This window comes from Rhipicephalus microplus, chromosome 3, assembly GCF_043290135.1.
Source record: "Rhipicephalus microplus isolate Deutch F79 chromosome 3, USDA_Rmic, whole genome shotgun sequence".
Taxonomy (NCBI): Eukaryota; Metazoa; Arthropoda; class Arachnida; order Ixodida; family Ixodidae; genus Rhipicephalus; species Rhipicephalus microplus.
In genome coordinates this window covers 203999885-204144063 of record NC_134702.1, presented here as the reverse complement: position 1 = coordinate 204144063, position 144179 = coordinate 203999885, and the positions used below count along the sequence as shown (strand labels likewise).

The 144179-nt window shown below is 45.0% G+C and overlaps 2 protein-coding genes across 2 annotated transcripts; one reads left to right on the top strand and one right to left on the bottom strand.

Moving 5' to 3' along the window:
• The first annotated feature begins 6200 nt into the window (after nucleotides 1-6200).
• On the top strand, nucleotides 6201-13304 carry LOC142803482 (uncharacterized). The gene is made up of 5 exons (XM_075888595.1): nucleotides 6201-6696; nucleotides 6761-6851; nucleotides 7373-7492; nucleotides 8214-8395; nucleotides 13175-13304. Exons 1-4 carry the CDS (start codon nucleotides 6331-6333, stop codon nucleotides 8354-8356), a joined length of 720 nt encoding a protein of 239 aa, XP_075744710.1. The 5' UTR covers nucleotides 6201-6330; the 3' UTR covers nucleotides 8357-8395; nucleotides 13175-13304.
• A 24932-nt stretch (nucleotides 13305-38236) lies between these two features.
• Nucleotides 38237-133484, bottom strand: LOC142803104 (N-alpha-acetyltransferase 25, NatB auxiliary subunit-like). The gene is made up of 28 exons (XM_075888209.1): nucleotides 133401-133484; nucleotides 132945-133030; nucleotides 129210-129348; nucleotides 125487-125786; nucleotides 121325-121405; nucleotides 116032-116143; nucleotides 105326-105415; nucleotides 105036-105205; nucleotides 104682-104791; nucleotides 104135-104200; nucleotides 99989-100124; nucleotides 97731-97820; nucleotides 81033-81143; nucleotides 76475-76544; nucleotides 73298-73397; nucleotides 72484-72531; nucleotides 70876-70979; nucleotides 69094-69146; nucleotides 68793-68865; nucleotides 67534-67576; nucleotides 65083-65536; nucleotides 63343-63395; nucleotides 61165-61369; nucleotides 54848-54916; nucleotides 52791-52876; nucleotides 43418-43534; nucleotides 41221-41367; nucleotides 38237-39622 (listed from the first exon to the last, which is right to left on the bottom strand). Exons 1-28 carry the CDS (start codon nucleotides 133471-133473, stop codon nucleotides 39500-39502), a joined length of 3309 nt encoding a protein of 1102 aa, XP_075744324.1. The 5' UTR covers nucleotides 133474-133484; the 3' UTR covers nucleotides 38237-39499.
• Nucleotides 133485-144179: the final 10695 nt, after the last annotated feature.

Genomic DNA, 144179 nt, shown 5'->3' with positions numbered 1-144179 from the left:
GCGGTGCGCCTGTGTCGTACCCGCTGCCTCTTTTTTTGTCCGCTGCTACGACGCCTTTGAACCATGTGCACGTTACCCACGTCGTTCTCGCCGTTTACATCTTTCATGGACCGGACGTTACGGGCAGCTGTTTCTGACGACATGGCGAATTCCTCAGCTTCCCGCACAGTCAGCTTCCTTTGGGTCAGCAGAAACCGCCTGGCCTCATCATCCCGTATGCCGCACACTATCCTGTCACGCTTTGAGGAGTCCGTGATATCATTGCCTTTAAAGTAGGCCTCGAGACGCACCCGGTAGGCATCCCAGCTGTACGCTGCCTCGTCAAACTCCGGCGGCCTCAATCCCATCCTCGTCGCCACTGAAGTGACGCAACGTAGTGGCAACACGAACTGAACCATTTATTCCTTGATACATGGTCTTTTTATAGTCTGAAACCACGTGAGACACGAGTGACAGCCGAGTACATCGGGGCTGGCGTGCTAGCTAGTGATAAGGGGATGGGCGCGTGTTAGTGGTTTATTGCCAACGCTGCACCTAATATTTCTCCGAGACTCCATCGAATCACACGTCTGCAACTGTTATTCAGTCTGAAACGAACTATGGAAACTGCTTTCCGCACCGGACGGTTACCTGCTATGACACAGCTTCTCGATTGCACCTATCGTGATCGCTAGCATCTGTTGAAAATTAATGCGGAAAACATAAGTGAATGTACAAATACATCGAAGCGACATTGGCGATGGTCACCAAATGGAGGTTCTTTTTTCATGGAGGGGGCGGGCATTCACTTGCAAAATAATCACGCAAGTGCGATCTGGTGCTACAAAAAAAAAAAACAGGCAGTGCCGGACAAAAATTGTCGAGAAAAAACATAAGCTTCCTGATAGAGAAAATTAGCCGTTATGTCACGTCGCGTAAGTTACGTTACGTGACGGCACCGTGACGTCATTATGAAACCACAAATGTTGTGGCATGTAATGAATTTCCGTCATGTCGTGACGTCATCTCGTGATGATGATTTTTCGCATTATACCTGTTCACGACGACGCGAGATGCCGACAGTGATAGTTCGCGTTTGGTGAGGGATCTAAGGTTTTTGTCTAAACGATAAGTACGCCCGTGGTATTGCTGATGAGCAGTGTCAGTAGGCAAAAATTGCGTTTTTTTTTGCAGTTCATTAACTCACTTTGGATGTCAGCACGCGCGTGACTGGGTGCTGGTTATTATTGCGTTTTCCCGCGCACGTGGGCGACGTGCGAGGAGTGTGAACGGGGTCGTACTCGCTTGCTAGTGATATCAACTTCGAGGCAGAGGCCTTAAATCCTAGCTAGCTCAGTGAGTGTTTTAAAGTCACCTTTCGGCGGTTTATGGTGGCCTTTTTCAATTGATGTAACACGAGCCCAAATTATAACATCGGTGAGTTTGGCCACGACGATTCAGCAGTCAGTTACGATTATGATTTATCACGTAGTAATTTTACAGAAGTTCTGTAACAATAATGCTGATCACTCCAGCGTGTAAGTCATTTCTCATTTTGTAAAGAAAAAATGCACCGTGTCTGAGTGATCAACTTATGTCTATACATTGTTGCCATATTTCATTGAATACCAATCTGAGCCACATATTTTGCAACAATTTGGGGGAAAAACTGAAACACGGTGCAGTTCGAACATTATGTTTCCATCACATATACAATGAAGCACAGGAAGCCCCCTCGACAGAGCCATGAGAATAACCTCGAGCTGATAGTGAGTGGTTGCTGCCACCTGCTCCTTTTCACGCCTATAGCAGTTGCCAAAAGTAAAGCACTATATAATGCGAACGCAAAGTTTGTTATCATCTAAAAAAAACACATGTAATATAGAACCCTCCATGAAGTTGATTTTGAAGTTGCACGCCACATTTACACGGCTTTCGGCAGAAACTAATCTTCTAATAAACATTAATTGCAGTGTTCTCTATCTTATGATCACAATTTTTTTTCGAATTCGCTACACTACCGCGGTGCGCAGGGGGCACGAAATCACGCGCCTTCGTTCAATTCGGCGGCGCGCCCGTGTGAGCCCAGGCGAAAAATGGCGCCAGGTGCAGCGCACGCCGAAGGTGGGAGAAGATAATAGAGGAAGAAACGTGCGTGTGGAGGAGAGTATCGTTACCTACAGACGCGTAAAGCCCCTTGACCTTGGATAACCTTGGGGTTTTACAGAAGCGTAGAGTTACTGTATATGCTATACAGTAACTCTACAGAAGCACTTCCATAAGCGCCATCTGTCGGATCAAGCGGAAACAGCCCAGGTGCACGGAGAACATGAACTGGACGCGGCGGCGGGTGCAGTGTCATCACTGATTAGTCACTTAAATTATTTTTGCACCATGGCCCTGTCAACTGATCACGATGGCAGCAAAGATTACTCTTTCAGGAAAATTCCGCGTTGCACCCGCAATTTCGGCAGTGGATTGCCAAGTGCGTCGAGCAAACGTTACCTATACATTCAGGAAAGTGTGATGCTTTCTCGATCGCGAGTTCGTACATTGCCTCATCTGGCCAGTGTAAACACTTCCAAACGTGAAGGGTCTGCTGTATACAACGCAAATAGCGCATGGTACAAAAGCCGTGCTTGATGGAACACCAACCTCAACAATGGGCCTTTTCCCGCTCGTTTTGCCACCGCTGCACAGACATTGCTAACTTTCTTCTTGGCTGCGAGAACAACATTCACGCCATGGCGCGCGATCCCACATTCTTTAACTATGCGATAGTTGGTGAGCGTATGGTAACACGACATTCTTTTTTATAGCGAAGCATCTCTTAGCGAACTTCGGCGACTTTGAGCGTATCTATCTATCTATCTATCTATCTATCTATCTATCTATCTATCTATCTATCTATCTATCTATCTATCTATCTATCTATCTATCTATCTATCTATCTATCTATCTATCTATCTATCTATCTATCTATCTGTCTGTCTGTCTGTCTGTCTGTCTGTCTGTCTGTCTGTCTGTCTGTCTGTCTGTCTGTCTTATTTGGGTGCACGTTAAAGAACCCCAGGTGGTTTACATTTCCGGAGCCCTCCACTACGGCGTCTCTCATAATCATATAGTGGTTTTGGGACGTTAAACCCCACATATCAATCAATCAATCAATCAATCAATCAATCAATCAATCAATCAATCAATCTATCTATCTATCTATCTATCTATCTACCCACGACTTTTAGCTCTCCTGGCCGTTTTAGTATTGTCATCGATACCTAAATTGGTATCGAATATCATGACGGTATTACGAGTATAATTGACTAGTCATAACATAAAAATCATTTCAAAATTACGTTTCATGGTCTTCCAGCTCTTGCGGTGGTTTTGTTCACATGACATATAGCAAAACTGGTATGGTATGACATGACTGCATGTCCTGCATGAGTGACAGACCCTAACATTAAATTCATGACATGCATGTCATGTAAGTCCTGACTAAACGCCATACACTCATGGGGCACTCGTTCTCGTTTCGCTAACTTCACATATACCAAATTTCGTGTTTCGTACGAGAGGCGAATGTACGAAGAAGGTAATTAAGTGACACATCCAAACATGGTAACCATGACATGCGTGTCATGTAACATGACTACATGCCACGCTCATGATGCGCTCGCGGCCGTTTCGCTAGCTTCTCATATACCAAATTGGATATTACGAGACGCGAACGGATGATGAAAGTAAATACCACGTCTGAACATGATAATCTTGACATGCGTGTCATGTAAGAACATGACTGCAGGCCACATGATGCGCTCGCGGCCATTTCGCTAGCTTCTCCTATACCAGAGAGAGAGAATAAAATGAGGGAAAAGCCGGGAGGTTAACCAGGAAATGGACTCACATACCAAATTAGGTATTACGTTACGGGGATGGATGACGAAAGTAAATAGCACATCCAAACATGATAATGATGACATGCGTGTCATGTAAAACATGACTACATGCCACGCTCATGATGCGCTCACGGCCGTTTTTTTATACCACATTTAGTATTACGTACGTGACGCGAACGGGCGACGGAGGAAATGACACGTCCTAACATGGTAATCATGACATGCGTGTCATGTAAAAACATGACTACATGCTAAGCTCATAGTGCTCTCGCGGCCCTTTCGCTAGCTTCACATTTACAAAATATGGTGTTACTTGACGTGAATAGATGACGAGGGTATATGGCTGCTGCTAACATGATAATCATGACGTGGAAGTCGTGTACAGCATAATTTAAATGTCTACCACTGCTGGGGTTGGTATTGCAAACGTTAGTGGTGCTGCCTATGCCACTATAAACAACATACTTGCATCTTACCAGGTGCCTGAGTGCGCATGTTTCCACATGTACTTACTGTGTGCTACATCCATGCGCCTCGTAACGTTGTGGTGATTTTAAAGTGACATATTAACCTTCCTCATTCGTTCTTCGCATGTCATAGATTCGCATTATACGTGGTATCTGCATTTTTTCTTTTCATTTTCTTTCGCTGGTGCTCCGTCTTACCTTCCTATAGATTTCAAGCTTTCGTCTCGTACGCCAGGAAAACGAAGCTGAAACAACGAATCTAGACAGATTCCTTCTTTTAGCCTCAATATCTGCAACCGGACACCATGTGGCATCTTATGGTCACAGAAAATAGCGCATAGTTTAGTGTGGTAAAGCAGATACTGCGACAGATCTTTAGAAACTTTCGCAAATATTGCTTGCTTATCTACACATTTTCATTGCAATAAACATGTTGTCTACGTTGCCCATTCGTACGGGGTTGTGCTCCCGGTCAAACTAGCCCATTAGAGGCTTTGGACCCCAGTCATTGGCAACGTTTACAGAACGTTTATAGAACAGGTTCTATAAACGTTGATAATTGGTACAGCCAAGGTGTGGCACTATGAGCCCGTGCCTCCCCCCACCCCCTCTATTATTTTTCGATGCCTCACATAGCCCGTACTTGACCACACCTGTCTGTGCTACTCCGAAACAAAATGGTGCTCCGGCCCCTTCACACAGCAAAAAATTTCTGCCCACGCCTCTGACCCCAGTCAGCATCGCAAATGTTGGAAATAAAGTTTCAATGTCAACTGTATTGCGATGAAACTACAAACGCATTAATTAACGGACAAGCTGTCTTTATTAGAATTGTCATATAGTTTATTAGAACGATGAGAGTGCAACATCTTGTAAACAACTTAAGTTCTTTACGAAGGCAATGATCAGTGACGCTTTAGAATGGGAATGTCGCAAATGCGAATGGAAAGGGGTGGAGGCAAACATTTTTTTTGTTCCAAAAAGGAGGCGGGTATGACTACCCGTTACGTGTGATTGTATGTGCACACGCATATACATACATGTGCCAACACAAAGGTAAGAATGCCGGGGAGGAAGCCGATTACTTGAATACGACCCCACCCTCCTTACTAAGACAAATCCACTTACGTCGGATGCGATATGTTTCACTTACAACACAAATATATTTTTGTAGCTTCGAGGGAAGTTCAGAGAAAGACATTTTAATGCAAAAAGAAAGATGTGTTAAATCTAGTTTGTACGAGTCGATAATTTCGTTCATTAGGTAAAGTTTTGCTCCTCCTTGACGTTATTTTATCGCAGGAAACATTTTACTGGCGTACGAAGGTTTCCATATTCGTATTTGTTTTGCATGGCTGTGGCAAATTACAACCGTAAATATTATACTACGAGTACACTCAAATTATACTACGTGGCTTATATGCACACATGCCTACGGTGTTTAACTAAATCCGATAAGATTAAGCCAACGGTATTTCAGCGTACGCCAAAAGACAATAAGCACGAGTGCCAGTGCTTAAGTCCCGTCTCCTCTGATCCGATCTTGGCTGGGACTGAAACCATACGCTGAAAATTTTCCTTAAAGGGGTACTGACAGAAAATTTTGGGGCCGAGGTAGCCTGCGGGGTCGATTCTCGAGAACATTAGTGTATCATCTGCAAGATATTAACAGCCAATATAGCTTGCAAGGTATTTTAAATCAATTATGAAATTTGCGTGAGCGATAGACATCTTCGAAGATGACCCCGAGGTGACCCTCTACTTCCGTGCCACGTGACCACGCCGCAACAAGTTATGGTGTCGTCATAGCCGCCATTTTTTTTTTTTTTCGCCATGTGCGCTACAGCAGATTGTTCGGCGGCTGCTCGCTAGTCCGTTGCATCAGCGCACACATTGAAAGTTTTGGGTTTGGTTAGACTGTGTTCCGGTTCGCTGTTCGTAAGGACTTCTTTATTTCGTTATGCTGTCGGGGCTGCAGTCGCACGCCAATGCCGAAAGCCTTCTGCGCTGTTTTTACCTGTCCGTCGAAGAGCGGATCAGGCGTATCGCTACATGCCTTTCCCCGCGAAGGGCCACGGCGGCAGAAGTGGATCGAGTTCGTGCGCGCGTGTGGACGTGCGAACTGGGATCCCGTGCAGAACAGTCGTATTTGTGGGCTACATTTCAAGGCCCAATGTTTCATGCCAACGACACTGGACTTGGCGGACATGGGTCGCCCGAAAAAACCTATTGCAATCCTCAAGTCTGATGCTGTACCGGACATTCGTCACGTTCACAGAAAAAAGGTCGTAATCCACAGGTTCCCCGCTCCTGGGCAGAGTGATACGAGACTGCCTAAGCGACCGCGACCCGAGGTTCGTACGCACAGCTTACATGCAATCCGAGAGTGCAGCGAATGATGTGTCTTTTTCCACGCAGACGTGCTCGGACAGAGGGCACGAGCCTGACATCTCAGTACAACTGTCGACTGACCATTGCGCAGTCAGCGACAATGTCATTACCATTTCAGGTGTGCTTTATATTCCACTCGTCTGAAAGTAGCCTTAGCTACCACTTCTGTGCTTCTTGGCAAGGGATAGCCAGCTATCTAGTTCTGAAGGCAAATAATCGCGTCTATTTTATGACGATGGGGTACGTTTCTTGGGTTTATTCCCTTTTTGTGAATTCTGCGGTGCGCCTGAGCATGCGGAACTGAGTGATTTTTTTGGCATAGCAAGTACGGTGTATAAATGGGCATAAATGTAACTTTTGTTCTCTTGTGCAGTTGATATCAGCTGGAAACATTGTTCACCAAGTATTCCCTATGGAATGCTCACTACCATGCACGAAACATTATTGAACTGATTTGTTTCCAGATTGAAATTCTAACGGGGCCAGCGAGAACACTAGGCAATATATAAAAAATCGTCATTTCATATAAGAAATTTGATTGTATCTTTGTTTTTAGTAATAATTGAGAGCTATCACTGCTGAGTAAATTATTCAATCAAAGCTGCTGTGAAATATCAACATTTCACCTATTTTGTACAGGCTGTCACATTGCAAATGTCCACACACAATGCAATGTTGAAGAGAAGAATACACAAGTGTCTCACAAACACGCATCAAGTTCAACAGGCGTTCAGACAAGGCCAACAATTAGCAATGTAGGTGAGTAATCACGGTGTTCCAGCCATGGAAAAGGCCAGTATTTCTGAAATTTCAGTGATTATACATTCCCTGGAAATGTTTGTAGCTTTGAGCAGTACCTGTGTGTGTATTGACTGCTTATCATGAAGAAATGAAAAGAACACGGCAAGAGTAGCTGTCCTATGCATTCTCTACAACGCATCAGATCTCGTGTTTTGCATTCTGCCCATCTGTTTCTTCATTTCTTGTGCTTAAAAGCATGAACTTTTCATCTGGCTTCTTGTAACTATAACTTTCCTGCAACTGTTGGGCTGAGCTCTTGTAACACTATAACTTCGCACAATTTGTTTGTCTTGCTACCTTTTTATTTCTTTTGCTGTCACATACGTGTAAACAGGAATGTTCGCTTGGTCTCGTTACTGGCTGTATTAACTGAATGAACAGTTTTTACAGCATCATCATTGCAGCTCTGAAGGTAAAATGCTAGAGGCCCATTTCTTCAGAATTAAGTGCAGGGTAATTCATCATCAGGGATTTGTGGATTCTGAAGCTTATCCTCCCTCCCCATAATCATATTGTTGTTTCGGCTAAGAAAACCCGGCGTGTTATTATCACGGTACTTCTGTGTCGGTATGTATATCATAGTCCACTATTTTCATTGCACCTTTTGCTTCATACAAGCACTATGGGCCTTTATATAGTATATTCAAGCTTAGTGCCAGTATTTTTGTTGTGCTTCCAGGATGTCAGACAGACCTGGAGCTTCCAGAAATTTTATTGTCGGAAGAAATCCGTCAGAGGACCTCCTGGCCACGCCCAGAGCCACTGCTTGTGTGTTCGGAGCCATGTTCAGAGCCATCTCTAACGTACAAGGATGATTCCTAGGACGAGACCTATGAGCCTGAGTCAGAACAGCTCTGAAGTGTAAGTGATGCTACAATCGCTTTGTCCATGTGGCTGTGAAGCAAAGTTTCAGCAAGTTTCACAGTCCTGTGGGAAATGCATGTAATTTAATTATGCTGCAACTGCCAGCATGAAAGACTGAATTTGGAATTGCCCGAGGTGTACAGGTGATTGTTGACCTCTTCGCAACTGTGCAAGCTACTCTACGTTTTAATACATATACTAAGAGACCAGTTGATTAGCTTAACACAAACCAACGCTTCAAGATCATCTTTCTGGGTGCTACTTGTTGCTTGTGATGCCTACATTGAAAACTAACTCCATTTCATGAATGTGTAGTACAACATTAATACAGACAATGAAAAGAATAGAAAAGGACAATTGGGCATACTCCCAAATAAAGTTGTTTAAAAAAACCGCACGTAAGTAGAAAAATACCGAGCTTACGGTGCATCACCAGAATGGATAAGAGGTGATCTAACTGTAAAAGAGTGGACTGTTGAACGAGTTGGTGTTTTCACATAAATACCACATCATCGTGAGTAGCACAACTAAACAGGACACACATGAAGGAACAGGTGTGTACACACCAACTGATTTTATTGAAGGCAAATCCACTCCATCATACATCAACAAGATGCACAGGCTTGCCATCACAACAACCAATACCACCACAACAGCCAAGAAAACCAATGGCATGTTCAACCTACTAGCCACTCTTTTCAGGCTATATGTGACCTTGTGCATGTAGAGAACCACTACGATACCTCTCTTTATGGTCTATGAATGAGCTGATATAGCATTTTAGAATGAGCCGAAATCCTAGGTAGAAGTAGACAGACAACTGCTTGCGAAACATTAAAGCATTTTTTATTAGGAAACTTGGTAAGAAGTGCAAACGCGGCACTTCTATTGCACTGCATAGTGCTAAAAGTTTATTTTTTTCATGCCTTGCTTCATTTTTTATGTATATTGGTTGTTGTGGTGGTGCGCATGTGCAGCTTGTTGATGTATAAATGTGTGGATTTGCCTTCGATAAAATCAGTTGTTAGTGTGTGCCTGTGCTCACCTGATACTTGCTGTGTGTTCTGTTTAGTTGCGCTACTCACAATAGTTTCTATGATATAACTGACCATGACGACACCCACCATAAACATTGCCCAACCAAAAAAAAAATATGGAACCACAAGTACCAGGGGCAGAATACCATGTACAGAACTGTTAGAAAATTTACAACAGTAAAAAGGATATGTCATTGCATGAGAAACTGACAGATCTGTCACTGATGCACATATCACCAGTTTTTTTATTGTGAATCTCTTTCATGATGTTACATGCCTGCCTTTTCTGATGCTGAAAAAATGGTGTTGCTGTCACAAAACAAAGGTATAGATTTGTACGAGCTCCAGTGTATGGCTGAATGGGAATTTTCACTAGTACTTAGTGTTCTGCTCTTGCACGCGCATTTTCACACAATGACCAGTTGGACCATCCTGCAACATGCAGGAATGTTTGTGAAAAGGGCCTCACACACTGTTGTGCCACGAATTCATTCAATCAAACGATACCTTCTGGCCTAAATGTTTATGCTGCTTCAAAGCTAGCTGTATTTAACTACTGACCTAGAGTAGCTCTGTTGAAGCCGTAGAAAAGTTGGAACGTGATTTTTAATGCTTATGCATCACGGAGAAGAAATGTCGTACCTTGCATATTCTTCATGAAAGGCTGCAACCATTCAAACTCTATATGGAATTGGGGTAATTTTTTGGATTTAAATAACAGTGGCCACTGGTGGTGTTCAGCACAAGTGTTTTTTTAAAGACAGGTGAATAATAATAATGTGAATGGTCGTGTATTTAGTATGAAAACTCTTCAATTACAGGTTATTACGTGAGGCTTGTGCGAACAGGAAGTTTATTATTTATGAGGAGTGCCTACTAGAGCCCTGCCAATTATGCCAGACTTGTGGTCTTCCTGCAGAAGCCACAGTGAAGGTGTGCATGTTTTGTTTTTCTCTCACAGAAAATGGTAAATAAATTATTATGTAAAAGCACTGACAATCAGCGAGCAGTGTAAGATTCATAACAATAACTAACGATGAAGAAAAAATAAAGCCAGAAAATGGAGGCATTGAGTCAACAAGTGTGATTTGTATTCGTGGCAAGTTCGGGCTATAGGTGACCGCTCTGTCCCAGTGCAAGTGTGGATAAGCGGTCGGCAATGCGTTTAAAAGTACACGCATCGGCGCTCCGTTGCGTGCGGTCAGAGCCGATTGTCGGGGGATAAAATGTGTTGACTACTACTTACTGTTAATATCTACGATCTTCTCTACAGAATAGGTGTATGACGCCTATGCAACGTTAACGCTTGATTGATTTGTGGCGTTTAACGTCCCAAAACCACCATATGCAATGTTAACGCTACCTGCTAGTAAAGCGCATACTGTCTTTCATAGGGATATGCTCGCCCTGGGTGACTCTCTTCATGCTTTTACACTAAATAACACCTTTGCTGTATCGATCGAGCAATGCTTGTAAGCTATGCGCACGCATGCACCACTGTCAACGAAACTAATCTTAGATAATGACCACACGTGGTTATCATGCTGCATACTATATATATACGTTCTTTGTTTGAATATAATGACCACACGTGGTTATCATGCTGCATACTATATATATACGTTCTTTGTTTGAATAAACGGTCTTTTGTTACTGGCTTCCACTCGTTACAGATCTGACACAGTTTGCAATAAGTTAGCTCGTGTTCCGCCTGCTACGCACTGCTTTAGAGTGACTCAACTTACATCTTTGCCATCTGCATACTACAAAAAAAAAAGAGAGAAAGAAAGATAGTAGAAATCGCACATATCTGGGCGATTACTTAGTACCACCGTTTGCACCTCATACGCATATGATTTTTTTTTTCTCTCATTCTGTTCACCATAAAATGTGGGACAGTCGACAAGTCTTGTCAAGAAAGGTTAGTGGCTGACGACGCTTTGCTCTACAGTGTGTTTACACGTGGACGCACATGTTTTTGCACCAGTAAAAATATACAAATTTTATTTAGGAGCTCAGAAGAAAGCTTTCATCGATAAATTACGTGCATTACAGTGCTACAAGAAGAAAGGCCTGCTTAAGGGGACAAGCATGTTTTTTTTTTCTTTTTTTCCCGAAAAATGACTGCTGGCTTCCATCGGTCAGTAACGGTAAGTAACAAAACCAGATTTTACGAGGTTACCAATCTAGCAAAGAAATGGCAATTCTCTGGCAGGTACCCGTAGGGCTCAATGTTGTCATCAATCCAAATTAACAAAACTAGCTAAGTAGCGATTTCGTCTTAAAAAAAACATTTTTTTTTTTTGAGTACGCTTGTGCATCAAAGTATCTCGCCACCTTAGTTGCGACCCTGACTTCATTTGACAAAACTGCTTGCTGCGCTTGTGCTCTAAAGAACGGACACAGCACTCACCATCACTGTTTTGGTACCAGATTGGGCTGGGAGGGTGGGGGTGGCAAAGGTTTGTTATTTCTGCAAATGCTGTCCCAGCAACGTTTCAATGGTTGGTTTTACTGTTCCATGATTTATGCAACAGATTGCTATCATCCACTTGCAACTTTCTTGCTTGTTCTGCTTGCATAACTGCTACCTTTGTTCTACCTGTCTTTGCACATTGACAGTCAGCCATAGCTTCGTGTGACCGTCTACTTAGCCTGCATTGCCAACACAGGGCCTCCCATGCCAGGGTGACGTGGAAGGCTATGTTCAGGCCGCCCTCACATCGTTTTCACACACACAGTGGAAGTTAGTGGCAAATACAATGCCATGATAGTTTTAGGGTGCTGCTTTGTGGAAAATATCAGTTTAGGAAATTCATTTTCAGGTATAGTAATAATAATAATGTTCATTTTCTATCAGTACAAAATATAATGATATAGGGGGTGGGAAAAGGCAACATTTTTAACTTCTTGGTGTAATAACGGAAAGAAAGGTAAATGTAACGGCTCATTGTCAAACGGCTCATTGTCTGTGTTAGACACAACATTCTTGAGATTTAATAAAGTAACTTGAGAATACTCACCACTTCACTGAGTTTCAATTGTGTTATATGACTACAGTATCAAAAGCTGTCCACGCTCGTTATTCATTTTGTTGCCTACGTGCGCCACCTTGCTGCAGCGCATGTTCTCTTAGGCACACACAGACCGCACGTGCGCCTGCATGCCTTGTGAGAGTAGAAGGGGGAGGGGGAGTGATTTTTTAGGAAAAGATGGAAAGATAAAAAATGGAGTGTAGAATGCACAAGAACTGTCTGTCCCATGAAAACACCTTAAACAATACATTCGCCAAGGAATGGGGACTGAGAGGACAGTGAAAATGAAGAATAGTAAGATAAATGAAGAGGTATACAAGAGTATAAAAATATGAAGTAATAAAAAGTGTGTGTGGGGGGAGTGGGGAGGTTTAAGTGAAGGAGGCATAAAAAAAAAGAAAAACTCGCATGACGGACGGAAATACAACCGTAGAGGCGCTCGACAAAAGAGCAAAGCGACTTTGAGAGGATACCAGTAGAGGGTAGCGAAGGAAAGAGTTAAAGCAAGAATTGCCACGTTTTGGTAATCAAACCCGTATTACTCTAAAGGGCCCTTTAAAGCTATAATAAAGTAGGCATCAATTTTCAGGCTGTCATCAAAAGGAGAATCCGAGTCTGCTTTCTGTTGTTTCTGATAATAAAGAGGTGCAACCACCCTTTCTCCTTGCTTCTTTTATGATCAAGTGAACCACTTGTTTGCGCAGGCTCTGTGGGCAGACTCCTTTTTGCTGTTCAAGAGTTACTGAATGGAAGCACTCCCGACAGCCTTTCAGTGGAACCCCCTTATGTGTCAAGTTCACTGAGGGCTGTCGACAAGACTGCGCTTGTGCAGTCCCACATGTCAAGATTTGCAACGCGTCAGTGACCAAAGAACTATTTCAACTGTACAAAGTTTGAAGTAACTTTTCTTGCTGTATTTTTGGTGACAAATGTACAGTACTCACAGATTGAAACAGTACAATTCACAGTTAATTAATGTTGACTCGAGCACTTAGATCAGAAATACATTTAGACAGCCAATTTCAGCACACTAAGATTGCGCCTTTCATAAAGATATGTCCACCTATTGAAACAACGGCCAGCCTGTCTGAGGCACTTTCACTGTTCACCCTGATCATCACACCAGATTTGTTGTGACATAAGATGGTTATCTAAAGCAATTGCATTAACCAGTAATTATACTAAAAATATTGATGTTGCGTTTCAATTCGTGAGTATTGTACATTGAATTCAGCCATCCATAAGACGGGCGAAACACTGATGACGTGAACTCTAAGCTGTAACTTCTACTGTTTGCAGCAAGATTGTCTTATTATATTGAACAGGCATGTTTTAACTTCATGCAGTCATAGATTTTCCTGTACCTCTGTCGGAAAAAGGCATGCGGAGTGTGCTTAGTTCAGACAATTCATGAAAGATTTTGCCGCAATCACTCAACCACTCACTGAGCTTGTGAAACGAAATGTGCGTTTTTCATTGGGTTCCATTCAAGCTCATACTTTTCATCACCTCAGTGCTATTTTGATGATATCCACTTTTGCAGGCCCACTGTGAGTCATCTACTTGTACACAGGTTTGAACTCATGCTAATGTCCACGGATCAGAGCTGTTTTAGCCAAATTCCAACGAGGACACAAACACATTATCACCTACGCTAGCAGCCTTCTTAAACTAAGTGTGCAACTACTCAATTTCTGACTGTAAATGCCCTGCTGTATTCTTTGCAGTCTCCAAGTTGAGCCCATATTTATATGGCATGATTATATCTGCATTTACGGGGCATCTTTCACTTTGTTTGCTTTTGTTACTAAATGATCCTATGGGCTCGCTAGGCTCTACAACTTCAATGATATAGCCATACAGTGTCATACAAATTGAAACACCCTCATCAGGACGCAGACTGTCCATCTTTTAACACAAAAGTGTTTTATGCCCGGTTCCACCAAGACTAGAATGATGCATTTCTATCGCAGTGTGTCAGGAAAAAAGTTGACATGATCACATGGCAAAAAAAAAAAAAGTTCCATCAGCGAGAATCGAACCCAGGACGCCTAGTTCCCCAACAAGAGATGCTGGGCGCGCTATTAATTGCACCGCAGTTGCACTCTGCAGGCTTTGTAAATGAGCCTTTGTATGTACGACTTTCCTCTCACAGTTGCACTTGTTTAGTGGGAAGTTGTCAGCGTGTGGGAGTGGTCAAGTGAAGTAAACGCACCCGTTCAGTGCGTTTTCACTAGGTAACTTGAATTTTGGCAACACCATAACACACCACGTGGTGGCAACCTTAGCCCAATTGTTGTAAAGTGTTGACCTCGTTCATCACAATCATTCATATCCAAAGATCTCTGCGACGCATTGTAAAAGCATTCCCCACACGAAGAAAATTGCGGCCAGGCTACAGGAAAGACATGATGTACATTCAGTTTCCCTCTAGTTCCGCTGTGACATTCAATGACTCTCTAACATGTTGTGAGTAGGTGACTTTAGCTGAAGTTTCTCATTGAATGAGTGACGCTCCTCTTGATGCCGCATCACATTCTATGATGACACTCACCTTTAGCTATTACATCTATCACTCTGCTTTGTTTAATCATTGATCATGGATGTAAGTCGCTAAGATGGTGTTGTACCACCAAATGTCAATGTTGGTGCATCTGTGCTGAACGGCGCTATAGAGAAACAAACAGACACAGAACTTTATTGAGGTCCTGAGGAACACTACCTCAAGAAGGTAGAGCAGCGGGCCTCTCCCACGTCGAAACGGGTAGGCCGAGTTTCATCGCTGCGTCGTGGGCCCTCTGGACAGCCCGGGGTTGATGTGCAAGTTTTGAGCACAGAGCTTCATTCCCCTTAAGTCATGTGCTGAGAATTGTGTAATAAGGGGCACTGCCAGAGCATGTGGCTATAGCTGCCAAACAAAAACACACATTCCACAAACTATGTTTAATGTACAGCAAACGCTCAAGTACTTTTTTAGCGACAGTTCTTACTTTCGTGTTATACCAGTTCCAACGACAGAGGGACAAAAAATGTTTTTCATCCACTTGATGAATCTAGCACTATCCATGACGCTGACACAGACGCTTGTGTCGCAGTTTCTCCAAGTTATCCACATCGCCAATGTGTCCATGTGTGTGATAATCTTAGCAGTGACAGAGATTGGACACCTGTCTCAACCATTGGTGTTTATTGGAACAAAAATTCCACCCCATCTTCCCACTGGGGGAACTCAAATAATTGTGTCGCAGTGTGGTGGGGATATCGCTTGAAAGTTGCGTAATTGGATATGGTTGGGAAATGCTTAATTGTTATTTTCTCTTATTCTTATTTATAGAATGAAGGAAAAGCGTTGCCCTCAATGAGTGGTGGGACGCTGATGTGCGATCCAGTGCCCTACATATTTGGGGTGGCCAGTGAAAGGCTGTGCAGCTCGAGCAGTCGGTTTTACTAGCAGACGCTGCCTGCGTCACTCTTGCGAGGCGAGAAGGGGGGGGGGGAAGCAAACAGTTCACACGATATGCAAGCATGCGGCACGATACGCGAGGCGCTAGCATGCGCAGTAAGAGTGTGTACATCGCCGCTGACTCAAGACATCGTGCAAATAAAAAACGCTCCATATTTAAAACATCAAAAGAAGAAAATGCATTGGCAAAACATCTTTTCGTTAATTTGTATCGATTTTGAACAGATGTGGTTCATGTGTTTACAATAACCACACTTCACCTGGTCTCCTGTGTCCTCTGTAAAATGATACAGACTTACACATAATCTACTAAACACAATGATATTGCTATCTGCGAGCCTGTAAAGACCACAGGTACAAGCCAAAGTACTGTCACATGCATAATGAAAGACTGCAAGACTACTTGAGACATTTTCAGAGCTTTGATTCCCTGGTGAAGGGAGTTTGCATAACTCTGCTTAGTCTGTTAGCAAATGTTTGCTTTTGTAAGGTTAAATCGAGTTTATTCTGCTATTCCTGTGACTTCATGTTTTCGTGCAAGGCAACATTTGCAGAGTGCATCTGATTAGGTGCCTGGAGTTGCATTGCATTATGTCCAAACAATGCTATTCAGCTCATGTTTCTTGTCATGATGGTGGCTTTGGTTATGTCTCTTTTTATTGCCCTTGCAGAAACGTATCATCCAAGTGCTCGCAGATTTTATGTGATGTTTGACAGAAGTCGAGATCCTGTCTGTTTCTATGTTCTATTGTCAGCTCTGCATGATGCTTGCAAATTGCTGTGTGTGACAACGTATTTGCAAGTTCGTGTTTACAAATAAAGAGATGTCAAGGACTGTTAAAAGAGAATACAAGTCCAGCACATACTCTTTCACCTGAGCCGATTGCTGACACGTGCATACAGAAGTTCACGTTGAGTACACTGTTATACTGGTTGCAAGTAATTTTCGAGATACAGTTAACACATATGCCCTTCATATTTAAAAGTGTTTATTAGATTCCATATTCAGCAAGAGAGATTGGTTGTAATTCTTGTACCCAACGAGCCAATTTCAGCACACTTTAATATTCGGGGTACCTAAATCCTGTGTACTCCTCAGAAGGGAAGGAGTCTCTTATTGTGGAAACAACACAGTTTGGCAGCACCTTTCTGTTTTGTTTGCCCAGGCGATGCCATACCATGCACACAAACTGGCGGTACGCTGTGTACCTGTAGCTCCTGAAAGAAAAAAAATAATAAAGAAAATATAGACTGTAGCCAGTATAAGCGCCAAAAGGACTTTTTTTTGGGAGGGGGGGCATTGGTGCTTACAATACTTTATTACTATAGACTGTGGTGCAAAATGCAGTTTACAAAAAAAAATGGGGAGGGTTGGGGGAGGAGGTACTCCCATTTTTTTTTCACGAAATGTATTTTGCACAACAGCGTAGTGTGCCTAAGCATTTTATGCGCGTTTTCGTGGGTGGTAAATCTTTGCAGGCAATCTATGGGCATATAAATTTCGACACGGTACGCGTTAAGGCGCCGCGAGTAATGCAACAGTACTGCTGATGCGAGTACGCATGCGCTTTAGAGCAGTAAAAAAATAATGGAGAAGAAAATTAAATAGAAAATGAATGAAGAATGAAAAGAAGAATGAATGCAGTAATGTGAGCTGCGTAATCACGTGTGAATTTCGGGCGCTCCAACCAGTGCTGGCCGATCTTCCATTAAAGCGTAATAGGCCATCGTCAGGACGTTTATATTGAGGCATACATCGGAAAATGCCTCATGGTCGATGATGTGTACACTTTCTCCTTGTAGGCTGTCAATTTTCTGCACCTTGTGACAGCACATAGAGTTACTCTACATGCTACCTTTAGGTAGCATCTAAAGGTAGCATAACATCATCATCATCAGCCTGACTACGTCCACTGCAGGACGACAAAGGCCTCTCCCATGTTCCGCCAGTTAACCCGGTCCTGTGCTTGCTGCTGCCAATTTATACCCGCAAACTCCTTAATCTCATCTGCCCACCTAACCTTCTGTCTCCCCCTATCCCACTTTCCTTCTCTGGGAATCCAGTTAGTTACCCTTAATGACCAGCGGTTATCCTGTCTACACGCTACATGCCTGGCCCACGTCCATTTCTTCTTCTTTATTTCAGCTATGATATCATTAACCCCCGTTTGTTCCCTAATCCACTCTGCTCTCTTCTTGTCTCTTAAGGTTACACCTACCATTTTTCTTTCCATTGCTCGCTGCATCATCCTCAATTTAAGCTTAACCCTCTTTGAAAGTCTCCAGGTTTCTGCTCAGTAGCTAAGTACCGGCAAGATACAGCTGTTATATACCTTCCTCTTGAGGGATAGTGGCAATCTACCTGTCATAATTTGAGAGTGCTTGCCAAATGTGCTCCACCCCATTCTTATTCTTCTAGTTACTTCAATCTTGTGGTTCGGCTCCGCGGTTATTACCTGCCCTAAGTAGACATAGTAGACATAGTCTTCTACAACTTGAAGTGCACTATTACCTATCTTGAAGCGCTGCTCTTTTCCGAGGTTGTTGTACATTACTTTTGTTTTCTGCAGATTAATTTTAAGACCCATATTTCTGCTCTCCTAGTCTAACTCCGTAATCATGAGTTGCAATTCGTCCCCTGAGTTACTCAGCAAAGCAATGTCATCGGCAAAGCGCAGGTTACTAAGGTACTCTTCATTAACTCTTATCCCTACTTGTTCCCATTCTAGTCTTCTGAAAACCTCCTGGAAGCACGCGGTAAATAGCATTGGGGAGATTGTGTACCCCTGCCTTACACCCTTTTTGATTGGCATTCTGTTGCTTTCTTTATGAAGCACTATGATAGCACGACGATAGTTATAGCGCGAGAACAAAACGAAGACACAGCGACAAAAAGGACATGAAAGACACGAGCGCTGTCTCTAAGTCGTCGTTTTGTTCTCGCGCTATAACTATCATCATGCCATACCAACTAGCCCAAGCTGCCACACTACTATGGTAGCAGTTGATCCCCTGTAGATTTCTTCCACGATGTTTATATATACTTCATCGACGCACTGATTCCGCTGTATCTGCATGACGGCTGACATTTCTACTGAATCAAACGCTTTCTCGTAATCTATGAAGGCTATGTATAGTGGTTGGTTATATTTTGAGCATTTCTCTATTACCTGATTGATAGTATGAATGTGGACGATTATCGAGTAGCCTGTTCGAAATCCTGCTTGTTCCTTTGGTTGATTGAATTTTAATGTTTTCTTTACCCTGTTAGCAATTACCTTTGTAAATAGTTTATATACTACAGAGAGCAAGCTGATCGGCCTGTAGTTCTTCAAATTCTTGTCATCTCCTTTCTTATGTATTAAGATGATGTTAGCGTTCTTCCAAAACTCTGGTACTCTTCCCGTCAGGAGACACCTCGTAAACAGGGTGGCTAGTTTTTCTAATACAATCTATCCTCCATCTTTCAGCAGATCTGATGTTACCTGATCCTCACCAGCAGCTTTGCCTCTTTGCATGCTCTCCAAAGCTTTTCTGACTTCTATCATTACTGGTGGGGTGTCATCTGGGTTATTGCTAGTTCTTATAGTAGTAAGGTCGTGGTTGTCCCGGCTACTGTACAGATCTCTGTAAAACTCCTCCGCTATTTTAACTATCCTATCCATATCGGTAGTTATTTTGCCTTCTTTGTCCCTTAGTGCATACCTCCGATTTTTGCCTATCCCAAGTTTTCTCTTCACTGCTTCGACGCTTCCTCCGTTTTTCAGAGCGTGTTCAATTCTTTTCATGTTATACCTTCTTACATCGCATACCTTACGCCTATTAATCAGCTTTGAAAGCTCTGCCAGTTCTATTTTTTCTATTGTACTTGAGACTTTCATAATTTGATGCTTCTTAATAAGATTCTTCGTTTTCTGAGAAAGCTTGCCTGTGTCCTGTCTAACTACCCAGCCTCCAACTTCCACTGCACACTCCATGATGATACTCGTCAGATTATCATTCGTTGTATCTACGCTAAGGTTGGTTTCCTCACTAAGAGCCGAGTACCTGTTCTGAAGCGAGACTCTGAATTCCTGTACTTTCCCTCTCAGTGCTAGCTCATTGATTGACTTCTTGCGTAACAGTTTCTGTCGTTCCTTCTTCAAGTCTAAGCGAGTTTCTAGGTAGCATATAGAGTAACTCTGACAGCACACAGATTCGAGCGCCGTTGCCGTAAGGCGGCAGTGTCCACAGTTGCAGCTGCGATAGCAGCAGGACTGCATGATCATTTGCGCCATACACCATCACGTGAAAATGGCCTGCAGTGCTAGGTAGTCGTGTGAAAAAACAAACAAACAATTTAGTCATTTTTTTTTTCACGTTTGCCGTCTGTGTCAAAATAAACGTGCAGTGACTGCAACCCCTAGCTTCCGCTCATTTTAATAATATTCTAAAGCGTACGTCGCAGGAAAAAAATGCCGGCCGTAGCAGGTGCCTTTCCTTGGCGCCGACGATTGTTATAGCGTGAAAAGAGAATGACAACAAAGAGACAAGAAGGGCACGAGCGCCAACTTCCAACTGTGTCCTTCTTGTCTATTTGTCGTCGTTCTGTTCTCGCGCTATAACTATCGTTATGTCATACCAACTAGCCCCAACTGCCACACTTCTTGGTGGCGAAGTGAGAAATGACCACGTGCCTGCCTTGTACAGCCCGTTGTAAAAACTCCAGAACTCTTGAATACGGCATGCCTCGATTAGAACTGGCTTTTGCTCGTAAGTCACGAGAACGTAAGTTATTCAATGTAATGTCGGGGCTGTGGCATGGCCTAGCATTATTTTCTTTCTTCTGTACCAAGAAATTCAAGGGCTCCTAGGTGGCAACTGATAAATAACGCGGATAGTAAATGTGCAAAAGACAAACATACTTAGGTTAAATGAATTCTACTGTAGAGCGTTTGCCCATGAATGTGTCGTGTCTTACCATTCAACATTGCCGACGCGAGGTTCCTCGTGGTGGTCATTGTCGCTGGCATCGCTGCTGCTGCTTTTCGACGAGTCACTCATTGACAGTGGGTCAAAGTGGAAGTGGTTGGCCACGTCAAATATGCCTTGTACGCCAGCCTCAATGGAATTGTCGTCCACAGACAACGATGATACGGACGACGACAACGAAGAAGATGACGGTGACGACATCGCGCCGATCGCGCAGCACGTGCGGCAAGAATGAAAATGCGAGCAGACGACGCAATTTACCCAGAAGTGCGTCACAGTTCTGTGTGCTGACGTAAACGATTGTTGCATTCGCTAGGTGGTAATAGTTGCACCCGGAGAGTAGAGTTACTGTACATGCTACCTAAAGGTAGCATATACGGTAACTCTACCGGAGAGGTGTCGTTTTTTGGAACCGAAACTGAAACTGGTCAATGATGAGGAGCCTGTAATTAAATATCTGCCACATGTTGCAGCAAACGATGTGCTGCGTTATGACTAACAAGCCCACAGCCACACATTGTAGCAAAAAAAAAAAAAAACGCGAGGCCAAACAAACCAATAAATTAACCACCACGACGACAGTTAAGACGGAGCACTACGAAAATGAGCTGCACACAACGGCAAAAGCGCTTGGCCTCTCTTTCCCGACGTGGGAGCAGATAGCATCAGTCTTGGACTGATTCTCAGGACCTTAATAAAGCTCTTCATACCATACCATACAACGACGCGGCTCGCGAAGCCATGGACGAAAGAAAAACTGAGGAGAGGCCCTATTGTATCCCAATGCATTGCGAGAAATGTGGCGGAAGTGATGTCAAATTTATGGGGCAAACAAAACAGCAGACGCTCCGCGGCGTGCTGTTAGCGCTGGTTCGCTTCTGCGCGTACTTCCTCGCGTAAACTTCGTGCGTGTTGTATGGTTTGCATGCAGTAAAATGTTGCGAGCACACCTTTCCCTCGGTGTTCAGGCGTGGCAGGCCCGAGCGCGGTGTGCTGAAATACTTCCTGGAGTGTTTTCGTGCAACAATTAACACAGAAACCACCGGTACGTGCCGCAGTCAAAATCATTCAGCTCTGCATTATCGTATTTGAACTCACCCGGCAGTGACTTACGCGTTCTGCTCGCCATAAAACCTTTTTTTTTCTTAGCGAGATTTCCCAATCTACAGGCCGATTAGCAGTTCTGCTTCCTAGCTATTCCGTGCAACGCCAGCCTAGTACTTGACGTACTTCACGTTGATGAGAAGACATATCACTGTATTGTATACGCGATCGTGCACTTAAAGTGTGTAATTCCAGTGCGCACACAACTAACACGCAGCGAGCGCACACCGTACAATACATGCACACCTAGCCCGATAACAAGAAAAGTCTATTGTCCTTCCGTATGAACGACACAACTTCTAAAAATGCAACACGATGCATACAGCACTAAACACAAAAGTTCGCGTGTGTTCTCAGTTGACACAATGAGTAAGAACTGACGGAGCGTACAGTTAAGAGCTCCGCATGCAAGTACCACGCATTATTGATCAACATGCGTGAAGCGAACATACGTGAAAAGTGCCACTAGGTACATCCGGCAGTGCATGCGATTCGCAACGAGTATACACTACAGCTAGACATCGCACAGCGTTCCTAAAAAAACACGCAGAAGAAGCAGCACTCTTGAATTGGCGGAGTGGTAGGTGTTCTCGCCGCCGGCAGAGAACACCTGCCACTCCGCCGGCCCCGCTTCTAAGGCCGCTGCGGCGGCTCCTCGCCGGAAATCGCGAAGTGTTTGTCTGCTTCTCCGCTAGGAAGCAGTGCGGGTATTTGCAAAGTGGGGTACTTAACTTTGTGGCTAGGTAGCGTGAGCCAACGCCCGATCTAAAGGGCACAGCCGGATACATCCATCCATTCATCCATGCGGCGGCTTCACGCATACGACGTCATGGCCTCTCCTTTGTTTTTTCTTCCTCCATGCGTGAAGCAGTCGGAGACCTCCTGTGACTGGCAGCGCCAACTAGGGACACCAAGAGCGACCACCGCAGAGAACACCCTCTTTCCTCTATCAATCTACAGACCGAATTTTTACCACCGCAAGGCACACTTTCCGAATTCTAGAATTTTTAGCCCACACACAGCCAGCCAGGTATACTTTCTCTTGAATTGATTTGGCTGAAAACGATTATCTTACCCAGTGCGCAGTTTTGTTTTTGCGCGTGCCGGGACTCGGGAGTACGCACGTCGCCTTGCGGAGCACAAGAGGCACCTGACTAATTGTCGTTTATCCCCGCATCTCATGTGGCGTGCCCACGCTCTCAGGAAAGTGCTCAGTGCACACCATAACAAGGCTAGCAATGGTGAAAAGTGATTTGAAGTGAACGAAAAAAGGTCTAAAACATCGATAGAGACTACTCGGAAACCTGTGGCCGACTCTGGTGACCTAGTGACGAGCTACTGGGTTTGCGGGTGGATCACCTTCAGACCCTGGGCTAATCGTAGCGAAGATTACAAAGGCAACAAAGAAACATCTTTTCCAGCGCACTGCTCAGATCACAGTCGCATCTCTCAAGTCGTAGTGGTCCGCACTTACGCTAGGGTCAAATAAAGGCACATAAAAATTAACCATTCAAACAATAACATAATGAGGAATGTAGGCTTGGTTAATCTGTGGATACACAGAATAAAATATTCAACTGGTAGATTACCTTACAATCAATATATCGCCATGTGATGAAATTTTCCAGGTTTAAGCGTGATAGGAATCACGATAGAGGCTAAGTTTTCCTGACCCACGAGCTCAATCACAGAGCTCCGCGAGTGCGCCCGCGCTCAATGGCTCCCAAGAGCGGGCAATTGATGACTAGTGTTGAGGATGTGAATGTTCTCGTCTCGTGGGACGCACTGTAAGCGACCCGGCCTGCCAATTCAAGGGGAGAGACTCGGCGTAGGGAAGAACAATCACCTTACCTTTTTTCCGCAAACAGTGACCTCCAGATACGGGGATAGACCTGATTCAGCCGCAGAATCGGTGCACAGTGTATGTCACCCACCAGACAATGCAACAGCACTCATGCTGTCGGTGCTGATGGCTGTCATTAAGCTATGCACTGCGGCTCACTGAAGGGTGATGCCTCACATCAGAAATGTTCTCAGGTTCTTGTATCGAAATACAGGGCCCTCCAGACGACGCCTGACTCAGATCCTCTTGCAGAGACAGGCGTTTGTGCAGTTTTATTGTCACTTTCATTTATGAACTTTACTGAACTCAGCAGCGACGCGAATACGCTACCTCCCAGTCGTAGCGGATACGCTTATTACGCCGTCACGCTTGTAGTGCTGAGAATGGAGTACAACGCCAATATGAACTTGACGCGCGTACGAGTCGGCTCTTCGCTTGTTGTCAAGCAATGCGTTCGTTCTATTTGGCTCTTTTAGCTACTGCGGTTTCCTTCGTGAAGCACCAAATGTAAGTTTTTTTCGGCAGTTGTGTAATATTTAATCTGTCTCTAGTTGGCTTAGGTATGCTTTCTGTCGGTATGAAACACTTTGTGAGCTGGAGCTCCAGGCGCTCGATAATTTTCCTTCCGATTTTACCTCTCAAAAGCCTTTGATGCCGTGACACCATGGCGGCTAGCTCAACCAAAGTATTAGACACGCCTATAGTTTCACAGTAGAGGAGTGCATAGCAATACATAGGGCACTTTTTATGCCTATTCTGATAATGGCTAACTTTATATTTCTCTGTTCTACCCCGTTTAAGAGGCAACGTATAGTGCACGGCTTATGACGAAGATTGAACCGAGTTCAAAAGACTGGCTTCCTTCATCCCCGCATTCTAAGCAAGAGCTGTAGCCCTGCAGGCCAGATTTGAAGGTCAATTTGACGTCACACGGGCGCTGCCAAATACGAAAGAAGGGCAGCATACGCAGCGGTAGTGGTCGGTGAGAGTGGGAACCTGGTTTCCCATTGCACCTTAAGAGACACGATTGGAATTGAGGCAGAATCTGCGATTTATCTGGAAATATAACTCAAGACATGTCCGTTCTTCAGCACTGTGTAAGGCTCACGTCTCGTCCTAACTTTGCTGAGGCCTATTATATCTCATTGGCCACCCTCTAATTTCTCAAATGGGACAGCTAGACTAGCCTCTCTAGATAGCTTTCTAGCGTTGAAGGTAGCCAAGTTCAGGTTCCAATGGCGACCTGTCAGGACCCAGAGATTCTTAGCACCCTCTGCTGCGACGCAGGTCTGACCATCGCTATAGTGTCCGCCACCTTCGACAGTAGTTTCGCAGCCGCCGATGACTGAGAGCCAAAGGTTAATTGCTGTAGTCATGGAATTATAGGGCCAAGTGCTGCACCAGGGTGGCCAATCCTGCTCTGGTGAAGAAGTGCATTACTGGCAGGAGGTCGCCAGTGAGGCCGCACCCCAGAACTCTTCTTTGTTCTTTAAACGATTTTTTATTGCGCATTTTAATTGAATGTACCATTGGGAATCGGGAGAGGCGCGGCGATGGCGTAGTGGTTAGAGCATCCGCCTTGCATGCAAAAGGTCCGTGGCTCAAATCCCCGTGCCGCACAATTCCCAACTGGATAAAAAAAAAATTCGCGTGGTGATGGAACTGCGTTAAGAGGCCTGGGGTGCGGCCTCACCGGTAACCACCGCCGGGAACCCACTCCCTCACCAGAGAAGGATTGGCCACCCTGGTGCAGTATCTGGCCACTACCTCCCACATGCATACGTCAAATAACTCTCGGCCCTCAGTCCCCAGCAGCTGCGAAGCAACTGACCACGGCGGCGGTCAGATCTGCAACACAGCAGAGGGTGCTAAAAATCTCTGGATCCGGACAGGCCGCCATTGGAACCTGAACTCGGCAACGTTTAACGCTAGAACCTTATCTAGTGAGGGAAGTCTAGCTGTACTATTCGAGGAGCTAGAGGGTGTTAAATGGGATATAATAGGGCTCAGTGAGGTTAGGAGGGCAGATGAGGCCTATATGGTGCTACAAAATGGGCACCAGACAGAAGAGAACTGGGAATGGGGTACCTAATTCACAGAAACATAGCTGGTAACATAGAGGAATACTATAGCATTAATGAAAGGGTGGTAGGTATCGTAATTGAACTGAATAAAAGATACAAGATGAAGGTGGTACAGGCTTGGGCGCCTACATCCAGCCATGATGACGCTTCAGTTGAAAGCTTCTACGAAGACGTAGAATCGGCAATGAGTAAGGTAAAAACACAGTATACTATAGTGATGGGCGACTTTAATGCAAAGGTAGGGAAGAATCAGGCTGGAGACCAGGCAGTAGGAGATTATGGCATCGGTACTAGAAACGCCAGAGGAGAATTGCTAGTAGAATTCGCAGAATGCAATAATTTACGAATTTCGAATACCTTCTACCGAAAACGAAGAAACCGCAAGTGGACATGGAGGAGTCCTAATGGCGAAAATAGGAACGAAATAGACTTTATAATGAGTGCACACCCAGGAATCGTGCAGGATGTGGAAGTGGTTGGCAAGGTATGCTGCAATTTGCCTAGACTTGAAGAAGGAACGACAGAAACTGACACGCAAGAAGCCAATCAATGAGCTAGCACTGAGAGGGAAAGTACAGGAATCAGAGTGTCGCTTCAGAATAGGTACTTGGCTCTTAGTGAGGAAACCAACCTTAGCGTAGATACAACAAATGATAATCTGACGAGTATCATTACGGAGTGTGCAGTGGAAGTTGGAGGCAGGGTAGCTAGACAGGACACTGGCAAGCTTTCCCAGGAAACGAAGAATCTAATTAAGAAGCGTCAAATCATAAAATTCTCATGTACAACAGGCAACATAGAACTGGCAGAACTTTCGAAGTTGATTAATAGGCGTAAGGTATGCGATGTAAGAAGGTATAACATGGAGAGAATGGAACACGCTCTGAAAAACGGAGGAAGTGTCAAAGCAGTGAAGAGGAAACTTGGGATAGGCAAAAATCGGATGTATGCACTAAGGGACAAACAAGGCAAAATAACTACCAATATGGATAGGATAGTTAAAATAGCGGAGGAGTTTTACAGAGATCTGTACAGTAGCCGGGACAACCACGACCATAATACTATAAGAACTAGCAGTAACCCAGATTACACCCCACAAGTAATGATAGAAGAAGTCAGAAAAGCTTTGGAGAGCATGCAAAGGGGCAAAGCTCCTGGTGAGGATCAGGTAACATCAGATCTGCTGAAAGATGGAGGACAGATTGTGTTAGAAAAACTAGCCACCCTGTTTACGAGGTGTCTCCTGACGGGAAGAGTACCAGAGTCTTGAAAGAACGCTAACATTATCTTAATACATAAGAAAGGAGATGACAAGGACTTGAAGAATTACAGGCCAATCAGCTTGCTCTCTGTAGTATACAAGCTATTTACAAAGGTAATTGCTAACAGAGTAAAGAAAACATTAAAATTCAATCAACCAAAGGAACAAGGAGGATTTTGAACAGGCTACTCAACAATTACCACATTCATACTATCGATCAGGTAATAGAGAAATGCTCAGAATATAACCAACCACTATACATAGCCTTCATAGATTGCGAGAAGGCGTTTGATTCAGTATAAATATCAGCCGTCATGCAGACACTGCGAAATTAGGGCGTAGATGAAGTATATATAAACATTCTGGAAGAAATCTACAGGGGATCAACTGCTACCCTTGTGCTTCATAAAGAAAGAAACAGAATACCAATCAAGAAGGGTGTAAGGCAGGGGGACACAATCTCCCCAATGCTATTTACCACGTGCTTACAGGAGCTTTTCAGAAGCCTAGAACGGGAACAGTTAGGAATAAGAATTAATGGAGAGTACCTTAGTAGCCTGCGCTTCGCCGATGACATTGCATTGCTGAGTAACTCAGGGGACGAATTGCAACTCATGATTACGGAGTTAGACAAGGAGAGCAGAAAGGTGGGTCTTAAAATTAATCAGCAGAAAACGAAAGTAATGTACAACAACCTCAGAAAAGAGCAGCGGTTCGAGATAGATAATAGTGCACTTCAAGTTGTAAAAGACTATGTCTACTTAGGGCAGGTAATAACGGCAGAGCTGAACCACGAGATTGAAATAACTAGAAGAATAAGAATGGGGTGGAATAGATTCGGTAAGCACTCTCAAATATGACAGGTAGATTGCCGCTATCCCTCAAGAGGAAGGTATATAACAGCTGTATCTTGCCGGTACTTAGCTACGGAGCAGAAACCTGAAGACTTACAAAGAGGGTTCAGCTTAAATTGAGAACGATGCAGTGAGCAATGGAAAGAAAAATGGTAGGTGTAACCTTAAGAGACAAGAAGAGAGCAGAGTGGACTAGGGGACAAACGGGGGTTTAGGGTATCATAGTTGAAATAAAGAAGAGGAAATGGACATGGGCCGGGCTTATAGCGCGTAGACAGGATAACCGCTGGTCATTAAGGGTAACAAACTGGATTCCCAGAGAAGGGAAGCAGGTTAGGGGGAGACGGAAGGTTAGGTGGGCAGATAAGATTAAGAAGTTTGCAGGTATAAGCAGCAAGCACAGGACCGGGTTAACTGGTGGAACATGGGAGAGGCCTTTGTCCTGCAATGGACGTAGTCAGGCTGCTGATGATGATGATGATGACCATTGGGAATAGTCTGGCATTAGCATTCGTACTGAATTTTGTCATTCCGGACACGTCCTATGCTGCCGTGGATAAATTGACAGAAAAAAAAAAAAACTACGGGTGGAGTTTCCTATACACAAGAATATTGCTGGCAACATAGAGGAATACAAAAGCATCAGTAAGAGGGTGGCAAGTATTATATTTAGGCAATTTATCATTGATTGATATGTGGGGTTTAACGTCCCAAGACCACCATATGATTATGAGAGAAGCCGTAGTGGAGGGCTCCGGAAATTTCGACGACCTGGGGTTCTTTCACGTGCACTCAAATCTGAGCACAAGGGCCTACAACATTTCCGCCTCTATCGGAAATGCAGCTGCCGCAACCGGGATTTGATCCCGCGGCCTGCGGGTCAGCAGACGAGTACCTTAGCCACAAGACCACCACGGCAGGGCCCATATGTAGGCAAACAAAAGGGATAAGATGAATGTGGCACAGGGCTACGCTCCTACATCGAGGCATGATGATCATTTGGTTGAACACTTCTATGAAGACGTAGAGTCCGTCATTAATAAAGTAAAGTCATAGTTCCTCTTCTCATGGGCGACTTTAATGCCAAAGTAGCCAACAAACAGGCTGGAGACCATGCGATGGGGAAACATGTCATCGGCTCTAGAAGTTCCAGGAGGAGTTATTAGTAGAGTTCACAGGACGTAATAATTGAGAGATTTTGAATATGTTCTTCCGAAAGCGGGATAACCGCGTATGTGAACGTGGCAAAGTCCTAATGGCAAAACTAAATATGAATTAGACCTCATTCTATGTCATCATCATCATCAGCCTGACTACGTCCACTGCAGGACAAAGGCCTCTCCCATGTTCCGCCAGTTAACCCGGTCCTGTGCTTGCTGCTGCCAATTTATACCCGCAAACTTCTTAATCTCATCTGCCCACCTAACCTTCTGTCTCCCCCAACCCGCTTCCCTTCTACGGGAATCCAGTCAGTTACCCTTAATGACCAGCGGTTATCCTGTCTACGCGCTACATGCCCTGCCCATGTCCATTTCTTCTTCTTGATTTCAGCTATGATATCCTTAACCCCCGTTTGTTCCCTAATCCACTCTGCTCTCTTCTTGTCTCTTAAGGTTACACCTACCATTTTTCTTTCCATTGCTCGCTGCGTCGTCCTCAATTTAAGCTGAACCCTCTTTGTAAGTCTCCAGGTTTCTGCTCCGTAGCTAAGTACCGGCAAGATACAGCTGTTATATACCTTCCTCTTGAGGGATAGTGGCAGTCTACCTGTCATAATTTGAGAGTGCTTGCCGAATGTGCTCCACCCCATTCTTATTCTTCTAGTTACTTCAATCTCGTGGTTCGGCTCTGCGGTTATTACCTGCCCTAAGTAGACATAGTCTTTTACAACTTCAAGTGCACTATTACCTATCTCGAAGCGCTGCTCCTTGCCGAGGTTGTTGTACATTACTTTCGTTTTCTGCAGATTAATTTTAAGACCCACCTTTCTGCTCTCCTTGTCTAACTCCGTAATCATTAGTTGCAATTCGTTCCCCGAGTTACTCAGCAATGCAATGTCATCGGCGAAGCGCAGGTTACTAAGGTATTCTCCATTGACTCTTATCCCTAACTGTTCCCATTCTAGGCTTCTGAAAACCTCCTGTAAGCACGCGGTAAATAGCATTGGGGAAATTGTGTCCCCCTGCCTTACACCCTTCTTGATTGGTATTCTGTTGCCTTCTTTATGAAGCACTATGGTAGCAGTTGATCCCCTGTAGATTTCTTCCAGAATGTTTATATATACTTCATCTACGCCCTGATTCCGCAGTGTTTGCATGACGGCTGATATTTCTACTGAATCAAACGCCTTCTCGTAATCTATGAAGGCTATGTATAGTGGTTGGTTATACTCTGAGCATTTCTCTATTACCTGATTGATAGTATGAATGTGGTCGATTGTTGAGTAGCCTGTTCGAAATCCTGCTTGTTCCTTTGGTTGATTGAATTCTAATGTTTTCTTTACTCTGTTAGCAATTACCTTTGTAAATAGCTTGTATACTACAGAGAGCAAGCTGATCGGCCTGTAATTCTTCAAGTCCTTGTCATCTCCATTCTTATGTATTAAGATGATGTTAGCGTTCTTCCAAGACTCTGGTACTCTTCCCGTCAGGAGACACCTCGTAAACAGGGTGGCTAGTTTTTCTAACACAATCTGTCCTCCATCTTTCAGCAGATCTGATGTTACCTGATCCTCACCAGGAGCTTTGCCCCTTTGCATGCTCTCCAAAGCTTTTCTGACTTCTTCTATCATTACTTGTGGGGTGTAATCTGGGTTACTGCTAGTTCTTATAGTATTAAGGTCGTGGTTGTCTCGGCTACTGTACAGATCTCTGTAAAACTCCTCCGCTATTTTAACTATCCTATCCATATTGGTAGTTATTTTGCCTTCTTTGTCCCTTAGTGCATACATCCGACTTTTGCCTATCCCAAGTTTCCTCTTCAATGCTTTGACACTTCCTCCGTTTTTCAGAGCGTGTTCAATTCTCTCCATGTTATACCTTCTTACATCGCATACCTTACGTCTATTAATCAACTTCGAAAGCTCTGCCAGTTCTATTTTGTCTGTTGTACTTGACACTTTCATGATTTGACGCTTCTTAATTAGGTTCTTCGTTTCCTGGGAAAGCTTGCCAGTGTCCTGTCTAACTACCCTGCCTCCAACTTCCACTGCACACTCCGTAATGATACTCGTCAGATTATGATTCATTGTATCTACGCTAAGGTTGGTTTCCTCACTAAGAGCCGAGTACCTGTTCTGCAGCGACACTCTGAATTCCTGTACTTTCCCTCTCAGTGCTAGCTGATTGATTGGCTTCATTCTATGTGCACACCCTTAAATATTGTACAAGATGTAGAAGTAGTTCGCAAGATCCGATGCAGTGATCATATAATGGTAAGAACTAGCTCGTATTCACCTAGATTAAAAAAATAAATAAAATACGAAAACTCATGCGCAAGACGCCAATTAATGAACTAGCGGTGAGAGCAAAACTACTGAATTTGGGAGTTTCGCTTCAAAATGGGTTCTAGGCACTTAACGAGGTAATCAACCTTAGCGTTGGCAAAATAAACGATAACCTTACTAGTGTCACCAAAGAGTGCGCAATGGAAGTTGGAGTTACTGTCAATAGACAAACACTGGCAAACTATTTCAGAAGACAGAAAATCTTATTAAGAGACGACAAACGTTGAAAGCCTCAAATGCAACCGACAAAATAGAGCTAGTGGAGCCGACGTCAGAAGGTGTAACATGGAGAGAATTGAGCAGGCTGTAAAATGTCGAGGTGTCGGAGGAGTTCTATAGAGATCTCTGCAGAATTCAGAACAATAGTCCAGAATTCTATATCCTACAAGTAACGAGAGGGGAAGTAAGAAAAGCCCTAGAAGGAATGCAAAGAGGCAAAGCCGCTGGTGAGGATAAGGTAACAACGGAGATCCTGAAAGATATGCGGTGTCTCTTGAGGGGAAGGGTGCTGGAATCTTGGAAAAACCAACATAATCTTACTCTTTAAGAAAGGAGATGTCAAGGATTTCAAAAATTACAGGCCGATTAGCTTACTGTCCACTTTCTACAAACAGTTTAAAAGTAAAAACTAATAGAATTGGGGCGACATTTGGGTTCAATCAATCAAAAGACCAAGCAAGATTTCGTACAGGCTACTCCACAATACACCATATTCATACAATGAATCATGTCATGAAGAAATGCGCGGAATACAACCAAGCCCTACACATACCCTTCATAGATTAAAAGTAGGCGTTTGACTCAGTCGAGACATTAGCAGTGATACAGGTACCACGAAATCAGGGCATCGAAGAACCCTTCGTAAACATACTGGAAGAAATCTACAGTGGATCCACAGCCACCATAGTTCTTCATAAAGAAAGCGACAGAATCCCTATAAAGAAGGGTGTAAGGCATAGGAGACATGACCTCTCCAATGCTATTCACGGCATGTTTACAGGTGGTTTTCAGGACCATAGATTGGGAAGAGTTAGGCATAAAAGTTAATGGAGAGTATCTTAGTAACCTGCCATTCGCTGATGACATTGCCTTAATAAGTAACTCAGGGGACGAATTACAGCTAATAATTACAGAACTGGACACGGAAAGCAGGAAAGTACGCAGGACTGATAATCAATACGCACAAAACTAAAGTAATGTGCACCAGGCTCGAAAGAAAACAGCACTTTGTGATATAAATGGAGAGACGCTGGAAGTTGTAAAGGAATATGTATACTTAGGACAGGTAGTAACTACGGAGCTGAACCATGAGAGAAGAATAAGGATGAGGTGGATCACAATCGGCAAACATTCTCAAATCATGAAAGGTAATCTGCCACTATCCCTCTAGAGAAACGTATATAACAGCTGTATCTTGCCTGTACTTAGCTACGGAGCAGAAACCTGGAGGCTTACAAAGAGGGTTCAGCTTGAATTGAGGATGACGCAGCGAGCTATGGAAAGGAAAATGATAGTTGTAAGAGACAAGAACGCAGCGTGAGTCAGGAAACAAACCGGGGTTAATGATATCATAGTTGTAGTAAAGAAGAACAAATAGACATGGGCCAGGCACGTAGCATGTAGGCAGGATAACCGCTGGTCATTAAGGGTAACTGACTGGATTCTCAGAGAAGGCAAGCGCACAAAGGAGAGTTAGAAAGGTGGGTGGGCCGAAGAGATTTCAAAAGTTTGCGGGCATAACGTGGCAACAGACAGCACAAAATCGGGTTGATTGGCGGGTCATGGGAGAGGTCTTTGCCCTGCAGTGGGTGTAGTCAGGCTGATGATGATAACTTGAGAGCGTACAAGATTGATTGTGATCGAGAAAGACTAAATCACTAATTAAGAACTGTGATAAGGCTAGGATATCTGCTGCAGCCGGCAAATTTCTCAGACAAAGATCTCACTGATATGGTTCCCAGCTAGAGTGTATTACAACTGTTGAATGACGTGAATGCACCTCGCCGCCCGATGCCTTCCGCGTTGACCATAGCGACGGCGCTGCAGTCGATTAGTACTGAAGCACATCTAACTTCAGTTAAAGCCGCGCGCAATAACTGCTATGAGCTTCGGCTCCCCCAGCGCGCTTTTTTGATGCAGCTTTTTTTGTGCTTGCCCATCAATCACGTCTAGCCATCCTGTCATAACTTTTGAGGGGTGACACTGAATTTCTGCTACATAAAAGCCTTTGTAAGAGATCAAAAATTATTTTCTTGGGGTGAAGGAAAACTAATAATTATACTTAATCGACACAGTGAAGCTTTGTAATCTCGGCATTATTACCCTATTTGATTGAAGTTTGATGTGCTTCAAGGTAATTTGTACTGTGAACATCAACATTTGCACGTATTCTAAAATAGCTGCTCGCGCGTAAATTAATACTTTGGCGTAGATTTAAGAATTATAATTATTGCGAGTAAAAATACGCTGTAAAAAGCACACAGAACCAGAATGCTGTAATTAGAGGCGGGAGAAAGAGGAAATCCGAACCCCCGTACACCTAGATATTTTTCATGCTTTTCAGGGACCCTTCGGCAAACAACCCCCCCCCCCCCCCACACCCCACCCCCAAAAAAATCTTGTGTAACCCTGCGCCAAGTGTTTACCAATGGCAAAGCTGAGCTTAGTGCATCTCTTTACAAATGTGCAATGTAGATTTGACTTTTTCGACAGCATGATGTCTCAAAAATATTTCAAGTCGGACTTAGTCGGACAAGAGATGCACCGTGTATGCAAATAGCGGGCCGTTCTAAGGGGCATGCACGGATATTGATAATGAAGCGGTAGACGTAGATGTCATTTATTTGCGTGTGCTATCTATATACACACACACACACACACACACACACACACACACACACACACACACACACACACACACACACACACACACACACACATATATATCAGGGAATGGAGTGTTCATTTTTCCGCATTTCGACACATTATTAATGAGATCTAACGGACAATAATGCCAAGAAAACTATAGGGGAAGTTATTAGACCGAATCGTATTGTAAATGTGAAGAAAGAAAAGTGGGTGAAAAGATAACCTGCCATGGGCAGGAACCGAACCTGCGACCTTCAAATAACAAGTTCGATGCTCTAGCACTGATCTACCACGGCGGCTATCCTCCCAGCCACTTTATTGGATATATATGTGAATTTAAACGTGGGAGTGTCAGTCAGCGCCATCAGTAGCCATGGCGGCGAGTGTGACACACTCTTTAAGAGCCTGTGTGACGTCACGTAGCACGTGAACTTATTCCGAGCTGGCAGCTGACCAATAGTCCCTCGTATACAATCTAAGGCACCAAGTCTGTCAGTAAGAGACCCTCCTTAATGAATAAGGGAAAGAAGTGTATAATTAAGGGCACGTTTTCCGTCTTTTGACACATTACTACAAGGAAAGTATAGGAGAAGTTGTAATTGTATTGTAAATGTGAAGGAGGAAAAACCGGTGAAAAGATAATGTGCCGTGGGGGGAACCATTAGTGCTATATATATATATATATATATATATATATATATATATATATATATATATATATATATATATATATATATATATATATATATATATATATATATATATAGTCCAGTAGATCCTCCGTGAGCGGTCACAACGTGGTTTATTTCGACGTCTCGGCCTAGAGTCTGGCCTTCATCAGGATTGTACTGATCAGGATCTACTGGACTATATGCAACGCTACGGCCACTCAACCACCATGCCTCTCTCTCTCTCTCTCTCTCTCTCTCTCTATATATATATATATATATATATATATATATATGAGATTTAACAGACACTAATGCCAAGGAATGTATAGGAGAAGTTATCAGAACCAATGTGATGTAAATAAGAAGAAAGAAATGTGGGTGAAAAAATAACTTGCCGTGAGCAGAAATTGAACCTACAACATTCGAAGAACACGTTCGAGCATCGAACGCGTTTGTCGAGATTAGTGACACTAATCTCGAAATACTCGTAAGTCTTATCGAAGGGAAACAAGTACGGAGTGGGAGGCGGCCTTAGAGGAAGAAAAAAACTTTTTCCTTCCTCTATAAAGGCGGCCTATGTGAACTCGCGGCTCACGAGCTCCATTATTACGGTGACGTCACCTCCCCACGTCTCTCTCCCCCATGTCCGCCCCTGCGCGCTGGAGGTGAGGGGAGGGCGATCTTTCAAAGTTTGCTCGCTTGTGGCGCCGTTAATGTGATAACATTGAAGAGTGCATTTTGCAGAGATTCCGGCGTCGGTGTCGTTGATTGTGAGCAAAAAATCATCCTATGCGCGACCGAATAATCGAGAACGAAAAAAAAAAAAAAGACCACGTACCTGCATGTTACACTGCATATGTCGTCGAAAGACGATAGTCTTGCATCTGGAGAGAGTGAATAAAACGTTTATTCGATGTTCTGCGCAAGAAAATCGGTGAATGGTATTCTGGAAGCGCTGCGTTCGAGTGCCTCGAGCGTGTAACGGAGGCGAACGAGCGCATCAAGTCACGTCACACGTGAGACATGAGCGCTGTTTGGCAGTTATTTTGGAAAACGAAGCGCATGGCGTGCGCACCCATCTCGGAGGATAAGGTGTAAGAACCCAAGGCGACGGGTAGGTGCTACCACCGGGCGTCTTAGCAAAGCGTTGGGAACACTTTAAAAGACACACATGCAGAATATTGACAAGTTGTTACGGTGCCTTAATATGCGCAATTGCATTTTAATTGACAATCGCACAAGTATGAACGCTGAATCTTGAGCAATATTGGTGGGCGCTACGGATGGGGTTGGCCATTTGAGGTATTGTTTGGTGCCGTATAGAGTATTGTTAAAAACGGACAGACAGACAAATGTACAGACAGACAAACCAAAATTTTCGCTTCGAAGGTCCCCAAGAAAGACTATCGTCTTTGATAAATAAAAGAATCCTGCATTCAGAGGGTGAATCGAACCAAGGTTTTTTTGGGTCCGAATGGGGATCGAACAAAGGTCGTTTGCGTGGCAAGCGGATGTTCTACCACACGGCCACGCGTCTGCTTGTGAATACAGTAAAAAGAACTCCCTCTGCTTGGAAATGCAGTGAAGGTAACTGTGCACATGCTCCACAATGCAACTTGAAATATTACAGTAACAATGCATAGTACAAGCACGCACTGCCAGCGGACGTTAGAACATTTGATTATCATTACAGCTTCGTGGTTTAAAGCCAGTCACTCCCAACAAGAGGCACGCATGGTACTGCACCATAGTGGGTGCGTAGTTCGAAAAAGTTTCATGGATTAATCCATGCGACCTTTGTGCGTTCGAAGTACGCACAAAGGTCCCCTAATGTTTAAATTAGAAATCGTGAAAAAGAAACATCGTAGCCACGTTGTAAACGGTTGCAGATACCGAATTCGTAATAACTTCGCTAATGCAAAAGTGCTTCAGTGTCCCTTTAACATAGTACAACTATATACTGAACAAATGCATAGAAGTGGCTCAGACTTTATTTCCCCCGATTCTGAGCAATGGCTTGGCTAATAAATGTTTAGGAAGTGAAGCAGGAGGGAGTGCTTGCATTCAGTTTCTAACGAATTGCAGCATAAACTTGATTTATATTACCTGGGGTGTTGCATGACAAAACTTATCTGACATAATTGTGAGGCAAGGTGTAGCGGAGAGCTCATAAATGTTAACCAAATGAGCTTTTTCACTGCCCAGTTCAACTTAAATATTATTTAAACTGTTCAGAAGCATCTGCTTGTGTCCCGTGACAAGTTTTCCACTAGATCTGTTCACTGCCTCACTATGTAAATACTTCAGGAGCACCGATGAAAGAAGCGATGATTTGTTTTGAAAGAACAGCACATGTCCTTGTTTTTGACGTCTTTTGGTTCTGAAAGTGTGGCATAACTGCAAGTTTAGCTGATGGCAACTACGACTAAACGTTTATAAGCATTGCCACTGTAAGCGCAAACACACTTATCATGAAATGCTTTCTCAGCTTTGCTTATTTCTAGCAGCAAGGGTTCAGTGTTATCTCTAAAACTCAAAATACAGTTAGAATTGTAGCGGTACCACTTGGACAATAAAGAAAGAATGCTGAATACAAGTGCACCTTTTCAATGATGGACCCAAAATTGGTGGTGGCAAAGAGGTGTACGAAATTTTCTCCTGGTATTAAAAGTTTGTCACGACTGTTTCTAATAATGGCCACAAGAGACTTTATAAAAGCTTTGTGAATGGGCACAAGAAACTTCAGTCAAATAAATCAATTTACCCCCAAGAGAAAGCTGGTAAAAGATGCACATGATAATTATATGTGGGATTTAACGTCCCAAAACCATCATATGATTATGAGAGACGCCGCAGGGGAGAACTCTGGAAATTTCGACCACCTGGGGTTCCTTAATGTGCACACAAATCTGAGCACACGGGCCTACAGCAGTTTCGCCTCAATAATAAATGCAGCCGCCACAGATTCGATCCTGCAACCAGCGGGTCAACAGAAAAATACCCTAGCCATGACGGGGCAAGAGATGCAGAGAATATTAGAGCACTGGCAAACAGTGGTGCACCCATCTGCAACTGGCACTTTTTTTGAGCACATCTTGCCAACAGAGCAGCAACACATGACACTCACGCATCAACCAGAGAATCAAAATATAAAACCTTTACTCGCAATCTTCATTCTAGAAGGCACACACGGGCGAGAGTCAATAGTTGCCAGGCTGAGTCTCGCGCTGCTGCTTTGCGCAACGCGACAAGCACAGCCTGGGACTGATGGAGCTAATGGTTGTGTCCACAATGTTCCAAGGGGAAGAAAAAAGAAAAAGTTTGTGTGGCAAGCTTCAGCAGCACAGGCTCGCATACTACGCACACACTCACACACACACACACACACTTGCACGCGCTAGAAGGGGAAAAAAGAGCAAGGGGGGTGCTGCAGACAGGCTGCCACCCCCATCATTGCGGTTACCCTGGTCTGGAGTCGGGATCGTTGTCCTTGGTAAATTAGAACAGTACTTGACCCGGAAGTGCACAATCTGGCACAATCTGGCACACTGCATAGTGGGGCTTCCATCCAAACATTTGTTCTTACTCCATGACAGTTCATCGATGGGTCCACCAGACAAGCAACAGCCTTTTTGTTTTTTCTCAGCACTACTCACTTTTTTCTGATGAAGGCAGCAGCACAGTGTGGCCACCTCAAAGCGCTATTGCAACCAGGTGCATGCAGCCCCTGCCCTTGCCCAGAGTGGAGTTAAATGTTCAGTTCGTGCATTCTTGCAGCCAGTGGGATTCGGTGCGACATTCAATCTTCAGAAAGACGATGTAGCCCGCGCTGCAAATGATCCGTCACTGTAACCGTGCCTAGACTTTCGCCTCCTCAGTGGTTATTTCAAGTATTCAGTAGGATGTGAAGCAAATCACACAGTTGAGCACCACTCACATTCCATCTGTCGAAAAGCAACAACGCGACCCGAAGCTGCATAGCCGACTTGGCGATACCTGTCATCAATGCGCTGCGGGGCGTCGGCGATGAAGATTGTTCGGTTCTCCATTGAAAGGGTTGCACAGCAAGAGCTACATGCGACAAGTCACTCAAAAAGCACTATTGCCAGTAAAAAAAAAAGAAAAGGCTGGACTTTCGAGTTCAAGCACTCAGGAACATGCTCGGGCAATAGCGGTGCGGAGTACTCGCCTCGAACTCCTTTTTTTTTTTTTGCCCGCTACTTCTCACACAACTGAAACACCTCACGCTTGAAGTCTGGAAACTGTTCCAGAGCACAAAAGTAAATGAATGATTAAAAAAAAAAAAAGAACTTGGTTCTCCAGTGAAACAAGGCCCATGTTTAGCCAAGTGTGAAGACGATAGCTGCTGCACGAGAATCGCCGATGATGATGTAGCTGGCACGGCTCAGGCTCGTAATGATTGCAGCAACTTGAGCTTAGAGTCCAGCATGGTCCCTAGCTCCTTGAGCGAGTCTGCGTAGCTCTGTTCGATCCTCTGCCGCACCAGTTTGCTCAATTCCTCGCTTCCCTGCAGTTGGATGGGGGACAGTTGGTGTAAGCTCTATGCAACGACGCCACTTTAGTCTCAAAACCTTCCTCAAGAAGACGTTTATACTTCTGGCAGTACACACGCAGTGAGAGGTTCTCACTTGGGGTGTGTATGATTTGACCGTTTTGAAATATCAAACCGAACAGGCGCTACTCGTAGGTGCAAACAAATACTTTTCCAATTAGCCCAAATATACTTCAGCATAGCAACCACACTAAAGTACACTAAATGGGTACAAGTGAGTAATAAATTTGATCCGGACAAGCATTTGTAGCCTTGGTATAAAGCGTCGAAACCTGAATAGTCATGGGGTCGACCTTGGCCGCCTATACAATGATTGACCACAATCTCTCTAAAGCCTTGTGCAAGCGAAGAATCCGAGCACTTAATTTCAGATGGTGTACTCTAATTGCAATTTCACTGCCAAAATTATCCATACTAGGATGCAAAAATTCCTTAATATGAAATGAAAAATGATTGTTCTTTATTCGATACAAATAGCTGCAGGCATTCTTCAATCCATATTTAAGTCATTCACGAAAAGCAATGTGCCCACACTGATATTTGAAACTTAAAACATTAAGAGAAAGAGCACTACAGTGAAACACCCAAAAACAAATTTTTTGGGACCATCAACATACTCAATCATCCAAGCTGTTTCATGATAAAGATTGCACACCATATTTATGATGCGGACTATGGAATAATACACCAGGAGCAAACACTGTTCTTAAAAGTAGCTCTTGTTTTATTGGCACTATGTCCACTAATGGAGGCAATTAACTACACTCAACAAAGCAACACAATGAACCTGGACATAGACAAGTTTCAGGAGAACGCTGGAAAAGTGAACAGGTTCATAATTTGCAATAATATTGATCTGAAGTTAAAGCACATCTTGGGCAGTCTTGAGCTTAGGAAAAGTCCGAATAAACTGATCAAGTCCTCTAAAGGCTCACTAAAAATGTAGAAGTTTACACATCGGCTTTTGACCCATGCTTCCTCGTCTAATGTGAACATTAGATTGGGAGGCCTTTTGCATGCTTCATTCAAGGCCCTCTTTCCCACAAACAACCGCTGCAGACAGTGTGCTTCACTTCATGACAATTACTTCTCTCCTCTATCAGTAAACAGAGTGAGTATAGCCGACACAAAACCCTGGCACATGCTACAAAATAGTGTGTCTTAATTGTGCAAGAGCAAGACATTATCAGGAGTTTCGAAGGTTGTATACATATGCCAACTATCTGCGCCGTAATTGGGCTTATGCCTATATCCAAATGCTTCAAACATTTGAACTCACTTCGAATCAAAATTTGGACCTACTCACTGTTACGTCACTGCCAATGTACAGACAGCTTTGAAACTAAGTGCAATGTGAAGCTCTACGCTTGTAAAAGATCACACTGTTGGATGAGCTGGTTATTCTTGACAGAGAAAATCAGTCCGAAGGAACTTAAAGCAACACATAGGTGTCAGACGACACTAATCTTATCTTTTCCAAGCCCACGCAACAGAGCGATGCCCAAGCACACAAACAACTACTGTTGCATCTGACCGTGAAAAGGGAAACCAACCTGAAGGAATGGCTCCTCCTGGTCAAGGTTCAGGGAAGCCATGAGGTTTGCTAGCATGTCTGCGGGTGCCTGCAACACCACAGCCTGGAGGTCTGTGGCTGCCGACTCCAGCTCACCCACCAGCGAGACGAAGCACTTTGCGGATGCCTGAAAAGCATGCCGGTTATACAGCACAATTTTGTAATGGTGTCGACCGACAACAAGCAACCACCATATGCCATCCAGAACACAATCGAGACATCTTTACAACGCAATGCCCTACTACTGATGGAATGTATTAGGATACTGCAACAATGTTTACACTCAAACCTAATCATAACAAGGTTGCATATTACATGAAAATCAGTTTGTTATATCAGAAAATTCGTTATAAAGGTATATTCCTAACACTATCTACTGCAAGACTAGTCTTCCTTTGCTTCATTAAAATTGATTTTTTCATCATATTCAGGTTCGTTAAATCGAGGTTTGAGTGTATAGCATAGAATTCAATTGTACAGTTTCCAAGATAAGAAAAAAAAAAGGGGGGGGTTCGGTTAGATCCATACCAAACTTCACTTAGTAAAATTTATTTTAAATGAAGCAGTGAAGCCTAATGTGAACTATCGGCACTCTTTTGCAAGACTATTCTAAAACTTTCATCTAGGTCAACTTCATTATAAATCTGACCCCTCCAAGAAGTTTATGCAAGGAAACGATGCAGTGACAGTCTGAACGTAATGCTGTTCCTGTGTTAAAGAAAGGCAAACCCTTCAGCGTTCAACCTAAAAGCTTCCAAGTTTATATATATATATATACACACACACACACACACACACACACACACACACACACACACACACACACACACACACACATATATACAGCGAAATCTCGGTAAAACAAACCCCCCATTAACGAACTTTTCAGAATAATGAACTTTTCCCGTGCCGACAGCTAATAGTTTCAATGTAAAATTATTTCGCTAATACGTACTTCAGAATATCGAGCTTTTCAAGATAACGAGCGTTAATTTAGTTCCGTATTATCTTAACAACGCCTCAATGCTATGAACTCACGTTCTGAAATTCATCGCGACCACCGGAGCGGTACGCAAGCAGACGACAAAGCGAACGGACGCCTTGCTTTTCAGAAAACGCGTGACACTGCGGAGGGAAAAAAAAAAAATGAAAGGGGAACTTTTTCTTTTTTTTTTTATTGAAGCACCGACGCTGCAGGTTTACAAGCGCAGAAGCGAAGGCAGATTGGGAGTTGCAAAGCAGGAAGCATGGGCGCGGAAAACCTGACTGTGATAGCGAGGGAGCAGAAAACGAAATGCGATGAATTTTCTTTTTTAGCACTTTCTTTTCTTCGGAAGAGGCAATGACAGCCGAAATGCTTCGGGCTTTTCTTTTTTTGTCACTTCCACATGCGCTCTAGGACAAAGCATTTGTGTCCTACTTGTCTCTTTGTCGTCATTCTGTTTTCGCGCTATAACAATCGTCGTGCTCTAGGACTAGGAGGCCTTGTTTGTCAATTGTTTTCATCTTTTTCCGGTGATTACTTATCGCGTCCGCAAAGCAAGTCGGCGTTCGTGCTGTGGTGCTACTACGAATGAGTTTGTCTCTGCTTGCGAAAGAAGCGGAATCAGTTTTCGTGAAGCGAAAAAGTGGATATTCTTCGGCAACTGGACGGCAAATAGCAGGCTGTTGTTACCAAAGAACCTAATCGCACCACAGGAATGTGGATGAACTGGGGTCCTTCGCGCTACAAAGCTTGTGCTGCATGCGTAAAAAAAAAAGAAACAAAAAAATCAGATTACTTTAATGCAAACGTGCATTTTTTGGTGTTCACTTGTGCATTAGTTTTTTTTTTTTCTGGTGAATAACGAGTTCAAGGACCCACCGTTGTAAAGGTAAGTCATTTTGGCCAGTGGAAAATAAATATTTATGGTTAAGTTTTGGGCTTTACTATAACAACCTTTCAATACAACAAACGAATTGCCGCGGCCCCATGAAGTTCGTTACACCAAGATTTCGCTCTGTGTGTGTGTGTGTGTGTGTATATGTATGTATATATATATATATATATATATATATAAAGCAACTGATGCACAAATCCACCCTTTTATGCTATGTTAATTTTTCCTCCTTAGTGCTTATTGGCACTCCTCTTTGTAAATCGTAGCCTTCTAGGGTATTGTGATGATGCTGCTTACCTCCTCTATTGAGCTCGTCTCTTTAGTCTTCTTTTTGCCCTTCTTGGCAACTGCCTGACGTGAAGGCCTCGCTAACGAGCTGCCCAACGCTGCCACTAGGCTGCACCATCCAATCACCTGTGGCCAGGAACGACAACTGCTCATCACCCGCTCACATACAACACATGCACACACCTTTAAATAGACTGTCTACTGCTCAGAAAAATTGATCCAATTGTGGCACAAATGAGAAGATCGTTCATCCTATCGGCTGCAACGAGTATGCTTTCGTCCCATAAAAAATTTAATTACAATTTTAACTTGATGCTAGCATCATTCAACAGCAATGCGGTCAATCTACTGGTAGGACAAGAAACCTTCGCAAGTACACTCATTTTGCTTCAAAACAAATATGAATAATTTGAAGTGGTAATAGACGGTTATAGTTTAGTGCTAGCATGATAGTGTAAGTTAAGGGAATGGCGTTACCGTGCAGCAAGCGCTCGTTGTGGGCAGCATCTTATAGTTTAGCGAAATAGTGCTTACGTGGTTTACGTGCCCCAAATGGGTTGGTGGCACCACCTATTAGATGGTTAATAAGCTAAGCAGTGAAAATGAAAAGAAAACGAGAATGTTTGCTTATGCCACCGCGCGAAGCATTGTTAGAAGTTTATTTTTGTGATAATAAAAGTAAATAAATATAAACCACGCACCAAACGCGAAAACATCTACGTTGCCGATTTGTTTACATTGATCTTGTAGTTAGGCCTAGGCGCATTCGAAATGAGAAGCTATCTCAAAAACTACGCCAACTTATCCGTAATACTCGGTCATCGAAGCTAACTGAAGGCAAGCGAAGCCACTTTGAACAGTCGTTCGCGGCGGACAAGGTGAATCTTTCAACAACTACGCCAAAATCACTTTGAAGCGGGCGTCCGGGAGCGCCGCCATGTTTACGTACACTACGTACACTTACGCTACCACGGTAACCTTATATCTGAAAAATACCGCGCGTACGGGAAGCAGTACGGGTGGCGTGCGTATCTGCCCATGCGCACTTCGATTCCAGTATCACGGTACACTCGGTAACCCGGTAAACCCGGTATACTATAACTCTCTATTTTATGCACTTCAGGCAGCTTTAAAATGTATAATTTGAAATTGTATTTTACGCACTTGAGGCAGCTTTAGATTGTGGCAGAGACTAAGTTTCGCTTTTTCTTTTTTTTTTCGCATTTGCTCAAATAGGCGCTCGGTGGCGCTGCCGGCAGTGTATTCATTTGGCTGCACACCTGCCTGCAAATGGTGGAGATATGCGAGCCCGGCATTCGCTTCCGCTCATAAGAACAACAAAAAAGTTATGGACCACCTCCTTGTAGGGAGCCATGATGGAATTCAAAGCAGCAGCGGTGCACACACCGATGACCCGGCTGAAACGGGCGACGACACGGGTGCTGGAAGAATGCTTTGCAGCGGTACTCAGTGTAGCCTTTACTTGAGCAAACTTTTTTTTTTTGAAATGTAGCGACATCGAAGGCGGGTCGGGTTTCGTGTTAGTTTCATTGCAAATAGACGTGTTAGTTTCATTGCAGAGTGTCTCCGCTAGACGTGCGGTCGAGCGTTGCGAGTGGTGGAGAGGGTGAAGTGAGAGAGAAGTGTGTTGCGAGCGGACGGAGGAGCAACATCATTTAGGTGTGTTGGGAGGAGCCAGCAGCTGCTACTGGTGAGGGTGAGAGTGACAACGCACAGCTGCGACTTGACCTACTTGGCATCATTCCAACAACTGCAGCGGGGGGAACGCGGAGCGGCACGTTGGAACAGAGATACGGACGGACAGCGTTACACAGGCTAGTCAAAGAGCTGCTTCTCATCTGAAGGTGCGTGTGTGTACCTTAAATGGTACTATAGTACTAAGGTACCATTTGTTTTGTTAATAAACAAAGCTTGAGGAAGCTTGCGAAAAGCACACGCGGTTTCAGTTAGCAACTTTCACCGACAGTACAATTGTCATCACCTCCACCAAACAGTGTTGCAGGCATTCATCTCAATGATGGAAGGAGACGAAACACTGATATAAAAATTCTGTTTTAAATATTTCTACGCACTTTGCAGAGAAACCACTCAAGGTAAGGCACTTACCTTGCAGCGCTTTTTATTGCGACACAAAACACAAAATAAAAGACACAAAATAAAAGAAGTGAACGGCGATAGACAATCCCTTTGAGACATACACACAGGCAGTCAGCATCCCAAAAAACACATTAGACCTCAGCCATCCATCCAAACGATCCCCTTCGCTACTCAATTGCATAAAACAAACTGCCATCGAATCGTTAGTGTAGCTTTTGCACAAGAATCCCAAGAATGATCACAAAAATGAACACCAGAGGCGATTCCATTTGTCTGCGATTTGCAACTAACGCTCAAATATCCAAGAAAAACTACACAAGTAGCACTTTTGCTAAGGTAGGGATCGTAAGTACAATCTCTATGCTTAGCACCAAAATGCTGCAAGAGCTCTTACAGCACACTGCTGCGTCAACCTAACAACGAGCCTTGTGGCATTTGTTGCAAAATAATAACGGAGCAACTTGGAGCGTGCTGCACTCTATGGAAGACGAGGAGGCAGAGGGCGAATCGGGGCACGCGCAGACGGTCGGGGCATTTCGCCGCTAGAATTGGCAATAAACGAACATCTCACTTTCACGTCTGGGCAACGAGTCATTTCGCTACACTGTTGGTGCCGAAACCTGGGACTGCTCCTCGAAAGACTTTTTTTTCACAGAACGGCCATGGCGAACTCTGACCACCTTCGGAAGAAGCGCAGCTCAATCAGATCTGGTGTCACCCGAGCCCTGGCACTTCAAACGGGCCTCCAGCAACCGGATCCTGACGCCTCTCAGATTAACGCCCACATGGATTACCTCAAAGACGAGGCAGTACTGTCGAAGCTCGATGACACCATCCTTGTGACCACAGATGAAGAAATCCTCAAACACGAAGTAGGAACGGTGCAAGAATACGAGAAAATTCGCTACGCGGTGTCGCGCGCCAAGTTCTGGCTTCAAGAACGTGAGAAGACGGCCAGAACGCAGGCTCAAGCAACTGAGCCTGGGCCTAGCTACTTCGCATCTCCGAACTCCGCCGACGCAGCAGCCCAGGAGAGAGAGCACCGTCAGCGTTCAATTCAACTACCAAAGCTACAGATACCGACTTTCGATGGTAGTCTCCTATATGGCAGTCTTTTTGGGACCATTTCGACGTTACCATCTACAAGAATACCGAGCTGCCACGCATCGAAAAATTTAAGTACCTCCTCACCTACTTGACCGGGAGCGCGAAGCGAGCTGAGGAAGGCATTCGTTAAGCGGAACAAAATTACGACCTTGCAATCAAGAGCCTCTTGGATTGTTTTGGACGCCAGGATCTGATTGTGAACGAGGATGTTGATCATATTCTTGCGCTAATATCCGTGAAAAGCTCGTCAGAGGTTTCAAAGCTTCGTCTGTTGCACGATAGTATGAAGTTACACGTGCATTGGAAGGTCTCGGAGTTGCGCCCGACCAGAACGCCGCGGTTTTAAACCGTGTACTGATGCGATGTCTGCCAGAAGATCTTGCCATTATGTACAGGCAGAAATCCAAGGAATCGAACTGTGCCTCCAGCATCACCAAAACCCCTGAAGACCAAACCCGGCTAGCCAAGTTTCTCCGCATTCAAGTAGAAATCCGGAAGGAGGGCAGATTACAATCTCGTCGTGTGTCGCAAGACGACGCCAAAATCCAGATATTCGAACAAACTTATGGCACAGAAATTATACCGTCAGCTTCCGCCCTAACGGGGTCTACCTTGCCTGTTAGACTGGCGGGCCCACTCTGCCACAGGGAGGATCACACGATTGCTGCTTGCAATGCCAACCTATCGGCTGAAGGGAAGCAGGCAACGCTACAGTACACCAATTGTTGCTTTTGCAGTGTAACACGAAACCACATCGCTAGAATGTGCAGGAAGTCATTCAAACCTTAAGTGTGGTACCTGCCAGCGACACCACCTAACTATCCTTTGCGAGTTATCACGCCCAGTCAAAGATCCGCACTCCAACGCAGGATCCCCAGCCTTTTCTCAATTAGCCCCTTTAACCACGCAAACTGTCACTACCGCCCAAAGTCACGTTGAGTCCAAACACGTATTGTTACAGACAGGTCGAATTTGGGCAGAGTCTGGAGACCACCGTCTCCTCATGTGGGTATTGCTGGACAGCGGCAGTCAGCACACCTACATTCGTGCAGACCTGGCAAGGATGCTTCAGTGCTCCATCAGGGGAAAAGAAGAGCTCTCCCTTGTCACTTTTGGAGGATCCAAGTCATGAAGGTGACTCTGCACCCAGCGTGTCAACCTGCGGCTTCGAAGCCAGTTAGACGATTAAGCGATTACCTTAGAAGCGTTAAAAATTTCTGAAATTTTCTCTGTCACAAGCCCACTGCTCGACCCCAACATTTTGCACTGGCTCGACGAACGGGGGTATAATGGAGCTGACAGCCGTCAACCAAATGCATGGCAACCCGAAGAGATACAGTCGACTCCCGATAATTCTAAGTCGCTTAATTGGAATTATCAGTTAATTGGAAATGGAGTGGGGGTTCCGTCAGTTTTGCATGCAGTTCAACAGGAAGAAATTCTCGGTAATTGGAAGGTAGAGGTCTGAAATTTCGGTTAATTCGAATTTATTTTGAATCGAATTCCCGGAGAATATCGTAATGTTTGTTAAATTTCCTATTTTCGAAGCGCTAAACAACAATGCGTGTCCGACCGGCACCCAAGGGCATCGCAGTTGACCACAGCGCTGCAGCTCAAAACGTCAGCTGATGGCATCACAGTTGCATGCAGCGCCCCAGATCACGAAGCGGCTGCTCCGGCGGTTCCGGGCCTCATTGTTGTCTCGTTACGGTCGTGTGCGGACTCAGCGTTTCCACGTGCGACGAAGCTCCACGTGCATTTACTATGGCAACTCGCGGGCCTTATCAGACGCTTGACTTGGCGACGAAAGTCAAAATTTTGAAAGAAGTTGAACAAGGAGGCACCGCCAAGCAAAATATTGCGCAGAAATACGGCATCAGGCCTAATATTCTGTCTAACATCCTGAAGAACAAGCGCTAGGCACTGGACGCATTCGAAAATGACCAGTTCAAGATGTCTCGCAAGAGAATGCGCACCGGCGCCCACCCAGAGTTAGAGCAAGCGCTGCTCATCTGGATTCGGGAGGCTCGAAGCAACAGACTTCCTCTAAGCGGCGATATCGTTGCAGCGAAAGCGTCATCGCTTGCGATTATGCTACGCATCGAGAACTTTGCTTCTTCCGATGGGTGGCTCACACGGTTCAAGCAGCGCCACGATATGGTGTTTAAAAGCGTTAACGGGGAAAAGGCTGCCGTCAACGCTGAAACATGTGATATGTGGAGGGAAAATCAGCTTCGCAAATACTTGGGAGTATATCGGCCGGAAGATATCTTCGATGCCGACGAGACAGCACTTTTTTACAGAATGTTGCCCGAGAAGACACTGACCTTTAAGGACGATGACTGTGCTGGAGGGAAGCGTAGCAAAGAAAGAGTGTCGGTGCTGATAGCGGCAACATGACAAGCACTGAGCGATGTCGCCTGCTTGTGATAGACAAAGCTGCTAAGCCTAGATGTTTCAAGGGCATGAAAACGCTGCCTGTCGACTTCGCGTCTAACAGGAAAGCGTGAATGACCGCAGACCTATTCAAGGAATGGCTGACAAAATTGGAGCGCAAGTTCGCGTTATCAAAATGCAATGTATTGCTCCTTGTGGACCAATTCAGTGCACACATGAATGTGCCGCCCTTGAGTGAAATACATGTAGCCTACCTGCCAGCGAACACTACATCGGTGTTACAACCACTGGACCAGGGGATCATCAAAAACGTGAAAGTACTGTACAGGAATCATCTTCTTGAGCGGATGCTATTGTGTATGGACAATGCAAGTCAGTATGAGGTGAGCCTTCTCAGTGCTATCCATATGCTGGCGCGAACGTGGGGTCACGTAAAGGATGAAACCATTGCGAACTGCTTTAGGGCGTGCGGCTTCATTCCAAGTGGTGCAGATGATGACGCGTCCTGTACAGTGGGGGAAGAAGACACAAGTGAGCTTGACGTTGATGGTCTCCTGCTAGCTCTCGGCGACGTCCCTTTTGAGGAGTACATTGCCACTGACAGTTCGGTAGAAACGTGCGGTGTACTGCCGGACGCTGAGATCGTGGAGATGGTTCCGCACAGCGAGCCTAGTCACGAAACTGAGGTTGACGCCGCCGCCACCGCAAGTAAGCCACTACCGCGGGCTGCTGATGTAGACGCAGGCCTTGCACTCGCGCAGAGACTTTTCACTGCTGAGAGCAACGCCGAGGAAGCACTCGGGCACATATACAGCCTGCAGGACTTGCTTTCTGCTGCAAGATTCAGCAAACAGAAGCAAACAGCAATCACAGATTTCTTCTCATAAACTGCTTTGAAATAAATGTATTTTTCGTTCAATGTGGTTAATTGAAATTCTGCTTAATTTGAAGTTTTTCACGGTCCCCGTGAACTTCGTATTAACGAGAGTCGACTGTAAGTGTCCTCATTGGATCCGACGCTTATTGGCAACTTGCCACCGGGAAAAGCCATTAGCCTGACAAGAAGTGGCAGCGATCTGCCTTGACGACCACGCTATGGAGACGGAGACGAACATTTGTTGCAACTACACTTCAACTGTTGGTGCTTTTAAAATACAGTATCTGTTACCGAGGTCTCAGAGGCTATGGCAGTAAACCAGTAGGCAGTTTCCCCCCCAATTTTTCAGTGAGCGACCCAAACTGCCTGGGTGATACTGCGACTATGCCAATCCACCCCCAAACAGCAGCTGCTGAGGTGGGACAGGTTACCTGAAGCATGTACATAGTTTTTTCTTTTGTTGCTTATTCAAAAGCCAGGATCATAACATGGGTGTGGGCAAATTATGCGAGTGTGCTGACCACACCAGTGTACACAGTCCCCATTGGTATTAACAAGAGCCACCAGCAACACAAATGTGCTTCTTAACAGCCACAAAGACGACCAAGAAACTAGCTCAAACTTTCCTGCGACAGCAAGAGAGACGAGCGCTTGTCCCATTTCTCTTTCCACATCATCACATTTACTGCACATCCCTACAACAAAAGGGGCAAGCTCTTCTGACTGGCCCGATTCGCCATCCCCTGGATCCTGTGTTGGCCACTAACAACACTGTATTATCAGTGTTGTTAGTGGCCTGCGAACTCCACCAGCCTGCGAACTCGCAGTGTGGCGCAAGACAGAAGCGCGTGATCAGTCGATTTCCGAGGTACCGTCGTCACCGTGGTCTCTCAGAGTTTACATCAACGCCTATTCTGACATCTCCTCAGTGACGACGACACGGTTGTCCGAAATTAAGAAAAGTCACGGTGTCGTCACAAGGGCGAATCAAACAATGACTGCAATAGCAACAACTTTGAATGTAACGTTAAGAACGGCAAGCAGATTGAAACGTGCAACGCGCTGCTCACGCACAAATGACGCACAGAAACAATTCACATGACGAGAGCAAACTAACAACGTTTACCAATAGACACTTAATTAACGTGCTGTTTAAAAAAAAACGAGGCACAAAACGTAATCACAGGTAGAGGTATGAGTGCCCCAGCTGTTACTTCGCTATGTTTTAAAAGTGCACTCTTTTCGCAAACGGCGCCTGTCCAGCGAGCAAAAGAATCTTTGTGCGCCCGGCAACTAAACGCAATCGTTCCAGTCAAAGTCGAAGGCGCTATTTTCCGCGCCGAAGGATAAGCCCGCGCGCACAGGCATTTAACCTCCCCCCCCCCCCCGCCCCTCCCCTCTATCACAGGGCAAAGTACACGTGGGAGATCACATCGTGTTGAACTGGGTGCCGAGCGCGGGCAGCTTTTTTTTTCTTTTTGAGTTTTAATTTGGATACGTACATATACGGTGAATGATGGCTGCCGTGGTGATGGCAATAAACCAGCCGGGACTCTCTGCATAGATGCTATGGTAATAAAAAAAAAAAAAAGCAAACTTGCACGTTGTCAGGGGCCACACCAAGCATGCGCAGTGAAACTACGCACGCGCGCAAGGCGTCGGAAACCAAGAGCGAACGACACGGACACTGGCACGGATATTGCGGAAAACTATTCGGTAAAGCGCTCTCCATATGCAGCGTTTCCCACATATGTGACGCAAACTAAAGCGTGGCACTGCCAATGCGCAAAAGTAGTTTTCTTTCTTTCTTTTTTTTAAATTTTTGTTTGGAGTGGGTGGGGGGGCACACTCCCGCATGCACCTGCGGCGGTGAGAACGGCAGCAGCGCCAGCTCGTAGGGTGCAAGTCTGCCTCGCGCTCACCCGCGTGCAAAAATGAGCGCTTGCTCTCGCCTGGTGCACCGTACGCTCCGCGCTGCTTCGCGCTTTGTCAGCGGCGGGGCAGCCGCGAAAGATGCATGCTAGTAACAAAATGCGGAGCAAAATTCCCAGATTGTCTGTGGGGGAAATTCATTATATCAAGGTTGTCTCCCGCTGTTACTTTGTTACACAGAGGTCGCAAATACATGTGTTTCTATGAAGCAATGGCGGGGAATAGAAAAACTTTGTTATATCGAGGAATTCGTTACATGGAGGTTCGTTACAAGCAGGTTTAACAGTATAGTAATTGTACTGAGCATTCTTTGGGAACATTGTATCATTTAGATAAAGAACTTCAGTGTTCAAGGTGGTGCTTTTAAATTATTGTGAGACCAAAGAAATAAACTATGTTTCATGAATCAACATTATCACGAATCTCATGATATGATAGTCGGTTGAAGACACTTTTGTTTTGGTAACACCAGAGATTTAAAGCAAGAACGCCTTCATCAGGGGGTCAATACACTGTCGACAGTTTCTTTATAGAATATTGGTAATTCGATAACTAAAACAAGAAAAATGGTCTGTTGCTGTTTTAAGACCTTATCGATTAGGGGTTTACCGGTTAGTGCTGATTACCCAAAAGAAAGTAAAAAGATGTCGTTTTTCAAATATGCAATATTTGACTGAAGTTACAAATTGAACAGAACCCACACAATTCATTATTTGAGATTTTCAAACTTTCACCCTCCCTTCTTTTGGTACCACTCTCTCAAGTCCCTGCGTTGGCAGCTAAAATTTGAGGCTAAAAAGTGAGATTCAGTGCAGCAGGGCCGTAAAAATGCACACAACTCACAGACATGCAAATGCAGTTTTGGAACTTTTCGTCGCACTACCTCTGCCACAACTATGCTATCACAACTATTGGGGAATGCGACTGCGCAACGACACCCCGCTGAATTACCTCCGTCGCATTGGTGACTGCTTCGAGGAAGACACTTGTGGACTGCAAGCTGTCAACCTTGAGATCCTTGACCTTGGAAACCATAGCTGGGCAGAAGTAAAGAATAAGTTAATCAAACAGTGGCTCCATGCATTTTTTTTGAAATGTTAATGTAACTTGTAACTTGCCACATATTTTTGGAGCCGCTACTACTTACTGTCCTGCAATGCCAAATCAAAGAAGTGCATGCTTTTTCGTGGCCTTAAAGGGCCACTCACCAGGTTTGACAATTTTGAGCTGACAAGCACAATGCGTAGATGAGGCGTTCATGATCACGTCTGCCAAAATTTCCAACGCTACGTGCCGCGAAAATTGGTCAAATTTCAAGATGAACGCTGCTCCCCCTTCCCTCTGCCCGCGCACGCCTAGAGAATAAGGGCATGACGTGGGCGTATGAATGGCCCTACGTACACGGCAATGCAGTGACGTTGGTCCTCTACGTAGACGACTCTGCTCTGACGTTGTCAACACATGACATGGCAAAAATTATTTAACACTTCATGCGTAGTTTATGTACTTGTTGCTTTAAGACATTAATAACACTTGATATAAATAATGAGACGCAATAAAAAATTGTGCGTGTTCTTTCATTTTTTTCCCGTGAAATGCTACGAGAGCGGGGCTAATGTGCCAGCATTTCGCATGCGTTCGTGTCCCTACGGTCAGCGCATTGAGCAGACAACCGCCGTGGAATGCTCCTACGCGTTTGCGCACTCATTGTGCTCATCTACTCTACCGCGTCTAAGCAAGCGTTTCCAAACCATCCCGCAGAAACAGGAAGAAGACCACAAAATAACGCTGGTCAACAAAGCAACGCTGCTTGCGTGCTCCGGGGTTGGACTTGTTTGGGCACGTCATGCGCACGTCACCTTATGGTCGGATGCTGGAGAGGGTGGGGAAGAGATTTGGCTTGCGAAGCCTACGCAAAGGAGCGGCAAGGGTTTTGAGCTCGCCTCCTCTCATTTTCGTTTCGTGCCGCTTCAAAAAACCTGTTTTCTCCGCTCGTGATGAACCAATCCGAAACATTTTTGCGGCAAAATGTTCCTCCTAGGACACCCAACAACTTCCACTGTCTAACTAAAATTCGGTATGGGGCCTGGTGGGTGCACTTTAAGTAATGTCTTATGTGGATGGCAATGGCTTGGCAGTTCAGTAAAACGCAGTGAATATTCTGTGGTCCAGACCACAGGACAAAGTCCAACTTAATTCTGTGTACCACGCAATATACTTGGGCACTCTGGGCAGTGAAGAATGCGTAGTAGCCCAAGCAGACCTCCTCTCTTGATGACAGTTTTGTGCACTAGACCACAGAATATAGCCCCAACCTGTTCTGAGGACCAGATTACCGCATAAAGCCCATCTTTATTTCCTGGACCGTGCTCTGTAGCTGAAACAGCCTACCTCTCTTGATGACAGATTCATAAGTGACATGGTTGCGGTGGTTTATTCTATAGCTAGAGTATCACTATGATATCTACTCTGTGCCTTCCTGCCTTACTTGTCGACGGCTGCTCTTGCGAATCGCAAGATTCGCTCATTGTTCTGAGTGCGGACGAAGGAGGTTATGTCCACGGACATAAAGTGTCAGTGTACAGTTCGTGATGCGACACTGAAGATGTGTATGCGAGAAAGACTTGAAATGTGAAGCCTGATTGATTGATATGTGAGGTTTGACGTCTCAAAACTAAAGAGAAATTTCGTACAGCTGGCAGCCTTTGGGCACACAGTCAAAGGTCTAGTTACCAATTAATCGCAAGCTGCATTAGCAAGCAGTTTGCAAAAACGCATTTAACACAATGTAAAAAAAAATGGAAGCCTACATGAAAACACGAGAGAGTTAGAAGGTATGTAGCTTATCTGGAAATCTTTTGATGAATTAAATAATACGGCTCAAAAGCTCAGTAGCCCTACACACTATGAAACATCAGACATGCTTGCAGCTTCCTGCAAAGACTTCCTAGGCAATATAACACCACAGAAACAATTCAAAGGAGCTTGGTACCAAAAGCGGAACTCACTTTTGACTAGAAGGACCAGGCTGTCCCCGACTTTGATTTCGGCACTGGTTGGGGCCTCCACACTCAGCTCTGCGAGAGAAAAGCATACAAGGAACACTCGACACAATACTAGGATACTTGCGAAGGTGGCAGCACAATTTCATGGTCTATAGCAGCTTCTGCATTGAAATAATTAAATGCCTCTCAATGGCTCCTAGGGCCCTAAGAAAACACTACATGACTATGAAATCATGATACTCAAGAGCATGAAAAAAAAAGAAAGGTAGTACAGTCGAGCCCACATGTAACGGCCCCACTTAAAACGAACTTTAGCTTAAAACGAACAATATCCGCGTGACCGTAAAAATATACATAGGTTATATGGCACGAAATCACACTTACAACGAACGTGTCCGAGCGCCGCTGATCAGTTACAACAAACGGAGCCAGCGGTCTGCCAACTTCCCGGGAAACCAATTTCGACTACCGATCAGGCATCGGCGAGGTGCCCATACGTTCTTATTGTTAAACGCCAATTCTGCCTTCGCACCTCTCTAGTTGCTGCTCTCCCCGACCGCTTTTTGTTACGCACCCCTCCATCCTTTGTCCCCCTGCTACTCTGAGCACCCCGCATCGCCAGACGAGGCCCGTGTTTTCGCACTGCCACCAATCTTTCGAAGACCGGTCGGCCACCTAGCCTGTTTTTGATCGCTGGTACTGCCGTTGGCGTTGTTGGCCTGGAGTGACCAGACCATTTGCTAACATCGTCCGCCACCGACTGTATCCGATAGTCTGCGTCTAGTGCCTGCGGGAACGCTACCCCACTGACTCTGATAATTCGCGATTTGTTTCGTGTTTAGGACTTGTTCTCGCTCACTTCGCACTCAACTCAGCATGACTTCCGCGCATGTGCGGAAGCACGAAAACGGCTGTTAATGAACGAATCACAAAACATTGAAGTTTGTGAGGCCACGCAAACCCACAGCCGCCGATTTTTGACCACAGCCGCCGATTCTTCGAACACCGCCGCACGCACCGAACCAGGCGGCCATGCTTTGACTTCCGTGCGCGCTGGCACTAATTCCAAGTTTTCTACGTGCGAGTTTAGCGGACCTTTCAAGCAAGCTACCCAACCTGCCTCCTTCTCGTGTGCTTTGGTTTTCAAGGTCGCCCTCCCGCCACATTCTCTCCTCTCTTTATCGCAGCTCCTTGCCCTTCTCTCGCAAGTCTGCTCACCTCTCTTGATCACAACCCCTTCGCTCGTCCACACCGCTCCGCGACGCCCGCCACGCTTGCTCGAATTAGTTTCGTTTTCTGACGGGAAACGGGCCCAGAGCTGTTCCATGCGCTCTGGCATGTGGGTCGCGTGTGCGCGTCTTGCTCGCTATTGGTGTGCGTGTGTGGTCATAATTGCCGAAGGGAGGACTAGCACGCTTTTTCATGCCGCTCAACAGAACGTCGAAAGTGTAACAGCTTGGCTTGAGCGCAATTCGCGTGTTAGGTGACCTTGCTCATAGCTGTTGACCACCTGGCAGCCAAATTGCCGCTTTGGGCGTCCCGGTATTCAGCCGTGGAGATGGTGAATATTTCGTGGGTGGCGGTGACCGCTACATGTGCGCGAAACTATTTTCGCGAGGCCGACTTCGTCGATCGTCGGGCCCGATGCCGAGCCTGAAGCTTCCGAACAGGACCACTGCAGTGGCGATTTGTGGCAGCGCGTCGTCGACTCTGACCTGGGATAGCGGGTGGGACATCTGTTGCGATGATTTAATTACGGTCGATGATAATGCCGACACTGTGGAACCGTGCACGGATTGAAGCATTGTGAATGAAGTACGTGGCGAGAGTGATTTGGAGGAATCGGATTGCGAGAACGACAAAGCTTTGCAGCCAGTGCTTCATGCAGCTTATGCCACGGGCCTCAGCGAATGAGCAGCCTGCCGTTTTAAATGCACTCGAGGCCACCCTTATCGTTTCTGCTCTTCGAAACACGTGCATTACGGGCTTTTTGGGGCAAAAAAAGTTTGTTTTCACTTGCAACTTTTTTTAAAAGCTGTGTTTCATTTACTACGAACTTCGGGATACAGCGAACAAATGCCGCGTCACGCTCAGGTTCCTTATAAGCGGGCTCGACTGTAGTTAGTTTGTAGAATGAGCAACTATTCTGGGTTGAACATGAAGTGCAGAAGTGCCTGCTTAGCCTTTGTCACATACATAGAGCACAGTTTGCTCCCAACATGATAAGTAATAGCGTAGAAAAAAATGTAGACATGAGTCAATAGGAAAACATGTGCAAGAGGCGAGCCTTAGCACGTGCACCCAATACACTGTCTCCGAGCAGCGAACATCAGATTTTTCGAACCAGCTTGGCATCGCGAAATCATATGAAAAATTGCACAGTCCACAAATAACACCTAAGTTTATACTTTTTGAGTCACCCAAGAGGTCCAATCATCAAAGCCCCACCCGAACAGCTCTGAAGCTACTTGTCAGGCATTGCACCTCCCTGAAACACCGGTCAACTACATGACAACTGCCAATTGCAAATCTGAATTCGTAATGAGCAATGCTGACACGAGCAAAGTGCAGAAGAAGGTACAGCTCTATCGCACGACTGTTCTATGGCAAAAACTTGTGATATCAATGAGCAATTCGAAACACTTCACAATAAACACAAAGGCTGTGGCAAGAGAGCGTATGACCTGACCAGCTTTCCTGGATGCAAGTGTGGCCCAGACAAAATGTCTGCCTTGATACGCAGCCCATGACACGCAGCCTTTGTTGTCGTGCAAAGCTGATCGTTCTTGGTTGTGTGCGGCACGTAGCCTACTAAGCTCACACTACCGTATATACTCGTGTAAGGGCCGCACTTTTTTTTCGAAAATTTTGCTAGGTGCGGCCCTTACACGAATCAGGCCGATTTAGTACAGGCAGTACAGGCCAAAGGTCTGTACTGTTTATGCAACAGTAGCAGAGTGCAAGAGTCACAAATGACATGCCAGAAATGTTTTTATTCGGATTCCATTTCGCTGTCCTCGTTCTCGGAGGAGCTCGCCTCGGCGTCCGCGTCTTCCCAGAGACGGTCATCTTCGGTGCCGTTCATGGAGTTCGAAATTCCCGTTACCTTGAAGCTTTTAGCAACTACTTCTACTGACATGGCACGCCACGCATTCAAAATCCATTCACACACCTGTTGGAGCGACGCCCGCTTCAGCCGTCCTGTAGGGGTCTTCTCGTGGACGCCTCCAGCCATCCATTCAGAGTAACATCGGCGAAATTCCACTTTGAATGGTCTGTTGACGCATACGTCGAGCGGCTGCAGCACACTCGTCAGGCCACCGGGAATGACGGCCAAGTCCGTACGAGTTGCGGCAACTCGGTTCTTGACGCGGTCGGTCAAGTGGCCCCTAAAGCTGTCCAAAACAAGGAGGGCTTTCCGTTGTAACAGCCCTCCAGGTCTGTTTGCCCAGACGGTCTTAATCCAGTCAACGACCAGTTCCTCGGACATCCAGCCCTTCTCTTGCGCACGTACGACGATTCCCTGAGGGAACTTCTCTTTTGGGAGAGTCTTCCTTTTAAATACGACGTACGGCGGAAGCCTCCTGCCGTCTGCCGTGATGCACAACATCACAGTGCACCTTTGGCGTTCTGCACCAGTCGTGCGCACAGACACACTTTTCGCACCTTTTAAATCCACTGTGGTGCTTTCCGGTGCATCGAACCACACAGGTGTCTGGTCCGCATTCCCAATTTGGGACAGGTCGTATTCATGCTCCCTCCTGAGAGCATTCACGAAGCGATGAAACTTAATGACGTGGTCTTCGTACTCGCGCGGCAGTTTTTGGCAAATCGTCGTTCGGCGCCGAATAGAAAGCTGGTTACGGTTCATAAACCGCGTAGCCCAGCCCCGACTTGCCTTGAATTGTGCCGGGGGTATTTCCATGTGGCGAGCGATGCTGAGGGCTTTGACGCGTATCATGTCAGTCGATACGGCGTAGCCGTCCCTTCGTGTGTCGACGACGTAGTTGACGAGCTCGCTTTCGAGTTGCGGGTACTTGCACTTTTTCCCGCGAAACGCCTTTCGGCTCCTGTTAGTAGCGGCGAGGGCATCTTTCTGATTCATCCAGTAACGCACGCGCTTCTCATCGACGTCGTACTTTCGTCCAGCTTCCCGCTTCCCGTGCTCCTCGGCATAGTCAATCACTTGCAGCTTAAATGCTGCAGTGAATGATCTCAGATGCCGGCCCATCGTCCGTCACGTGCGCTGGCTTCTGCAGGGTTCACTACAACCAACAAAGTGACACCGACGACACCGATCTGAAGTCGCGCTGCCAACGTATCGACACGATGCTAGGAACGATGCCAACAAAGAGGCCGCACAAGGCAAATATGGCGGCGCGCTGTCAACAGCGTGGTCGGCGCGTCGGCGGAAGTAGAATACATGACCTACTACACTCCTGACCTGCCCAGAGAGCACCTCTTCCAGCGCCCACGTTCTAGTTCATACCTTCTGCCGCTAGGGCCGTAACCTACGAGCGGCGTGGCGCTAGGCAGCACCTGCTCGCTGACGTCATCTTCACTCTTTGTGGTCAAATTTTGACCAACAAAGCACTCGTAGTGCGTATTTATGATCCAAAATTTAGAATTATTCAGAAATAATAATACTAAAAGACATTCAGAATTTTTTTGCAATAAAATGCACGCGACCACGCATAGGCTGCCCTACATCGTGTAAATCTACGGGTTCCCACGTTTGTCAACCAGTGTGCTATAAATACTCAAGCGCTCTGAACACCTTGCTTAACCAGCAATGTATGGGAAGAAATAGTCACATATATGCCGCCAGTTCACTGCAGAATGCAGGCATTCTTATACCAGCGCCTACAAAACAACCGTAAAGAAACAGACGAACAGGTTATAGGTAGCGCCACCTACGGCGAGCGATTGAACGAGAGCGGGGACACGCGCTCCCATAGGAACCCCGCTATCTGAACAGGTCAGGAGTGTAGTAGGTCATGGTAGAATAAAAGCGGAAAAGCGTGCAGCGCCATCTGGCTGTAAATGAACTAACTACACTTTTCTGGCGGGACATTTTGAACTTTTGTTTTTTTTTTTTTTCGAAATATCCGCTTTCAAAGTTGGGGTGCGGCCCTTACACGAGGGCGGCCCTTACACGAGTATATACGGTATAACTGCTGGAGTGTTTACTGCCCCATGATTATGCATTTGCCGTGAGAACATTCGTCATGCCCACTGCGTTATTAATTGCACACATGCACAGTGATAGTGGGTTGCTCCGAATTCCTCAAATGATGCCATACAAAGAACTAACAATGAATAAAAACTGCACCCATAAGTGCGCTAGGCCACATGCATTCCTGAGCAGTTGGGTTGGTAGATGCTTATCATACTGGCATGTTTTCTGTCTGTGACCACCAAGAATTAGTGCACTTGCAGTGATAATTCGTAAAGGCATTGACCAAATTCGTGTAATACTAGTAGCCACTATGGATTCTCGGTTTGCTTTACCGCATAACAGCATTGCATTGCTGAAAAGCTGTTTTTTCAAGATTCGTTATGGACACAAGTGGATTAACATACAAAGGCACTGGATCGATTCAGCGAAGTATTTAACACGGCTGTGATGATGGCATCACTTAATGCCATTTAGGACTTAAAATTTGCGAGAAGTGTCCAAAAAGTTGGACTTTAAAGAAGTTTAGCATTCATAATTTCAGATACATCGACTCTACAGAGTTTCTGGTGGTGCCACGGAAGTCTTACAAGCATGCTCGAAAAATCAGCAGTTGGCCGTATGACCAATGCTACCATTATTCGAACACGTGTAGCTGGCATAAGCAAGCAGGCACAAATTATTATAAAAGTTGTTTGCCCCCAATGGACACAAAAGTAAGAAAAAAAATTGGTCACATATTTGCGCGCCTCAATGTAAATGTCGTCGAAAAGCGATAGTTTTCAGCCGGCCTTCTTTTGTGCATGGAGTCGCATTTTTAGCACAGCCTCAGAAACACTAGGGTCTTTGAAATTGTGTATCCACGCATCTTCTACTAAAGGAACACACCATCTGATACTTACATATTGATGTTGTACCTCAGATATGGGTAATACAGCTTTTTGATTGACAATGTTCACAAGTATGAACGCAGCCACCAGTTCAAGATGGCTGGGGTTCAGCAAATGTCAAGTCTATCATCTTCAAAACACCAGCTAGCCACTTTGCTCAAACATTTTTGAAGTGATCCGAGGTACCCCTGTCTTTGCTTACAATCCCAGCAATGAGTAGAGTGCAGGATTGCAACCATCTAGGCCCTTCATACCTTCGAAGCCTTTGCATAGATCCACAATCCACTTGAAGGCAGCAAGCAGCACCTGCAAGCAGCCACCCGACAGAAAGGCACCCAAGCGGCCAGGCTGAGGACACAGCACCGGGTAGGGCTGCACAGTCCACACAAGATGGGGCTTAGTGAATCTGCTTGAATGAATCTGTTGAATGTGCTGAAGCTTGTCTATTAAAGGGGGAGGCTACCATCGGATACCAACTTTTTTGTTTATTGAGATATCTTAATGAAAATTTCAGGATAGACTTATAGCAAAAGCATTAGAAGAACTACAAAATTTCATCAAGTTATGTTCACTGGTTTTCAAGTTACAGCAGAATATCAGGGTAGTGCACATGGTTCTCTTATTCCAGGCCTGGAGAACATTCAAAAGGTTCTGGAACTGTGAAATTAACTATGATGATTCCCAGATTGATACTCCAGGGGGTAACAGAGCCCTTTTTTCGAATTTCCTTGCTGAAAAGTTTTAGCAGACCACCAAACTTTGTGTTCGTGATTAGGATATTATCAATCAAATTTTGATTAAATATAATAAATAACACACACAATATATTGAGAAAATGGGCTTGTCACCCCCTCAGAAATTTATTCATGTACATAATAAAAAAAGACTTATGGAAATCCAATGAGTGGTTCCAGAGATATGGCTGGAATAAGCAGCCTCACTAGCCAAAAAAGTCATTTTGAGAAAACGACGTTTGAAAGTTTTGAGCACATAGGCAGTTCTAAAATGAACCTGCAGCGTAACTGGAGGTGTCCTTTGGCACTCTCTTTCTTTGCCGCCTTTCCATCTTCTCTAGGGATCGCTTCTTAGCCTTTTTCAAGCGCAGAGAATCTTTCTCGGCTGCCCGTTGAATGGCCAGGTGGCCAGGTGTTAGCCCCATTGATGAAGCTAGCTCTTGGGTGGCCCTGTAGCAGCCAGCATTGTATCTTAGCACTGCATCATGCAGTGCTGTCTCCACAGCAATCAGTGACGCATGCTGCTCTTTGGGCATGAGGGACCACAGCACAGAGTGAAAGGACTCTGATGCATTCTGAGTCTTTGCTCCCAGGCAGCGTTGCAGAAGAGAAGCCTGTGAGAGCCTCTCATAAATGGGTAGAAGTGCATCTGCAACATAGCGTGGCAGCTTGTACGAATGCTTCGGAGGTGGAACACCGGTAATCTTGCTGGCATAGTGACGACACAGGAGACTGCACCCTCTGGGTGCGGCTCCTCATCCGTCGACGTCACATGGTGGTACGATGCCATCACTGCCCGCCGCATTGCAGCCACATCATCGGAATCGTTCCGTAGGGCCCAGCCATAATAATCTGTCAACTTGTCTATGAGGGCCTTTGTCAGCCTGCCCTTCCCTCCCAAAGCCTTGTCACTTTTCTGCACAAGGTTGCGAAGTGCAGTCCCCATCCTCTTCTGAACGTGATTCAGGCATTCCTCTTTTGAAATGGGGACCAGTCCATAAACATTTTCTTGTACAAGGGCAGAGAAGGTGGTACTATCTCCATCAGACACATGAGTGTTGTGTAACGGAGGTTGTGCTTCGACAGTGAGCGTGAAAAGAGGATGATAGCTGCCTCAACCTCCATTCTCCCCGATTTAGAGTCGGTGTTTTTCTGGCACACATGATTCTCCAGCCAGCATGCATAGTCAGCGTCTCCAGGCTTTGGCCCTACTTGGCAACCAAGGCACTGATTAGACAGAACAACGGCGTCCAAGATAAGGCCCGCATGGTATTCGATAATTGCCCCGACACCAATATGGGATGTGTGCCCACGCTTGTGCCATGTTCCATCATAACAAACTGTTATATCCCTGGTGAAATAATGATCCATTTCTTTGTAAGTGGCTTTTACAGCAGAAGCAGATTCTGCACAGAAATTTTCTATGCATTGTGTCTGCGGTTCCCTGAATTTCTTCAGGTGCTTCTGAAAGGTCTTGTGATGGAGGCCACGATGGGACACGTTCATCGCTGCCCAAAAGTCGTTGAGAGCTGTTTGTCCCTTGCCTATTTGTTTTGTTGCCATAATGGCTCTTACATTCACATCAAAGGCCTTTGTGTCATCCTGACGAGATGAACTCCATGAGCTTGAAACTACTCCACAATGCAAGCATACTAGCTCAAGCTTTGCAGCAAGTCCAAGTTGGGTGCCTCCTCATACCTTCATCCCAATCGCGGTGCACCGGTGGCACGGGGTCCAAGATTGCAGGTCGTCTAGGGCATCCATTTGCACAAGGAAAAATTTTTCGCCTTCACTTGTAGTGGTGGCAGCTTCATGATCGCGCTCCATTGCCTGAAATTTCCGCTCCGTCGCTGGCATAGCGCCAAGTTCTCTTTGCACAGCAGCGCGTTGTTGATCCGCCGCCTCTTTCTCCTCGCACGTCAGCAAACTTGTTCGCAAATGCACAGTTGACGATGCGATCGCACTCGAGGCCGATGAAAGAGAAGATGCGGAAGCCACTGTCGATGAGCACGAGACACCAGGCGCACTTGTAACGACAAATTCTTGAACCGGCGGAGCAGGAGTCCCGTTGCTAAGCGCGTCGATGCGACCACTCTCTTGCGTAGATGAAGCAGAAGCTGCCCCACAGGTACCGTCGGCGCACGTGCGAGCGGAGAGCCTCGCCGCGCGGACAAGCTTCATAGCTCGCTTCCTTGCACCGAACGATTGTAGCGTCTTCTTTTTCGTTGGGCGCATCGTGAGCGAACACAACAACGGTCTCGTATAGACGTTTGAAAATCGTTTCGTAAAGACGGTTGAAAATCGTTTCGAAGACAGTTGAAACGTGGAGAGTATGTGAACGGCTGCAACGATACACGGAAGCGAGCGGAACACAAAGACGCCGGACGGAGGAGCAGCAGACGAGCGGCCGCATCGGCCGCATTATGCGCAAGAGCGCTACGTCATCGCGCGCAGCAGCCAATGGCAGTCGCGGGCTCCCCCGCGTCCTTGGGGAGTGCGCGCTTCGCCCAATCCCAGCTGCGCGCCTCAGCCGCGGGAAACTTGAAAGCTCTCGCGAGCCCTCCAATCATGAGCGGCTTGCTCCTCTCCTGCGCTGCCGCCAGCGACGCAGGTGGCGGGGAAAGAAAGAGCAAGAATTCACAAACAAAACAACACGAAAATGGCGGCGCTCCGTTGAGCGGTCGAGAAACTGCGATCACGCCAAGTTGGGGTATTTTGAGCGCTCGCGCCCCGCTCGAGGGCCGCCGCGGCATGTTCTAAACTTTATTTCAAATGGTTTCGCGACGAATTAGACGATATTTACAGAAAAGGTAGTTTACCACACATACTGCCCGAATATGTGGTTTGCCAAAAATCGACTTTTTCGCGATTTTTCGGTTTTCAAAGGCCGCGTCCCCCCTTAAGAGTGTTTATATCAAGAGAGATGACTCAACGTTTTCCAGGCCACTGCATAAGCGAACCGCGCCTAAACAGGCTATTTGCACTAAATGACAAGCCACCATAGTTGTTCAAACTGCATAGCACAAAAGCTAACTTTACAATTTTGAAAATGGTCTATTGAATAAGAACCGCAATCTTCAGTGATAACTATTAATACCGGCCCACTGTAATGACTGACAGCAATACACATTTTGCACAGATTATATAGAATGAATCAGGCATAAAATGACGTAAGATAATGGAAATACTTGATGCACCGATTTCGTAAAACTGAAGCAAGCATTGTTCAGTACAATGTGTTTGTCAGGGACAGCAGAGTGGAGGAATTTTTGCATTTTTTAAAATGAGTCCACGATGCCAGGGATTCGATTCCGTGACCTTCAGGTCAGGATTTGGGTACCATATCTAATAGACCACCAGGGTTGTTTTTTGCCAGAACTGGGCCAAGCTGCCGTAAAACAGAGGCTCATAACTGGGATCTCACTCAATATTGCTGACATGTTGAGTCCAGGCATACAGACACAAAAAAAAAAGTGATGGAGCAAGAGACGCCTGAACACTTGGTAACCTCGTATCTGAATGGGCATGGGTCCAGTTGCCCGTATGCTACCCCAGCTAACCTACCTACGTGCAGAATTTCAGCGCGTTGCACAGTGATGAAGAGACTAAGGAAACCAGCCTGTGGGTGCGGCGGTAGGGCATCTGCTTTGAGCGCCGCCTCGTGCAACGAATCCAGGAGAGAGGTGGCCACGGCCAGCGGGCCACCCATTCCACCAGCACCAGGTGCCCGTTCTCCATTGGCCAAAGGCCGCTCATGGTCGTTGCCCACACAGTCGCCGCTTGCCGGTGACAACGGTGTCTGCTGCGGCTGCGAGAATGGCTGCTGGGAGCTCAGCTGGTGGGATGCGGCCAGCAGACGAAGCAGCAGGTTCCGCACACGCAGCCACACCACCTGCCACACCGAATGTTCAAGTAGATTTAATAACAAATGACTGAGCTAGGATAATCAACGTATACTTCAGAGCAGCATCTTTTGCCAGTCAGCACACATAACACAGTCGAAACTCACAATAATGAAATCGAGCAACTCTGATACATTTTCTTGTCCCTGGCGAACACCCATAAGATTCAATGCATTTCTCATCTCTCCACAACAAAATGTTGGTGCACTGGAATCCTGAAACAACAAATACTGAGCTAACATTTGTTCACACCACACAGGCTGGCACATAATCAGCACACTTAAAATGCACTCAAATGCATTCGCTTCGCACCACTGCATTACCACCTGACATGGGTCAACAGGACCAGATAATTAAATTTTTGCATAAAATTTTAGTTTTGCTGAGGGTTCCCCGGTTAGTACTGTGTTACAGTAGAATCTCGATGATACGAATTGGAAGAGGGCAAGCAAAATATTTGTACCATCTTGAATTTGTATGGACCAAGAACAAGTTAAAGCTGATCATGAAGGTGAACAAGATTGGGGTCAAAAACTTCCTGCTGAAAGAAAGTCCATGATGTTCTTTGGAACTTTCCTGCTTTTATTGCCTTTTGATAAAGTGCGGCAGTTCCCTCACTGATGCTGCTGGTGCTTAAAGCACATTCACATTTGACATCAAAGGGAGGGAAAGCAGCAAAACTTATTGGAAATGCACTCGCTTTAAGTGGCCGAGAAAACACGCCACGATGTCGACACGGAAAAAAATGGGTTCTGAAGAATTCACACGACAGATTTCAAGTGATAACACCAGAGTGGCCACATAACTGCATCCGTGGCCATCGAAAATGTTCACACTTGTTCTGCCCCTCCTATACACGCCTACACCTTTGCCGCTTGAGAATTTATTCCACACGACCCATTTCTTGAGCATTAAAATTCGTTTCGAGTTCTAGATATGCATGCAAGTTTACACCCGTACAAATGTTGTTTCGAGAAATACGCCAGCAGAAACTACACGAGCGGACGCATCGGCAGTGGCGACAGCGAATTCAGCCGGCAGTGCAAAAGTGAGGCCCGTTAGGGCATGCAGTCTTGCAGCTGCTGCACTTTCTACTTTTGGTATCCGCAGCAATCGTAATCCAAACCAGGCTCTCGATGAACGCATCCTTGTCAAGGCCGTGAGCTTTGTCGTGCTGGACGGTAGTTCGTGATTACGCTGACACCAGCCACCGCAGGCTCTTTTGCCACCATGTTGAATTTGCGGCTCCTTGTTTACATCATGCGGTTTGAGAGCTAGTGCAGCCCGTGTAGTGTTCTGTGATGTAGCAAAAGCCAGAACCTTTACTGCCGGATGTTGCGAATTCGCGACATAGAGAAAAAACTTCGAGTAACTGAGTCACGAAATGCGTGCCATCTTTAATGCCAGCTGTCAAGTACTCATGGGGCATGTAGCTTTCATAAAAAATCTAGTGCTGTCTCGTCTAAAACATTAAAAGCTAAAACCAATTGTTCCGGAGCTGATTGCGGAAAGAGTGAAGCACGTCCAACAGCTCTGGCTTCTTTGTTTTTTCTCACCTTAGAGACACAAGTTCTATATTCAATAATTTTGTTTACTTGTTCTGTACGCACTCGGGAGGTGGCACACAACATTTTACATAGTTCTGAAGTACGTTTTTTGTTGCAAGGTCTTTGCTTCTGTGGCATTTGGAGACCTCGCGACATACGCAAAAGTATGCATTAAAGTTGCATTTTAAATAATTTACTGCGGAATCTTTGAAAAGTTGGTAATTAAAGCTGGCAAATGAAAACAATATTTATTTTGCTCTGCTGTTTAATTATTATTTCAAGCATTAAAGAGGTAATAGCCACAGGAATAGTAGCAGTGACAACTCGTGTTCTTTTTTTAACTAAACAGCAAGAGAAATGGTCTGCATGAAGACAAATTATGAAGGCTTTTAACCTTTTTCCTGAGTTCTTATAAAAAAAAAACAGAAAAGCACACTTGCCTCTTCCTGTCGCGTCCGCTCCAGGTATTCGTCCAGCAGTTTTCTAAGGAAAAAAAAAAAGTGGTGGATGTGAGAGAGTGCTACAATAACAAGACATAAAATGCCAAAAAGTGAAATGATTACCGTGCAGTGGAATCTCATAGAGACAGAACTTGAAGGGACTGGGAAATATGCTTCGTTCGACAGGAGTTTAATTTTTTTTGAAATACATAGATGGGTGCAGCACCAAAATAAAAAACCAACCAAACTCAAAGAATGTACTTCTGTAATTCCTGTTTACCAAGATTCCAATGTATTATCAAACCAAGGTTGCTGGCTGAACACAGGGAGATTTACTGGAACAATCCTTTTGTAAGTGCATTTATAACAACAATAGTTAAAAGAATAATATATGGGGTTTTATGTCTCTAAACAGTATAATTGTGAGAAATTCCACAGTGTAGAACTTTGGAAATTTTGACCAACTGGTATCCCTTAAGTGCTCCGACATAGCACAGCACTCAAGCCTCCACCATTTTGCATTCATTAATAAGCGACCACTGCAACTAGGATCGAACCAGCAAAGTTCTGGTCAGCAGACGAGCATCGTAGCCACTAATTCACTGTAGCAGACTTCCTTACAACAACAGTTAACTTTAATAGCTGAAATGACAAAACACCATATGCAGCAAGAAAGAAAACAGCAACTGGTGTCAAAGGAATGGAGGTAATACTAACTTAATAGTACATTAAAACTTTGCAACCCTCAAAAGGATTGTGAAATAAAAAGAGAATAATAATAACCGGTGAACTTAAACTTGAACACGTTTCAAGAAAGTTCTCGCAATGCGCCCTACTAATTTTTCAAATATGAAAAAGCGTGTCTGGTCAGATATTGCATGGGTTCACAAAAAATCAGTGAATGGTAGGAAAACTAACTAGATGTAAAACATCCAGTACTCACAGGTGCACGACTATGGCTATGCCATTATTGTTTGCACAGATGATACAGAAACAAAAGAGATCAAAACAATAACAAAAAATAACAAAAAAGATAATGATGAGACAAACAGGCTGTCATTTGTAGTTTATGGCTGGTACAAAAATAGTTCAAATCTATATTATGGCTAAAATCCATGGAGACCACTTTTGTCAGCAGTCAGAAGTAAAATTTAGATTTGCCTTTTATAAAGTGGAATATTTCATTTGAGCTTGAATCAGCTCATAAGAGAAGTCTAAATCTGCACAACTGAATAACACAAGACTTCAGAGAGACTGACCTTCGAGTGGCGCCCCATTCTCGGAAAATCCTAACGTCCCGGTTGTCGGTCAGCGCGCTCCACTCTGTCTTATCTGCAGCAGAGATTGCAGAAGTGTAGTTAGCTTGCACAGGTTTCATGTAGTGCACAACAAAACAATGAAGTGATGGCATATGCAGACAGTAGCTATACGAGTAAAATTTTTTTTTTGCCTGTCTGGACAAGGAGTTAAAATGGGCTTCGCATGCAGCAACAACACCGTACAAGGCAATGGACTGACAGCAACACGAGACAACCCATGCAAGCGTGCAAAAAAACATACCATTTACTGGATCAATTTCCATGCCCGCGAGCGTCTGCTTCAGGGTTTCTTGGCTGCATGGTATGACAAATAAAGATGGGGGAAAAAAAACAATGTTACCAAAGACAGCAGTGTGAATGTTTGCTAGCAGGCCCTGGACGGGCATTGCAGGAACGAAAAACTCCTCTGGGTCATGGATATCGATTAACTCCCTTAGCCTATGTTCTTATCAATTTGCAGTAGTGCAACAGACGAAATAAAATTTGGAGCAATTTTCGGAGCAGCAAGGTGTTACTTTTGAAGCACTGAAATCCGAATATAGAGCAGTATGAAAAAAAAAAGGCTACATTAAAAAAAAGTGCAAACCATTCAGCCTCTCCTAAATTGTGGCGAGTGAATATGAACACTGCTCTTTCAATTAAAGTAATAATTTGAGCCGCCCCATTCAGCAAACAATGAAAAGTCCACATTAATATTCGCTACACCTGTCGATTCTTTTGACGGGCTCTGAAGAAACGGATGTGGATCTGTCAAGCTGGCGACCTTGAGATTCGGGAGATTTCTAAAACTGAGGAGTAGAGGTGGTGAAAAATGCAAAACAAACTGGTGTACATTCTTGTTTCATTTTTTGGGGGCTGCAAAAATATCATACACTGCTCTAAATGATATCCAGTAACAGTTTTGAATGGCAGCAATCATATTAGTACTTCCAATTACGTGGTGCACACACATGTTGACCAAACTGTGCTATGTTCCGTCTAATGCTAAAAGTCCTTTTCGAATCTTGAAACGCATTTCTACGGGACCCCAGTGTGCTGCAGCGAAAGTGGCTTATGCGACCTTTTGCACAGGTTGGAACAAGGCCAAAAAAATTTTTGAACCCCTACAACCCTGCCAATCCCCCTACCCCCCCCTTGCCCCTCTTTTTTTACATGACAAGGTTAGGTTTCAGGGCACAACTCTGCTCGCTCTTAAGGTGCATTTGACTAGGTAAAGTAACGGCACGCACCCGTTGGCCTGGCGATGGCACCGGATATTTATCGTATGTGCCGTTACCATGGCAACCAACGTGGTTGCTGGCAACTGCGGCATTTGCAGCCCATAAAGTTTGTAAGCGTACAGTGAAACCCAACATCTGCTTCCCGCAATAGTTCCTGACATGCCATAGATGCAATTGCCAACTAGGGACTCTGGTACAGCAACGCATTTTTGTCTTGAAATTATGTCGTCCTACTCATAGAGCATCCGCTATGGTCAGCCGACCGATGGGTACACGACGTTGTTACTTTATCAGGTTGATCACGTTTCACAATCTTATACCGTGGGTTAGGGTCTGCGTGCTTGGATCTCTAGACTGATTGATGACACAAGCTACATTTCTTGCTGAAATCAACCCAACTGAGAAAATGTTTAAGCTGGTCAGGCATTTTGGCACAGCGTGGTTCAATTTCAGCAAATTTTATGGTTTTGGCTCAGCTCGGCACAAAAATGGGGAATCGTATCAAATTGGCACAGGTGTGGCACTCTTGTCTTTAATTCTGCAGAGTTTGTAGGACAACGCCAATTGCCTAATCAGAGCACAGATCAGAAAGTTTCCCACCATAAGTGTGCCAGGAAAAAATTCTAGACGTCATGCCTAACTTATAAAACAGCAGAGCAAGCTCTAATAAGTAAGCTTCACTAAAGATTCAGGGGGCTCGGCACCTATGCTTGTTTGTCCAGACACTAAGGTTTCTCTTCGAGCAATGTGACATTCAGCTGCCACTAATGAGAGGAATAACATGCACTACCGTGCACTCTCACCTCTTAGCCTCAAGCAGCAGCTCCAAGATCATCTTTTCGGCAGTCAGCAGAGCGAAGTGGAGAGAGTTGTTCAGCCGCTCACGAAACCTCATCATCTCCTGAATCTGAAAGGCAATGCCCACATTCCATATTCAAATCTTCGTGCTCAGAGCTTTGAGGTGTTGCACCTGTAAGAGCCAACTCTTATAGAGCAAGGCACAGTGATAGAGTTTGGGCATTAGAAATGTGCCGAGCTGTGCCACCTCGTTTTTCCTGCACCAACCCTTATACGACGATCTAGTGGCAAACAGCGCTGTGCTGCTGCCAATGTGCGCAGTTCATTGTGCTAACATAATGTGGGGGGTGTCCGTACAGACCAATCAGCTTGAATGTTCACTTCATGAAAATAAAATGTTATCAGGGAAAAAAAGTGTGCCAATGCCATTGATTTCCGCAGGCAGTGGCCAGAAATGGTGCCTCCTGATTGGTTGGGGCAGGTTGCTGCGCGCTCAACGCTTCTTACAGCAGGTTAAAATATACTAAACTAGTGGATCGGTAGTGTGAATCTGAAGTTTGTACTCCAGCGGCCATACGAACTTTGCCACTCAGATGCCAGAAATTCATTCCTTGAGGTTGGTCCTTCATTAAATTAAAGCAACAAAGTCCCGGGATTATGCTGATTTTCAATTTTTAATGAATTTGTAATAGGAATGCCTTTATTACATACATTATGACCAGCATGCAACACATTATCCAGTTTAAGGATCATTTATAAAAAGAGAATAATTTGTTTGCTATCAACAACTATTAACTTCCTGATGACAGTAATGTAATGATTGCTGAAGTTTAGTGAACACCAAAAGTTGAAAGCTTGGTTAATTTTCTATTACAAGACTGTTTCTTTAACCCGTTTCACAGAAATTTTGGTGTCGATGTTGGCATTGTTGGTTACGAGCGAAAAATCATCTTATGAGTGACCGAAAAATCGAGAACGATGCAAATAAAATAAATAAATGATAAAAATACTGGAGCAGAGTGTAGACCGAACCGGGGTTGTTTGGGTCTGAATGGGGATTGAACCCAGGTCGTTTGCTTAGCAAGCGGATGTTCTACCACACGGCCACGCCTCTGCTTGTGAAAACAGTGAAAAAACTTCCTCTGCTTAGAAATGCAGTGGAAGTAGCTTTTATGCTTCACAAACACATGCATCTTGTATACATTCTTCACAATGCAACATGAAATATTGCAGTAATAATGCGTGGCACAAGCGTCCATTGCCAACAGATGTCAGAACATGTGATTATCATAATGGCTACGTGGTTGAAAGCCGGTACCCCACTACAAAAGGCACACACACTACTTCCCATATTCCCTTGAGACCACGTATAGCCAGTGCATAGCAAATTCGAAAAGGTTTCATGCACTAAGTGTTCCAAATACGCACTAGGAACAGGATGTTGCTATCGCGTTCAACTCCTAAAGGCAAAGGTTTAGGGTCCTACAATTTTTTTTAATGAATTCTCTCCAACACTGCATTCAAGAGGGTGCAATGCATGCAATGAACAAGTTTCAAGTCGCAACACATGTGTAAACACATTAGCAAGAGGCCAGATGTCCAACTCTACTCACTTTTGCGAAGGAGCCATACTTGTAGCAGGCAATGAGGTAGTCTGTAGTCTGCAATAACATTAGTAATAATAGGAATCTTCAACACGTCTTATTAATTTGTCCTCCTTTGCTGCCCAAGACAGACTGAGAAACTAATCTACCTATATACAAAGCACAATTTGATAATTTAAATCTCAGAAAATTTGCAACACTACCATCTCCATTTTTCAATCCCAGAATCACTAAAACAATGTACATACACTCAAACCTCAATATAACGAAAAATCGGTTACAACAAAGTAAATGAAAAAAAGTCTTGCAACAGGTACAATGTTAGGAATATACCTTTACAAAAGAATTTTTGGATATAACAAACTTACTTCAACCTTGTTATAGTGAGGTTTGAGTGGACTTGCTTTTGTGACTTAGCAAAGTTTGTTCTGCAGTTTCCAAGTTAACGAAATCCATCAAGTAACACACTACTTTCATTCCCCAATCTTAGCACCATTTGACAGCCACGAATTTCTATTCTTGATATAGTGAAGCAATTTAGTACTACAGTACAATTTAACGAAATCTTTGTGCACAGCATACACAAAACTGGTTGCTCTGATGCACAAATGAAAGGTTGGCAAACATTGGAGGAGATGCATTTATTCCTTCGCAGGCAAAATTTCGTGTAGAAGAAAACTTGCTGAAGAGACAGCGGCAGACTACTTGATCGATTAACGTTGTAGTAAAGGCAGGAACGATTTGCTGACAAACAGGAGGACTTGCATACGTTTGTCACAAAGCTTGGGTGAGAAAGCAATGATTAGAAGGTGCTGCCACTTACGTCCTTGAAGTTACCAGTGAAGAGCTTCAGTGAAGTGTGCATGTTAGTATTGGCTGTCTGGAAAAGGCCTGCCTTCAGGTACACTGGCGTGACCAGGTAGCTTGCAATAATAAAAAAAAAGTCATTCATTTTAAATTGCTTCGATTAAGGTGCTTCACCTGAAGGGTTCTAGTATTCTATTGAAGTTTACATGAACAACCTCTCATTGCTTATATTTTTGTCTCGACAAACCGAAAGAGACTAAGAGAAATTTAAACATTTAGTAATATGAGCTTACCATGAATTAAATTGGTTTGGCTACTGGTCAGCAGTCACCTTAAAATGCCACCCCCAAAGTGAAAAAACTCATAGTCAATTACAGTAATGCAAATTTCGATGCCATTAATGACGACCTGTCAAACTCTTCGTTGCTTCCTTTTTTTGTCCAGTTCACTGATCGCTCTGTACAATCGAACTGAGATACTTTTGCTGCAAAAGTAGACGAACTTACTAAGAAATACATTCCTAACCGAACCATCATTTCTAATCACCAGGCACTATGGTATAACACCTACATCGAACGCCTATCTAACCGTAAAAAACGACTTTACAGATCAGCAAAACTAGCACCTTCTGAAGACCGTTGGGCGATTTACAAAGCAGCGCACAACGCTTACCTTACCGCCTTAAAATCCTTTAAATTACATTCGCTTTCTCGAACTCTCCCAGATATGCTTGCAAATGTACGTAAATTTTGGCACTTAATTAATCCTTTACGAGATAACAGCATAGTTCTAGTAGATAATTTTGACAATCCAGTTCCTACTGACATGTGCGCCGATCTTCTTAATGACACTTTTAAAAAACTTTTCACGAGTTGATAACGTCATCCAACCCCATGAGCAAAACTTCAATTATATTGCCATGCCACCAATTTACATTGATAATTCCGGTATCGCTAAACTCATAGGTAACTTGCCCATTCACTCATCCCCTGGCCATGACAATATTGGTACCAAATTTCTGAAAAGCACCGTACCGTTACTTACAGCTCAGTGATACTAACAAGAATCTTACAACAGTACTTAGATACATCAACCATTCCTACACAACGGAAAATAGGGAGGGTGGTCCCAATCTTTAAGTCTGGTAATAAACACTCTCCGAAAAATTATTGCCCTATTTCGTTAACAAGCACTTCCTGTAAATTATTAGAACATGTCATTTTCACCAACCTTATTAACTTCCTTGAATAGAATTCTTTTTTTACACCAGCACAACATGGTTTTAGCAAACATTTTTCATGCGATACACAGATCATATATTTCACTCACAAACTGCATCAGATTTAAGACCGTTCATCATGTGCTGATTGCATTTTTTTAGACTTCAGTAAGGCTTTTGATAAAGTCTGTCACCAACTACTACTCTTCAAACTGAGCCTACTAAATATTGACAATAGTTTACTTAAGTGGATTGAGTGTTTCTTGCTTAACCGTGTTCAATACGATACTGCTAACATTCACAGTTCGTCACCTGCTGCGGTCCACTCAAATGTACCGCAAGGGTCAGTTCTTGGTCCACTTTTGTTTCTAATTTATATTAATGACCTCACGTCTTCACTTTCTTCTAACATTCATCTTTTTGCAGATGACTGCGCCATTTTTCGTGAAATAACCAGTAATAATGGCAGTCTAAGCCTCCAATCTGACCTTAACACAGTAGCAGCTTGGTGCAGCACATGGCGAATGGACTTAAACATCGCTAAATGTAAGGTAGTGTGCGTAACTAGATCTGCTAACACCCCACCAAAATACTACTTAAGCAACGTACCGCTTGATCCAGTCTCCTCGTATAAATACCTGGGCGTTCTTATCACATCTAACTTATCTTGGGCACCCCACATCGCATACATTACTAATAATGCTAATCGCATGTTAGGCTACATACGTCGTAACTTTTCAAAAGCACCTTCTGCACTAAAACTTCTGTTGTACAAAACATTAATACGTTCCAAACTTGAATATGCATCATCAGTGTGGGATCCTTACCATAATAACCTGGTTACTTCATTTGAGCGCGTACAGAATAACTCCGCCCGTTTCATACTTTCTAACTACAATTCCATTGCCAGTATCAGTTCAATGAAATTTAGCCTAGGCCTTCCTTCCCTTGCATCCCATCAGAAAATATCTAGCTTGAGTACATTTCACAAATTATTCCATCATTCCACCCTACATAACCAATTAATCCTCAATCCTCAGTACATATCCGATCGCATCGACCATCGTCATAAGGTTGGAATCGCATCCTGCAACTCCCAGTGTTTTTATCGATCATTTATACATCGTACATCAGTACATTGGAACCACCTTCCCGAAGACATCGTCACTATTACTAATAACAATATTTTCCGTCCAACATTACTCAGTATTGTATGAGCTAAACGTTATTTAAAATTGTATTATGTTCACCGTTGTTGCACAGCTACTTTTGTATAATCAGGAGTTTTTCTTTACTTTTTTATTTTTATGTTTGTTGCATTGTTTATTCTCATGCTGTATTTTCTCTGCTGTACATTCTGCTGTATAATATGTATTTTCTATGCTGTATATTCTCATGCTGTATTTTCCTTTTCCTTGTAAACTTTATTTCCACTCCCCTCTATAATGCTATATGGCCCTGAGTGTAAATAAAATGAAAAATGAATGAAAAAAATTTATCCTCCCTTATTAACACTTATCAGCCCTATATTTCATACAGTGCTAATGATTCTTCACTCAACTGAGGAATATCACCCTCGCACGTGAGGATGCATTTCATGAAAATTGTGCTGACAACAAGATTTCTGCTAAATACAAAACTTTACTCAATTTCTAAAATGTAGATGCATGCTTTAAGGCGATTCTGAACAAAAAGGGAATAGCAAGTTTCCATTCTGATTCATGAGGTAGTGCCACTCTCCTTACAGTTGGTGAACTCCACATTGAGCGACAGAATTTCTACACAGCAAATAATTCTACAGAGACACAAATGTAAATATAGGGCATCAAAAAAAAAAAGAATAGATAATGTAAGTGCAATTTACGCTACATTCTCCCATAAACTACCAGTACTAGTTTCAATTGCAAGTATACTGTTGCAATGAAGCTGGACCATGTTTCATGTGGGGTCAAAATGAGGTGGACGTACACTCACCCCAATGTGTCGTGCTGAATGTGCTTGATGTCGAGTAGTTCGGCGAAGTGCTGGCACGCGGCTGCAGAACCTGCAGCAACAGATGCAGCAGTGCATGCACTCAGAGTGGCAGATTGATACTATTAATATCTGGGGTTTAACGTGCCGAAACCACGAGAGCTTTGGAAAATTCAGCAACCTGGGGTTCTTCAACGTGTTGCACAAGGCAAAAGCCAAAGGCAAATCTATAAAGGGACCTTGCAACTGGCTCTTTATCACTATGGTGGATAAAGGTGTTGGCAAGCAGTTTATTATAATCCACTTAAACTGGCACAAGTGAAACCTGCCCTGCCTTATCTCCCAGCCCTCATTCAAATCTATCACGCATGTTAAAATTCCTTTCGTTATAATTAGACCCTAAATTCTTTATCATTAGTATGCTCCACCATGCAGCAACAGTCAGAATGCTGCCGCTATGCGAGGCAAAGAAGGAGAGTATCTCTAGTGACAGCAGCTGTCATTCATTTCGAGTGATGTTATGACAACAGGACGGTTTTAATCTTTTTAACCCCTTTAAACAGACCAGCCCTTGAGGTAGGTGAAAAAAAAAAAACAACGTATGGAAATAAAAAGACGACACTGCTGTGAACAGCTCAGCCAAATCTTGCAGCTACCGTATTTACATGACTGTAAGTAAACTCGAATGTAGGTCAACACTCCTATAATCGCAAGACAGAAAAAAGAAAGGGGTGGGGAAATTGGAGCATACTTCATAAAAAAAAAAAAGTTCTTTTTCCATGAACCCTTCGGTGTGCCAAAGTGGTTTTATGGCAGTGCTTGAAAGCTGCGCGGAAAAGCTAGCTCTGCAAAAATGGGCCAAAATGCATACAAAATGATGTGCAATAGTTCCAATGCAGCAAGTATATGTACATTTAAAAAAGTTACAGCTTTGCTGAAAAGGCAAAGCAATGAACGCAATAGCAACAAATTGGAAGGCCACAAAAAGAATGGTAAGCAGATCGAAATGTGCCCCACGTTTCTCACACATAACTGATGCACAAAACATACTCACAGGTACAGATGAACGCGAATAAGTGTCACAACTGCTACTTCGCTGTCTGAAAAGCGTGCCCTTTTTGCAAACGGAGACTGTGCAGAGAGTGAAGTGAATAAGTGTCACAACTGCTACTTCGCTGTCTGAAAAGCGTGCCCTTTTTGCAAACGGAGACTGTGCAGAGAGTGAAGTGAATAAGTGTCACAACTGCTACTTCGCTGTCTGAAAAGCGTGCCCTTTTTGCAAACGGAGACTGTGCAGAGAGTGAAGTGACCTTTGAGCACCTGGTAACTACAACAGAATTGTTAGGTGAAAGCCCAAGGCGTACAATCCTCCGCACCGCAAGATAAGCGCGCACACGCGTGAGCGTCCAGCCCTCCTCTCCACGAGGCAAATTACATATAGAAAATGAGAAAGTGCACCGCCGCATTGTCACGATCTGGCGACAAGCGCTTATTGTGCCATCTCGCTGGTAGTGCTGAAAACATGATAGTTCCCTGAGATGGCCATCGCAGTGATGGAAGTGACATTTTGATTTTTGGAGCAGATTATGGAGCAGAAAAAATGGTGTTTTGAACCAGCCTTTATTGTTTTTGGAGCAGAAAAAATACTAGCCTAAAGCAGCTATTGGTGTTTTTGAAGCTTAAAGCAAAATATTCCGAACGACTCCTGGAGTTCCCATATACATATCCTAATATATACTATCAAACATATTGCACATACAATACTCACTTCAAATTGCAAGAATCATAAGAAATGAATGGTCTTTGAACACCAAGTAAGTGTTTTTATATTTTGCAAAAGTAGTCAGCATTGAAATTTTCAAACATCAAATAAGCTAAATGAACTACCATTTCAAATTTTTGTTCTTGTGACATAAACGAGGTCAAAGTTGATAAAAATCCTAAACGTAACCAGTCGCATATCAAAGTTCTCACAGGAGCGGCTACCAGTATGAATAAGAAGTCTCGCATGCATTTCACCAAAATAGTCTGTTAATAAAGTACAAATGCACAACCATATCAAATATATATGAAAATGTGAGTAGTCTAGCATTCTCAATATTCTAGTATACAGCTACTATACAAGCTGTATAATATATGACAGTATACAGCTTCTTTTTGTTTTCATTTAGGCTTGCTGGATGGTCACATGGTTTAACTTCATTGTTTTAGTTTCCCCCATGCCATTTTGGAGCAGGTTGGGAGCAGTTACTCACACATTGCACTTTAGAGCAGCACGAAGCAGCATTTCTCTTTTGGAGCAGTTCGGAGCAACTGGAGCAGCACGTCCATCATTGCCATCGGCAGCGGTAAGTGGTAGATATTAATAGCTTGCTGTTCTAATGTTGAATGAGGAGCTCCTTTGTGGCTCAGTGGCTAACGCCTCACACTCGCAAGCAAGAGATCGGGCGCTCGATCCCTCGCGTTGGGAGCCATTTTCTGGATTATTCTTCTTTCTTGTGTTTCATATATATAGGTATGTATGCATATACGGTGAATGACGGCAAAATCGGCAGCACAATCTAGTAGAGAGTGTCCCTATAATTGCTATCGCAATAAAAAGAAAATAAATTGCAGCACAAACGATGTGCACTTGTTAAATCATCAGAATTAGCACTCACTGTAACCAGTCAGATCCGGTCACGATCGCTGATCGAAAGGTTCGATTGAGAATCATTGTGGCGGCGATTGTCACCTGCCTACTAAAACGCATCGTCCTCGGTTCCGCTGAGCGCATTCGAATGCCCATTTTCTAGTTCTTGAAACTCTTCTTGACAACGCTGGGAAAAACTAGGTTCCATGACATGACAATACTGCAGAGCCTAAGCGTTCGCACATAATTGAAAAGGCCTTTTTTAATGGCAGAAAACTTCCATTAGCAAGGGCACACTCTTCTTTCTCCCGTACAGATCTTGTTGATCGTTGCACGCTGAAGAACTTCACACTGAAGCGCTTGGCAGCAACATGGTTTTCATTTTCTTCCAGAAACTTGAGAACAGTGAGCTTCACTTTTGCCATATATAAAACTATTGTAGCCCATCGCAAGGGAACAGTGAAACCATGACAGACGGATGGCGAAAATTAAGCTTCAGAAATCAACTAAGCATGTGTTCGAGTACGGATGCACAGAACAAGAAAAACAGCTAACCCGGACGTGGGCGTGGCAGGCCCTTGCACACCTCCAATGCAGAAAGTTGTCTGTGCTATGACGCGAGTGTACGTTCTCACGGTGGCAGAGATGTGAAGACAAAGGGAGGCAAACACTCAAGCACGACTGTGACCCGCCAACAAGTTTGAGTGTTCGGGTACGATACTCTAGGGACCCTAGCTCAGGGGAAGTCCATGGAAGAAGAGACTTCGCACTCACAGACCATTTGAATGTGCTGGCCTGCTCGGCTAATGCACGTTCCCGGCCCGTCGATCCAAAGCACAGAAAAATCCAGTATTCTCGTGCGCATGCTGGCGAACTGGCTCGGGCGGATCGGAGAGCGCAAAATATGCAAGTAAATATTTTTTTAGTAAAGCTGGCAAAATATTATGGGTGCACAAATTATGCGAGTAAATATGATAGTGTTTGATTCTAGGCCAGCTCCTCTACTTTGGATTTCAAATTAAGACCAAATGTGTCAACCTATGGTTATGTAAATACACTGGCATAGCAAAAAGTGTTCGTAAGCAAAGCGTGAAATCCCCACTTTCTCAAGTGCCTCCTCAACGTACAAAGACCCATATTCACGCTTCTGGAGGGCTGTCATAAGAGTGGATATTTCTTCGCGCAACAGATTGCTGCTATAGGTAAATAGCTGGCATAAGCCAAGAGCGACGTTTCAATCAGATGCCCTTCTTTCTGTGAGGTGCTGCCATGCACTGCTTGCCACACTACAGAGTCCGCTGAAATTACGCAGCTATAGCACTAGCGCTCTCCAGAATCCCAGCTGGAAGAGTGATCATATTTCATGAAGCATGCGTGATGTAGCTTTTTGTCTCCCCGTGCCATCGCTCCCTGTGCACTTGCTAGGGTGAGAGAAAAGTGCAGAAAGCATGCAACAAAACTGTGCAACTTTACTCTTGCTCTCAAAAATGTCTTGCGGTGATCCATTCGTGAGACAATTCAATTCAATGTTGAGATCAATCCACAATTTCTTGGAAACGTGGTTGTGAACCCCTTTACTAATGAAGACAACTGAATGAATTTTTTCCCAAAAGAACGCTTTGCAGTCGCATTTTGTGCTGCCGAAATTTACAAAAGAGCCTCACAAGAGCTGTATCTGAGTGTTTCCCCTTGACCTGAAAAAACGCTATTGCGCCATCTAGTGAATGAACACGCTCGTTTTCCCCGACCTTCGTGGTGAGCTTTTTGGTTCTACACCGTCACCATGTCCCCCAATCTTTTTTTTTTATGAATTATGCAAGGTTCACCACTGGCATACACGCGTAGCATTACTGAAATGGATCGATAAATCTTTCCGCAGACTATTGCACACACATCATCCACGTTTCGAGGCAGCTTTTGCTTTCATACCGATGCGGCCGTAGATCTTGAGCAAGAGTAGCTTGATCTGAAAGCAGGAGGGACTGTAAACCAGGGCCTTCTCCAGGGCCACCACGAGACGCAGCAGCAGGCGACAATCACCTGCATCAGGCCATACATAACCGTGTAACCAACAATGTCGCACCACTTTGCAAAAGCAGAATGTTACAAAGAGAGATTTGGTATGAATGCAGACACTAAGGAAAGAAGTAAGATAAAATTACTAGCCTTGTTCACATACTCGAATGCTTCGAGTGTTTGAACCAATATTACTGTACTCAAATTCGCTTGAAATCAAGTATAAACTGTTGAAACTTTTCAAGTATGCAGAAGGAACGAATGAATGTACACTCAAACCTCGTTATAACGAAGGTGAAGGGGAGCCACAATTATTTTGATATACCGTATTTACTCGCATAATCGGCGCACTCGCATAATAGGCGCACCCCTAGTTTGGTCGCGGAAAATTCGATTTTTTTTTTAATTCCGCGCATAATAGGCGCACCCCGAACTTGGCCGTGATCAGAAACGATTTTACCCCCCAGCGGTACAGTTGGAACGCGGTCCCCGTACCCTGAAGAAAAAAAGAAGGCAAATTGACGAGCAAATAAAAAAAATTCGAAGTGCAACGACCTAACCAACGTGTTTGTCGAAATAAAACTTGAAAAAAAAAAAGCGTCCATGAGCGAAAAAAAAAAAAAAGGCTGTTCCATCAATTACTGATACCCCCCAAATCGCCGCGCTTTTTGGAGGTCACGTGTACAACGCCGGGGGCTCGATCGCCATCACCACCATCGGAGAAAAAGAAACGCCATTTTGCAAGCGGTGTGCGTATGTTGTGGTCGTGTATTGAACTTTGGTTCCACCATGGGGAAGTACGCGAGCTACACAGCTGGGTTTAAACTGAAGGCAGTGCAGTACGCGCTGGAGCACGGCAACCGGGCTGCAAGCAGGCATTTCGGCGTTGGAGAAACCAGTGTTCGGTACTGGAGGGACCAAGAAGAAAAACTTAAGGCGACGAAGAAGACACGACGGGCTTTCCGCGGTGCCAAGACCGGCAGGTATCCGAACGTCGAAGAGCAACTGGTCCGGCATATACGAGAGCTACGACAAGACGGCTGTGCTGTGTCGTTGGATATTGTGCAGACTGAGGCGCGCAGAATAGCCCGAGCGCAGGGCATCGAAGCAAGAGAGTTCAAAGCCAGCTCCAGATGGACAACTCGTTTTATGCGGCGCCATGGCCTCGCACTGCGAAGGCGGACCACCTTGTGCCAGCGCTTGCCCGCAGCATATGAGGACAAAGTGGTGGACTTCCACAGTTTTGTTATAAAGCTCCGACAGCAGAGACTTCATTTTGTCCCAGATCGGCAACGCTGATCAGACCCCCCTTTGCTTTGATATGCCGTGGAACACGACAGTGGAGGAGAAAGGTGCACGGAGCGTCATCGTCAGAACGTCTGGCGCTGATAAACAACGATGCACCGTAATCCTGGCGGTGACAGCGGATGGGCGTAAGCTACCGCCTTACGTTATTTTTAAACGTAAGACGCTCCCAAAGGCAAAATTCCCTCAAGGCATCTACGTCAGAGTCCAGGAAGAAGGCTGGATGAGCGCGGAACTCATGGTGGATTGGGTGAAAACAGTCTGGGGTCGGCGGCTGGGTGGTCTGTTGTTGCCGTTCATGCTTGTCCTGGACAGTTTTCGTGGGCACCTAGTAGACCGCGTACGAGATGAGCTAAAGGAGCTGCGCACAGATCTGGCAGCGATTCCGGGCGGCCTCCCATCGATACTGCAGCCTTTGGACGTGTCCTTGAATAAACCTTTCAAGGAAAATGTTCGAAGGCTGTACACCACCTGGATGGCTGGAGGACAACATCAGCTGACTCCAGGTGGTAAGATTAAGAGGCCGCCTGTGGAAATGCTGTGCGCTTGGATCGTGAAAGCGTGGCAGGCGATCTCCGACGAAGTCGTCAGGAAAAGCTTCAAGAAGACGGGTATCTCGAACGCACTGGATGCGAGTGAGGATGACATGTTGTGGGGTGCGGATGATTCGGACACCGAAAACGAATCCCCGCTCGGCGAGGATGAATGTGTGATCTCCGACTCGGACTCCGAATAGGGAAAAGGAGCAACAGCTACGACTTTTGTGTAAATAAATTTTACGTGTGTGTGTGCAGTTGACGGCTCTCGCTTGTTCATTAAAATGTACGTAGGTATGTTTGTTTTATGCTGAATTAATTGGTAAACGATAAAGTCGCCTTTTACTTGACAAGTGTGCAGATTTAAAGCGCAAGAACCGAGTTGAAAAAATTTTCGAAAATTTTGCCCCGCGTAATTGGCGCACCCCTAACTTCGAGCCGGATTTTCTGGAAAAAAAGTGCGCCTATTATGCGAGTAAATACGGTATCCATTTCATTATATAGATTATAACAGTTTGTGGCAATGTATGCTCAGATGGGCGCACACCTATAAGCATGCAAAGAAGGAAACTGCCTCGTGGCCTGATGTACCGCGACCCTACCACGCGCGCCATAAAAAATCAACACAGTCGATTCTCATTAATTCGAACTTTCGGGTAATTCGAACTCACGCTGAGGTCCTGTCAAAGCTATGTATATTCCAATGAGCGAAAACGCCCTGTAATTCGAACGCGCTAGCACTTGCGACGGTTAATTCGAACATACCGCGCTCCGGAAATTCTCTCAGCACCATGCCCAATCCCGCAGCGGCACTTCTCAATGCTGGGCGCGAAGAAGGAAAAGAAAAGGAAAGAAAAAACTGTGGCGGATTGTTTGCTCTCTCTCAAATGCCGATCTGCGACGCGTCTGTGCCACGCTTCTCCCTTTTCCGTCTCTGCCCGTAGAGACCCTTCTCCTTTCAAGGCCGCGCGTGGAGAGAGAGAGAGAGAGAGAAAAAAAAAGAAAGCTGTCCCATTATAGCAACAACTTAATGAACTACCTTGAATCAATTAACTTCTTTTATGCGCACCAGCATGGTTTCAGAAAACCATTATCGTGCGAAACACAGCTCTCAGAATTCACCTATGATATCTTGCAACACATGGACGATCATCTATAAATTGACGCCATCTTCCTCGACTTCTTGAAGGCCTTGAACCGTGTCCCACACAATCACCTGCTTGCAAAATTATCTGCTCTTGGAATCCCCCCGAAACTGATTACTTGGACAGAACATTTCTTAAAAGGACGATCCCTGGGGGACAGGGATAAGCCTGTTTATTTAAAAGGATTATTTTTTATCTTTGTCAATGACCTGCCATCTAACACAAAAACCAGACTTCGACTTTTCACCGATGACTGCATCATCTACAATGCCATTCACAAGCTTAGCGACTCCACTGATCTTCAGGAAGACATTGACACTATCGCTGCATGGTGTGGAAAATAGCTCATGCCTTTTAACCTTAATAAGTGCCAATCCATGTCCTTTTCCCGTAAACGCAGCACCGCTATTCACGCATATCATGTCAATTCGAATGAAATAACTCAACAGACTGCTATAAGTAGCTAGGCGTTCACTTGACATCGTCATTATCATGGGTCGCTCACATTGAAATAATATGCGCACATGCTTCGCGCGCACTTAGATTTTTGCGCCGAAATCTCAGATCTGCATCACCCGCTATTAAAAAACTTGCATATCAGACATACGTTCGGCCTAAATGGGAATACGCTTCATCTATCTGGCACCCCTCACAAGCATATCTCACCTACGAATTAGAATCCATCCAGAATCACGCTGCTCGCTTCATATCGTCAAACTACTCGCGTAAATTTAGCATCACCGAACTCAAATGCACACTTGACCTGCCATGTCTCCAATTACGTCGAATCATCTCGCGTCTCTGTTTGCTTCACTCTTTCTATTATCACCCACTTGCCAGGCACCCTCGACTTCAACCACCGCCCTGAATCTCGCCGCGCCTCAGCCACAGCAAACCAATCGCACACATTCAGTGTCGCACATCATCAATGAAAGACTCTTTTTCCCCCATGCAATAACCCTGTGGAATACCCTCCCTGACAAAATTGTCTCGTCCACCGACCGCACGACTTTTCGCGAAAAAATAACAATGAATCTGACCTAAATTGAAATGAATTCCTAGTTAAACCATGTTAGTAACTTACTTTTAGTGACTCATGCATTATGATGCTGATTACTTACGTATATTGCTGTTTTATTTCCAGTCTACGGTAGTTGTTCTTTTTTTTCTGCCTGCTTGTTTCCTTTCTTAGAGATCTTTTTTCTCCCTTTCTTCGTCTTTTCTTCCTTTTTCGGCGTTTGTGTGATTAAGAGTCCCTCATATATTGTTTGCCCCTGCCTTATGTAATGCCTCCGGGCCCTTAAGGCTTCAATAAATGAAATAAATGAAATGAACTAGTAGCAGCAGAGACGCAGTCGTTGCCGTCGTGAGAGAAAATTGCTTTGCACCGCAGCGCCACTTCTCGGTCATGTGACCCGCTGAGCGCTTCCTCATTCCTCTTCGCTGGTTGTGTAAGGAGGACGGCTCTCTCGGTCGCATGGGGCGTGGCTGTAAGGTCAGCGCGGGAGGTTTGAAAAAGCCGCGCCAAACGAGCGTCAAACTCCGCAGAAAACAATATACTTAACACACTATGGTCAGGTTTTTTTTGATAGACTAAAATAGACTAATTTAGTTCATTATATCCATTTACCGGTCCATTTTACTTCATTACAACGAGGTTTAAAATGCATGATTCTCAATGAAGCTTTCAAGGAGAATTTCATTTACTTCATTATATCCATTATTTCGTTACATTCTATTACATTATAATGAGGTGTGAGTGTATATCAAACCACATGTGACAAAATTTGTCAAAGGTGTTCTGTGCAGCAGGAGAGTGCTACGTCGTGAAAACAACTCTTGTATATTAGTTCACAAGTATTCCTCTGTAAAGGTGGTTTCACTGCAGTAAAGGAATGCTAAACTGCGTAAACATCCATCCAGGAAAATTCCGCACTGCCACGAAGCCCCATTTCAAGTTTAAATGAACATATTACATTCACACCTATTCACCATTATTTAAGCTTAACAGCTTGCTATACTGGCTTATATGCACTAGGTATAGCAAATTTTAGAACATCACATATTTTACAGGTTATCACTAGCACTCTACTGAAAGTCACATCTTCCTACTATTCAAAGTTGTTAGCGCTTTCTTTGAACCAAAACGAATAGCATTTGCACAGGCCTTGTTTAAATTTTAAAAATATTGTGCAGGCTAGTTGTCATAAAAATATGCTTATCTTCCTTTACTATTCGTATTCAATTCAAAATTATTCAACCAAAATCACTATTCACTTCGACCCTAAAATTCACTATTCTCACAAGCCTAAAATGACCTTTCGAGGGCTTGGTTGGTGCATTAAAAAAAAACCCAAGCCTAAGAAAATTCACCACATTAAAGAAGGTTGCACATCGGAGGAGCACAAGGAAGCAAGGCAAGCTGAACTGCGGGATATAAATTATAATGACTTTTTCCCAACCTCAACTTTTTATTGCCAATTCAAATAGCAGCTTGGAACACTCATTCAAGTAGAGGAATGTGCACGCATAGCTTTAAAAACATTTTTTTTTACTTACGCTGCTCTGTTCATATTTAAATATGGTAGCAAGATTGTATTTTGTGGTTATGATCACTTGATGTAATTTTGGATTATTAATTAGCTAGCCTTTTAAGCAAGGTAGAAAAAATTTAAGGACCCTTAAGCTTAGCCTTAAGGGTTGAACGTGATAGCGATATGCTGTCTCTAGTGCTTGCTTAAACCACTTAGTGCATACTTAGGATGTTACCCGAGAACTGTGAATTGTGCATTACTACAATGTAATGATTAAAGATCAAACTGGCTTGTGTCAGTGAAGCTTTCACATATGGCTGCATTTTGTGTAATGGGTAACACGCCTTAAAACCCAAGCGACACGCTTTAAACCACAAGTAATTACGTGCTTGAAATTGTTTCGAACTTGCAATGCACCCACTACATGGTCTGAAGAGAATACTCGCAGTAACATCTATGCCTTTTGTAATGGGTAGTAGACTTTAAACCACAAAGTCATTATGATAATGACGTGTTCTGACGCCCGATGGCAATGTTTACTGGTACCATGCAATATTACTGAGATTTTATTTATTTATTTGTCATACTGTTAACCCTAACTTGAGGGTCGTTACAGGGAGGGTGAAGAATCGAGTTGCACAAAATTAAATATTCGAAAAATCGTAAAATGAGCTCTGTAACATATAGCATAAATATATGAGAAACACAGTTACATACTTTTTCACTCAATATATTTACAACATGATCTCTATGACCAATGAAACATTTCTAAGGAAACACATACATGAACACTGATAACTATACATTCTCAACGAAATGCCTATCAAGAGCAACCTCAAAATCACTCAAAGTTCTTTTCTGCACTATATCGTTCGGTAATTCATTCCGCATATAGCATCGGGAAAGAAGGAAAATCGGAAAATATCTGTTCGAGCATGTATTGATTGTATGAATGTAGTGCATAATGTTCTTGGAAACCTTTTGTAAGAATGCTTCAAATAATCATCCCTGTTTATTTTCACCCCGGCATGCAAGATCTGAAAAAGAAGTTTCAGCCTCTGTTTCCGCCTTCTTAATTCCAGCGATTCTAATTTACATACTTTTAACATTTCAGTAACAGAATCCCTTCTTCGATATTTGGAGCAGATAAAGCGAGCTGACATTCTCTGAATGCATTCTAATTTATTTTTTAAGACCTTTTGGTGTGGGCTCCACACAGCGCTAGCGTATTCTAATCTTGGACGGACATACGTTTTGTAGGCAAGCAGCTTGACATCTTTTGTGGCTCGGCGTAACTTCCTTCGTAGGAAGCACAATTTTTGACATGCTGATTGACAGATGTTATCGACATGAGGATGCCAGCTCAACTTATCTGTTATAGTTACACCCAAGTATTTAAAATTACAGACATTCACCAGCATATTATCACCAATGTTATATGCAAACGAAAGCACTTCCTTCTTTTTTGTAATGTGTGTGTAAGTAGATTTTTTAATGTTAATTTTCATATCCCATTTAGAACACCATAAGTTTAGGGTTTGTAAGCACTGATTGATATTCACTTGATCTTCTCTGCATGATACCGGACAATAGATTAGGCAGTCATCTGCAAATAGCTCAATTTTTACTGGTGGTTGGACAACTGATGAAATATCATCTATGTATAAAAGGAAGAGTAGGGGCCCCAATACAGATCCTTGAGATACTCCCGAATACACCTCCCGATTTCCCGACATAGCATCTCCCACTTTAGCTGCTTGTTGTCGATTGCTTAGATAAGCTCTGATCCAACTGAGAACATTCTCACTAACACCGACATTGCGAAGCTTGAATAGCAGCTTACGGTGTGAAACTCTGTCGAACGCCTTTGAAAAATCGATACTTATAACATCGATTTGCATACAGGCATCTACAGCTATACACAAGTCATGTATAGTTTCAACCAGTTGTGTGACTGTTGAAAGGCCACCGTGAAATCCATGCTGAAAGGGGCATAATAATTCATTTTGTTCTAAAAATTGCCGAATATTTTTTGCCACTATATGTTCAAATATTTTACTACATACCGACGTGAGTGAGACAGGCCTGTAATTGTTCAATGTTGTTCTATCACCACCTTTAAAAATTGGGACAATTGCCCTACGCCAATCTTGAGGTAACGAGTGGCATTTCAAAGATTTCTCGAAAATAATCACTCGGTAGTACGACAGCCACTCCACAAATCGTCGCAAAAATTGATTCGATATACCGTCAGGTCCACATGACGTTTTGGTATTTAAAAGAAGTAGCTGATTGAATATACCTTCTCGGTTACCGTAATTACTCGAATCTAAGGCGCACCTTTTTTCCGGTTAAGCGAGTCCATAAATCCCATGCAAGTTAAAATCGAGTGCGAAAAAAAAAATGAATACGGTCATTCCATTGCCATTGGCATTTCCAAAATGGCCGCCCCCTACGTGCTTCGGCATGGCGCGTCGGCCATTTCTGCCTATGTGTTTCCCATGTACGGCACTTCGTAAGTGTGCTGAGGAGTTCGTCATCTTGTAGTTCATTAGCGTCGACGGCATGGAAGGGCTGACTCCAGAAACTCGACGAGTGCACCACGATGCCGCTCTTAAAAGAAAAGTCATCGCATGTGCCGAAACAGACGGAAATCGGGCCGCATCGCGGTCATTCGGATTTCCCAAAGCAAATGGGCATGCACCAAAACTTGCCGGAGGAGTACGAAGAAAAGCTTCACAGTTTTCAGAGGTTCGTCCTAAACTTGCAGCACAACGGCTACCTGGTTGGGCAAATCGGGAATGCCGATCAGACGCCTCTTTACTTCGACATGCCTGGCACCACAACCGTTGAGAAGAAGAGGGCGAAGCAAGTTCGCATGCTGACACCGGGCTACGATAAAACAAGATTGACGGCAATGCTCCGTTGCATGTCAGATAGGCACAAGCTTCCCCCATACCTCATATTTAAATGGAAGACGCTCCCGAAAGGAGTCCTTTTCCCGAGTAGTGTGATCGTGCGGGCCAACGAGAAAAATGGGTGCGCGTTGCAATCGATGTCTTAATTTTTTTTTTCGCCGTGAAAACCGAGTGCGCGTTACAATCGAGGGCGCGGTAGAATCGAGTAAATACGGTAATATTTATATCATCTTCCTTAAGTGTCACTGTAGCACCCGATTCAATTTCCTCGTTGTCACCCCGATCCTTACAGAAAACCGATTAAGATAAAACAGTTGTACAGTATAACCTCGTTACAACAGACCTTCACAGTGAAGAGGATTTTGGTCTGTTGCAAAAGGAGTATGTAAATCCAAGTACTTGTACAATAGACTTTTACATAAACACTGAATGGGTCTGCTATAACCAGAGAGAACTGAAAGTCATAAGCGGGTTTTTTGCTCAACAGGGGAAAAAATTGATATTTTTTAAATATCACACTCAGTTTCTGTGCCCCATCCTTTTTTTTGAATTTGATTCCAAAATATCTTTACTAAAAACTGGGCAGAAGTGTTGTGAAAAATTTTTGTGCCTGCCGAGACTACAAAATTTATTGAGGAAGTCACAAAAAAAAAAACTGTTTTTAAAACATTATAGCACCTAAACAGCACAACCGTCGAAAATCTCACCACTTAGTGACGTTTTTGCACTCGCTCCGTGTTCACAGATCGCTATGTAGTTAAGGCAGCTGCAAGCGGAAGTTCAGTTATCGGACTAAGATAGCGCGCCAAACTCGTCACAAACATCGCAGAAGCGCGTTTCGGACCCACAGTATATTAGAATCTCGTTCGACACATCGCTTATCAACAGTCGAAACTTGGAACAAAGATCACCGTTGGAAAACTCATTATGCTCACAATCGAGCATGATGTACTTTGAAACACTGAGCATCACAGCTGCACATAGACACTGAGATCTCTGCTCAAAGTTAGGGCTAGGCCTAACTTCACTTCGAACTTTGCGGGCAAGACCATCATGATAACGGACAAGCGAAAGCGAAAAAGCTGCAGTGCGTTTCATTGAAAACTACAAATTGCATCGTCCACTGGCTCTTCAGAACCGCTGATGGCCACTTTGCTCGTTGGCGATGGACCTCTCAGCAAAGCTCGGTACGGAGTGACTGCTCATAGCAGCCCCAGAACGCAGGATCAAGCACGCTGCGCGTCAATTTTTCCGTCGCCTTCTTTAGGCATAACAAGCCGTTAACAAACCACAGATCGGTAGCCTTCATTTTTAAATCGGTATGTTGATATCTGCAGCGCGCCGTTCTCGTCCCGAAAATGTATTGATATTTGAGTCGGAAGTTAGTGAATTTGGGATATCTGTGGTAGAAAAGTTCACTGTACAAGAGTCCTGACCACCTTGCTGGCTCTAAATTTTAGTCAATTATACCAGAGTTTTCGTTGTACCAGAATCCGTAGTAATCAAAGCTCCATCAATGGAACAAATGGGGGGGTCTGCATAACCATGCCAATTGGTATGTAGTAGCCAATTGTCTGTTGTAAGCAGATTCGTTGTAACGAGGTTATACTGCGTTGTGAAGCCTGTGCTCGGGATGAGTGTGTTTGTAAGGCATGAATGTGATTTTGACAGCGTTTCCAAGCAGAGGAAGTTATTTTAACTGCATTTCCAAGCAAACGCGTAGCTGTGCGGTAGAACACCTTCTTGCCACGCAAACAGCATGGGCTCGATCCTCACTTAAACCCAGAAATCTTTATTATTTCATTTGCATTTTTCTGGATTTTCTGTCGTAGACAAGATCATTTTTCACTTGCAACCAATGAAGCCGACTCCGTGTCCATGCCAGAATTTTCGCGGCACAAGCTCTGTATTGTTATAGCATTAAAGCTTTGTTTAGTTTATAGGGCAGGCTCACTGATATTAAGATGCCATCAGCTACTTCAGGATGGTGTTTTTCTCTAAAACCATTCGCGGGTGGAACAAATTGCCCCATCACATTGCCGTTGTTATCTTCCCTCAATTATTTGCTTCTCTTTTTACAAAGCTTGTATTGTAAGCAGTCCTCGTGGTCTCCTGTGAGATATTTGCTTGAGTGTTTTCTGTACTAAATACTGTAAAAACCAGAATATAGGTCGGACTAGGGTATAGATCGACCCACTTGACTGAATCTCTGAAAAACATTTTTAAAAATCACAAAGTATCGCGGCGCAGCTTTGCATTGACAAATCCACGGCACAACTAGCTGCACTGTGGTGACCTTTCTTCTTATTTTGACACTAATCTTATGTAGTTAAACATTGGAAGGCCACAAAGTGCTGTCACTCAGACTTGTCCGAACTTGAATCTGACGTCTGTTTCTCATTAGTTAAGACTCAGAGTGCATCGTCCTCCATTCCATCCAATGCGTTGTTGATGCAGCATTTGCGTAAAGACTTGCTCACCACCTCTTCCGGAAGAGATTTCTATGCTAATGACACCCAGCCACAAATGGTCTTGAGTGGTGGATGTCGTAGGCAGCCAGCGGGGGTCTTGATATTGTCGCCCAGCATACACTCATTGTAGAGCTCGCGCACGGTACCTTTGAAGGGTTTATTGAGAACTACATCCAGTGGCTGAAGGATTCATGTTAGTCCTCCAGGGATTACGACAAGGTTCGTATTGACATCGAACAGAGCTCCCTTTACATTGGCCATGCGATGGACTCGAAATGACTCGAGCATAAACATCTTCGGCCGCTGAAAAAGCACACCGGGTCGCCGATTCTACACTCATGAGAGACTCATTCATGAATCCTATTTCTTTTGCTCTCACGATAACATCCCAGGGAAAGCCTTCTTTTAGTATCCCTTTCCCCTAGAATATGGTATAGTGGTATATGCACAGAGTTCCCATTGTGCCAGCAGGTTGCCGAGCGCTTCGGCATACACAATAGCTTTTTTCTTAAAACCAATAGTAAACTGCCATCAACTATCACTCATTTCTGAAAAAAATAGAAAAAGGAAAACAGCAAACTGACAAAGATAACTGAAGCAAAATGGTGTTACTAGTACACTGTAGGCTTTGCCTAGACCTGCCTAACTGCGCCGCTGCTGATGCTCACGATGGCAATGGAGGCGTTTGACTTTGGCTGGCCATTGTTGCGAGACTTCATTTTTTTCTATAAATGACCTGTACATATAAGACGATGGTCGGACTTTGCATCACATTTTTTGAAAAAAAAAAAAAATTCCACCTATATTCCAGTTTTTACAATATGTTTTGCTGTTCTGCTTTTTTTAAAGCAGTTACTTGAGGTTGAATATTTGTTTCAATTACTGTACTTACTCGCATAATGAATGCAATTGTATAATAAAAGCACCCCCAACTTCAGTCATCAAAATGTGTATTTTTTTTCCCCGCGTAATAAACGCACCCCCTACATTTATCCCCTGCAGTCCTAACCGACACCTGGTGCCTTCTCACCCGTTGGATCCCTTCAGTTTTTTGCTATTTTGCCGACCCCCCTCGGCTCTCTCCCCATCCTCTTCGCCCGTTGCCACGTGCCATATTGTTTTTCTTTCTATCTGTGCGCAACCCGTCCCCATTTTATCTGTGCACTACAGTGGGGTTCGCGAACAGTGCGAGTGTACAGACATCGTAGCTGATTAGCACACAACAAGCGAAGGTCACGAAACTGCCCTCACCAACCACCGCGGACGACGACAGGATTTGCTGTCGCGTATGGTCATTCGTCGCTATCGTGTTGCAGGTTTTTGGAATACCAGAAAAAAATCGCTTGTTGTCTAAAAAAGATCATGATGACTTCCGCAACACGGCAGCACCTCCGATTCTCACTTTGCTTGTTATCAGTGTGAAGAGGAACTTCTCTTGTAGAAGCCAGACGGCAGCTGTATTGCGGAGTTGATCTTGTTATCGCCGGCTCGTTTTGTTGCTTCGGGGGGTAGCTTGCTGCAATGTTGGATATTGGCTACAATGTTAATAGCGTCGTCACGGTAGTCATGCGAGGTTGCCACGAAGTTGGCACAAGTGCGTCATAGCGCATGCTTTTGGGTGCACCTTGATGTGACTAAAGATACCATTGTCGCGGTTAAACGATTGCAAGAAAAGATAGCCGCAAGACGCTTTTATGGCAGGCGCGAGTGGCCCAGGGACAGCTTCTAGGAGATAGTGCCATCAACCACCGAAGATGAGTAAAGTGCAACAAAGAAGCTATATTCAAACAGTGTATGTGTATGTCAATTGCAAAAAGCTAAGAAACCTAGCTTTTTTTTTTGCATTAACGCATTTATTGCTCCTCCCGAAAAAGTTTCATAAAATTTACCTCACATAATAAACGCAACCCCTCAACTTTGTTTCCATTTTTAGAGAAAAAAAAGGGCGTTCATTGCGCGAGCAAATACGGTACCTGCTTTTGATTGACTATGCTAGTATTTTCCTTCCCCCTCACTGTAATGCTGAAAAGCGCAGTGAGTATTGTAATAAATAAATAAATAAATACATATACTTGTCCGTTGTCTGCTGGCACCCACAGAAAGTGAGAGCATTAAAAGGGCTGCAGTGTGCTGCTTGCTATCTGCAGCTGCCAATAGACAACGAAACAAATACAGTAAACTCTCAATAATCAGAACCTGAAGGGACCAGTAAAATGTGTTCTGGATAACACGAGTCCCGTTTACTGAAAGAACAGCGGCACACAATACAAGAACGAAACCACTCTTGTCAGAAGCATTTGTTCCATTTAAGGGGAGATGCTACTCGAAAAAGGTTTTTTTTTATTTCATAACCCAGCTCCTTGAAATTTTAGGTGTTAGTAAAGCTTGCAGTGCTGATTTCATAACTGCAATTATATTTTTGATAGCTATAATAGTTCCGGAGTTACTACAACTTTGATATCAAAATATAGTGTTTTTTGTGCACATAATAAAGCTTACTAAAAATTTTCACACAGAATTGCAAAATGGCTCATTCTGCTGCACTTGAGCAGTACAATACAGAAAAGTACCTCAAACAGCACATTTATTTGCTGCATTTAAAAAAAAATTAAAAGTACTAAATGCATATTTTACATCTCTCTATCAGTGTATCAAGTTGTGTAACAAAAAATCTGTGATGTATAATGCAACCTAAAGTAGATACTTGTATTCTAGAGTGGCTGATTAAACTCTGTGCAAAATTTCATCAAGATAGGACTATTTTATGCCTAAAAAAAGATTGTGCACAAGATGAGAGAATTACCTCAAAATGGAAATCGAGAAAAATGCATTTGAAAGTTGTAAATATGTTTACTCATGATTTCACAGTGCGATTTGCACAAAACTTGGTGATATCATAGAAGGGACACAGCTAGAACACCTAAAATTGTCCTGCTCCATATGTGGATCCTTCTCGCCGCTTGAGAAGGGAGTCATCAAGGCGCGCTTTCTTTGCTACGTTCCGCCGATGGGCCCTTGCCTCGGCTGTTTCACACGCAGACATTCTTTCGATTCTCCTCTGGTCGCGGGATTGGCCCAGGGTGATCAGTTGATCTGGTGGGACTACACCAAGCTCCTCTAGCACGTGTTCAAAGCTTGAATGTCCTTTATTGAACCACAACACGGCCATAGCAGCTGCAGTTTCCACTGTTGTCCGGGAGGCAAACTTAGTCTTCGGACACAACAACCAGATTTTGCTGTTCAAAGATTCTGCAGCGTTTTGGGTCTTCCCTTGGATACAACGCACCAGCAACTTTTCATCTGTGAGCCGCTTGTAAATGGGAAGCACAGCCAATCCTTGAGCCTTGGTCAAGATTGGTGTGTGGTCGGGTGGGGCCTCCCCAAGCGCTTCGGCTCGCCTATGCTTGCACCAGGAAGTCGCCCCTTCTAAACAGTATCGGTGGCTGCCTGCTGTGTTGCTCGATGATGAATGGAAATATGAGGCCCAGATGGCACGATGCATTTTCAGAATATCACCTCTGTTGTTTGTGATTGCAATACGGTAATAGTTCTGCAGCTTCTGAATTGTGCCATCTGTCAGCTTTTCCCCTCGTGGAAGTCGTGTTGGCAGTTTCCGAAGTGCAGTGCCTAGACGCTTGGCCACATGGTTTGTGCACTCCTCCTTGTCCACAACAGCTTCACCATATACCTTGGCCTCAGCGACAGCGGTATAAGCTTTGCTGTCCCCATCACTGAGGAACTTGGTGAAGCGCAATGGTGTTGTGTATGAGGATGTCCTGCCCCATATGCGCAAAGCTGCCTCAGTCTCCATGGCATGAGAGGAGCACTGTATTTTTTTCGCAGACAGGTGTGTGGAATGCTTGCCATATTTCTTCCTCATCACCGAAGTCCTGGTGCCGGCTACAGGCAAGGCAGTAATTTGATAGCACTTCAAAATCTAGGCACAAACCAGTGTCCACAGACACAGCAGTGCCGATGCCATTGTGGCTCTTGTGCCCTCTTTTTTGCCATGTGCCATCATACATGACAGCAACATCAGCCCCATACACTTTCTCTTTAGTTATCATCCGCGCTTTCGCCAGGTTTTCTTGCACAGCTTTGGTAGCTGCAGCATGAACTTTTTTGCCGATTGCAATAAAAGTCTTATGATGCATAGGTATTGGCAGTCCAAGAATAGCGCAAAAACGCGACAGCTGTTCATGCCCAATGCCTATTGCACGCGCAGCCACAACTACCTTCACATTGACAGCGAAGCTGTCGCGCGAGCTGCCGCTTCGGTAGCTCCAGTCATCACCGGCATCGGTGGGCTGTCTTTCCGGCAGAACACGCCGCGAACTATGCGCGGCAGAAACTACTGACTCAGGGCACTCACTGTTATCACAGTGCAGCTCGAGGAATGAAGAGAGGCCCTTACGTTTACTTGCGGTGTCGCGAACGACGAGTCCAGCGGTGTGGCATGTTGGACAAACAGCACGGCTTACCATCGATGTCAGTACGCCGATGTCACAAAATACTCCGCTCACAGAGCCACAAACACTCTTCGTTCTTTCGCTTTCGAACTGTTCAATCTTTTTTTCTGATGTGCTGATGAACTTGATCGCGGCGTCGATTTCGTCTAAGTTCCCGCAAGCCGCCGTATCCCCGCTACCTTGATTAGGCCTAGTGGCCCGCGGCTCGCATTTTTCTACCGCTGCTTTGCGCTTCGGTTTACGTCGACGCCCTTGATACTTGTTCTTGCTTGCAAACTTTCGTGCTCGGAAGTCTCGCTTCTTCGAGTTATCCATGGTGAACTCGGAAAAACATAGAAACGCACGGCAAGTGCCGATCGTCGCAAGCGCTCAGCGAGCGAGGCCGATCAGATGTAGCCAATGGCGGCCTCGGTAGCGTACTATGTGACCGGTAGAGATGCGCGAAGCGGCTGCAGCTTGGCTGTAAACCGACTTGGAAACGACTGTTTTGTGAAATTCCTCACTAAAATACGAAACTAGGGGGACGCCTGTACACTAGAAGGAGCCTTGATCTACACCACCGAACAAACCCCGATGGCGGACGTCATCGTGTTGCCGAGTGGCGGATTTTCAAAAATAGCCGTCGGATGCGTGAATTGGCGACTTCGGCAGCTACCTTCACTAGCGCAGATCGACTTTTTACCACTTTCTTGTTTGAATTCAGCTATGACCTTTGGGAAAATGATAGTTGAATGATCAAAAGTGATTTTAGAAGCAATATCTCAAAAGTAGAAATTTTCGCAAAAAACGCGATTTTTCGACCCGCATCTCCCCTTAAGCAGCAGTTCTGTTAAACAGATTTCAGTTTACTGAGAGTGTACTGTATATGCTAAAAGAATCTGCGGGTTGGCTAGCTTCTCCTGCAATCGAAATTTATTTTTGATATCTTTCACCTACAATATATAGTCAAGCGACAGCGCCATGTCTTACAATGAAATATCATGGCCATATAATTTTACTTCCAGCAAAACTTGAGCAGCTCATATTTTTTCACCCAGATTTTTCAGCGGGGTACAACACATGTCTTTAGATGCAATTAAGGGGTGTGAAATGGGAATTTGCCTGGCATGCACAAGAGTTCCCACTACACCAGGTTCACTCCAGATGCAGATCTTGCACATCCCATACAACTAAAAAAAAGACACAAAAAAGCTATTGGTAATGACAGAGCAATAATGAGTCCTCTGCTCCTACCTGACTCTTGCCAGTGGTCAAGCAGGAGGCAGGCCGCTAGGACGGCATAGTTATCTGCTGGCTGGAAGTCCGTTGTCAGTAGCTCCACTCCTGGAAAGGAGAAAATCCAATCAACTCAACTCACAGCTCACTTCCTTAGGGACCGTAAATTAGGACAGTTGAAGCATGATAAACAACACAAAGCGCAACACAGCAAAGCAGAAAGCAAATGAATGTAAGCTAGCTGAAACCAAGAAAAGAAAATTGTCGACCTCCTAAGACATGGCAAACGTGCACCAAAAGCCTTTAATATTAATAAAATAGTAAGCTACAATAGTACCACAAATGGTTTAACAGTCTGTTTCACTTGCTGTCCCTAGGTGTCCACTTTCATACGATAGAATTTCGATGACAACATTACAATTTATCCAAATTTCACAATGATACGAATTTTAAGGTTGTTTCGGATGGACTGCAGTATTTAAAATGTGCCGCGATTCGGTGTTATACGAACAGTTTACCCAGCCGCGACGGGTGACACGAAAGCACGATTCACCGCTGCACGCGAGCAGCGTCTCGCGACTTGCTTGAGGTAGAACAGGCCTCTTCATACTTAGCCTCGAAGGAAGCGACTGCGGCAAAACTCCCTAGAATTTCCCTTGCTTCGCTGTCTAAGTGGCTGGAAAACCCGCGAACTTTTCCACCACGCAATAGCGAACTGCCTATCAGCTTCACGGCATGCAACGGTACAGCTCAAACCATGTTATGCAAACAACCAGTTGCATATTCAACATGGCAGCAAAGGCGTCAGCGGTGCCTTGCACTGGCGCAATCGCAAACTGCTCACGCAACCCGACAAAGCTCACGGCCTCGACAGGAACACTTTCAACGAGAGCCTGGTTTAAATTACGATCGCCAAGAAAAGCAGAAGTAAAAGAAGGTGCTGCAGTAATAGTGAGTCGGCCTGTCGCAACGTGTCTCGCTTTTGCACAGCCAGCTCAATCAGTCTCCGCCACTGCCAGTGCGTCCGCTCAATTCGTTTCTTCTGGCGTATCTCCCAAAAGGACATGCGAAAAGGTTCAAGCTGTTTCTTTTCAGTGCTTTGCATGAATAACTAGAATTCAGTGCGAAATAGAAATATAAAATGAAATGAATTCTCAAAGTAGCAAAGGCGGCGGTAGCATAAACGAGGGGCACAACTAACGTGACCGTTTTCGACACATGCGGATTTGGTTTTCCGGCCGCTTTGGTGTTTTCGTTTTCACATCACTTGTTTCAAAATAAATTTTTTTCGCGTCAACTTCACGGCGCGGTTTTCCACCCACTTAGGCAGCGAAGCGAGTGAAATTCTGGCTAGTGTTGCCGCTTTCGCTCCCCCTGAGCAGCATGAGTGAAAAAACCGCTGTACGGTTTCATTCCTTTCCGGTGGCTTTTTTTGACATACCCCGAAGGCAGAAAAGTAAAAAAAAGAAAAAACCCCGCCATGGACATTTTCAGCAAGGAGCGGTGACCTCAATAAAGCTCTTGTTCATTTTAATAATCAGCCTTGTTTGTTTTGGTTTGTACAAATTCGGGATGATACGGACGTTTTGCGCGCTTCACATGAATTCGTATCATCCGAGATTTTACTGTAGTATGTGTGGTAGTTTCGCAGAAGGTTTGTAGCATTTAAACTTGCAGTTAATATTACAAACATGTGAAATTACCAGTATTTTCAAGTACAAGCCAAAATTTCAAGACAGTTTCTATGTTTCCTGAATCGTACCACGTGCTTTTATTTCATTGAAGTCATTGCACTGATTGATATGTGGGGTTTAACAACCCAGAACAATCACATGATTATGACAGATGCCGCAGTGGAGGGCTCTGAAAATTTCGATCACCTGGGGTTCTTTAACGTGCACCCAAATCTGAGCACAGGCGTATACAACATTTCCGCCTCCATCGGAAATGCAGCTGCTGCAGCCGGAAATAGATCCTGTGACTTGCGGGTCAGCGGGAACGAATCTCGGTTGCGGCGGCTGCATTACCATACTTGCATTACTATTGCAGTCAAATTACATTCAAGCAAATACAGGTCGCACATTTTAGGACTGTATGCCAAATTTGTTAATTAAAAATATTCAATTTCCCCATAGATGGGACACCACATAAAACAGCTAAGTGGGCCGCAAGTCACCAACCATGGCTTTAGATGTTGTTTGAGGATGACCCTTTTGGTCTTCTCGGACACAATCTAAACTTGGGTGTGACGACACAAGGCATCCATCTGCACTCACCAAACTGAAGACTGTGCTGGTAGCTGGCAAACAGCTCCCTCACCACAGGAAGTCGCTCCTCTAAGGAAAGATGGCTGTCCCTGCTCAAATAGTGTCGCAGCTGGCAAACTGTGAGATGCCTCTGCATAGCGCTGACCTACAGTGCGAAAGACGTGGGACGATTCTGAATGAAGATGTCAGCACATGCGTGTGTGTGTGTGTGTGCATGCATGTGCTTGTTTGTGTGGATAAACTCAAACCTCAATATAACGAACACAGATATAACAAAATATCAGTTATAACAAAATAAATGAAAGAAAAGCATTCTTGCAATAAATACAGTGTTATGAATAACCTTTATAATGAATTTCCGGATATAACGAACCTATTTCCTTCCAAGGAGCAACTTTGCTACAGTGAGGTTTAAGTGAATACATATATACCTCAGTTCAACAACAGCTGCAATGAGCTATCAACAAACAAGACCGCAGTGAAATGGCAATGGACAAGGAAGCATAAACAAAAGTAAGTCTTTTGAAAGCAAGCTTGTCTTTTTCCTCATCAATATGCCACTTTTGTCTATCACAAAAGCGGGAATGTGCACTAAATTTGGGTGCACACTATATTTCCTGACAACCATAAATATGAGTGCACAAAAGAACAAGGGGCACACTTAATTTGAACACATTTGTTCTCTCTTTTTGACACTGTACTCCATTGGTGGTACACAGAGCAAAATGAGAAAATTTAGGGCTATGTAATGGACATCCAAGGAGGTAATTCTACCTGCAGCTCAAGTCATAGAGCCATAACTATGGCTTGAACACTTACATCACAAACCAACATTACATTTAGCTTGCAGCAACATGACCCTGTTATCATGAGGTCACTACACAGCAGACACTACACAGGAAAAAAGATGCCGCATTCCAATTTAAGAGCGCTATGAGAAAGGGATGCTTAACTGAAGAATCACGCCATGTCGAGACAACACAATCTCTTTTAGCTAGTACAACACAACAAGTTTTCTCAAGGTCTATAAGTACAGATGTCAAGCAAGCATTTGCATGCTCTTCAAATCCATATTTATTGGAACTATGCATATGAAGACGTTACAAATTCTTGCTTAACATCTGCGCTTACAAACCCTGAGGACACTTATTGTGCTCTACTAGCTAAAAGAGATTGTGTTGCCTTGACAAAGACAGTTGCTAAATGCTGAAGCCTGTGTTACGATGTCAGAGATTTCAGTGACAGCAATGTATACAGCATTTGCTCGTGTAATGAACACGATTGCATAATCAAGGCACTCCCAACTTCAGACATCGAAATTTGGATTTTTTTTCCCCGCGTAATAAATGTACCTCCAACATTATTCCACTGGAGTACCGCTAAATGACACATGGCGCCTCCTTGCCCGTAAGATATTATTTGTTTTTTGTTCATAACTATGCGGACGCCGACCCCCCTCGTCTCACTCCCTCCTCCCCTTCGCCCGCTGCCATGCGCCGTGTTGCTTTCTTTCCACTTGTGCACGACATGTCCCCAGTATTTTTTAATGATCTTTGCGCCACAGCGGGGATCATGAATGGTGCAAATGTAGAGACATCGCAGCCGATAGGCACACAGCGAAGGAAGGTCACGAAGCTCCCCGATATGGTCCCCACATCAAGCATAAGTGCGCATCCCCGATATGGTCCCCACATGAAGCATATCTCATCAATGCACTCGAAGCAGTCCAAAATCGCGCCGCAAGATTAATTCATTCATCGTACTCATGTCACACAAGCGTATCACTACTGAAGGCACGATACGGCTTAGATTCATTGTCATCCCGGCGCCGCATTGATTCACTAATCCTTTTTCACAAGTTCTATTACAGCTCGCTTCATCAGACACCATACATCTTGGCCCCGCCCCCCACACCTCTCCCTTCGTACTGGGCATCACTTACAAGTAACCCGTCCACGCAGCCGCACTACTACCTTCTGAGCCTCCTTTTTCTGCCGTTCATCGACTATGTGGAACGGCCTGCCCCGTTTTATCGCTGATATCACCTGCCCATCATCATTTGCTGAGAAGCTTAACCACTAATTTATTCTTATGTTTATATGTGGCTACTAATTACATGCATATCTGGTTGATGTGCATAATTACAAATGTATATATATTGTTTACGTTTAATTTTTTTGTATGTATAGTTGTGTATTTCCATTATATATATATATATATATATATATATATATATATATATATATATATATATATATATATATATATATATATACCGTATTTACTCGCATAATCAGCGCACTCGCATAATAGGCGCACCCCTAGTTTGGTCGCGGAAAATTCGATTTTTTTTTTAATTCCGCGCATAATAGGCGCACCCCGAACTTGGCCGTGATCAGAAACGATTCTACCCCCCAGCGGTACAGTTGAAACGCGGTCCCCGTACCCTGAAGAAAAAAAGAAGGCAAATCGACGAGCAAATAAAAAAAATTCGAAGTGCAACGACCTAACCAACGTGTTTGTCGAAATAAAACTTAAAAAAAAAAAAGCGTCCATGAGTGAAAAAAAAAAAGAACGGCTGTCCCATCAATTACTGATACCCCCCAAATCGCCGCGCTTTTTGGAGGTCACGTGTACAACGCCGGGGGCTCGATTGCCATCACCACCATCAGAAAAAAAGAAAGAAACGCCATTTTGCAAGCGGTGTGCGTATGTTGTGGTCGTGTATTGAACTTTGGTTCCACCATGGGGAAGTACGCGAGCTACACGGCTGGGTTTAAACTGAAGGCAGTGCAGTACGGCGAGGATGAATGTGTGATCTCCGACTCGGACTCCGAATAGGGAAAAGGAGGAGCAGCTACGACTTTTGTGTAAATAAATTTTACGTGTGTGTGTGTGCAGTTGACGGCTCTCGCTTGTTCATTAAAAGGTACGTAGGTATGTTTGTTTTATGCTGAATTAATTGGTAAACGATAAAGTCGCCTTTTACTTGACAAGTGTGCAGATTTAAAGCGCAAGAACCGAGTTGAAAAAATTTTCGAAAATTTTACCCCACGTAATTGGCGCACCCCTACTTCGAGCCGGATTTTCTGAAAAAATAGTGCGCCTATTATGCGAGTAAATACGGTATATATATATATGTCGCCCAATTGTAACCCCACCCCTTATGTAATACCCCCTTGAGGGGGCCCTTAAGGAAATAAAAAGTGAAGTGAAACTGTCCGTGCCAACAAGCGATCGCTTTTTGTAAATACGAAACTTTAAGGCCTATCCACATGCCCGTGATTTTCGAGCGATGACGACAGGGTTTGCTGTTGCCATAGCTGTCCCGAAGGACCATTCGTCTCCATCGCGTAGCAGATTTATGGTTAACCAGAAAAAATCGCCTGATGCTCAAAAAAGATCGGGACTATTTCCGCAACATTGCAGCACCCCCCGATTCTCACTTCGGTAGCGATTTGCTTTTCATGTACATTATCCGCGCGTACTACAAGGAATGCAAGATATAGGCTACCTTTTCTACAGTAACTTCTCATGTGAAACAGCAAGGCAGCAGCCGTATTTTGTTGTTAGCCTTATTATCGATGGTTTGTTTTGATGCTTCGGTGGTAGCTTAGCGCAATGTCAACGGCGTAGTCGTGCGAGGTTGCCAAAAAGTTGGCTAAGTGCGTCATAGTGTCGTAGGGCATGTTTCTGGGCCCCTCTCGATGTCGCAGCATATACCACTATTGGCGTTAAACAATTGCGAAAAAATAAAGCCCTGAAACGCTTTTATGGAGTGTGCGGGCAGCGCAGGCACAGCTTGCAGAAGATAACACTTTCAGCCACCGAAGATGAGTCAACAAAGCAGCCATTTCCAAACAGTGTATGCGTATGTCTATTGGGAAAGGCTAAGTAAGCAAACTTTTTTTTGTGTGTGTGTTACAGCATTTTGTGCTCCTCTCGAATGAGTTTCAATAAAATTTGCCTCGCATAATAAACGCACCCCCAACTTCGGTCCGATTTTCCAAGGAAAAAAAAAGCGTTCATTACGCGATTGAATACGGTATCTGACTCATGTGTTCTCGGGAGCCTCGACTACCAATCAGCCGCGTTTTCTGACCATTTTCGAAAAGTACGGCACGACCCAGTCAAGTACCTAGTAGCAGCACTTACATCAGGAGGCCTTTGCCAGCTCTCGGGCAGCGCGTCTTTCAGCAATGCCTCCATTCTGTCCACCAGCTGAAATGAAAGTGCAGAAAAGCAGTGAGGTCACTCGTCCACAATGTATAAGAACTGTCAATGTACAGTAGACTCCCAGTAAATGAAAATCTGTTAAATGGGATTGCTTCTTGCCTCTGATACGATTGGTTTAGTACTTGTATTTTGCACCCTTGTTCATCTCTCAGTAAGAGAAACTGCAATTAAATGGAACGTATTTTTCTGGTCCCTTCAGGTTCTGTGCCTACTGTAGCTGCAGAACGATCAGAAGTATGCTGTGTGTTTTTGAAGGAACAGTTTTTTTATAGCTATCCTTAGCTCGAATGGTCTTACCAGTCAATCAGTTTGTTCACCAAGAACATCTTTCCTCACAAACTTAAAATAAAAAACAACTGGAAGCTTGCATAAAGACTTCAAGAAAGAAGGAAGACTAGAAAGATAAATACACAGCTCGGTTTTTCTTTTTTCTTTTCAACTACGGAGGTTGAACGGTAACACATACTTTGACAATATCTTCGTTGCTGAAGGCACACAAATTGATCAGGTAAGACAGGTCGAGAAGGCAGGATGGCTTGTGGCTGGTTCTCTTGAAAAAGTCCACCAGCAGGTCCGCTATGGGTGCCACATGACCGGCGTAAAGCAAGAGTGCATACATTGTGAGCCGAGACCAAGAGGGAAGCCACACCATTCATAACATGCACGTATGTGTTCACACATATTCAGGCTGCGCTCTGCAAGAGGGTGTTCAACAGCTCTGCGATTTATGCTAGCACGTTCAGAACTGCAATGGCAGTACAAGATGTTTCAGGAAGAAACAGAGACGATGTGTAGCTGGGGAAGACCTGCTCTTACTCACCGAGGACTTCCTGACTGGCCTTCTCCCTGACCATGATGACAACATGAGCCATGCAAGGACCTCGGAGCAGTCCACCTTTATTGAAAGACTTCTTGAGAGTCTCGATGAAGTCCAGGGCCATTGGGTACGTGTAGTCAGCTGGTGGGCACAACTCATACCTCTCGTCCACTCTGCAAGGAAGTGCGCAAGATGCAGAGCCAGAAATGAAGATAGCCTGCCACAGTACGACTGAGACAACTACAGAGAGGCCCTATTGGCGCAACAGGTGTTAATTCAACTCAGTGACTCACTCAGTGCTGCTCTCTTCGGGTGTCCAGCCCATAGACTGCAGCTTCTCCACACTGTTCAGGTACTGCTTGTGGTATTGCCAGTTGTCCGGGCTGCCCGCGAAAATAAGGCGAAAATATAAAAATCATTGTTGGATTTTAATGTCCCGAAACCACATGATTATCAGAGACGCTGTAGTAGAAAGCTCCAAAAATTTCGACTACCTGAGGTTCTTTAACGTGCGCCTAAATCTAAGCCAAGCACACAGGCCTCAAGTGTTCTCGCCTACATCGAAATTGTGGCCGTCGCGGCTGGGATTTGGCCCCGTGACATGCAGGTCAGCAGCCGAATGCCATTAGACCACCATGGCTGGTGTGAGAAAGGCAGAAAGAACAGGTTCATATGCGAATGTAACACGGAGTGCCACCGGCATACGTTGGAAGCCAGAGAAAAGGAAAGACACTGAGAAGGTATAAACAACTTCCCTTTCCATTTGAAAGAACTTGCCGCAAGGCCCGCAAAGGATATCCGAAAGTGAAACAAGAGCTTTCGACTGCACCTGGTGCCTGAATTGCGGCAGTGACCCAGCAAACTTGCCTATCGCCTCGCCACAATGTTCAAGTAGGCGTGGCTTCAGCGCAACCTTTTCAAGATATTTAGTCTGACAACTTGCAAGCCTACAAACCAGCAACTGTACAATGAGGACCTATGGCTTTATTGGTCAAACAATGCATTAGGTAAAAAAAAATAATTTCAGGAATTTGCTGCAAATACATCTTAGAACAATTTTTTTATTATTTGCTTGAATCAAATTAAACATGATACACTATTTTAATTTTTTCTGCATATTCCTAATCTGTAAGTAGATTTTCGATAGCTGCATTAGAACAGAGAGAGAGAGATGTAGACTACTAATTTCCGGCAGGTTGCTGGGATGGGCTCCCACCTAGGGGCCAACGGAGAGACCGTGTCTCCCGGCAGTTTCCTTGGCCTGCTGAATCGCCCAAAGTTGCTTGTCCAGGCCCGAACTGAACAGTGCAGTCCGCCAACGCGCCCGAAGGTCTTCATTGGAGGCCGCGACCCCAGAATTTCTAACTAATGCTGGACATTCCCATAGGATATGGTCAAGAGTGGCTCTGGTGGTACTGGCATAGATTAGAACTATTGACGTCAGGATATATGTAGTGCATGATGACAGGGTTCGTGTATGTGCATGTTTGTCGCTGCCGCCACTGAACGGACTGGGCCCAATTTAGCTAGGGGTGAGGCGGAGGGTACTCCCGCCTTTGCAGTCAATAGTGTTGAATTAAGTCATTAAATTTAGTGAGCCGATTGTCCCATTCCCACACCGACGCAGAAAGGTGCGTTTGGATGGCCGCTTCGTCTGTGACTCGAAACGTAAGACCTCGAGCCCTGTTGTGCGCCACTTCATTCGGACTGTCCTCCGCGTTACCTAGTGGTGTGTGGGCAGGGAACCACAAGATGTACACGCATTTGTCCGCCTCGTGACTTTTGCCTGTACTAAGAATCCGCAATGCCTCAGGGGAGATTCTGCCGTTGGCGTAGTTTCGAACGGCTGTCTGCGAGTCGCTAATTACACACGAGGCGTTAGTGTGGGCTATGGCCATCGCGATAGGCCCTTCCTCTGCGGTTTCTACGTTCCGTGTGATGATTGACGCGCTGCTTTTGCATTGTTCTGTGTGGTCTACGACAGCAGCCACGAAGCGGTGATGTTCCTGGTAGCGTGCTGCGTCGACAAAGACTGCCTCATGGTTGCACCCAAACATCTTTGACATGGCTCTGGCTCCACTCACACGTCTGCCCTTGTTGTGTTCAGGGTGCATGTTTCTTGGTATGGGTGGCACTGTGAGCTTAGCACGGATAGTGCGTGGTTTGTCGTGTTTGTCTCAGTGTTGAGTGTGGTAAGAAATACCGAGATTACATAGAACCTGGCGGCCTGGCCTAGTCTTGGCTAATCACTCGAATTGGGAGATTTGTTGCGCCTCAATAAGTTCCTCAAGGGTATTGTGTAAATCAAGTTGAAGGAGGAGTTCGGTGCAGGTGTTTTGAGGCAAACCTAGCGCTTGTTTGTAACTTTTCCTAATTAGGCTGTTGAGTTCTGACTTTTCCGCAGTGAACCATTGGTGGTACGCCGCTGTATAGCTGATGTGACTCAGAACGAATGATTGGATCAAACGGATGACGCTTGCCTCTTTCATACCTTTGTGTTTACTGGTAATGCGCCTAATGAGGCACATCGTGTTAGACACTCTGGCTTCAATGTTGCGAACTGTCTCTCCGTTGGTACCCTTACCTTCTATGATCAAACCTAGCACTCTGATTTTGTCCACGGTGTGTATGGCGTGACCATCGCTTGTAGTGAGTTTTATATCAGCGTGTGCCTGCGCTTGGGGATGTTGTTTGGGTGGCCGACCTCTAAGTGTAGGGCGATATAGCAGTAGCTCAGATTTCTCCGCCGAGCACGATAGTCCAGTTTCTTGTAAATACCGTTCCACTGTGTCAATCCCCTCCTGTAATCTCTGTTCAATGGAACCGTCACTGCCGTCGCACACCCAGAGGGTGATGTCATCGGCGTAAATGGTGTGATAAAGTCCTTGGATGGTTTGAAGTTTTGAAGGAAGACCAATGAGGGCGAGGTTAAACAACAAGGGAGAGATCACGGAAAACTGCGGGGTGCCCGCACTTCCCATGGTTATTTCGGACGACCTGAGTGCTCCCACAGTGGTCGTGGCCGTTCTGCCCGTAAGAAATGCTCTTATATAGTTGTACGTGTGAAGCCCCAAGTTTAGGGTATTGACCTGATTTAGAATGGTGCTATGCGTGACAGAGTCAAAAGCCTTCTTGAGATCAAGACCAAGTATGCCCCTAGTGGAGCATCCTGTACGGTCTATGATGTGATGTTTAAGCTGCAACATGGCATCCTGCGTTGAAAGATGCCTGCGGAAGCCAATCATGGTGTGTGGGAAAAAATCAGTCTTCGAGGTAATTTGTCAGTCTAGTCAGGAAAGCGTGTTCCATCAATTTGCCAATGAAAGATGTTAAGGAGATGGGCCTAAGATTGTCAGTATTCAGTGGTTTGCCTGCTTTCGGAATCATAATCACTTTGGCCGTTTTCCACTGCGGGGGCAAGATTCCGGTGTTCCAACAGTTATTAATATAGTCTATGAAATGCGTGATCGACTCATCGTCCAAATTACGCATTATCTTATTCGTGATGTTTTCCGGACCTGGTGCAGATTTGGTGTTAAGCTTTTGTAGGGCGGCACAGATATCCGCTTCGGTGAATTCTTCGTACAGAGTGTTGACCTGGCCCGTATAATCTGGATGCTGCTGAGTAGGAGCCTGAGAGATATATTTAAGCTCTACCTCTCTGAGAAACTCCTCGTCGGTGCCTTTGTAAGCATGTATTAGTTTGTTGACAGTTTGTCGTTGGGCGGTTTTGCTGTCTTCTGGATCGAGCAGAAACCGTAGAAAATGCCATGTTTTAATAAGACTTAGCTGCCTGTCCATCGCATCGCAGGTTTCATCCCAGTGTTGCCGGCTTAGCTGTGTTGCATACATCTCTATCTCTGTGCTGAGCAGTGCTATGCGTTTTCTGACGTTTCTGTTGTGTTTCTGTGTCTTTTACCTCTTTTGGAGTGATTGCTTTGCTTCCCACTTGTGGAGAAGCTGGCTATCGATCTCTTCGAGGTGTACCTCGGGAGGTACGATTGAGGTGGCATTATTAATATCCTGTTTAAGCGTGTGTATCCAGTCCTCTATGTCGCTGATGGGTTGGACCTGGTTCTCATGTGATTTGCGGAAATGGGCCCAGTCTACCAACTTTAGCTGTTTTCCCATGGGTTCACGTGGGCCACCTTGAACATGTACCTCGATGATGTAGAGGTCGCTGCCCAGGTCCTCTAGGGTATTTTTCCAGGTGGCTGCTGATGTGTTTCTCGTGAACGTCAGATCAGGCGTTGTGTCTTTACTCGAGCTAGTGCCTGCATGTGTGGGTGTGCTAGGGTTGGTGATGAGAGTTAATCCCTCCTGCTGCGAGTCAAACCAGAGGTTTTACCTTTAGGAAACACATAAGAGTATCCCCAGGCAGTGTGTGGTGCGTTGAAGTCCCTCGCTATTAAGATAGGATTTTGGCCAGCGATGTTGAGGGCGCGTTTAAAGAGTGTGAGAAAGCTGTGCTTCTTTTGTTTAGGGTTGCCGTATATGTTTAATATAAAAAGACTTTCGTGTGCCTTGCGTCGCGGAACGCGTTCAATAAATATATTGTCTATATTGCTAATTTCCATGTCGTGTTGCGTGAACGTAATGTTTCGTCTAACTAGGGTGGTAAGGACAGTCGTCTCCCCGTTGGCATGTCCGATCGAGCGATAGCCTGTTAATTTAGCGAGACAAGGTGTCGCCTGTAATAAAACGATTTCGGGCTTAACTTTTCCCTTAAGGTATTGCTGAAGATTTGCTTGATTATTCACGTAGCTTCTACAATTCCATTGCCAAATTGTGTAGGCATGATTTCTAGCTATGATAAGACGCAGGAGGTCAGAATGTCACCGGCTGTATCACACTGAATGCCGACGAGGAAGGTTGCTTTACAGTCGCCGTGGGGTCCAGTCTGCTAGGTGGCAGAGGAGTGACTCTAGCCTCCACAGCGATGAGTCGCTGTTGTAGGTGTTCGTTTTCTTGCCGAGTAATTTTAGCTATAGTCTCTACGCGGTCAGTAAGGGCCGAGATCAGTCGGGACGCGTTGCTCATCCACTCATTTAATTCTTTGACTGATTGCTGAACTTCCTTCAGGACTTTATTCTCGGGCGTCACGCCTGTGGGTTTGTCTTCATTGGCCTGGGTTTCGGCTCTGTGCTTGGGAGGTGGTGGTGTTGTACCTTCCTCCATTTTTTCACTGGGTGTAACAGCTGAGAGCAGTGGTACTACTGACGGAGCATGTTTTGTTCTTTTATAGTGGTGTAACTCCTCCTTGAGGGTCCTGTTTTCTTCTCCTAAAGCTGTAATTTTCTGGTTGCATTGTGCTAACATCTGCTTTAGCTGTGCTATTTCAGCCGCTAATTTATCAAGTTTGCATTGAGAAGCGGCCTCCTCAGACCCCGAGCGCGCCCCCTTGACTACGTCTACCCAGCCCACATTGAAGGTTGCGCCAGGTCCAGGTGTATGGCTCCGAGATGTTGACTGCGACCGGGAGCGGGGCCGGGAGCGAGACCGCGACCGAGATCTCGACCAGGCTTTCTTTCGCGCTTCCAGGTAGGAGTAGTGTTCCGCTGCTCGAAGCTGTTGTCGAAAGACATTGGCTTCATCGGGTAGTCTTCATATTGTTGTTGTCGCTCCCATCGCCGGCGTTTCACCAGGTACGGCGTCTTGTAACGTGCCCTGCACGCCTTCTCGGCCGTCTGGTGGTCGTCGCCGCATAGTTGACAAGTGGGCTTGCATTGGTGATCTTGCGAGGGGTTGGTCGTACCACAGCCACGGCACACGTGGTCTTTCAAGCTTGGCCATACATCTGCACGGTGCCCCAGGCGACCGCATTGATAATACGTGTCTATCTGCTTGCGGTAAAGGGAGCACCTCAACATTGATCCACCGTATCGAACGTATGTTGGCATGTGAAGACCAGCGAACAGTACGATCAGCGTCATTGTGTTGCTGAGGCGTTTCGCAGCGATGGCTGTGGTGTTCTTTGTCGTAATCACATTAGCCGTAACATCTCAGGCGATATCTTCCAACGGGATATCACTTATCACGCCTTTTGACGTACCGTCTGGTGCTGCTTCATATGCGCTGGTATCGTACGTCTTGTTGCCGACCACAATGCGAGAGATTTTCTGGTATCTATCAGCATGCGCCTCGATGGGTGTGTTTACAACGATGATATTTTGCTGAAAATTTGGGCATGTTGTGCCCTCATCTTGGGCTTGTCTCGGAATTTCTGCGGCATGGTAAATGCTAGTCGCCAGTCGAGCGGCTCCATGATCGGAAGGTCGAAAGCCGCCTCTAGGTCGGATGATGATCTTGTAGTCGCCCCGGGGCAGTGGAGGCATCTGGCTTAATCTTGTTATTTGACGCAGGCGTTGCTCGCGCTGTTTCCTGCTGTTATTCCCTCATTGAGAATCCCCACCGGGTTCCAGTGATTGCCCGCCGGTCGACTTCTTTGATCCTACAGTGCTCCATCCTGTACTTTCTTCGAATTCTTCACGGGAAATGGGTTCTCTTTTCACAGCGACCCCCATTTCTTTCCAGAAAGTCGGACGCGTGAAACGCGCTGACCGGCGTTTCTTGGTGTCCGCAGAGCTAGGCCGGCCTAGGCAGCAGCGTCTCTGGCAGCTGTGCTGCCGGTGGCTTTGCAGGCGTTAGGCGTAGCTCTCCCGCCAGCGTGATTGACAAAAATGCATCAAAAAGGTGTCAAAATTCAAGTCCCCACCTGGAACTTGGTGCCAGGCAATTCCTGATGACAAGCTGAATACGCGGGTACCAAAGTCTTGTGGGCTTCTAGGTGACTTCCACTGCAAAACATTCGTTGAAACCGGAGCCGACACGACGCGTGTCCACTCGCTCCGAGGAGCGCATTAAAACAGAAGATATAAAATTTTTATAATACACAATCAGCATATTTGTTACGGGACTTTTTGGCAATTTCGCTATGTCAAACACAAAAACAAAGTATATATCCAGATTGCCAGAGAGCTGGCCTAGCCAATGATGCTAATTTCAATGTTTGCAACAAACTTTGAATGTTAAGGTAATGAATACAAACTTGAGTAAAACATTTCTGCCACATATTGTTTATAATTGTCATGAACTACAATTTGGTGAACAAGGTATAAAAAAAAATTACTAGCATTATTGGCCAGATCTATAGATCCTTTCAGTGCTTACAAACACAAGTCCTTGATAATATTCGGTATTGCCCACTAATGTGCATTAATGCACCGGTGGGCAAAAAGAGCTTTAGAAAATAACCCGCTCACTTTCAAAACTTTCATTCCCTTATTTGGCGAAATATATATTGAATTCAATGTTTTTTTTTCCAGCTACATAAAAATAAAAAAAAAATTAATTTGAACTTTAGGCATGTTTTTTATATCTGAAAAACAATGAGAGAGTTTTGTTACCCTTGAAAAAAAACTTTGAAATGTGCTTTTAGTTTCGACGTTAGGAGCTGGTAAATGAGGAGACTGGAAGTTTTTCCGAGTAGTACAGTGCTTGCAATATTGAAACTGCTTATACAAACACATCGGTATCAAACTTTTTATTTAGAGTCAATAAAAACATGTAAACATGTCCCGTAAGGCTATGTGTTTGTCTAAAAACATGAAACTGAGAAAAATGCATTTGAAGTTTTAGTTTCCCACAAAATTATGTGGAATTGCAATGTAACTGAATAAATAGCATCATTATCATTATGCAACTTTGCCCTTCAGAAACGAGATAATGCGATATATGTTACAATAATGTCACAGGTACCATGAAAAACTTGCTGTATTAACATCCATAGTCCTAGAAAATAATGCGAGAAAGCTGCTACCAATCTCTTCACAGTTGTATTTCAGCTTGTATGTGTACACTATGCGTAAAAATGACATGCCTATGTGGTCTGTGATTTCGCTATTTGCACCAAGGTCAGAGTCACAAAAATAAAAAAAGGGGAAAAAATAACATTATTGAAATTCTTGCAATGACATGGGCTTCAATCTACACTTCATAGCTGACCAGGGTTGTAGGCAATGTCCACTGTTGCTTTGTGCCTATTCACGAGCTTATTTTTTGCGGCATTCCTGACCGCGTACTCTTTGTTGGACATATAAATGACATTATTGATGAATCTCCAGTCACCCTCAGTGAAGCAAATCGCTCATTGAGCACGCTGTCCCGAACTTCACACTAAAGTCCTTTTCGTAGGTCCTTAGACACTCTCCCCGCAGTCGGAGCAAATAAGAATGCCTAGGATATAATTAACCGCACTCAATTCATCATTAAGAATTCTGTTCCACTGTCACTGGGGTTTCCCTTTTCCTTGTCGACGCCGATAAGTTAAAATTTTCATTCTGTTGCCGACCTGACGCCAAGTGCTTTTTCACGTTGGCCGCACTTGCTGCGCGCCGGCTATTTTCTTCAGCTGATAAGAAAACGGTATAGACGCGTTATGCAATAACACTCAAAGTTTGGGGCCGACGAAATATACACACTACACATGCCAAGTTGTGTTTTCGTACACAGACCGCCAACCGAAGATTCCAGACGCGCTCCGCGGCAGCACTGAAGACATGGCTCGACTAAGGGCACGCGCTCGATGTAGTGCGCTGCGGCGCCGTGCTGGCATTCGAGGCGTCTTGGCTGAATGCGCTAGGATGCAGCTGCATGTTCAATCTGTCTAGAGGCTATAGCGAGACATGCCTCGTCAATTTTGTCAAACATTCCATGGTCACCGACGTTTATCGTCGAATAGGCAGCGTGTAGTTTTCTTCAGACAAATGCGTTCGGACATTTAAGCAGCTCAATAATCGCAGTTGGTGAAACGTGGTAGTGAAGTTGCGAACCTGAAGAATGTTGCGGAGCAGCCGAAAGCCAAAGTCAAGTGATTGTGTAATCACAACGCGAGATCGTGGGGAAAAGAAAAGCAAAACAAACGCGGCGGGCAATTAGCAGGCCAGCGCATGGGGCAAGCACGTGTTTAGACTAATCCCGTGCGCGCAAGCCACCTTTGGAAAAGGAGTGATGGCATCGCTCTCCCTGCACTGGGGCCATTTTGAAAATAGGGTAAGACGCACAAAGGAAGCAGCTTCAAAACAACACTAAGATGGCGGCGCCCAGTCGCCGCGTTCAGAAGTTAGGAGCGTGCGAACTTCTAACATATTTAGCCAATTTTTGGTCATTTCCCCTCTACCTAGACATGTAAAACACTTTTTTTTAAATTTCTCGAATTCAGCTTTCAGATTTCGCCGGGAGATTATTATATGTTCGAGCTTTGTAATACTGCACTTTTTCAAAAATAATCTTTTTTTTTTTGCAATTTCTTCACCATTTCAAGACCCATGCCTCCCCTTAATTGATTAGACTGTTAAGAAGGGGTTGTGTACCATACATGCGGACAACGTTTCTTGGCAATGAAGGGAAAGCTACAGGGGTGGAGCTAGTGTACATGTATTTCTCCGCGAAGTAGTCCGCTTTTGTTCGAATTTAGGATGACGATCGTGTTCAAATGAGAACACTACATGCAATTTGCTTAGACAGCCATTTGCTAGCGAAATTTGTCACAAGCTCGCGCTTTTGGCAAGTTGTCAAAATAGCTAAAGGGTGACGAGTGCTCGCCTAAAGATGAATACGCCATTTTGACCTTGATGTGAGTGTAAAACGTGCGACGTTTTCACACATGCAAAAGCTCAATGACACAGCATAAGTGAAGCAAATATGAATATCTCCTTGGTGTAAGCTGCATTTTATACTAAACAGCATCACATAGAAAGTAATCTTTTCAACGGCTTTCACATGGAAAACACGAACTTCATTGAGAGACTATATTCTTCAGTAATGGCACACGCCCTCTTTGGCTCTGTAGCCTTCCCTTCATTGCCAAGTAAGGTTGTCCGCTAGTACCGTATTTACCCGCATAATCCTCGCACGCATAATCCTCGCAATTTTTTTGACAGAAAACCGATGCAAAATTGGGGGGTGCGAGAATTACGCGGGGAGAACTTTCCACGAAAACGCAGAGAGCGAAAAAGAAAACGAAGTGGCCGCAAATCGGGATTATCACACCTGCAACTTACAGCAAGCTTTAAGAAGTACTAATTAGAACTTACCTCAACAATAAAAGCAGAGGTTCAACACAAGGCAAGATTTATTTGAGACGCAAAAAGTGAAAGCAAATAGTCGAGAATCAGTACGCGAAGCTTGTGGGCGTTGCGGTAGCGGTCGGCGCTCAACAGGAGCCCTCGAAAGGTAAGCGTATAACGTCAGTAGTGGCCTGATGGCTATTTAACAGAATCGTCCGCAGATTCCTTCTGAAGAAATTAAGTTTACCATCAATCCCAGTTTTAGGCACACGGCAGGCCCAACGCGTCTTGGTGGCTTTCAGCTGCCATCACCTGTAGCGAACACAAAACTCGTTGACTCCGAAGGGCCCACCGGCAGCCCTGTTGCCGTTGTTTAGCGCATGATCTATCACTTGCAACTTGAAGCAGCCGTATGGCTTCAGTATCGCCCCATAAGGCGCCAAGATTACAGACACAACATAATAAGCAAGTCGCAATGCACACTGCCCACTTCGGCTTTGCTTGGATTGAATCGAATCTCTGTGCAATATTACGCTTGATGCTTAAGAGATAGCGCCAGATGGCACGTGCTATCATCATCAGTGGCTGGAACGAGCAGACGACATTATTGCGGTAGTTTTCGGGGGTGCAATAATTACTCGAGGAAAAAAAAAAAATCGTAGTTTTCTTGGGCGATGTGGGGGGTGCGAGAATTGTGCGAGTGCGAGGATTGCGCGAGTAAATATAATATAGAGTACTGTACTGTACTCTACTTTGAAAAAGAGGTGTTCCGTAAGTACCAGATCCTCTAAACATTTTCACAATTTTACCGTAAAGCTTTCTAAGCACCACAGCCAATGGAAGGCCAATCCGCAACCTCCAAGCGAGACAAAAAAAAAAAAAAAAAAAAAAAACGGCTGCCCTTTGCACGCACAACGAGAGGGCCGACTTACTTGCCAAGCAGCAGTGTCTTACTGACAGCATTGGCTTCCGGCCAGCGGCCCAGCTTGCCCAGAAGCTCCACCTTGTGTTCGTACACAAAGTCCAGGTAAGAAGTTAGGCTGTCTGCAAGTGAGCAAAAGGCAGGCAAAATGATACCATCAAATGTGAGTGTTGTGGCAGGCACTGCACAACGCCTCCCTCCACTCTGCATTGTAACACAAGGTGCAACATTCCAGTGAGGCGAATGAGAAAACAATACAAGAAAGGTAATGCGATATCATCAAAGAAAATAGGTACTAGTAATTTTACTCAAAGCCGGGGTTCTCAAGCATGTTGGTGCCATGGAACCCTCTCTTCACCTTTCCCCCGGCGAGCTACATTGATATTTATTTTCAATACAATAAAAGCACTGAGATGTGCTCATGAAATCTCAGGCATAAATAATGGAGGTTCCCTGAATTGATCAACTCTCGGGATCACCATCTAAGTGAGTTGATTGGGCGAGTGCAGAATTAGGAAAAATTTATCGGTGGTTCGCAGAACCCCGAGGAGGGGTCTGCGGAACCCTTTTTGAGAGCCTTCTCGGCTAAAAAAGTCATAAGTTTGAAACAAGTTAATACTCCTGTCACACGTGGCAGCTCAAGTGCACTTTGAGCGAGTGTACTTACACTAACAAAGTGTCATTTAGGCAGTTCGCTGCTACACGAGAAAGGGAAGTGTACTTTGGAAATGGTGGCAGTGACAATCGATGGATTTGTAGCACAACGTATATGTTACTTTTGTGCCAGTGTCTCATCATCAGACCACGTTGTGTTCGTGGAAGTAGCACCTGTGGCACACGCCACCCCAAATGATTATAAAGCAACTCACCTACACATGGGCAAGTTTGCATGGAGCAATGCGATGGATGCAGCCATTGAGCAGCATGTGCTGCCGCATCCCCCTAGCAGACGTGGCCACAAACTGCCGGACCGTGAGAATAGCAAGGTTTTTTGTTGCACTTTATGACTTGTTTTAATACATAGCATATTTATTACATAGCATAGCACTATTCCTCATCACAAAAACAATGGTGTAAGAATAGTATGAGTGCTGCTTTAAGCAACAGCGTATTTATGTACAAACCACTGGTAGCGAGGCTACACACGTCGTCTCAGCCGTCACAGCAAAGTGAGGTTGGTGAACCCACTTGCTGGTAAGTGTACTTTGCAGTGAGTGACACTGAACTTTCTCGCATGACAGTGCACAAATGACACTCGCGGCAAAGTGTACTTGCTCAAAATGCACATAAATTGCCATGTGTGACAGGGGTATAACTTTTCCGTGTCATTTTAAAAAAAAAAGCACTGCCTGGGTGCTGCTCTCCGCCACTGATTAGGTTTTGCATGGTACAATAAAAAAAAAATAAAATAAACAAATCGTATCCCATGCGGACTTTCATGATTTTATAGTCTCTTCTAATGAAACAAACTGCAATGCCCTCATGAGCTAAATTCTGGACATGTCCTGGGTATCCTGCCGGGTTAATGACCACATATGCTCTTTTGTTCAAGAAAGTAAATGAACAGATTTGAACATTTTCTGACACAGCGCAACGATGACAAGAAAAGAAAAGAAGGACTCATCACAGCGCTGACTCCCAATTGAATTTTTATTAAAAACATATGAAAGAGAAAGTAAAATACTACTACACCCTTCACACCATAACTGATTTGATATGTTGGGCTGCATGCACCAAGTTGCAGAATCGCAGATGTTTATACAGTCATTCTCAGATATATTGAACTTGAAGGGAATGGCAAAATAGTTCCATATATAGAGAATTCTAAATACAAAATATGCATAATCAAGGCCTAAATTGAAGCATTTCAGGCTTCACAAATCGTTTAACAAGCTAACATAACGATTTGCTTATAGTAAAACAAGAAACAAGGTGCGCGCTGCAAGATACCTCACTTTATTTCGTATTAAAATACAGTGAACTCCCGTTAAGACAAACTCGTTTAAGACGAATTCTCGCTTATGCCGAACAACGTGAGAACGTTTGTTTGGTTTTCCATAGACCGAATGCAAAAAAAATCCGCTTACGACGAACAGCCTTGCACCAGCTCTTCTGTTAAGACAAACACTTTCGCGGAGACCGGGAGACCGAGGCGATTCTACAAAGGAATTATGGCAATCTTGGGGAGGCATTCCCGCGGCCGGAGGGAAAGAAAATACAAAAGCAGCAACGGCGCGAAGCGAATTCGCGCCATGGCGGAGGGAGTGAGGCAGCGACGAAAGAATGGCCCGCGGCATCACCCGCACTTCGACCCGCAGAGCGAGCGGCAAAGCAAACAAGAAGAAAACGAGAGAGCGAAAGAGTTTTGAGATCGGCTATCGGCCGCGAAGAAGCAAGCAGGGGAAAAAGTAAAAAAACGAAATGACGACCGAGACTCCCTATTCGCAAAGAGAGCAGCTCTCATGACCAATGCCATTTCTCAGCGGGAACATGTGAGCTCGCGTTGTACATCCACAGCTCTCTCCACGTGGATGTTCTCCATCTCCGACCTCGCCGTCGCTGCCGCTGCCATCGCCGAGGAAACGAGTTCTTTCTCTGCGCCGCGTTTTCTTTTTCGGGGGTGCTTCTGATAAGACGAACATCTGATAAGATGAACAATTCTTCATGGTCCCTTCGAGTTCGTCTTAAAGGGAGTTCACAGTAGTCTGTAAACTTGTCTTGCTGCTTGCACGCCATCAAGTTCCAGTCATCCTCAACATCATTGAGATGATGATGATAGTTATAGCGCAAAAACAGAAGACGACACAGAGACAAGAAGGACACGAAGGAAATAAGTGAACTTAGCTCTTTCGGCCCCAACGATGATTGCTGCAGAATGCCGATGCAAGTTTTGTAGCGTGGCAAAAGATTGGTGAGCAGCGGCAGCAAAGGCGTTGGCACATTCACAATTGCACGGCTACACTTCCACAGCAACGGCAGCCAAAATTTCAGTATCGATGCAGTCAGAAACAGCTAAGCAGTCACTTGTACCGATGAAGTCACTCACTGTCGAATATGGTGCCGCGAAATGCTGATAAGTCGCAGAATTAACTGAGGCACCGTACGCCGTTGTCAGCGGTCATGACGCACTCGAAGTTGCCACCTAGCCCGCAAGGAACGTTTACGACAGTGTTTTACTTGACGTTGCTCCAAGCGCCAATCACATTTTTCATCACTACTTGCGGGTCAGTGTTCAGTTCAACTCCAGAATGAGGATTTATCAGGAACGAGGAGAAAAGTACACAAGACCAGAAGGCGCAAGAGACAATGCCGAGTTCGTCCAGGTTCCCACCATCGACATGTTGGCGATATCGATGTCACTGTGGCTTTCTAGCTGGCCGCTGCTGCCTTCAGCGGCTTTAATGCAAAAAGATAAAAAAAAGCGTAGCCTCCGAGACATGCGTTTTTAAAACGAAAACACTAAAAACACGTCACAAGGCTGTACATCTCAAAGGCCACGCATTTATGATTGCACGCCATTGTGCGCTAACAAATAAGAAAGGGAATGAGAACATTTCAATGAGATTGCTGAGTGACTTGGCCTTCTCATTTAGGTGCCCTCGGCAATCGGTCTTTTAGAAAACACTATGCCCTCATGCCAAGGCCTGCAGATCACGCGTACAGATGTACTCTCAAGTGTAGCACAACGAAGAAGATCAGCGCGATGCAATAACACGATTTTTGTTGCCAGCGCTAGAAAAAAGATTAAAACTTGTTAAAATGCGGCCTAATATTGATAAATACTAGCTAGAAAGAATGCATTTTCTGGGCTTTGGCGTGGCACAGCGTTCAATACAGTGGATGTCTTGCTGTGCGGGAGTTCTATATATGGGTGCACTGGTTCTATACTTTTGCATTGGAAATTCAAGAGGATTTTTCAACTGTTCAATATAGCCAATTATTCGATATATCCGTTTGATATATCCGAGATTGACTGTATCTTAGTTTTTTGCCCTTGCGCAATGATGCCAGCAGGAACATGAGTATTAGCAACACCAGAAGCAATAAGCTGATATGAATCACTGGTGCTCGCTTGATAGATATGTGGGGTTTAACGTCCCAAAACCACCATATGATTATGAGAGACAAGGACCACAAAAATTTCGGCCTCCTGGGTTTCCTTAACATGCACCCAGATCTGAGCACACGGGCCTACAGCATTTTTGCCTCCACCGAAAATACAGCCACTGCACGCGATATTTGATCCCGGGAGCCACTGCAGCCGATATTTGATCCCACCACCTGCAGGGTCAGGAGCTGAGTACCTTAGCCACTAGACCATCGCGGCGAGGCACCTCTCACACCAATGTGACCTCGTTAAAGCAAACGGAAAACAGGGCTTGGTAGTTTCCAACCTTTTCTTTCTCTTTCACATTCTTTCATTAAAAACATTTAGTTGCGAGTTAGCGCTGTGGTGTGTCCTTCCTTTCTGTTCGTCTGCATCGTTGTTGCACTGTGTCAAAAACTCAAGTATTGCTCTTCCGCGCGATGCTCAATTGCCACTTTTTCCGCTTCTGTCACAAAATGCGTATCGACGCGCGTTGTCCTCGTGTCGTCGGCCACAGGCATCGCTTGCGCGGCTGCAGCTTCGGTAGATATCGTACACTCGCTGGCGCATGTCGTGGAGCTCGTCGCCGTCGATTTACTCGATGCTGCTTCAGGTATCCGAGACCGACGCTTGCGTTTTTTGCCGTAGGCATGAGCTGTCGCGAATTTGCGTCGCCCGCCAGCCATCGTCGCGTCTGAACAATTTGTGACAAGGAGTCGCGCATTGTTACACACAGTCGGGCAGACGAAATTTTCGTTCGTCCAATCGTAGAGCAGGATTTGCCCCACGTGGTATAAACGCGCCAATGCCGTGCGAGTATTCTCTCCTTTTCGGTGGCGTGTAGCTCCATAGTCGCCAGAGTTAGAGTTGTTTTCTCGCTAAAACTAGATTGCTGAAGAATTTAGCTTTCAAATGATTGCAAAATGGCCGTGCTGCGGCTAACGGTTACCGCAGACGACGGCATTGAAATTGCCCGTTTTGGGGGCGCGTTTTCGAGCAAGAGTGATCATGAAAATCTCGTTAGAACGCAATAACAAAATAAATACTAATCGGAACGCGTTAATATTCCAGCAATAGATTCTTTTGGACGTCGAGATTTCAAAAAAAATATTTTGAAAAATTGATTTTTTGGCAATTTTTTGCTCTAAAAGACCCGTGTCTCCCCTTAAGAAAAATAGCACTGCTACACCACTGTAGTGGCAGCGTGGCTCCTTACCTCCCAGTGGTCCATCAAGGACGTCCAAAGCCTCCTGGTACTTTTCTTGCATTTCTAGGACCATCAGGTAGAGCTGCACTTCTGCAAAGACGCATAAAGCACTCAGCGTTCATCAACAGAGATAAAGTAAAGTCAACACCGCACACACACACCAGATGATCACGAGAAATTGGTGTCTATGTGCATTCAGAAACAGCTGCTTGCATCAACAAGAAATGCAGGCCAGTGCACGCTCATTCCTGGCTAGGGAGATTAGATTCCTTGGCAAACATAGCTTGGGGCTGAGCTATGAGCTATGCTTTCAAAATGTGCTGCCTATACGTCAATCAAGCTTGCGCTCAATACAAGCTGCTATGCACCCCGTAACATGGTAACTGCAGCAAGGCACAGTATGTGAATGGGCATTCGCTCTGTCCTGGTAAGGCCAACAGGAAACATGCTACAATGCAGTGAGCTACGAAAAAACAAAACTACAGCTGAAAAAGAGAGCAGAGTGGGTTAGAGAATAGATGCTTAGAGGAAATCAAGAAAAAACGAGCAAGGCCAAGAAATGTAGTCAGTAAGTAAGAGTAACCGGTGGGATTCCAATTGAAGGCAAGTGCGCAGGAGGGAGACAGAGAGTTAGATTGGCAAATGAAGTTCTGAAGTTTGCAGGAGTAATGTGGCTGCAGCAAGCAGAGCAAACTAATTGTTAAAAAAAGTAAACAATGACACAGAAGCTTGAGCTCTACAGCGGGCCTAATCATGCAGCTGATGAAATGCACCAGATTTAGACGTAACATGTGTCTACCACCAACACTCATGATGGCACAGGTCAGTCCTCGAGTACACATCTGCCTGGAACAAGACACACGGGCATCCCAGTGGCCGGAGAGTGGCCGCATCTCGACTTGTGCAATGTTAATGCGTGCAGTGGTGGGAGTTATACGGATAGAGCGATTCCCCAACTCCTGCTGAGAGTCTACATCTGAGGCCTCATCCCTCTGTTACAGACACGCTTTTCCCTGTCCGTCACTGTACAGCCGTACTTACCCCGCTGTTCACACACCACAATGCAAAGCGTGCGGTGCAGCTAACACCGAGCTCGACTATATTATATGGGCCTGCCCCGCAGCTACTCACTCAGTTAAACACAGCGCAAACCCTACATTCACAATCACCACGGCCGAGCAGTGGGGGGCTTTGCTGCTCAGCACGTGCCCTGAGGACCAGCTCTGGGCTGTCCGGCTGGCCGAAGGCACCGCCAGGATTCAAGGCCTGGCTGCCGCCTGAGGAAGGGGGTTACAGAGGGGCCCGTCTCCCGACCCTTCGCCGCCTTTGACCCCAGCAGGGACACTTCAATAAAGTTTCTTTTCTCTCTCTCTCTCTCCCTTCCCCAGTAGCCTTCTTTTCAAAGCCCGGTGAAATACGTGTCCCCCTTCCGATGACGCGGACTTTTTGACTAATGAATGTAGGACTGACTGCTTCTCGTTCAAGCTGTGGACCTTTTCACCCGTCATACCTATCTGCAACGCTTCTGTCTTCAAGTGTGACCAAGCACCTTGGGACTGAGGGCGCCCATGGGTTAACGGAGCCATTATGCGTCCATCAACGTAGCCACTTAAACTAGTGCCCTTGTGTGAGTGTTTTTTTTAACTGGGGTCATTACAAGCAGGCCTAATTATGCAGCCAAATGATACATTGTGGCGCCGTGACAGATGGCACAGCACAATGAAACGGACATGATACTAAAACAGAATCAGCATGCTCACAAGCATGGGGTGTTGTAGGCTGATAATGTTTAAGCCATCTCTTTGTGATGCACAGAGGGTAAAGAAACTGTTGACGTGGAACATTTCATGTCATCCTGCCATGCTTAAGAGTAAAAAGAAATACTTCTTCACAGCTTACAAACAAGATGCTTTCAAAACACGTCTGCTTCTGTAATCAGCAGAAATGTGAACCAACATTCACAGCAATGATTCAAAAATCAAAAGAAAAAAGTAAAGCAACACAAATGAGTTAATGAGCACTGATGTGTGAACTTAATGATAAGCGCGTACCCCTAGAACTTGTTCTCGCGCAGCTGTGACGGTAAGCAAAGCACCACTCGGGCTAACAAAGACAAAACTCCAATTTCAGTGAGCTTGAGGCCAGGGAATGAAAATTCAAGGTAAAAGTTGTACAGTGACAGCGATGATGAAGCGGAGGTAACCTGATTAGCAGTAAAGTGCATTAACCTTTTACATCTGTGATCTAGAAAACTCCGGCGTTATAATTTGTGGCCCAGATAGTTCCTGAACAAATGCTGTTACTTCTAGAAAATTCCAGCGTTATTGTTGGTGGCCTGTTTGATTCCAGAATAAACTCTCCTGTTCACTTGCAGCACACAGTTTTATCCGATGTTTTAAAGGAGCACTGACATCAAATTCACTCATACCAAGATTTTTGCGACAGCAAGTAGCTATAGGCCCCGTAGCAACGATTCGCGACCTAAAGCGCAACTGAGCGATGAATAACTATCTCTTTTGTTGATCTATATTACTGGGATCTAGTACTATTAAATAACGGCCGGCAATCCCGCCATTTTTAGCGCTGAGAGCACCAGCAGTAGTACTACCTCGCGGTCACCTCCAGATCACGCCACAGCTGACCACTTCTCAACAGAAAAGAGTGACGTCAGGCTCAGCTGCCCCACAAACATTTCGTCTGCTAGACGGACACATTCAGTCATGCCTAGTCACCTGCATTGCTGTCGTCGCCGTACAAAGTGTCGACTTGGATTCAATACGATAGTCTAGAGCTTGGAATACCCGCGATTCGCAAGGTCGCCAATTGTTTTTGCTTCGATTGACCTTTTGCAGAACAGCGATTTCAAAATGGACGCCGTTCCAAGCAGCACTGCAAAGGTGTCCGAGGATGCACGCTTCAGCCATGTTCGCTCGTGTGTCTCAGTTTGCTCTTTCGGTGTGTTTTGGCGGGCAAAGCATTCAGGTATACGTAGAGGGGTCAATGCACTATAACTATCGCGAATGAGCATCAGCGGAGAAAAGAATACGTTTCCTGCTTGTCAGGTTTTTTTTTGCGCCTCCTGATGGCCCCACCTATCCAGCCTCTCGTGGTTAGCACGGTATTACCACATTTACGGGAATGCAAAGTCTACAGGTGAACTAAAATTCAACGATACTTGCTTGTTACTTGTTAGGGATAATATCTGACTACTCGCTCTTCCACTTTTGATAGCTTGTGGTCGTGTTGATGCGTAACATTGCTCTTTTTCCGTGCTTCGAACTAGACCACTGCAACTCACGATTCCGGGACACGCTGACCGACAAGCACACGTTTAATCATGGTCTTTTCTTTCGCCATTCTTTTAAAGGTGGTTTTTATCTTGGTAATTTCACGAAATCATTGAAACTGGTGCGATGAAGATCAGATGCGACGAGCCATGGCCGGGCTAGACCATCTGCACGCCCTAGCCCAGCTGTGGATGAGTGAGTGCGTTACTGCACTTCGGCGCCAAGATAAGAACACTCGGATCGTACACGGCATCGCTACTAGGGCATCGTCACTCAGGATGGTATTTGTGGAATGTATCACACCGAACACGTAGCACTAGTGTCGATGCTGCAGGGCAGTCTATTTTTCTTTTTTTCTCCTTAGCTTTTCTACGCTGTTTGGCATCGAATTAAAAGAACTTTCCCGCGACGGATGCCATTCAAATTTGGCCAAGAAGACCTATGCATATCAAGCGATCGAATGATGGGCACATCTCGATCTTGAAATTTGATGTCAGTGCTTTTTTTAAATATAACCAGAGGTGTCCGGCATTTTGGTGCGGTTTGCGCAAGACAATGTGAAAGACTGGCTACACAAAAATATAAAAGGACATGCACGTGGAGATATACTCAGACCTTGATATAGCGAACATGAACATAAAGAAATATCGGCTGTAATGAAGTAAATGAAGAATAGCCTTCCAATGAACAAAGTGTTAGGAATATCCTTCATAACAAATTTTTAGATATAATAAGCTTATTTTCTTCTAAAATGCAAGTTTGTTATAAAAAATTTTGAGTGTAAATACATGCCAGTCAGTACTCATTCGTGTCTAGGAACTTGTTTTTATTCTTGTCAAGGCACAATCTTGACGTGTGCAGGCAGAGGGTGGGGTCAAACGTACCAGCCTCAGCCTCGATGCGCCTTTCCTTGACGAACTTGTCAACCATACGCTGTGCGAGAAGCAGCAGGGTGCTGCGCTCGGCCAGAGAGGTTGAGGGTTGGTCAGCCTCCAGTACGAGGCTCATGACGGCCCAGAAGTAGTACGGGTTCTTGTGACGTAGCCGGTGCAGTGCCAGGGCGGTTCGCCTCTGATCGCGAGGCCGCCCAACCCGCACGTAGCCCATGAACAGGTGCGACAAGAGTTCCTCATTCTGTGGCTCTTTCTGGGTGGCACGCTCGTACGCCTCCACCACCAGGTCGGCTACGAGCATGTGCCAACAAAAATACACATGAAAGAAGTAGATAATCGTTCGGGTTTTATTTTTGAAAACCATAATATGACTGCTAGAGGTACAGAAGTGCAGGGCTTCAGAAATTTCGACCAACTAATGTGTTTTTAAATTTGCACTTACATTCAAGTACGCGGGCTTCTAGAATTTTACCTCAATCGAAATGCCTGAAGCCCTCCACCGTGGCTGTAATTAAATGCCCCGACCTTCAAAGCAGCAGTGCAACACCATAACCACAAGACCTCCAAAACAGAGGGTGTTAAAGAAGCTATGCCTGGCAGGTAGTAATGGAGCACAGTAGAATTTCAGCATCTTAGTGAACAAAAACAAAAATGATATTCACAGTGGTCTGTGTATGTTTATGATGAAAGCAACATTTGTTCTGCTGAATGGTCAATCAGCTAGCAAAAATCAGTCTTCCAGCCAATTATGCAATCAATCATTTGGCCAGCAAAGTGAAGCTAGGTTAAGGAAAAGAACATCTCAATTAGCTGTTTGTCTAGATGGATATCTGATGTCCATTTGTCCAGATGGAAATCCAGATGGATATCTCACAAATAAAGCTTTCAAATTGACAAAATACTCATTCATGTGTCAGATTCAAATCCAGGACCAACCGTCAAACACTAACCCTACCATCTAAGGTAGTGATAAAAATGTCTAGCGGTACTTTGGAGCAGAACAAGACAACCATAGTTTCGAGCAGTAACTTGATGCTCATGCGTAGGTAACCCACCCATGCAATTATAACTGACATAAAACTGCTAACAATAAAACATACCTGCATTTTGCATGTATGTTTTTTGTACGCATTCCTTTGTGAATTTGTCATTGCACCATGCAATGACAAATTCACAAAGGAATGCGTACAAAATGAACACATTTGAGTAACACTGAAGATTTCAAGAATGTATTTTCATTGTGGTTACCGAAAATCAGCAGAGTGAAAAATGAGTTTTAAAACTAATAAATAATTAATGCCCGAAAATCACGATATTATTATGAGAGACACCATAATAAATAGCTCAAGAAATTATGACCACCTGGGGTTTTACAACATGCACCTAAGCCTAAGTACATGGGCCTTGAGCATGTTAGCCTCTATCAAAAATGCGGCCGCCACGTTTGGCATTCACTCCTGCGGCCTGCAGGTCAGCAGTCAAACAACATAACCACTAGAGTACTGTGGCGGGTTGAGCTCAACAACTGTAATGGCGTCCCATGAGCCTAAGAAATGAAATAGGTTGCCCGAACACAGATGGCGCAAGTAAATATCACAGCAAAACTACGATTTCAGTGAAGTAAATCTTCTGGGTTCACATTTAAAAACAGAAAACATTACTTTGAGAATTATGTAAATTGCACACAAACAATTAAAATAATAGGCTCAGAAAGTTGGGACCCGAGTTGATACAGCCCGTGGAGCAAAGTAAGACTAAACACAGCAAATGATCAGTCAAAAAAATTGGCCCCGTATCTCCATTTAATCTGCAAATGTCGTCGAAAGACGATACTAGTCTTGCGTGTGGAGAGAGTGAACAAAACATTTATTTGATGTTCTGCTCAAGAAAATCGGTGAATGGTATTCTGGAGGCGCTGTGTTAGAGTGTCTCGAGCGTGCAGCGGAGACGAACGAGGGCATCAAGTCCGTCCTGGATAGATGGATTGATATGGCTGTACCCATTACATCAGGCGGTGGCTAACGCCACCAAGCCATAATACTTCACACGCCGTAATACTTAATACGTCACACGTGAGACATGAGCGCCATCTGGCAGTTTTTTTCAAAAACAAAGCGCGTGGCTCTGAGACTGGTGTACGCGCCCGCCTCAGAGATCCGTCTCGGTTTAGCAAACCGTTGAAAACACTCGCCTTTCCGTGCAAGCGTTGGATGGTCAGCGCAGCGTGATAAGCGCTACGGTCCTTAAAATTACTTATGTATGCCTTTTCTAGTAAAGAAAGCACATGCAGAATATATACGTGTTGTTATGGTGCCCCGGACATGCGCAATAATTGCATTTTAATCGACAATTGCACAAGTATGAATGCTGAACCTTGAGCAACATAGGTGAGTTCTGTGGATGGGGTCGGCCATTTCAAATACTTGATGCTGTTAAGAGTAGACAGACAAACGTACAGACAGACAGACCAAAATTTTTGCGTCGAAGGTCCCCAAGAAAGATTATCGTCTTTAAAATACCGCTTCACATGCAGATACGTAAAGCCACCAGTTGTATTAGGTGCAATGCAAAGGCAGAGGCATGTGCAGGGAAAGGAGAATGAAGTGCATATGCTATGCTGCTTGTGAGCGAGCCCCGCCTGACATGTTGAGCAAAAGCTTGTTGCCTTGTCACTAACAAACACAGCCTACACATCCGGAAAAGCTTTCCAACGCAAATAGAATGATGAGAAACGCACAAAACAACAGGACGCACAGGATAATGTTGTGTTCCTTTGAGTGTTCTTGATCCTCATTCAGCTAGTGCCCGAAAGCTCTTTCAGTTATGAACCGACACCAACTAGCACCAAACCAAGATTCTGCTAGAAGTCCGGAGAAACCTGACAATATAATAATGCCAATGCTGAGCAGTCACTTTGGACGAATCCCTTGATGCGCATCAAGTCGCTACGTTTGAAAAATAGGGGGAAAAAATACACAGTGATGCAGAGGTAGTTACTAACAACTTGTTACCGGTTATTACAGTAGCCACCTCATTGTGTCACTGTTTTATTTTTTTGCCTCTTGATTATTTTCCCCCATTTCCATAGTAGTGTAATATTGTTCCAGCTCACTCTACAAGCGACCCACTTAAACAATGACTCACAGTACATGGAAACCGCCATTTTACAAGCACCAAATCGAACAGTACTCCAGCAATGACGGGCCACCGCAACTATGTTGAAGAGATTCATTATATCATGCATATGCAATACAAAGGACATGCTTTCAAAAACCAATGATACCAATGGCAAACACTGCACACAATGAAATGGAGTGCTCATTAAGATGGGTCAGCCTACAATATACCACATATTGTTAAAGCAATAAAACAGACTGTAAACAGAAATATTTTGACTAACATGAGAAAAAAAAATTAGTTATACTGACGGAAGCTTGTGAACCTACTATTAGGCTTTTGAACATTGTACTGATGTCTGCACAAACAAAACCATAATCGCCTGTCACACAACACTGCGTTGATAAAGGGGTTCCATTTATGCTTTAAAAGAGCCATTATGCTTTAAGGCCAGCTAAGCATTCACATTGGTCAGCTAATTCGTACACTCCAATGCCACTTTAGGCTCAAACACTGCCATGTGACCACAAATAAATAAAGCCTGCCAGAACCAATACGGGTACCCCAGCCAGAAATGTTCAGCATATAACTACTCACGTCGCTCCAGCTCCCGGTAGCAGAGGGTCATGGCCTGCAAGGTTGCGTCGTCGGTGGGGGCCTCTGCCTGCAGCTCTTTGAGCACAGACAGGGCCTCATCCAACCGTGACAACCGCACAAGGGCAAGTGCTTTCAGGGCCTGCAACACAAAAAAATATGTTTTTCTTTATGTTATGCCTACGCCTCTCACTATAGCATGCTGCTTACTGTTTCCAGAAAAGCCGACTCCACTGTTGTTTAAATGATATAACCTTTTAAACAAGAGGTAGATCCCTAACTTGATTTTTGTTGTTTTAATAAAATCATGATGTTTGTGTAGCGAATATTCAGATGCATCTCTTTTAAGTTTAGACCGACCAGATAATATACACTGCCATTCTTCTGTCTACTTAACAGTTATGTACAAAGTTGTTTGGAGAAGACATACCGCTCACATAAAGCTTTTTTTTTTTTGTGCTGGCCAATACTTGTACCTTTCAGATTCCTTTTTCGATAGCATCATTTTGAAATCTTTTAGTACCCTACACTCTAAAAAAGTAAAAAGGGTGTATTTTTGTCCCACAACAATAATCGTCATCTATATTGCGTTCCATCCTTGCGCTACTGCCCTGCGCCCGGTACAATCCGGTCACGATCAACATGCCCATTATCAGGGTTACATTGCATTCTCGATAGGAAAGTGGCCAGTGCAGAGTTTTCAAGAAAGGAAGCGCACGCAAGCCTGATGACGATTATTGTTGTGGGACAAAAAGACACCCTTTTTACTCGATATTTTTTTAGAGTGTAGTGTCCTGAACTTGTGTTTGTGTTGTATACTTTCTTGTGCTTTGTAACAACTGACATTTGGGATATTAAACCTCCAATATTGCTATTACTATTATTAATAAAATATTATTATTAGAATTAGTAGTAGTAGTATTGTGTGTATTGACCGCTATGATTATGTTCCGACTAGTTCCATGTGCTACATTACTTCAATGCCCATATTTCCGAACATTTGAAATAGCTTTTTAAATAAAGTTTATTTTTGGTAAAGTTCAACAGAACATTTCTAAAATCTCGGAAAGAGCTCAATTCAGCAAATTTTACAACAAATTCTTGCCAGTCGGCAGGTATGCTGTTCCTATATGTATATAAGTGGTAAAGATACCCTAATAGCACCAAATGCTAACATAACATTTATGCCGCATTGAGAAAGTTGCTTCAACATTGTCTGTTACCAGGGTAGCACCCACTCTTTCATGCCAATGCTTTCAACCATGCCTTTTCAACATCTGTTCTTTGAAAGAACTGCTAAATTAACGGGCTTAAAAACACTCCAATAGGCAGCTTTGTTATAGGCACCAATGAATGACAGCAGTGAGGCCAAAGATAAACAGAACGACCACTGCCTGCAAGTACGTTTTTTCAAAACTGCAAAGTCGGGCCCGTTGGTACAAAGCAAGAAGATTAGCACAAGGAACGGTTACCCAAGGGGCAAAATTTGGGAATGGTATTCACTGTACCCAAATCGGGGAAAAACAAAATCCATGCCTGCACCTCTTACTTTAGCATGTTCTAAAACAACACGAGGCGTGTCCAGGTCTTCTCACCTCTGGAGGTCGCTGTGCTAACTACTTTCCATATCACCTGTACATTTTATCCTAACAAAGAAAGAATGCACAGGGCCACCTGCTCATTTCCCTCTGTTCACCTGGTTTTCCCATATTTTTCTCACTTGTAACCCACATAAAGTAAATAAATTCAAAGCTAAGGTGTGCACGCATATCTGCGTGCAAGACAGCTTCACTACACACCTTTGCAGTTACAATTCAAGGAAGCTGGCTTCACAGCAACAAGTAAAGATTATTTTTTAATTTTACTTTTCTACGTTTACTAGTTGAGAACAGAGTTATATGCAAAAAAAAGTGTGGTATTCAGATGTTAACCTGTGTGACACCTTCTCCTCCTGGTGACAACCCAGCAAGCAGACAATACAAGCCACAAGCCACTCTGGCAGGAGCACTCATTTACCAACCGAACATGCCAAATGGCTCAGTGTCTGCATAACTGCTCTACTAAATAATTGATACGAGGAGTCTTTCATACAACGTCTTCAACACATCGGAAAAATTTGCACACAAGAGGGATAGCAGCATCTAGAGGAACTTTCTTAGGTAACTGTTGACTCTGTAACTACTATACAAACCGTGAACATTCTTGGAGCACCCCAAAAACTGATGTGAAGTACTTTTTTCCATTCTCTTTTGATACTCACTCCAAATGCGGAGGAGTACAGGAGGTGGGAGAGACACCACCTGGTTTCAGAAGGCAGTAACGGTCCTCATGAGCCACGAGGAGCAACTTTTAAGAGTACGGCCACCAGCCCAGTGCATTGGTTAAAAGCCACACTGCGATTGTGTTACTGAAGGCTGCCTAATTAGAAGTTCTAATTACCTGCTTCTCTAGCCAATGTACAAGCGTCAATGTCTCTTTTGCAATGCAAGTGGCCTGTGTTTTGGAGAAATGAAATTTGCTTTTAATGTTTGAAGCCTGTCAGCACTTGAACAATGTTCAGCACTGATTGGATAAAAGGCAATGTATGATTATGTTAACGTCTTACAGCCCACAAAAAGCAGGTCGAATAAAACTTACTAATATTTGTCAATTTTTTTTTCACTGTAAGCTGTGGCTACAAACTACAAAACTGTAAACAGTCAACCTCGATAACCGTGTCCCACTCAAAAGGATTCAAGGCAGTTGGCAATGATGCAATAACGAATGCCAAGGACAAAATACCGTTAGCATATTAGACGAGTTTCAAACATTTGCTTGAACAAAAGGCTACTTTTACTGGCCAGAGTAATCGAGGAATCACCAAAATCTTCATTAATTAGGTCAGTTAGGAGAGTTTGTGATTGATCAACATTTTGTGCGGGTAAAGCAGCAAGCGTCCTGTTTTCACACGTTTTTCTTAGACTTAGTACTGCGTGATGCTTCATCCACACTAAATGGCATACACAAAATCTTTCATTAGCTAATTATCAATGCCTTTACTTGAAATACTGACAATAACAAATGCCAGTTGCTGTCCAATAAAAAAGAAGAAAAAGAGGAATATATTGGCTATGATCCAGCTGTCAACCAAAGTTCAATTCCGAACAATCAAGCAGTATCACAATCATTAGTAGTTGCCGAACAGGCGCACGTGGGCGACGGCAGTGGTGCTTTCGCAACACTGCGATCGGCCAACAAGTAGGGAAGCGTAATTTAATTCGCCACTTCGTAACAAAGCAAAACCATACTCGAACGGCAACTACACAACGTTAACCTCGCGAGGATAACTCCCGCCAATCCCCCTGAAACGAAATTACAGCGTCGTGAGCTGTATCGCCATTGAACTTAGCAGGAAATACGGCCGTTCAAATTGTATACAATAACTGTTTCAGGTGTTCTTCGCGAAACACTTAGGCGACAGCAATCTCGATTTCGCAGGCATCAACACAACACGCTCAAAGAACCCTTTTTCATACGCTAGCCTGGGGCAGAACCGAAACGAGCCAAGAAATTCGCCATCCAGCAGCCACCCCCATTCTGCAGCAACGCGATAACCTCGCTTCCTTCTGTAACCCACGCGCGCGTACCAAAACAAGCAACGGCTCAATCAAACGAAGATGTGTCCCGAATCACTCGTGATCACACACCGTTCAAGACGCGGCGGGTCGAGCTAGTAAGAGCGCCCGCTTTTCTTCTCACCTTGGCGCAAGAGAAGTCCTTTTGCTTTTTGAGCAGCTTCTCCGCTTCCTGCAACGCTTTCTTGTGGTTCCCATTGTCCAAGTAATCTGGAGATAAATAGAAAGCATGAAAAACGATGCGTCAAAAGAAACGCCGGGAAACGCCGTACGCCGCAGGGCGGCACACTATAAACAGAAGCGGCAAAACGCACGAACAAACGACGCTCCACCTACTGCTAGCGTCGCCACGCTGGTAATGCGTGGAAACGTGTTGCGATTTGCGATGGCAAATACGCCAATAAGTCAAAGTTCAGTGCGAAGAATCAATCGGAATCACGCCAGCGTTGCGAGCGCTGTGGGAAAGCGCGTTTTTCGTCTTTCCAGCACAGTGAAATTTCGTGAGCCCCGCGAACGCGCGACGGCACGCTTGGAGTGCAAATAGTCGAGTTGAAATGCCGGCATCGAGTACTATTCTTACCGTAGACAGGCCGCAATCGCCTCTCGCTTATGCTGGAGTCTGCGTGCGAACGTGCGGCCAACATGCTCGCCATTACTAGAGGCTCCCCAGTGTTAGCGAAAGCAGAGCGCGGAGGCGCTAGATTTAGCGATTCATCGAGCGTTATGAAATAGTGAATGTCTGGTTTTGCATAGCAAAAAAAAAAGAAATATATGGTTACGTTAGTCAAGAATTTATAACTACATGCGAATCTCAACCTATTACCATATTCTGAGAGAAGGCGTGTAAAAATTGTGAGGCGCCAAATACAAAATATTATGCGAGAGGTTCCCATCGATGCAGTCATCCACGTTGCCCTGAACTTCTTTCTTTAGGTGTTGGCCGGCAAGCCTTCGGCTGATTTTCCATATATATATATATATATATATATATATATATATATATATATATATATATATATATATATATATATATATATATATATATATAATTGTTATGGCGTTTATTAGCAGGCACACAGCGAGTCTACACAATGGCGACAGTAACGGCCAAGCACTGACTCTCAGCGCGAGCGGCGTCCTTTTTTGGGTATACCCACTAGAGAACACTTGAGAGTTTGACCCACTTCAGTGTTCGGCGGCTTCTCTACAATTACCCCGGGGTCGAAGAGGGAGCCGCCTGGCGACCTAACAGCTTGTCACTACGAGCGGGTCATAGTAAGCCTTCAGGCGCTCCACGTTGACTATGTCGCGCCCGCGACGGCGCATGTCCGAAGATTGTTCAATTGGCTCGACAAGATAGTTGACTGGAGATGTGCGCTTGATCACCCGGTAGGGACCTTCATATTTCGGGAGTAGTTTGGAAGAAAGGCCAGCTACAGAGGTCGGGATTGAGAGCCATACAAGGGAACCAGGAAGGAACGTGGGTTCAGAAGTGGCGGAGCCATCACGAATACTCTTCTGCTGCTCTTGCTCATGCGTCGTAAATGTTTTGGCCAGCTCGCGACACTCTTCAGCAAGCCTGGCTGTCTCGGAAATAGGTGTACACTCAGATGGATCCGGTGTGTACGGGAGTATCGTGTCCATGGTGTGCGACGGGTGCCTTCCGTATAGCAAGAAGAAAGGTGAAAAACCGGTCGTGCCCTGAGGGGCGGTGTTGTAGGCGTAGGTGACGAAGGGTAGTATAGTATCCCAATTCGTATGGTTGGCGGCGACGTACACCGAAAGCATGTCGCTGAGGGTGCGGTTAAAGCGTTCGGTCAGACCATTCGTCTGCGGGTGGTAAGCAGTTGTTTTGCGGTGGACAGAATGGCACTCTTTGAGAATGGCTTCGACGACTTCTGACAAGAAGACACGGCCTCGATCGCTGAGAAGCTCCTGAGGTGGACCGTGGCGCAGTATAAATCAATGCAGTAGGAAGGACGCAACATCACGCGCAGTAGCCGCAGGGATAGCGGCGGTTTCGGCGTATCGCGTTAAATGATCTACGGCGACGATGGCCCAGCGGTTACCAGCCGACGTCAGAGGAAGTGGTCCTACAAATCGATACATATGCGCCCAAACGGACGCTCAGGGCGCAAGGTAACGGTTGCAGACTGGCTGGCGACATGTGTGCTGACGGTTTGCGGCGTTGGCAAGCGAGACAGGAGCGAACGAACTGCTGCACGTAGCGGTACATCCCGCGCCAGCAGTAGCGTTGTCGAATGCGACGGTAGGTTTTGAATACCCCAGAGTGCGCGCATTGCGGATCAGAATGGAAGGATTCACAGACCTCTGACCGCAGACTGCGGGGTATCACGAGTAACCACTGCCGGCCATCGGCGTCGTAATTGCGTCGGTGTAGAAGGCCATCACGGATGGCGAAATGGCGAGCTTGACGACGCAAGGCACGCGCGGGGATCAGAGAGCAAGTCGATGAGCGGGCCGATCAAATTATCCTTTCGCTGTTCGGTAGCGATGATGTCAACATCAATGGCAGAAACAGCAGCCGAGGATACTGAGCAGAGCACATCACCTTCAGGCAGAGGGGAGCGCGAGAGGGCATCGGCGTCAGCATGCTGGCGTCCGTTGCGGTACAGCACGCGGATGTCGTGGTCTTGTAAGCGAAGAGCCCAACGGGCGAGACGGCCTGAGGGATCCTTCAATAATGAAAGCCAGCATAGTGCATGATGGTCGGTGACGACATCGAATGGGCGACCATACAAATAAGGTCGAAACTTAGTAAGGGCCCAGACGATCACCAGGCACTCTTTCTCCGTGACGGTGTAGTTTGTCTCGGCTCTCGTGAGCGTACGGCTTGCATATGCTACGACATATTCAGGGAATCCGGGTTTGCGCTGCGCCAGGACAGCGCCGAGGCCTACATCACTGGCGTCTGTGTGCACCTCCGTCGGGGCCGTAGGGTCGTAGTGGCGTAGAATGGGAGGAGACGTCAGCAAATGGTGGAGCTTCGCGAACGCGTCGTCGCACTCAGACGACCACGAATTGAGGGGCCCGTTACTTCCAAGAAGCTTCGTCAGCGGTGATATAATCGTAGCAAAGTTTCGTATGAAGCGTCGGAAGTATGAGCACAGGCCCACGAAACTACGCAGTTCTTTGACGGACGCAAGTTTGGGGAATTCAGCCACGGCCCGAAGCTTGGCTGGGTCAGGAAAAATGCCATCCTTAGACACGCCGTACCCTAGGATGGTGAGTTGCCGTGCTGCAAAGCGGCACTTCTTCAGATTTAGTTGCAAGCCGGCATTGCTCACACGTGTGAAAACTTCTTTCAGACGTTGGAGATGCGTGGAGAAATCTGGGGCGAACACAACAACGTCATCGAGGTAACACAAGCATGTGTGCTATTTCAAGTTGCGCAGAACGGTGTCCATCATGCGCTCAAAGGTCGCAGGTGCATTACATAGACCAAACGGCATGACGTTGAATTCGTACAAGCTGTCGGGTGTGATGAACCATAGCCTCCTCTATAACTTGTGCCCGAGCGGTCGGTCCCTCAGCGCCGTCCCCCGAGCTATTATGGGATGCGAGCGCTCCTGGCGGAGCGCCGAGGCGCAAAACGAGAGAATGGATGGCAGCTATGGAGAAAAAACCGGCTTTGAGTAACTACCGAAAGGGCAAAAATGAAATAAGGAGGGAGGCATTTTACGATAATTCAAGGGGAAGCGCTTTACTGTTTGAAGCGAGATCGGGTTGCCTTAGAACGCGTAGTTATAAAGCAAGATTCAGTAAAGAAGAAGAACAATGCACATGCTGCGGGAAAGATAAGGAAACGGCGGAGCATGTTCTGATTGAATGTGGAGATATCCACCCAGGTGTACTCCTGTATCCGTCAACTGAGCTCGTAATGGTTCTAAATTCTCTAAAGAATTACGCGGAAGTTTTCCTCGCAAGAGCGAGAAAGATGAATCAGCCACTGAATGCTGCCGTTGACAACGCCGCGCAAATACTACAGAAACGTGACAAACTCAAGTGCTCGACCCCGGGACATCATAAAAAACTTTTGGAGGTTGTGCTCGTGAAGTTTCTCCGCCCACTTTTTCTGAACTTCGCGACGAGTGTGACTGACAAACACGACTTGGCAAAAGATTTTCATGTCAAACCATTGTCTCGAAAAGTGCTCAAGCTTTGAGCGCGAAATCAAATAACAAAGCTCACATTGCATTCTGCATACAGTGCTTGTGTTAAAAATTTGGTGTGTGCGCACTTCTTAACGTATACGCATAATCCAATGCAATGTAGACGGTTTCTAGACCGTCATAAACGCAAGCGTGCATAGGCCGCGTCGTCTGCTGTTATTATGGGATCGGTGCGGCATCTGGCGGCGAGCGCCAAAACTATAAGGGACGGATGGCGCGTATGTATTTAGCGCTAATGCGCGGGCACAAAAAAATATAGGAGGCTATGGATGAACGCAGTCTTCGGTCGAGCGTCATCAGCCATGGCCGAGCGCAGATCGAGAGAAGCAAAAAAATTCGGCTCCGTGAAGGCTGTCAATTGCGTCATCGATGCGCGGCAGTGGGTAAACATCCTTGCGAGTGATCTTATTGAGCCGTCTGTAGTCCACACAGAACCGCACAAAACCATCTTTCTTCGCGACAAGAACAACAGGAGACGCCCATGGACTGTCCGAGGGCCGAATAACGTCGCGTCTGAGCATATCATCAACCTGCTCGTTAATTTCCCGACGTTCAGCAGACGACACGCGGTAGGGACGTTGCCGTAATGGTGGATGGGCACCAGTGTCGATACGATGTGTAACAGCGGACGCGCGACCGAGAGAACTTCGCCCGACATCGAAAGAAGAATGATATTCTCGCAGCAGGTCCAGAAGCTGGGAACGCTGTACCGACGTAAGATTGTCATCAATGTAAGGGCCAAATACATCAGGAGATGATGAATCATAAGTGGAAACAGCGCTGACGGTACACGAACTGGGACAACGCGAGTCATCAGGTACGTCCAGGACTTGTGCGTTATCCACTGGTTCCACTGTGCCGAGACATTCCCCTCGAACCAAGGTAACAGTGTACGGGGATGGGTTGGTCACAAAAATAGCGGCGTTGCTCTGGGTGATTTGCACGGTCGCGAAAGGTACTAGCAACCCTTTTCTTCGGCAAGCACGGTTGGATGGCGAAACGAGTGGAATTGTGTCGGAGAGTTTAGCGCAGTAGACAGATACACCCATTGCCGAGCTTGGAGGCACTATGGTATCGTCTTTCACGAGAATCTTACTCAGTTTCGAGGGACTGTCTTCCGGCGTCAAATGTGAGAAGGGTGAGAGTTCAATTTCGGCAGCGGCACAATGGATGACGGCGTCGTTGCGGGAGAGAAAATCCCACCCCAGAATGACGTCATGAGAGCATGCAGGAATGATGATGAATTGGCCGACATACAGAACGTCCTGAACGACAACGCGAGCTGTGCACTCTGCTGAAGGATGGATACGATGTGAACCGGCAGTACGAAGGGACAACCCAGAAATTGGCGTCGTCACTTTTCGAAGCAAGCGGCAAAAGTTTTCGTCCATAACGGATACTGCAGCTCCAGTGTCAATAAGAGCAGATGCATGAACACCGTCCACAAGCACGTCTATGACATTAGATGGGCGGCTCTGAGGGCTTTCACATCGCAATAGCATCGCAGTCCTTGCCTCGGGGACTGCGACGACTAGTTTTCCCGCTCATGAGTAGCCGAACTTGGCCTCATGGGGGACAGGGAACGACTTCGTGGAGACGGCGACCTTCGAGGAGATGGACCTGGGTGAGACGGTGGTGGCATAGACGGCGGTTCGTCGTGATAGGGACGGCTGAGGTGGCAAGCAATAGGCGAAGAAATCGGAGCTGGCTGTACACGATGGCAATAACGGGCTACGTGACCGGCGTAACCGCAGGCAAAGCAGATGGGCCGGTTGTCGGGTGTGCGCCATCGGTTCGCTGGGGTAGGTCTTGTCCATGACGCAAGAGCCGATGGACGGAACGGTGGCTGGAAAGGCTGCAGGGGGTGCTGGAGCTGAGTCTGAGAGGTCACGTCAACATACGTAGCCGGCATAGCCGCTGCAAAGAATGCAGGTCGTGCGGCAGCTTCGGCGTAAGTCAGTCGGGCGGGCGGTTGAACGACTGGAGGCGGCCTGGTGACCACTTGGGCGCAACTTGGGGGTGCAGGGGCCGGAAGCTGTTGTGGTTGGTACGCAGGCATGACCTCCACTATTTCCTGCTCAATCGCTCGGCGGATGGGTGGAAGAATGGTTGTGGCCGATTGTTGAGCAGCCGGTGGGTGGGCAAAGGGCAGGAGAGAGAACTGCCGCGCGATTTCCTCACGTATGAAGGACTTGAGGTCTGCCAGCAGTGCCACCTGATCACAGCTCGCCTCCAAGCCTGCAAGTCCTGCATCTCGTGGTGTGGAGCGACGGGTCATCGAACGCTGCCGGCGGAGCTCCTCGTAGCTCTGGCATAGCGTGATGACCTCAGCTACTGTGCCTGGGTTTTTGGCAAGCAGCATCGTGAAGGCATCATCGTCAATGCCCTTCATGACGTTCCGGATCTTGTCTGATTCGGACATGCTGTCGTTGGATTTCTTGCACAAGTCCAGGACATCTTCTATGTAACTGGTGAATGATTCACCGGCCTGCTGAGCACGTTCGCGTAAGCGCTGCCCGGCTTGCAGCTTACGAACGGCAGGGCGGCCAAAAACGTTGGTAATAGCGGTCCTGAAATTGGACCAGGTTGCGAAATCGGACGCGTGGTTGTTGTACCACAAGCTTGCAACGCCCGCAAGGTAGAACACCAAGTTGGTCAACTTGCCGTCCTCGTCCCATTTGTTGGGGACGCTCACGCGCTTGTAAAATAGCGAGCCAGTCCTCCACGTCGGTGCCATCGGCGCCCGTGAAGATGAGTGGATCTCGGATCCTGGGGACACCGGGACAAGGGGGTGGCATGGGAGGAGGCGTTTGCTGAGAGGCGTCGTAGGACATAGTAGATTGCAGGGTACGTGAACGCAGTTCCCAGGGCATCAAAGGGGATCCTAGCACTCTCCACCAATTTGTTATGGCGTTTATTAGCAGGCACACAGCGAGTAGACACAATGGCGACAGTAACGGCCAAGCACGGACTCTCAGCGCGAGTGGCGCCCTTTTTGGGTAGACCCACTAGAGAACACTTGAGAGTTTGACCCACTTCAGTGTTCGGCGGCTTCTCTACAATATATATATATATATATATATATATACATATATATATATATATATATATATATATATATATATATATATATATATATATATATATATATATATATATATATATATATATATATATATATATATATATATGGAAGAAACAAGTGTACACTTAAGGGCTCGTTTTTCGTGTTTACACAATAATATTGAGATTTAACAGACAATAATGCCAAGAAAAGTACCGGGGAAGTTATTAGGCCAATTGTAATGTGAATGAGAAGAAAGAAAAGTGGGTGAAAAGATAACTTGCCGTGGGCAGGATCCGAACCTGCGACCTTCGAATAACGTGTTCGATGCTCTACCACTGAGCTACCACGACAGCTATCCCCCCCAGCCACTGTATTGGCTATCTATGTCAATTTAAACGTAGGAGTGTCAGTCAGCGCCACTAGTAGTCATGGCGGCGAGTGTGGCACACTCTTTATGAGCCTGTTAGGTGTCACGTAGTACGTGAACGGTTAGGCGTCACGTAGCACGGATCCTGCCCACGGCCAGTTATCTTTTCACCCACTTTTATTTCTTTTCATTTACATTACAATTGGCCTATTAACTTCCCTTGTACTTTCCTTGGCATTATTGCCTGCTAAATCTCAATATTATATATATATATATATATATATATTGTTGATGCTGGGTCCGGGAAAGATTATCCGTATAGGGAAGAAGACGCACGTACGAAGTGATTTTATTGAAGTTTCGGCCATGGGTCCAGCCTTCATCCGAATGATGAAGTCCGGACCCACGGCCGAAACGTCAATACAATCACTTCGTATGTGCGTCTTCTTGATTGATATGTGGGGTTTAACGTCCCAAAAGCACTAGATGATTATGAGAGACGCTGTAGTGGAGGGCTCCGGAAATTTAGACCACCTGGGGTTCTTTAACGTGCACCCAATTCTGAGCACACGGGCCTACAACATTTGTGCCTCCATCGGAAACGCAGCCGCCGCAGCGCCGGGATTCGAACCCGCGCGCTGCGGGTCAGCAGCCGAGTACCTGCATATAGCGTAATACATGCATATAGCTGTATGGAAGGTAACTTGAAGCTTTAAATGCTCGCTGACACGACGTTGTCCATGAGTTTTAAGTTTATGGACGAAGCACTTGCGGTCTGTGGCTGCACGTATCAAACATTGGAACAAGTAGGACGTCTGAATGCCCTTTGAATTCCAGGTTTTCTGGTGTTGTCTTACAAGGCAAGACTGACGGCGTGCATGCATATTTTTTGTGGCGAATGAATATCGAATTCAGTGCAACTTTATCGAGGAATTTGCAAACGTAGAGAAGAATTCTATGCCGTGATTATCCGTGTTACATGTTTCCGGAAAACAGTGCGCTGCGTTCTGCCTGGGAATGTGCTGTTCGAAGAAATAGTTGTAGGACCACGGACGGTGACCACCTCTGTTCTGTTCACTTCGAAGAATGCTGCTTCGACAGAACGGGGAGACAACCAGACTGTGGCCTGGCAGTGCACCTTCGATTTTTTCTGCTTTCCGAGCACATCTGCAAAAACCTGTTAGTTTCTACCTCCTTCACGTAGCTTCAATAGGATCTAGTGACTAAAATAAGCAATTGCGTCTAAAACAAGACGAGACACCTTTGAAATCCGTTCTATTTTGCCGACAAAACGGAAACCAAAACGCTGATAGACGAAGTTGCCAAAATGATCGAGTGAGTGGTGTTATATCAAACATCGAGCTACCTCATTTCTAGGCTCGGGAGGCTGCACTTGCCATGACAGCCCACGTCGCCAACGGAAGTTGATAAACATTGTGCATAATGAATGCACCTGCAATCATTCTTACAAATGTTTCATTTGGGGTACGTCTCCTGGAGTTTTGTCTGTTGCACGCGACATTGGTGCTTTGGTTTTGGTTCCGCCTGTAAATTGGTTAGCAGGTTAGAATTCGATAACTGTAGAAAAATTACTGGTGACTCCCAGTTTACTTAAGTACCTCTCTTTTCTAACTTTAACTTTAATTATTTCAATTTCCTTACATATATTATCTGGTAATCTGCCGACACACACACAAGCACATTCATGAAAGAGGCGAGGAAATGTCGCGTTTCCCTTCATCTTGAGTATCTGCAGGCACATTTCTTAGAACACCCAGTATATACTACAACCCTTTTGTACCGAAATAATGCACCAGCAAGCTCGATATGCAAATCATGCCACGACAACAGGTTAATCTGAAAGCGGAAGAAGTGAATGGAAGAAGCCCGTAGCTTCATTTTGCTCTCTTAATTCAGTTATTATATTGAGTTCAGGAACTTTTTACAGTGTGTGCGGTGGGTGGACTGTCTCCAGAGTGGCAGCTAAACATCGGTGAGTCAGAGTTTCACTACGCATCGTGATCAGAGTTGCCCCTTAGCGGGCCCGTGCCTCATACCTGGCAAAGCCCGGGTATGGGGGACAACGAGATGCCGCTAGCGCCAAGAGGTGCACCACTTATCCATCCCGCTCGACTTCAAGTTGCTGTAGGCTCAGCAACAATATCGACGTCCCATACAGAGAGCAGCGAGGCCTCGCAGTGCAAGAAGAGGCGTACAGAGGAGGAAGAGGTTGACAACGATGATGCTACATCGGCGTACTCCCTTAATGACATGACACAGATGGATACAGAAGCACCCAAGGAAGACGAGGGAGCTTACACGGTGGTCACCCATCACAAGAACAGAGCTACGGGGATACCGGTGGTATTCAGACCAATCGCTGCCGAGGACTCCTTCTGGAAGGTGAATCCCAATCGCATAGCGTCTGAGATAATCTCTGCTATCAATGAGAAAGTGACATCATCAAGAATCAACAGAGACGGAAGTTTTTGTGTTGGAGTACGGTCTTTGTACTCGGCAAACAAGTTACTGCTGATCAAGAGTCTGGCTGGATTGCCTGTACAAGTGATGATACCTCAGTCTTACATGAAGACCCTAGCAAAGATAAGAGATGTTCCACTCGAATACAGTGATTATGACCTACTGGATTATCTTAAAGATGCTGGAGTAATCTCGGTCACACGACAAAAGAGATGGGTAAGAAATGAAGATGGAAGTGTCACAATGCAGCCCATACGAAATGTAATACTCCAGTTTAGACATGACATGCCATTGCCAAAAAGAGTTGCTCTCGGCTTTACGGTTCACACTGTCGAGGAATACGTTGAGCCGGCGGTAAGGTGTTACAACTGCCAGAGATATGGGCATAAGGCTAAGACTTGTAGGGGAACCAAGAGATGCAAGGTATGTGCGGGCGCACATGATTACAAAGAATGCACCTCGAAGCGTCAACCTAAGTGTGCAAACTGTGCTGGACCACATCCGGCGTCGTTCTCAGGCTGCTCTCGAAACCGTTTGGCATCAGCGGCACAAAGAGAGAGAATTGTAAAAGGGTACCATAAGATACAAAAAGGTCCAGCACCCAATGCGGATATAGTCGAAGATGTTCCTGTGGCACAAAGAAGTGCAAAACAGTGGCGCCACGACTCTTACTCGGAAGTATTGAAGTGCTCACCACCAAAACATCGCGTTGGAAAAGAAGTCCGGGCCCAGGAACATGCTGAAGTGGAACTTTCGACCAGGCCAGACACAGCCAAGGAGCCACTGACTACCAAAGAGAAGGGTCACAGCAGCTTGCTGAGTAAAACTTCTTCGAGAAATGCGATCTCGGCGGAGACAGCCGGAAGCGAGCAAGTCATTTTGCCAATAATCTTTGCGGCTCTCAAAGCAATTCTACGATCCCTGCCACAAGCAGGTTCTTTACCAGAAGTGAAATTGCTGCTAGATGTTGAGCATCTTCTCTTGTCGTAATCATGGCTACCGGACTATCTAACTGGTACAAAAGAAGTGCAATATTCCAGTGGAACTGCAACGGTTTGCAGAATAAGAGTGGAGATTTTCGGAAATTCGTCGCTCAGCACGGGTTTCCGATTTTATGTATTTCCGAAACAAGAGTATCCACTAACTTTCGCTTGTCCAATTATGTGGTGTACCAAGCAGACCATCCTGCTGCAAAAAGCAGAGTAATGTTGTGTGTGAGACGCGATATTCCGTCGACACTTGTGGCTACTT

Bases quoted from the DNA above. Each gene is read 5' to 3' on its own strand.
- LOC142803482 (XM_075888595.1), top strand. From the start codon at position 6,331: ATGCCGAAAGCCTTCTGCGCTGTTTTTACCTGTCCGTCGAAGAGCGGA. The intron at 6,852-7,372 runs GTGTGCTTTATA...TATTTTGTACAG, and splicing joins CAATGTCATTACCATTTCAG to GCTGTCACATTGCAAATGTC. The intron at 7,493-8,213 runs GTGAGTAATCAC...TTGTGCTTCCAG, and splicing joins GCCAACAATTAGCAATGTAG to GATGTCAGACAGACCTGGAG.
- LOC142803104 (XM_075888209.1), bottom strand. From the start codon at position 133,473: ATGGCGAGCATGTTGGCCGCACGTTCGCACGCAGACTCCAGCATAAGC. The intron at 100,125-104,134 runs GTAAGTGCTGCT...TTCGCACTGTAG, and splicing joins GCTGGCAAAGGCCTCCTGAT to GTCAGCGCTATGCAGAGGCA. The intron at 39,623-41,220 runs GTTGGTTTCCCT...ATCCAACTGCAG, and splicing joins AGGAGGAGCCATTCCTTCAG to GGAAGCGAGGAATTGAGCAA.